General features: G+C 40.9%; 2 protein-coding genes and 1 long non-coding RNA gene across 9 annotated transcripts; 1 reads left to right on the top strand and 2 right to left on the bottom strand.

The window, feature by feature from the left end:
• Window positions 1–4,939: 4,939 nt before the first annotated feature.
• Window positions 4,940–23,158, bottom strand: LOC115645878. Of its 4 annotated transcripts, none has more exons than XR_003998856.1 (4): window positions 22,856–23,158; window positions 16,330–16,550; window positions 10,501–10,667; window positions 4,940–5,607 (listed from the first exon to the last, which is right to left on the bottom strand). It is a non-coding gene; the product is annotated as an uncharacterized LOC115645878 (long non-coding RNA). The 4 variants fall into 4 exon arrangements; XR_003998855.1 differs by lacking the exon at window positions 22,856–23,158 and adding an exon at window positions 22,525–22,620 and having other exon boundaries at window positions 10,501–10,609; XR_003998854.1 differs by lacking the exon at window positions 22,856–23,158 and adding an exon at window positions 22,525–22,620.
• ATP2C1 (ATPase secretory pathway Ca2+ transporting 1) lies at window positions 22,644–108,859 on the top strand. Its single transcript, XM_030551090.1, is given in 32 exon segments — window positions 22,644–22,729; window positions 23,171–23,315; window positions 45,445–45,555; window positions 49,124–49,240; window positions 51,659–51,748; window positions 56,558–56,593; window positions 58,912–58,973; window positions 59,665–59,773; window positions 67,075–67,230; window positions 69,371–69,440; window positions 69,443–69,462; window positions 72,124–72,199; window positions 72,816–72,882; window positions 74,164–74,288; window positions 76,145–76,242; window positions 81,240–81,335; window positions 81,420–81,509; window positions 83,790–83,894; window positions 86,784–86,940; window positions 91,262–91,304; window positions 91,306–91,430; window positions 92,646–92,743; window positions 94,302–94,352; window positions 95,198–95,364; window positions 97,485–97,553; window positions 99,230–99,346; window positions 100,761–100,908; window positions 105,371–105,466; window positions 106,912–107,053; window positions 107,977–107,988; window positions 107,991–108,064; window positions 108,066–108,859. Coding segments are annotated over 31 exon segments (2,775 nt in total). The 5' UTR covers window positions 22,644–22,729; window positions 23,171–23,309; the 3' UTR covers window positions 108,108–108,859.
• An 11,232-nt stretch (window positions 108,860–120,091) lies between these two features.
• ASTE1 (asteroid homolog 1) lies at window positions 120,092–129,746 on the bottom strand. 4 transcript variants are annotated; one of them, XM_030551094.1, is made up of 5 exons: window positions 129,637–129,746; window positions 127,442–128,250; window positions 124,210–124,420; window positions 122,366–122,555; window positions 120,092–121,156 (listed from the first exon to the last, which is right to left on the bottom strand). In XM_030551094.1, exons 2-5 carry the CDS (start codon window positions 128,126–128,128, stop codon window positions 120,865–120,867), a joined length of 1,380 nt encoding a protein of 459 aa, XP_030406954.1. In that variant the 5' UTR covers window positions 128,129–128,250; window positions 129,637–129,746; the 3' UTR covers window positions 120,092–120,864. The 4 variants fall into 4 exon arrangements, with proteins under 4 accessions (XP_030406954.1, XP_030406951.1, XP_030406952.1 ...); XM_030551091.1 differs by having other exon boundaries at window positions 127,442–128,773; XM_030551092.1 differs by lacking the exon at window positions 129,637–129,746 and adding an exon at window positions 128,876–129,625 and having other exon boundaries at window positions 127,442–128,773.
• Window positions 129,747–132,214: the final 2,468 nt, after the last annotated feature.

The following is a 132,214-nucleotide window of genomic DNA, read 5'->3' on the forward strand; positions in this document are numbered from 1 at the left end:
GGGATAATGGAAGGATGACTAACAGGAATGAGGATATGGAGGTGGATATTACCACATCTGAGGTAGAAGCCAAACTTGAACAGCTTAATGGGACAAAATCAGAGGGCCCAATCTTCATCCAAGAATATTAAAAGAACTGGCGCATGAAATTGCAAGCCCATTAGCGAGAATTTTTAATGAATCGGTAAACTCAGGCATCGTACCAAACGACTGGAGAATTACTAACGTCATTCCTATCTTTAAGAAAGGGGGGAAAAAGTGATCCAAGTAACTATAGGTCTGTTAGTTTGACATCTGTAGTATGTAAGGTCTTGGAAAAAATTCTGAAGGAGAAAGTAGTTAAGGACATTGAGGTCAATGGTAATTGGGACAAAGTACAACATGGTTTTACTAAGGGTAGATTGTGCCAAACCAACCTGATCTCCTTCTTTGAGAAGGTGACAGATTATTTAGACAAAGGAAATGCAGTAGACCTAATTTACCTCGATTTCAGTAAGGCATTTGACACGGTTCCACATGGGGAATTATTAGTTAAATTGAAAAAGATGGGGATCAATATGAAAATTGAAAGGTGGATAAGGAACTGGTTAAAGGGGAGACTACAACGGGTCGTACTGAAGGATGAACTGTCAGGCTGGAAGGAGGTTACTAGTGGAGTTCCTCCAGGATCGGTTTTGGGACTAATCTTATTTAACATTTTTATTACTGACCTTGGCACAAAAAGCAGGAATGTGCTAATAAAGTTTCCGGATGACACAAAGCTGGGGGGTATTGCTAACACTGAGAAGGACCAGGATATCATACAGGAAGATCTGGATGACCTTGTAAACTAGAGTAATAGTAATAGGATGAAATTTAATCGTGAAAAGTGCAAGGTCATGCACTTAGGGATTAATAATAAGAATTTTAGATATACATTGGGGACGCATCAGTTGGAAGCAACAGAGGAGGAGAAGGACCTTGGAGTATTGGTTGATCGCAGGATGACTGAGCATCCAATGTGATATGGCCGTTAAAAAAGCTAATGCGGTTTAGGATGCATCAGGCGAGGTATTTCCAGCAAAGATAAGGAGGTGTTAGTACCGTTATATAAGGCACTGGTGAGACCTCACCTGGAATACTGTGTGCAGTTCTGGCCTCCCATGTTTAAGAAGGATGAATTCAAACTGGAACAGGTTCAGAGACAGGCTACTAGGATGATCCGAGGAATGGAAAACCTGTCATATGAAAGGAGACTCAAAGAACTTGGCTTGTTTAGTCTAGCCAAAAGAAGGCTGAGGGCGGATATGCTTGCTCTTTATAAATATATCAGAGGGATTAATATTAGAGAGGGAGAGGAATTATTTAAGCTTAGCACCAATGTAGACCCAAGAACAAATGGGTATAAAGTGGACACTAGGAAGTTTAGACTTGAAATTAGATGAAGGTTTCTAACCATTAGAGGAGTGAAGTTCTGGAACAGCCTTCCAAAGGGAATAGTGGGGGCAGAAGACATATCTGGCTTTAAGACTAAGCTTGATAAGTTTATGGAAGGGATGGTATGATAGGATAGCTTCATTTTGGCAATTGATCTTTGATTACCAGCAGATAAGTATGCCCAGTGGTCGGGGATGGGGTGGGATGGGATCTGAGTTACTGCAGAGAGTTCTTTCCTGAGTGCTGGCTGGTGAGTCTTGCCCACATGCTCAGGGTTTAGCTGATCGCCATATTTGGGGTCGGGAAGGAATCTTCCTCCAGGGCAGATTGGCAGAGGCCCTGGAGGTTTTTCGCCTTCCTCAGCAGCGTGGGGCATGGGTCAGTTGCTGGTGGATTCTCTGCAGCTTGAGGTCTTCAAACCACAATTTGAAGACTTCAATAACTCAGACATAGGTTAGGGGGTTGTTATAGAAGTGGATGGGTAGGGCTCTGTGGCCTGCTTTGTGCAGGAGGTCAGACTAGATGATCACATTGGTCCCTTCTAACCCTAGAGTCTGAGTCTGAGTTTCCTTTCATTTACTCTAAAAACACTGAGTGGAATGCTGGTTGTGCTGTATGGATTGCCACACACAGTGTTTAGTACAAGTTTTTGCTTCTGAAGGCCCCATTCCTTTTTCTAGCAGAGTAAATACTTAGGATCTGTTTGCTTAGGAGAGCTTTTGGAAACAAGCCCATAAATACTACTAGTGGCTTGCTAATCCCACTTGCTGGCAGTTGTTTCACTCATTCAGATCTCAACTTAATTAAAACTCCAGATCAGACTGACTGATAAATTCCTGCCACCTGGGCTTTTTTTATGTTCAGATCTGGAGATTCCTGTTCTACTAGTAGAGTACGCTTCATACTCTTGTGAAAGTGGAATGGAAGCATGTATGCAAGATTGTAGACTCGTTAACTATTCCCTTTGAATCATTTAGAGAAGGCTTTGCCTGAACACTGAACTTGACTGTAGCTGTTCTCTACATAATTCTAAAGAGTCTCAAATGACCAGATTGATTGACTGGCATAAAGGCAAACTGCAATAGATAACTTATGGTTCAATTTCATAATGAAGCTTGTTTGTAGATCTGAAATACAAAAGTCTTTGAGATGCAATATACTTTCCGCACTGCAGCTCCAAGCAGTGGGGGGAACTGTCAATTCCATTGAAAGAAGCATTCACAGTCTTATTCAATTTTTTAAATCCTAGTTATGAAGCTGTATTTATATAAAATTATATACATTGCTGTTCATGGTCTTTTTTATATTGTCTGGCATTATGTTGTGAATGTAATATGTTGTTTGACTGCTGTCCACTGGAATGTCAAGAAAAGATGTGTATTCAAAGACCCCTCTTCTATTGATTTAACACTTTGATAAATCTATTTTAATGCTATATTTCATTTAATTTCAGTCTAAATTTAGCTTTACATGATTACAGTACTGAGCTACTCCTCAAAGGTTGCCTGAAAACTTTAGGGAAACTATTTCCTTTTGATCACACTAAAGCTGTTCTAGTACCAGTGATAGAATTAGATCTGAACCAAGTCAGTAAAAATAAAGCTATAAAATATATATTGTCTAGAGAGAACACAATAGCCTGTGGAACTCATGGCTTCAATTACATTTTGTAGCAAAGAACTTAACAGGATTATTAAAAACACTCGTATGAACAAGAACTTGAGGCTGGAAGAGATGGACACTCATGCTTCAATGTATAGGCTATTCCCCAACTGAGTTAGGAAGAGCTTTTTCCACATGGCAGTTATTTAAACCCTGCCCTACTGCAGGGTTTTTTTGCCTGCTTCTCTGAAGCATCTGGTACTGAACAATGCAAGACACAGGATAGTCGACCGCATGAGGTCCTGATCTGATCAAGTGTCTCAATTATTCTGTTCATGGTCTTCAACCAGGAGCGGTGCCAGGCCCCAGCACGCCAAGTGCGTGCTTGGGGCAGCACGCCGCAGGGGGTGCTCTGCCAGTCGCTGCAAGGGTGGCAGGCAAGCTGCCTTCAGCAGCTTGCCTGCGGCGGGTCCACTGGTCCCGCGGCTTTGCTGTGCTTAGGGCGGCAAAATCCCTAGAGCCGCCCCGTCTTCAATAATCCATCCACTTTTTTTTGCTGCCCAATTGCCTAATGTATTTGAATACATCAGGACTGTTTCTCATAATCATATAGCTTTGACTAACTAAATAGCATTAGTCTTTTCTAAATAGATAACTAAGAAATGAATGAATTTAATTGCTGCTTTCTTATTTAAACTTTGTTAAATGCAGTCATGCATAATAACTCAACAAGGTCTGTTGATGGACTTGGTAGAAAATGCATAAAAACATGCATATTATGGGTACATATCAGAGATTCTTTGAGAATTAAGTGACTTCTGTTTGCAGTTGTGATTAGGACATAATGCTATTTAAATGAGCCTTTTATCCACTTTGATACAAAGCAATTGCTATTTCTTGTACAAATATCCTAAAAAAACTTCTTCTTTTATGTTACACCCTGAATTCTTAAAGAATGACTGAGATTAGGTTCCTTCGAAAGTGAGGTTAGTTACTACTGATAATTGTAATACTGTTAAAACTGATCCTGCACTGTCTCCTGGCATGCCAAACCAGCCTGTGACAGTCCAAGTAATGTATTATAATACAAGTTAAAAAATAAACCCTGAGGAAGAATTATCAGTGAGGAGTACATATAATCTATGCAGGAAATCTGAAGATCCCAGAGGAAAAACATACACACCCAAATGTGGGTTTGGAGACAGCTTGGTATAAGAAACTGACTTCAGCTTCAGGGATAACTGTTAGTAATCCCAAAATAGTATCTGAAAACCACCATGAGCCACTTTTCTGCAGTGAATAAGCAGAATCTACAGATGTGCAGTTTTAATAATATTGTAGGCTAATCCTGTTCCAACCCAGTTTCTAAGTAGGTAAACTTAGAAAAATTCATTTTGCCTCCTGCTGATAGTCACAGTATCTATAAACTAGACAATTTTTTCTTGTCAAGCTTATAAGACCTTAAATTCAAGGTGCTGTTTAAAAACCTCCATACTCTTGAACAAATACAATAGAAATAATTTATCCACTTTACTTCATGGGGTATTTGCAGGGGTTTTTAATGTGCTCTTCTCAAAGAACTAATTTTTCAATTTATCTAGCAAGACAAAATATTACCTCATTTCTGGTATGATTATATTATCCAGCCCTATAAATTAGCATTAGAGTATTCCAAGGTTATCCATTTCCAAAACACTGCTGTAAATTTATACTTCCTATTGCAGAAGCCAGACAAAACACTGTCACAGGAGGAAACCACAGGCTTTTTCAAACTGATGTTAGCTAGGAAAAAAGAGCATCTGACTTCCATTAAGGAAAATGGGAGAACCATTGTGTTGAAAACTGCTAACGCAGGTAACTAGCAATTACATGCAGAGTAAATGGGATATTTATGAAGCATTGAAGTTATGTGATCTCAGTCATTTAACTGTCCTGAGTCCTAACTGTAATTGACATTCATGAACCTGTCTTGATCAAAAAAAAATTATACAACAGTTTATTAGCAGGATCACTTACATTCCAGATAAGCCACATTCAATACATTTATTTTTGGTTAGCTAATGTTATCTTTGTCCCGTGATAATTCACGTATATACACTCTGTGTATGAACTTCTGCATTTATGCCTTGATTCTAACAAGGAGTTCTGTGCAGACAGCAGCCTATATGGAACAATTTGCAGGACTGGACACAATTTGGTAATCCAAAGGAAAAACTTGCTCTCTTTGATTTGACAATAGGCATGTCTTTGACACAATTGATTGCTAGCTGGTTTGGTGAACTTCCCCCACACTGAGTAACCAGCACCTCTTCATAGGTAATATAAACTCACTCTTCATGTGAGTTCCTTCTGAAAGTATTGAATTGGAACCAGGCATTTATATCTGTACCAATATACACCTGTGAAGGTATCTATAATCTTCAGATCATGTGCTACTTGCAGGTCACTTAGACTAGAGCACAGACCACCACCACCACATTAGATGTCATTGTTCATCTCATTGTCCTTTGTCTTGCATTTTTCCCAAAAGTGCTAGCCAACATCTTCTATAGTATAATGCTGAAAACCAAGTCTCTGATCCACAAGTGCCTACAAGGAAAAGAAATTTCTGATTGCACATGGCTCTTTAACCCATTTAAGTCGTGACTAGATAACTTTCTGAGAGAGCTACTATGGCTCAAGGAAAAGTTATTGACTTGATGCAGAAATTACTGAGTGAGGCTGTTTGGCCTGTTGTACAGGAGATCAGATCAGATTAATAGATTTTAAAGTAAAAAAGGATAGTTTTAAATCTAATCACATGAAAACAGGGCAACAGAGAATGAGACCCTTAATTATTAAATGCAATAAATAAGAGTGCTTATTTATAGGCCAAGCAGAATTAGAGTTACAGTGGTGTGTGTGTATAAAATATAGCATACTTAAGTCCAACACTGTGTTTATCACCATTTCTTATAACACATCCTGGATGTACCTGCATATGATTCACCTGGGCTTTGGACACAGAGGCCTAACAAATGGTAAGCACCACCTGTCTCCTTAAGGGTGGCAATTTAAGAATTCTGCAGAAGCCCAGATCTACCTTTTTTACTCAGGAAAGAGTCCAGAGCTCTGTTCTGACTAGGAATTACCATAAGGATGAAGCCAAGGAGTCTGACTGGGATGCATGGCCTAAGGTGGGGATCTCCTGGCAGATAGTGCGGAAATAGCTGTCAGCCAGGAGTTGAGATCAAATTAATTCCCACCTTCTCCCCTCCCCAACACACACATGAGCAAACCTCCAACTGGAAATGATACGACTTGAGCAGAAAACCCAGAAGCCACAGTTCTGTTCTCATCTTCTTTGGCTATTAATGTATGTTGGGAGGCGGGTGCTGGCCCCATATTGTTGCTTTTAAATTAATAGCTGAGCACTGGAAGGTCAAATCTCTTATCCTCAGCAACATGACAGTAGTGGTGGTAAAAGCATCTGTCCAACAATTCAAAGTACCACCAATGACAATCAAATAAAACAAGAGGGGTTAAAACCTTGGACTTTCTCAGTCTTGAGTCTGCAGAAGAACAAAGACAAGGCTGTCTGTACTAGAGGTGTTTTATTTTAGTGCAGTGAAATGATCTGCAAAGCAATGGTTACTACTAGTGACTTACTCCTTTATTAGGAATGCATTAAGAAAACTATACAGTTCAATAAAAAGGTCTCTTATTTCAGAGGGAACGCCAGGATCAAACTAGGTTTATTTTAAAAATGCTAATGCAATTACCAGTATTTGCTTGTAAACTCTGCAAAAATGACATTTAAAGTAGGGCTGTCAAGTGATTAAAAAAATTAATCATGATTAATCACACTGTGAAACAATAGAATGTCACTTATTTAAATATTTTTGGATGTTTTCTACTCAGACAAACAAGTTTGTTTACATTTACAGGAGATAATGCTGCCCACTTCTTGTTCAAAATATCACATGAAAGTGAGAACAGGTGTTCTCATGGTGCTGTTGTAAATGGTGTTGCAAGATATTTGTGCCAGATGCACTAATGATTCATATGTCCCTTCATGCTTCAAATACCATTCCAGGGGACATGCATCCATGCTGATGATGGGTTCTGCTCGATAACAATCCAAGCAGTGCAACCAACACATGTTCATTTTCATTTTGAATCAGATACCACCAGCAGAAGGTTGATTTTTCTTTTTTGGTTGTCAAGATTCTGTAGTTTCTGCATCAGAGTGTTGCTCCTTGAAGACTTTTGAAAGCATGCTCCACATCTCATCCCTCTCAGATTTTGGAAGGCACTTCAGATTCTTAAACCTTGGGTCAAGTGCAGTAGCTATCTTTAGAAATCTCACATTGGTATCTTTGCGTTTTTTGTCAGATCTGCAGTGAAAGTGTTCTTTAAACGAACAACATGTGCTGGGTCATCATCCAAGACTGCTATAACTTGAAATATATGCAGTGGTGAGCTGGTTTGCACCGGTTTGCAAGAACTGGTTGTTTAATAACTGGTTCAACACCCCCTTCTAAATTTAAGGGGCCGGCAGGTGAGCAAACTCTGGTTCATGAGCCACATCCAGCCTGTGGGACCACCTTGTCTGGCCCACCTGAGCTCCCAGCTCAGGAGGGTCCCCCAGCCCTTCCCCTGCTTCTCTCCCCATCTCACAGAGCCCCGGAAAGCCATGCCGCTGGTGCCAGTGCTCTAGGCAGCTCGGCAGCTCCTGCTGCTTTGAGCAGCATGGTAAGGGGGCTGGGCTGGGACTAGGAGGAGGGGTAGGATAAGGGGCAGGGGCCGGTTGGAGGGGGTGGAGGTTTTGCAGGGGAAGTTGGGGATAGGGAACCAGGGAGTTTGGTAGGCATGGGAGTTCTGGGAGTCTTTCGGGGTGGTGGTGGATGGGGTCAGGGGACAGTGAGCAGGGAGAGTTGGATAGGGAGTGGGGTCCTGAGGGGAAGGTAGGGTGGGGGGGTCTCAGGAGGGGGTGGTCAGGGGACAAGGTGCAGGGGGGATTGATGAGCTGCAGGTTCTGAGGGGGCAGGATGTGGGTTGGGGTCAGATGTGGGGGGGACAGAAGGGCACGTGGGGCTTGTACCTCATCACGTGGTTCTGTACCAGGTCTTCACCCGGAGCAAGTGAAGACACCCCCTCCCCTGAAGGACCTGCCACCAAATCTTGGAGTGAGTGAACACCCCGCCCGCCCCCGCCACTGAAGTGCCAGCGAGGACCTGGTAGGGAACTGGTTATTAGAACTTTGAGAGCTCATCACTGAATATATGGCAGAATGTGGGTAAAACAGAACAGGAGACATACAATTCTCCCCCAAGGAGTTCAGTCACAAATTTAATTAACACATTCTTTTTTTAATGAGTGTCATCAGCATGGAAGCATGTCCTCTAGGATGGTGGCTGAAGTATGAAGGGGCATATGAACATCTAGCTTATCTGGCACTTAAATACCTTGCAATGCCAGCTATAAAACTACCATGCAAATACCTGTTCTCACTTCTTGATGACATTGTAAATAAGAGGACAGCATTATCTTCTGTCAGCGTAAACAAACTTGTTTGGCTGAACAAGTAGGACTGAGTGGACTTGTAGGCTCTGAAGTTTTACACTGTTACGTAACTGCACTCAAACAAAACAAAAAATCTACATTTGTAAGTTGCATTTTCACAACAGATTGCACTACAGTACTTTTTATGAGGTGAACTGAAAAATATTTTACAGTGCAAATATTTGTAATAAAAATATACAGTCTGATTTTAATTACAACACAGAATACAATATATAAAAATGTAGAGAAAATCCAAAATATTAGATAAATTTCAATTGGTATTCTATTTAACAGTGTGATTAAAACTGTGATTAATCATGATTAATTTTTTTAATGAATCCTGTGAGTTAACTGCAATTAATCGGCAGCACTATTTTTAAGTGACCTCTTGAAAGTGCTGCCTGCTGTGTATAATAAAGTTAACAAGACTTTGTTTCAAACAGAAGTTTGCCTCATGTCTCAAGCTAAAACTTTCCCTACTCCCCTCCCTTCATTGATGGGAAGCATGATATGCACTAATTGGTTGCTGTCCTTCATCCAATATGTGGCTGCATTTCCCTGTGGTGTCAAAGTGCTATGAAACTGAAGGCATATTATATTTTCATTTAGACTCACTTTGAGGCCTATAGTAATTTTTGCCATAACTGAGTTGTTTGCTGCTCACTAAATTTCCTTAGAAAATATGTATCTGCCAATAGGGAGTGGTAGTCCAGGTGTTCCATCAATCACGTTATGCTAATTCCAAATTTATTCAGATAATGTTTGAGTTGTAATCCCTCAGTTACGTGAATTGTTGTGCTTCAGAAGCTAAATTACCTGAAAACTGCACTAAATATGGAATTCTGCATTTAATAGTATAAAAATATTATGGTACAACAGAGGCACCTCAGGATCAGGCCCCCATTGTACCAAGTGCTGTATAAAACATATGAAATGTATCCTTGCCCAAAATAATTTATTTCCTTCTGGAATTGTGCTCACTGGTATCAAATAAAACTTAATTGTTTTCCATCTAGGATAAACTCTTTTGCTGATTCATCTTCCTGTGTTTTCGGAGTTGACATTCAAGCCACATCTCAAATGCCTTACAGTAAGCACCTGACATGCTAGCCCTTCAGACACACATTAAGTGAACAAATTAAGGACCACTTCCAGCATTCCTGTAAGGCAATGGGGAATGAATGACCACCTTGTGGGGGGAGTTGTGAAACTCAGTAGGAGCCTAATCCTGAGGTATTTGAGCACCTGCAATCCCCAGTGAAATAAATGAGAGTTGAGGATGTTCAGCATTTCTGACAATTAGGCTGCCATCCAAAACTACTAGCAAGTGAAGCTTGTTTAGCATCCTCAACTATTTACAAATGTGTTTGCTGTTCAAATCCCTGCATTTGTTCAAATAAAACAGCAAATGGTTTGTCATAAAACAATGCACTACACTAAAATGGACAGTGATTCTAAGGGTCGTGTCTTTTCTAGCAGCCTGGGGGATTTGAGACAATGGCTAGCCAAATCTTATGCTTCAGGGCTTTAGCAAGTCACCTGTGGGGGTCAGGAAGGAATCTTTCCTAGATGTACAATTGGTTGAAACAAAACTTTTATGCATGGGATCTCTGCAACACTCAGGTTGGTAAACCCTCTGAGGCCTCTCCAGTGAATTGGCCCTTGGCACATGCCTACGTTGTCCATCCCTAATCTGGCCCTGCTCTGAAGTGGTACAGAGAATCCTGTTTCTAGAATGGCTGGCTGGGGTTTCTTGCTCACATGCTCAAGGTCATGCTAATTGCTCGATTTGGGGTTGGGAAGGAATTTCCCCCAGGTCACATTACCAGAGACCTTGCATTTTTTTCACCTTCCTCTGTTGTATGGGGCATAGTTTGCCTGCTGGGATCACCTAGGCAAATGTCACTATTGCAGGGACCTCAGACATTGGTGTAGTACCTTGGTCTTTCCTGTTCTCTGTCCATGGCACGCCAGTTCAGTCTTCAGTTAGACCAAAGCATTTCAGTCCCAGAAGTCTTTGGGGTTCATATCAGATTATCTGGTGAAACTTAGTGACATATGATAGACACAGGGTCAGATTTGATTATCCCTTCTGACCTTTAACTCTATGAAACAGAAGTACAGAGTTTGTACGTTGACATGGTGCATGATAGAATTCTAGTCAAGTTTAGATTGACAACAGAAAATTGCATATTCCCTATATAAATGACTTTTCTTTTAGGAACTTGACAATACCAATGACAGATGACATCTCACCAATGACGCATTGTCATGTCATTCACTTACATCAGTATCACTAAAATCATGGCTGAATGTGACTGTATCAATGACAGCAAAACTGATTACTGAAGCAATTTCTTAAGTAGTTTTCTTCTTTTGCAAAATTTTAATAAGTTAAATAATAGGCAACAGTAACACGAAACTTAATGAAGTCAACTTAACCAAATACTAAGTCTATGTAGATGACTCATATATTAACATAATTATACAAACATTGGGTGTACAAAAAAGACTACAAATGAGAAGTTAAGATTTTAAAATATAGAAAAACCCTGTTGCTTTAATCTGTAATAGCACTCTTGCTTCTCCACTAGATATCTGTGAGGTACAAACTTTGACTTATAGCTAGTTTATCCATTCATATTATAATACATCTTAATCTAAGATCCCTCCCCCAACCCAGCCACAATAAAAAGTTGCTAGATAAAACCAGGGGGGTTCACTATGAGGAGACCTATCTCAAGAACTTGTTACAAATATCATGAATGTTAATCAAAAAGCACTAAAATTAAGCTAAAACCAGGGAGTTTGAATGAAACTGTGTCCAAGAGCAGTAACCAACACTAAGTGAGTTTACCTCAGCACTACTCATTAAATATTCAACTGTTGCTACCAAGCTATTTTGATCACAAACCTCAGATGCACAACATATTTTCCTTTCACTACTTTTGATTCTCCAGAAGAAACTGTAGTCTTCTAGGAATTTGCACAGTGCCTAGCACTAAGGCCACAATTCCAGTTGAGGTCCTGGAATTCTACTGCAATATAAACAAATAACTAGTCAGCAGAAAATGTTCAATTAGACTGAATTTGTCTACTAATCTTAGTGATAAATTCCTACCAAACAAGATAGATACATGCTGGAGTTTGTATCTTGCCAATTCCAGAAACTCAATCATGAGACTTGGAAAAAGAAATTTGGGTCTCTCTTTATTCGCAGCCTGGTTCTTGAGCCTTTACAGTTCACATTTTCAAGCTTTTCTTCCAGCTACAGGGGCTAGAATTCTATAATGAACACTGAGATTCCCCTCTCTGCTCCCCAATCATATGAGTCCATGAACTGGCTGTTTCAGAAATATACCACTTATTGCAAGACTTGTGATTAAAATCTCAAGAGTTGGCAATGCTGCTATTAGCACAGTCTTTTCATAAGAAGCGGGATGTCCCACTATCTCCCATGCACGTTATACCAGATCTCTCCTCTACCTCCTCATCCTTATTCTATGGATGCAAAGCAGTGGAACTTCTTATAGTTCTACACAGTAAAACACCCCCTCAGCGGTTCGGGTGAACCTACACAGCCTGGGTAGACTCATGTTAGCAGAGCTCAAGCTATGGCCCTAAAAATACCCGTGTGCATGGTCAGCTCAAGCTCTCAAACGTAAGGGACTGGGTAGGCTTGAGATCAGGATCTCAAACCCACATGTCCATAGTGAGTCAGTGTACTTGGGCTGAGAGGCTCACTCCTAGCTGCAGGGCAGACATACCCTGAGAGGCCAAAGGAAAGGGAGGTGTATACACTTGCTGTAGTACCAGTCAACTGGTAGTGTAGTCTTATGCTACAGTTATGAGGTCTTCCACTAGGTGTGTGTGTGATCACTGCAATTCATTTAAGGAGTCAGAAGGTTAATTAGTTTTCCAACAGAAATATCAGAAAACTCTTGTTAGTTCAAACTAAATCTGATAAATCATTAGCTTTCCATTGTTCCAGAAATAAACACTTGACTCAAAGCACTATGAATCTAAAATACATGAATTTAAAATGTATCAAGTGCAAGATAAATAAGACATCTGATCCTTTGTTGTTGAGTATTTGTGACATTATCCAGTGTATGATCTGGACTACTGAACAGCTGTGTCCCCTTAATTCTCTAACCTGGGGTGCCTTTTACACTGTCTTGCTGTCAGAACATCCACTCCTGACCTGCTCTCACAGCCTTCAGCACACAAATTCTCTCCAAGCTAAGTACATGGGCACTGACCAGTCACTCATTAATTTAGCTGCAGAGTGACACCTGCAAATTTTTAATCCCAGCCTCGTCTACCAAAATGTGCATTTTTGTACTGTCCAGCATGCTACTGAACAATGCAAGCTCACAGAAAGTCCATTGTTTCATCAAAGGAAAATGATATATGCACCATCTTTGCAATCCCAAATAGTTTCCCATACAACTTAATCCAAACATACTAGTGAAGATAAAACAATAAGAAAAGTATTAACAGAGAATTTAAGTGATTACAATATTGATGCATAAAAGTCAGGATTAGTTACAAAGAAAAAAGAGGTATTTGCTTGCCTATTATTAACTTAAAAGCATAGGTTTTGTCTCACCATACCCTGTAGTAAATCACCATCTTCTCCAATTTAACTGGTAATTTCCCATGTGAAACTGTATCATATGCTTTACTGAAATCCAAGTAGATTAGATTTATTGCACTTCCCTTGTCTAAAGTCAGTTATCTTCTCAAAGGTGACCAGGTTGGTCTGGCATGATCTAAGTTTTGTAAAATTATGTTGTATTTTATTCCCAGTTACTGTTCACCTCTGTTCTTGACTACTTTCTCTTTCAAAATTGGTTCCAAGACTTTACATACAATTGAGGTTAAACTAATAGGCCTGTAGTTTCCTGGATCACTTACTTAAAAATAGGAATTATATTAGCAATTCTCCAGTCAGAAGGTCTGAGCCCTGAGTTTAGATTATTTAAAAATCCTTGCTATTGAGCTTGCAATTTCATGTGCCAATTCCTTTAATATTCTTGGATTGATATTATTTGCTCCCCTCTCCCCAATTTAGTCCCATTAAGCTGTTTGAATGAGAAATTACCACATCTGAGGTGGAAATCAACCTCTATATCCTACAGTAGAATCTTATAACATCACATATAGTCTGGCTACACATTTTAACAGGATTATGATATTCAGCAGATTAATTTTCAAGATACCTCACAAGATCAAATTTGTACAAAATTTATCATAGTCTTTTGTGAAAATGGTGACCATAATATAGACTGTTAGAATATTCAGTAACTAAATACAACTTTAATTTTTCCCCTCATATTGCGTTTGTTAAAATTTCTTTATCACAGTTCTACATGCTTCAGGCCCAGAGGTACAGTGACTTGAAAATAGGCTCACTGATGACATCAGAGCTTGTCTTGCTGCAAACCCAGCTTTCTCATCAGCAACTCTAACATGATTCTGGCTTCCAATAAAATGGATCTTCACATAAGAACAGTAAAAAACACTATGGATAGTAGATTCTTAATCCTCACATCTCCAATGATCAAGTGAAGAAAAGACTTTAAAGAATTGTGTGGGGGACATGGAAGGACTTGTCACAATCATGGACTTCAACTAATTTAAAGAGCTAAGACGACACAACTCAGCTGTGAAATTTTAAAAGCTCTGCAACTTTTACAAACTGTTAATACACACTGGGCCTACTGGAAGTTTCTTCAACTTGATATGGAAGTCTTATCCTACAACTTTAGGAAACTATATCAGGGATTTTATGACATCTGCATATGCAGTGGGCACCTTGTAACTAATCTAAGTCACTGCTCTGGGTTGGGTCTCATCAAGATTCTGAGAGAGTTCTGACTCTTCCCTAGATGGCTGACTTTCCATATAGCGCACACAACTGCAAAAACTAGAAATGTTTTAACATTCTGCATGTTGGTATTTCCTACTTCAGCAAATCAAATGAGTGACCATTTTTGTAGGGGTACTACAAAAACACTCAAAGCCAGAAATGAGCTTCTGAAATCTGAACATAAATCTGTAAATTGCCCGGAACATATCAATATTATCTCTGATTTGGATGACTTTAAAAGTTAACTGTAAACATAAAAAGAAACCAGCTTCTTCCAGATTTGTACATTTATTGCCAATTTTTGAAATCTAAAAACTGAAACACCTTTTAATTCTGATTTAAGGGACCTTGCCTAATCCTGGTTTATAACAGACAATGGGAAATTGATGAATATTTTGCTGAAAAACAAATTTTCTTCTTTCAGAATATGCAGTTGAAATTATGCATTTGTATAGAATGTCCCCACTACCAGATGGTAGGGAGGATTCAAATTCACTTGTAATTAAGCATGAGTTTTAACTCCTGAAATTAAATTAAAAACCCCCACCTCCCTACACTTTCTGGTTTGCTGAAGATAGGCAAGAATGCGACTGATAACACGGATTGCAGTATGTGACCTTATATCTGCCACAAATACATGATAGACTATTTTCAGTAAAGGAGGAGAGCTAGCAGACTTCAAAAGAAGGGTGTGTGTACACACATAATAGCCTTATTCTTTGTCCTCTCCCTGGCCAAATTCCATAGCCATATTAGCAGAGAGAATAAAAATAAAAATGTGCTTTCATCCACTTCAGCATTTCATGTTATCTTAAAGCTACTGGCCTTTATTCTAGAGGGTACTTGTTATAGAAACAAAGACAATAGCAACATGCTGCAGAAATCACTTATTCTCTACCCACCTTAAAATCTGACGTTTAAATAGATTCCTTCTAAAAGGGGAGGAAGAACCTCTAAGGGGAAGAATAGATTTCTATTTATGTGCAAGTAATGATTCTTTTTTGTAATAGACTGTGAATTGTCCTACAAGACAAAAGTTTAGAATAAATCTTTTGCCAAGAAAACTATAGCATGCTTCCACTAGATCAAAATTTTGGCTCAGTCTGAATGAATTTATAGAAACAAACCCATCACCTCTAAGAACTCATCGCTGAAATTAGCTTATTTTTGCCCAGAGCTGAAATTTTACAAGTAGGTAATGAGCTATTCATTAACTTATTATGTAAATCCTCCTCACCCCAATTTTCAAGATCAGAACAGGAATCCTGTGAATTGTCTTAAGTGTTGAGACAGGTGGCTTTCTCTTTTTAATATATGCAACATAAGTAAAATTCTTGGCATGTCAGCTTGGTCTTGATTGAAACTAAGCTGCTCTACCACCACTAATTATTTTCATTTTGCTTCATAGCCTTATTGCTGGAATGTCTTTATGCTTTACCACAGACACTTCAATACTGTAACTGAAACCTTTTAATAACACTCTGTGCTGGAGTGCTCTTCTTTTTCCTCTTGTTTTAAATTCAAGGAACAATAATAGTTTTCCTCTGAGCCGTAGAACATTTTACTCCACTATCGAACTGGTAGTATCTTTCATCCTGGCACTAGTACTGCATCATGGCTTTAAGCCATGGTTGGTGTTGAATGGATGTGGTTGAAATACTGTAGCAGGAGCCTCTAGAAGGCACTGTGGCTGTCTCAGCTGAGCATCCTGCTTGACGTATGGTGCAATTTAAGCTTCTGTCCCAGGATAGTGTATAACATGCACTTTTTCTTCCTGGCCTGGCTAGCTCTGTTGGCTATTTCTGTGAGCAGGGCCATGGCACTTCGCTAGTGTGTGTGAACAGGGGTGCCATCATGGGTGTTAGAGTCCTATGTACAACAGGGAAACTCACCTTCTGTGAAGAGTCTGCACTTGAGAACCCAACTTGAACCGGGGCAGTTGAGAACATACCAGCAACAGTTGAAGATCCTCACTTGTGTTAATGTAGGGGAAGAGCAGGCTGTCTAGAAAGACTCCGGTGTGGGTTTTGACCTAATCCAAAACGCAAGCTGCCCAAGATGAGGATTAGCTGGGGTGTGCTCTGTATGAAATCTTCAGGAGAAACAGAAGATGCTAGGGGGAAAGAATATGAGAGCGAAATATTATGAATATGGAAGAAGGTTAGACATCTTTCCTGATTACAAAGTTAGAAAATTAATTAATCTTGTCTTGCTGATAGATAATTGAGAGGCTAGAATCTGAAACCTTTATAATTATGGTACAGGAGGAAAAGATTTAAACAGTCTAATGTTTAAAGAAACATTAGGCATTTTAGTGTTGGTGGTCTCAGATTACATGAAATGAACCATAAGTATATTATTTCATTGTCGTCATAGGGGAGAACGAAGGTTGTTTGAGTACCTCAGTTGTGCATTTCTTACATTAAGGTTTCACTTAAATCTGCCCCCCCCCAAATCATAATTAAGGCTTCACTTAAAATAACACTTTATGAAAATTTTAAAACATCCCTGGGACCTTTTTACTCAACTTGTTCGTACATATACTCAAACTTAACTCCATTTTAGCACCCTTTTCTGTTCTGGGAATTCTATACACCGGGGGTTCTCAAACCAGGGGTCATGACCCTTCAGGCGCAGTGGTCCCCAACCTTTTCTGTGTAGTGGGTGCCGGACCAAGGACTGTGGCTGCCAGAGAAGCAGCTGCTGAAATGCCGCTGAGAAGCGGCAACATCGAGAAACGTTGCTGCTGAAAAGCAGCAGCATCGACAGCATTTTGGCAGTGATGCTTCTTGACGTTGCCACTTTTTGGCGGCTGCTTGCCCGGTGGCCAGTAGGTGGAAGCACATAGATGCCCCAGCGGGTGCCATGGCACCACAGGCACAGCGTTTGGAACCCCTGCTTCAGGGGATCATGAGGTTATTACATGGGGGTCATGTACTGTCCACCTACACCCGTGAACCCCACTTCTCCAGCATTTATAATAGAAATATAAAAAATGTGTTTTTAATTTATAAAGGGGCAGGGGTCACACTCAGAGGCTTGCTATATGAAAGATCACCAATACAAAAATTTAAGAACCACTGAACTGAAGTGGCTGCCTCGTTAACTATCAGATACTATGATGGAGGAGGGGAGAAAGCTCTACAAATGACACAATGCACTCACAAAATGTGCATTGCTATAAATGGAGATCTGTAGCACCAACCTTTGTCTACTTTTCACTTTCTTCAATCCCTTCCACCAGGAGGAGATTATCTTTGTTATGAGGGAATGTTTTCCTCCTGAAAAAGCCAGTTTATGAAGTAGGAGGGTACAGGGTGCTTGGGGAGGCTGAATTATCATACTTCAAGAAGTAAACCTTTAAAATTCATTTTTTAAAAGAGGCATTCCCTTTATTTCCCCAAATTGGATACCAGTGTCTCAGAACTTGGCTTCTCTCTTGGCATCTCTTTGTTATAGACCATTTAAAAAAATCCAGGGATGTTTTAGAATATAGAATTAATAGTTTTTATAACCTGAAATATTTTCCAGGATTTTAAAACTTCTGTACACTTCTACTTCTCATGAATAAAACAAAGTCCTGGGCAAGCTTTATTCTAATAACTTATCAATGTCAATAATATTTAAACAAATCCATCTTTAAAAGGATGTTTCAGTGTTGGTTTTGTGGGGAAGGGGAAGGGTCATTTGGATTTTTACCTAGACGGAAAGGGGAAAGTGTTTCAGAATATATTAAACAAAATGTAATTGAGATGAAAATTTTTTTGAAATGCAATATCAATATAAAATACCCCAAAATTTTATTTCAATCAGTGTTCTGATTCTACTTTCAGATCAGATTTTTCAAATACCCATTGGTGTTACATACTTTTTTTGCAAGAGTTTTAGTTGTGGAGCTTGAATATCTTGTGGTTCTGCCTTTCATACTCTAGTTAGTTAATAATCTTCATTCTTCTAATGATTCGGTTGGAATTGAAACAAAATAGAAAATATTACTCCTTTGATTTTCAGACTAGTATTCTATTATATTGTGAGACTTCTGAGTAGTATTTGTATGCATATGACTGATGACCACGAATGTGAAGATGGTTTTTTTTTGTTTTTTTTTTTTTAAAGCAACTTCCATTTTTAATTCTGATTTCTGGTATTTATCTTCAGGCTTTTAATGTCCTGTTTGCCAAATAGCTCCTGCTAAAACCAAAGCTTTTGAGTGGAACCTGAAACTAATAAGGCTGTTCTGACACTTTGGTTTATCAGGCTCATGTTAGGGTCAGAAAATTTCTAAAAACTGCTGCAGTGGATTGAGATACACTAGTGTTACCTAGGATTTTTTTAATGAGCAGAACCCTGTAGGTGGGAGTAAGGATGTTGGAAACAGAACTAGTCACAATTTCTTTTAAGAAATGCTTATAATTCAGATGAGATCACCAAATAATAGATACTCTAGGTCAGACTGAAGTTGTTTAGGGCCAAATGCTGAAGTCCTATGGCTTACAGATGTAAACACTGTTTTTGTAGTGTTATATTGGAAAGCAAGTGTAAGTGGCATGTGGCTGTAAATATTGGCAAGAACTAAAGGGCTTGCACTGACTCTTTCCTTGCTAAAGAAAAAATGTTAAGAATTGCTGTAAACTTGCATACTTTGCCTTAAAATAGCAGTTGGAGTAGCTTTCATAAATTAATGCAGTAGCATGAGGACTCATTTAGTGGACAACCTGTCATTTAATTTACCTGGTAAACTGAATTATCCTAGTTAGTTTCCCATTTATGCTAGCTCCATGTTCTTCTTTGGTCTAGCTCATTGTAGCTCCTTGACTAATGCTGATCATAGCAATGAGAAGAAATAAACATGACACTGTAAAAAGCATAAGAATGGGCAGGATATGTTTAGCTGTGTTGCTATTCTTGCACTTTCTCCAACTGAAACTAAGCGGGACACAATTTTACAGATGGGTCACTAAAATCTGTGTGTCGGTGATTCACTGTTACAATGATAGTCTTTTTTTGGGATACTTTGCAGTGGCATCCATAAACTCTACAGGCTCACTCTCAGACAGCATGGACCACCATCTGTCATGGCAACTCTTTGGGCAGAGCCTGAAATCATACATTATATATCTTTAGAACAACTAACTTACCTGTTCTCCTCCTCCTCCTCCCCCCATGAAAGCAGATATTTTTTTCTTATCGCATATAGGTTAAATCAGCACTTGTGTACTCCCCTCCTGTCATAAACAGATAGCTAAGGGTTAATGTCTCTTTCACCTGAAGCACCTGACCAGAGGACCAATCAAGAAACCAGATTTTTTCAACTTTGGGTGGAGGGAATTTTGTGTCCGAGGTCTTTGTTTTCTGGCCTGCTTTCTCTGAGCTTTGGAGAAGTAGTTCTGTTTTCTAATCTTCTGTTTCTAAGTGTAAGGACAAAGAGATCAGATAGTAAGTTATATGGTTTCTTTTCTTTGGTATTTGCATGAATATAAGTGCTGGAGTGCTTTGATTTGTATTCTTTTTGAATAAGGCTGTTTATTCAATATTCTTTTAAGCAATCGACCCTGTGTTGTGTCACCTTAATACAGAGAGAACATTTGTATGTATTTTTTTCTTTCTTTTTATATAAAGCTTTCTTTTAAGACCTGTTGGAGTTTTTCTTTACTTCAGGGAAATTGAGTCTGTACTCACCAGGGAATTGGTGGGAGGAAGAAATCAGGGGAAATCTGTGTGCGTTGGATTTGCTAGCCTGATTTTGCATTCCCTCTGGGGGAATAGGAAAGTCCTTTTTGTTTCCAGGACCGGGAACGGAGAGGGGGAGTCACTCTGTTTGGATTCACAGAGCTTGTGTCTGTGTATCTCTCCAGGAGCACCTGGAGGGGGGAAGGGAAAAAGGATTATTTTCCTTTGTTGTGAGACTCAAGGGATTTGGGTCTTGGGGTCCCCAGGGAAGGTTTTTCAGGGGGACCAGAGTGCCCCAAAACACTCTAATTTTTTGGGTGGTGGCAGCAAGTACCAGGTCCAAGCTGGTAACTAAGCTTGAAGGTTTTCATGCTAACCCCCATATTTTGGATGCTAAGGTCCAAATCTGGGACTATAGTTTGGGAGGTGTCATAACTTTAAACAGTCAGAAGCATATCTGCATATAAACAAATACTCAGATATAAAGGCTTTATTTCTTGATCTTGCCTAGCTGATGGCTTCAGAAAGCCATACTAATGAGTTATGAGACTTAATTTTAACCTTTTGTAATTTGGTTGCTGTAAACATAACTTATGAACTGACAGATTTTTTTCCCTCTTCTCTTGCTGAAGACTGATTGATTAGCCTGTCACTTCAGCTTTGTTTGACAGGCTGTCAGTGAGATTCCTTGTATGACCATCCTTTATATTTCTTTAAAAACCGGGTGTCAAGCCTTCATTAGCATGCCTAGATCACACTTTGATCTTGAATGACAAAATACATCATGTACTCAATACAACATTATCGCCAAAGGAATGATTGTGTTTAAAAGATCTACTCTGGATGCTCAACACTTATATTGGCATCCCAAAGGATGCTCTCCATGTTGTTGGAGTCTAGATGGCCTCTTACTAAAAAGAGGCTATTTTTAGTGTTTGGCTCCCTTCCTAGTGGGAAGGGTTGGGAGTTATCTTTATTTCCTTTAAGAGTGAAAATATATCCTGGAGATAGACATCTTAAACCAGAGTTTTCTATTTTTTTTTAAATGTACTCAAATATTCCTCTTTCAGGTGGTTGCTAGCTTTCATAGATTAGTATGCTTCCTAGCATATATTATATGTTAAAGCATCAGCTCAGTGTGTGATATTGGCCTTCATAAAAGGTGTGACTGACAGTCTTAGTGAACATCATAAAAGTAGCAGAGGAGAATTAGTTGGGATTGAGTCACAGGGAGGAATGATGATTTGTGGAGGCACTGGGCTGGGATTAAAATATTTGGTTTGTTGATAAATTGCATAGTCAATTGTTTGACACTTTGGATTGTTATGAAATGTACTCAAGACCAAATAACCAATGTCAGTCAGGTGTATTAATAGGGTACAGGAAAAAAGGGTTTATATGATGCCAGTCTCTGAAAAGCAGTCCCATGCAGCATGGTAAATTAACCTTTTGCAGAAGGTATGCTCACCAAATTACACACCTTGCCCAAGGTCACTTAATCTGTGCCTCTGTAAAATGAGGATAATGATGCTTACCTTCTCTGTATAATGTTATATAGTACTTTTTAATCAATAGGTCCCAAAATAGGAATATATTATAATCTGTTTGGGATAGGGACTGTCGCACTGTTTGGACTGTGCCTAATATAAAAGAGCTTGATCTCAGCCAGAGCCTCTTGATGCTACTGTAATACTAATGAATGAGGTGGGCACCATCCATCTCTCAACTTCCTTATCTACTGTCACATGAATGCTCTAATGCTAGTCTCAAGACCAGCATCTCTGATACTACAACACAGTAGCACGGAGAACTAAGGCCCAATCAGCCTGTTGGAATCAGGCCTGGTCTTGAGGTGCTGTGATGCCCCTGCCTCCAGAGGCAGGCTACTGTGAAAGGCAGGTTTCTCAGCTAAAAGGAGGTTAGCAAGAGCACTAAGACCAAGGGAGGCGGTGGAGCATGCAGAATGGGGGGGGGGTGTGCGTTACTCAGGTGCAAGTGTCTGTGGAACCTGGCACGGGGGCTGTGCGGGCAGGGCTGCGAGGCGGCTCAAGGTGGGTGGGGCTGTGCAAGCAGCTGGGGTGTGGACACTGCGGGGGGGCAGTAGAGCGTGGAATGCTGAGTGTGATGGTGGGGGCGGGGCTAAGGGCACGATTGACAGGAACGCTCATTGGGTAGGGAGGGGGGTCTGTGGCCGCTAAGGGGCAGCCGCGGGGGGTCGGTCTCGGTCAGGGCGGGGGAGAGGGTTAAAACAGGGGCTGGGTTAGAGCGCGCAGCACACGGGTTCTCGGGGGGCGCGGGCGCGCCCGAACCGTTGGCTGCGGAAGGGTCCGTGAGCCCAGCGGCGCCGTGAAAGGAGCAAGTCTCTGCTCCTGAGACAGGGAGGGGCAGGGGCGCGCACACGCTCGCTCGCTGCTGACCTTGGGCCGCGCGCCTAGGGGAGCAGCGGGAGGCGGCGGCGACAGCTCCGAGGCGCATGCGCACCTACAACTCCGTCTTCACAACCGGCCCTTCCGCTGCCGGCCCCACGGGTAGCGGAAGTGGATCGAGCGCTCGGGGAGGGGGGATGCGTCTGTGCCGCCGCCGCACGGAGCCCGAGCAGTGAAGTGCCGGGGGGCGTCTGGGGTGAGCGGTGGGGAGGGGGACAAGCCGGTGGGCGGAGGGAGTCGGGGCAATACGAAGCTGCGCTGGGAGACCCGGGGGCGCGGGGGAGCTCCGGGGGTGGTGGGGCAGGGAACGGAGGGGGCTCACCGGGTCAGAGCCCCGGCGTGGGGAGCCGTTCTCGGTGGCTGGGCGCTGGGCGGCAGGATGATTGCGGGGGTCGCTTGGAGCTGCCGGAGCCTGGTGTAGGAAACGCGTCCTGCGCTCTTTGCTGGGGCGGCTTCTGTGCTGGCTTCGCTACTGAGTCTCCCTGTTTGGTGTGGCTGCTGGGTAACTAATCCTCCCGTGGCAGCTGCCAGCCAACTCACCCCAGGAGCGTGTCTGTCTCGGTGCGGGCGGGTGTACACGAGCCAAGGGACCCCGGAGATCCGCTTTTACTTTTGCCAGCGCCCGTTTTTCTTGCAGATGTTGCTGCAGGTGGGGGCAATGGGAGCTGTGTAACTGCCTGGGATCTGGGGCGGCTCCCTCTTCTCTGTGCCAGCTCCAGTGCTGCTGTTGCTAAAGTCTTTGTAACTAAGAACCCAAGTTGCAGTTTCGATGGAAAATGAAGGTAAAACTCTCATCAGAGTCATTGACTTCATTGGACCCTAGAGAGGGTAGAGGTGGAGGGGGTTTGCTTGTGATTTGGTGGTCGTAGGTCTTACAGCTGTTTGTACACCAATCTAGGTTTACAGTACTGCTTTGACATGTTCATCTGGTAGCTGAGGGTTTTATGAGTTGCTGCATCTTATTCTGCAATCGTACCTTATACATCATAGAGCTATCATCTTTGTGGCAACATCTGTTGAACATAATTGTGGTGCAAGCTTTTTGTTTTGTTCATTCTCTGCAAAATATAGTGAAATAAATTCTCCTCTAGAATGTCATAACAGTAAATAGATCTCTGTGGTCTTATTGACACTGGAAAATGCACACTTAGTTGCTTTGAAAATAATGAATTAAACAGGTGTCCTAAAACTAGTGAATTCTTTCATTGGTGGTTATTTGGATTGCCAGTTCCTCAGAGAGAACTAATATTGAAAATTGGAAATACACCTCTACCCTGATATAATGTGACCCGATATAACACAAATTCGGCTATAGCGTGGTAAAGCAGCGCTCGGGGGGGGGGGGGGGGGGGGGTTGGCGGCTGTGCACTCCAGTGGATCAAAGCAAGTTCAATATAATGTGATTTCACTTATAATGCGGTAAGATTTTTTGGCTCCCAAGGACAGCGTTATATCGGGGTAGAGGTCCTTTTTTTCTTTAAATTGCATAATTGTAGTTCTGTTTTATGGAGTTAAAACAGGTTTCCTCTGCGTATTGTGAATAAGTCATTAGAGTAGACTTTCAACTCTGTTTTTTTCCTAATTGAGTAACAGATGTTATGGTGTTCTGATGATTATGAAAATGCATCACTGAGGAATCTCGCATTCGTAGTATCTTGAAACATCATACATAATAATTTGTCGATCTAGAAACAGGCTGCTTTGTTACCATGCCACTTCCTTTTAGGTAGGATATCTAGGTGTTCCAGTAATAAATTACTAATAGCTATCATAGTCCAGTGACTACCCCGCCCCAACCTTTCCTATAGTTTGAACCCCCCATGCACATTACTACATAGTAGCAGTGCCGTAGCCAGGTTTTAAGTGTAGGGGCAGCAAAAATAAAAGGCTCCCTCCCTTGGCTCCTTCTCTGGCCACAGGCCCCGACTCCTCCCATCCCCACCCCCCAGATTAACTATGGGGCTGGCTCAGGACTCCTGTGCGCTTCCCGGGAGTGCGGATACCCCCCCCCCCATCCCTGGGAGAGTCTCTTCTGCCCAGCGCACTCTGCAAGTGTCCCCTACCGGACTGTGCCTCCTGGCCCCACCCGCAGGGTCCCCCCCCCCACTCCAGGGTCCCCTGTCCAGACAGCACAGCCTGCGCCCCTGACCTGCAGGCCTGGCCTCAGGGAGCCCTTTTTCCCAGACCCCCCCAGTGCAAGACACCAGACCCCCACCACTCACCTTCCGTCCTGTGCCACTGCCTGTCCCCGGCCTGCTCCCGGGGCTCAGTGCGCTCCACACGGGGCTCGCCAGCCAGGCGGCCTTAAAGGCACAGGGGCCCTTTCGCCTCTTTCCGCCCTCCGTATTAGCAAGGGGCGGAGAGTGCTTAGCTGCTGAGCCCTGAGCTGCCGCCACAGAAAGTGACTGTGGTGATGTTGAGGCTGCACTGAGCCCTCGCTCCTCTGGCCCCTCACTACCCCTTTGGCTCCTCTGGTTGTGCTGCTGACAGCGCTGGCCTGGCAGGCGCTGCTTTTTTAAAACTTTCTGAGGGGAAGCGGCTGCTTCCTCTGAACCCCGCTAGCTATGCTACTGCATAGTAGGCCCATCTGAGAATCTCTAAAGCAGTGGTTTTCAGCTTTTTTTTTCTTTCTGGTGATCCAGTTGAAGAAAACTGTGGATGCCCATGACCTAACCGATCTGGGGATGAGGGGTTGGGGTGAGGGCTGCAGGGTGGGGATGGGAATGAGGGGTTCAGAGTGTGAGGGGGGGCTTTGAGCTGGGGCAGAGAGTTGGGAGGGAATTAGGGCTCTGGACTGGGGGTGCAGACTTGGGGGTGGGGCCAGGGATGAGGGGCTTGGGGTGCAGGAGGAGGCTCCAGGTTTGAAAGGGCTCAGGGCTTAGGCAGGAGATTGGGTTGGGGCATGGACTTACCTCTGGTGGCTCCCAGTCAGTGGTGCAGCTGAGATACAGAGACAGGTTTCCCGCCTGTCCTGGCACTGGGGACTGTGCTGTGCCCCAGAAATGACTCACAGCAGGTCCAGCAACTAGGAGGAGGCGTGCAAGCAGCTCCACTTGGCTCTTGCTTGCAGGCACTGCCCCTCCATCCCCCAGCTCCCATTGACAGGGAATTAGTCGATGGGAGTGCGGAGCTGCAGCTCAGGGCGAGGGCAGCATGCAAAGCCCCATGGCCCCCTGCCTAGGAGCTGGACCTGCTGTTGGCCACTTCTGGGATGCAGTGCGGTGTTGGAATAGGTAGGAACTAGCCTGCCTTAGCCCAGCAGCACTGCTGATGGGGCTTTTAACAGCGTGGTCTGCAGTGCTGGCCAGAGCCACCACAACCAGTACTGGGTTGTGACCCACAGTTTGAAAACCACTGCCTTAGAGCAGCATGGTTGTGGTTCCTGAAACACGGACACCTCCCCACCCTGGGCTGAGAATCCCTGTTATAGTTCATGATAAAGTCAGTCTGTCAAAACTTGTCAGTGACCTCTGGATCCTCTGCACGTTTTGGATAGGTATATTTATGGCCTTGGAGTTTCCTTCAGCTTCTGCTGAACTTAAATCTTCTTTTTTTCTTCTGACTTCTGCAGGTTGTGTTTCTGGAGAAACTTCTATTTAAAGCTAAGAAAATAGTGCTAACTCCAAAATCAAAATGAATTCTACTCACGATGGAATGGATTTATGAGACTGTTAGGATAGACTTTTTTTTAAGTCTCTAAATTGACAGTGCTGTTCTTCCCCATTTTGTCTGAACTGTGTGTAGTTAGTTTCTCTTGGTTGTGTTGGTCTTTCAGGCAGCAACGGGAGAAATTATTTTGAAAACAAGATGGTGATTGTAGAACCACAGAAATTTGCAAAAAGAACATCAGTACTTGTGGCACCTTAGAGACTAAGGGCTTGTCTACATCAGAAAGTTGCAGCGCTGGTGAGGGGGTTACAGCGCTGCAACTTAGGAGGTGTACACATCTGCAGGGCATCACCAGCGCTGCAACTCCCTGTTTGCAGCGCTGGCCGTACTCCCGTTTTGTCTCGGGTGTAGAGGATCCAGCGCTGGTGATCCAGCGCTGGTAATCCAATGTAGACACTTACCAGCGCTTTTCTTGACCTCCGTGGAAGGAGGAAGCCTCTGGTAATCAAGCTGGTCTCCTTCCCCGGTTTGCTCTCTCGTTCCCGGAACCCCAAGCAAGCAGGTCTCCTTCCCTGCGGTTTGCTGGGTGGCTCCGGGAACGCGAGAGCAAACCGCGGCGAAGCTGGTCTCCTTCCCCGGTTTGCTCTCTCGTTCCCGGAACCCCGAGCAAGCAGGTCTCCTTCCCTGCGGTTTGCTGGGTGGCTCCGGGAACGCGAGAGCAAACCGCGGCGAAGCTGGTCGCCTTTCCCGGTTTGCTCTCGCGTTCCCGGAACCCCCCTTGAAGCCGCCCAACAGCGCTGCAGTGTGGCCACATCTAACACCACTTGCAGCGCTGGTTGCTGTAAGTGTGGCCACTCTGCAGCGCTGGCCCTATACAGCTGTACTAATACAGCTGTAACAACCAGCGCTGCAAAATTTTAGATGTAGACATGGCCTAACAAATTTATTTGAGCATAAGCTTTCGTGGGCTACAGCCCACTTCATTGGCTGCATAGAATAGAACATATAGTGAGGAGATGTATACATACAGAGAACATGAAAAGGTGGGAGTTGCCCAACCAACTCTTGAGGCTAATTAAGATGAACTGTTGTCAGCAGGAGAAAAAAACTTAGCCCATTTAAGACAGTTTGACAAGAAGTTGTGAGGATACTTAACATGGGGGAAATAGATTCAATGTGTGTAATGGCTCAGCCATTCCCAGTCTCTATTTAAGCCTAAATTGATAGTATCTAGTTTGCATATCAATTCAAGTTCAGCAGTTTCTCCTTGGAGTCTGTTTTTGAAGCTTTTCTGTTGCAAAATTGGCACCTTTAAATCTGTTACTGAATGGCCAGAGAGGCTGAAGTGTTCTCCTACTGGTTTTTGCATGTTATGATTCCTGATGTCAGATTTGTGTCCGTTTATTCTTTTGTGTAGAGACTGTCTGTCTAGTTTGGCCAAAGTACATGGCAGAGGGGCATTGCTGCTACTCTGAAACCTGTTAGAAATTTGCAGTGGCACTTGAGCCACTTGTAGATTTTAGCCTGTACAAAGTCCTAAAAAAAAAAATTATCTTTTAGTTCATTACTTTGAGAACTGAGAGTTCTACTTTGCCACTCTGATATTGTTAATGAGTTTCTTATATGGAATTTAACACTCTTATTGAGCCTTCTAAAGGAGTACTGTACTCTAATTGAAGAGCATTAATGTGGAACAGCAGGGAATGTATGCTAGAGAACACCTCATAGTAGGACATAGACTACCCATTTGGAACCCTAGTTAGCTTGTTGCATTGATTTTCTTCAGTAATCTGCATTTCAAACATACTTTTATTGTAAAGAAATACCTAACTTGTTTAAAAATTGAGACTATTGGAGACTGAGTGTAAAAAAGATGAAAATAACATTATCAGTTGAATGCAGGTAAGCATAAAGTGTTTATCCAGCCTGAATCCTGTATGCTAGAAATTGATAACAAAAATAAGGCTTATAATTTTTGTATCTCTATTACACTGTAGAGTTTGACCTGGGGCCAGCCTCAGCCTGTGCCCCCAACACCTGACGGGCCCCTGGTCGAGCCTGCTGAGCAGGGCAGGCTCCCTCCTTGCTCCTGGCATGATCCCTCCACTGGGCGTAGGGAGTTTCCCTGTTCCCTCTCCTGACAGGGCTGGGGGAGTAGCCCCACCTTCCTGAGTAAGTCTGGGGAGGAAACTTGACACTGATGGACAGAGTTAATCAAGTGTATATCTTAGCAGAAGTCCCAATTATCCCTTCTCCTACCCATTACCACCACTGAGACACAAGACTTGGGGAGGTGGGAATGGCTATTGAAGGGGAATTGATCGTTGCCTTGTTGTGGGTCCCACCGTTCCAGAATTAGTCACTGGAGGGAACTTTAGGAAAGGTCGTGGGGGGAGGGATAGCTCAGTGGTTTGAGCATTGGCCTGCTAAACCCAGGGTTGTGAGTTCAGTCCTTGAGGGATCTGAGGCAAAAATCTGTCTGGGGATTGGCCCTGCTTTGAGCAGGGGATTGGACTAGATGACCTCCTGAGGTCCCTTCCAATCCTGATATTCTATTATTCTAACTTTTCTAAACATGAGTTGCATGAGAAGAGGATTTCTTAATCAGTTCACAGTGAGGAGAATATAGGAATAAATTAGTAAAGCATGTAAGCTTAATGATAAAACTACATTTTAAAGTGGAAGTAACTTCTGGAAAAAAGGAGGCATCTTAAAAGATGAACAGCTTCAACTCTGTTAAATTTAGATAGCTAACACTTGCTATGTTAATACACACTTTGTCTGCCATCAGCTCTGATTTATTTTCTGAATTAATTTAAGAAATGCCAAACCTGTTTTGTTCTTGCCTCCAAGATATCTCATAAGCAATTGTTACTGAACCAGTAACTAATGCAGTACAGTCTTTCTTTGTGAGAACAGATGCTTTAAAAAACAGTGTAGTGCTTTGAAATTCCGATGACCAGATTTCCTGATTTTTCTAGGGACAGTCTTGATATTCGTGGCTTTGTCAAGCGCTATATAAGAGGTAGATGTTGGTATTATAGTATGGATGATGCTACGCTTATCTCATCTGCCTTAAGATTAGTGACAGAAACTGAGGTGCAGGCAGGGGAAATGAGTAAGATACCTGAGATAAAAGGAAGTCTGATTCAGAAAGATATGTGTTGTTTGTTCTAAGTGATATTTTATAATATCAGTTTAATTTAAAAACTAATTCTTTGTAAGTGCAGGTCACTTAACATCTATGTTGTGAAATATGAATGGAGAAGCAAGTGTTCAGGGATTGAAGTAATTGAGTAAGCCATGGTATTTATGGACATGGGACAATATACAGAGAAAATAAAATATTGAAAATGTTACCTGTCCTGTTCCTGTTCTTCCTTTCACTTTTCAGTCTATGAATTATCTCTTCCAGAAGTTTGACAAGTAGTTCTGTTAATAAGCATCTATTTTCTTGTTTGCACATCTGCTAGTCTCTGTCCCTTTCCCTCCCACTCTTCCTTGTGCTGGGTGAGCTCATCTTCCTTTCCTATCCTGGTCAACACTTTTTTTACAGCTAGATACTAGGAGCTTTCATTTTAGCAGCTCTTCTAGTTATCCCATCTGAAGTAGCACTTAATATCATTTCTAGGAGAGAAATGTGAGTAAAGATTGCAGTTAGAACTAAAACATTAGTTTTACATTTTGGAAAAAGGATATTAAATTCGTTTAAGAAGGTCTTGCTCTGAAACACTACTACTTTGGGTCTTGAGAGTGGGTTTTATTAGTCAGAGCAGTGAGTTTAAATGGTTCACCTTGAAAGTGAAAACATTGTTCTTCTAATTGACATTACCCTCTGCAAATTCAGTTTTGGTAAGCAATGATGTATTAACATACAGGTATGCTTCCGGGAAGACAACATTAAATAAATTTCCCCATTTTTAATTCCCTAATGGGGTCAAAGTGAATGAGAAATGCAGTGTTCCCAGAAGCTGGGATTCCCACCAGTGTTGTCCCAGGACCTTGCTTGTGCCTCCATCTCTTGTATTGAGGTTGACAAACTGGGAATGTTTAAGCTGAGGCTTGAGATGAAGCTCCAGGTGTTTCCCGGTTAGTTGGAGGATAAGGAACACTAATCTGATACACTTTTTATCCAGCTCAAGAAAAACACTTCCAACCCCAATCAGGGAGGTGAGGAAAACTCCCCTCTGCCGCTCCCCCCCAAAAGTTAATCATGGAGCATAGAATGTAATACAAGATTCACTTCATAAGCAAATACTTATTCCTTAATCATATGCTGTTCAAAATCAAAAGCTTGCAATTCCACATGTAGAACAACACAAGCCGATGAACTAGTAAGGCTTATCCACTTTCTTGTACCTGCCCTTGGATACAGATGCGCTTTTACCAACTTAATTTTTTTTTTTTGCCATCTATCTTGTTATAAGATTTTGACCAAACTAATCTGAATGTGCTAACACTCTGGATTGTTGCTAAACTAGAGAGAAAGGAATGCAGGTTTCTGTAAAACTAACCATTCTAGTTCATCTCTGTAGTCTTTAACTTTATTCGCATAATTTTTCACCATTCTGCAACAAATTGTAACACCCTTTTTGGCAGACATAGGCCTGGTGTCGAAATCTGCATATACAACTAAATGCTAAGAAAGAAGAAAGGAACCTAGGGTTATTGTTCAGTTACCCAAGCTGACCCTCTTCATCCTGTTCTGAGGTCAAACTATAATCTCTATTTGGGATCAGTCATGCTGACAAGTGATACAGATGTTCCCCGACTTATGCAAGCATTCCGTAAACCTGTATGATAACCCAGATTGTTTTTCTACCCCCTTCCCTCCCTGCCCAGAGCTCAGCTGCACCCCCCACACCTAGATCTCAGCTCTATGGTGTCTGCAAAATTCTGTGTTGCACAGTGGTGCAGAATTCCCCTAGGAGTAAAATAGGATTGAAATACAGCAGACTAAGGATATAGCATGGAAATATAATTGGTCTGCCACTCTATCTGCACTGCTACAAGATTCCTAATTTAACTGGTTCACTAATCACAGTTTAAATTTAATGATAGCCATGTCAACAAATTACAGAAATTATAGCAAAAACTATGAAGTTTGTCTTAGTCTGTATACTACAAGACAACATAGAGGTTGTAGTGAGAGTGGTTGCTTGGTATACCAGGATATGAGAGGCATTTTGTGCATAGCAGGAAGCAATTGTTAAAAAAACAGAAGTGGTGAAATAGAAGAAGGTGGAGGTGATTTGTAAATATGACCCTGATGAGTTGTGGGGAAGAACACAAGCTAAAATTATACATGTAGACCAGAATGGAATGCTGCAGGCACTTGAAGCTGAAGATAGACTTTCATTTTCAGTAGGACAGAGTGAGCTGGTAGAGGAATTCAGAGATGGTGACATGATCACATCATGTGAATATAAAGTGGCGGGGGGGAGGAAACACACCTAGTAATTGTGGATTGGGTGGCCTAGAAAGACCATTGTGGGTATCTTGGGCTATGTCTACACTACAGTTTGTCAGCATAAGTTTTGTTGCTAAGGGTTGTGAATAAGCAACCTCCCTGAGTGACATAAGTTAAACCAATGTAAGCACTCGTATGCACAGGGCTATGTTGGTGGGAGAGCGTCTCTCGCTGACACAGCATCTTCTGTTTGTGGAGGTAGTTTTATTATTCCAATAGGAGAGCTCTCTTGCATTGGCATAGACCATCTTCACCAGACTGCTGCATCGGTACAGCTGCAGCAATGTGTGTGTAGATGTGTCCTTGAAGAAAAGAAAAGCTTCAGTAATGAAGACATAAACTTGGGGAGGGGAAATCCATATTTAACTCACTTATGACCTGTTTTGTAAACCATATTAAAAGGGAAATTTACTGCTCTTCCTTTATTCATTATTCAACTCTCAGAAACCTGTACTGAATACACTAACTTTTTTAGCTCAATATCTGCAGGAAAACTTGTTACCATAAGTAGGCTAATTTTGCAGCAAACTAATGTTCAAAGAATGTCAGAGTTCAGTGTCCTGAAAATTATTCCTAGGCATTGTAAGCTGTAATAAAATGTTGCTTGAGTACTGTATATTCTCGTTCATAAGCCGAATATTTTTGGTAAAAAAGTGATGCATCAAAGAGCAGGGGTCAGTGTATAAACGGATCTATACCAAAATTTGATTATTTTAAACTCTCTGGAATCATTGAATTGAATATCTAATACATTGTCATTTTGTTTACCTGGAGCGTCTGCTGGCATGGAGCCCCTCAGTGCCCTGTGCCCGTGCTTTGCCGTTCTCAGCCAATGGGAGCTGTGGGAAGTTGCTGATCTTTAAATATTGACTAATTTTGAAGGTGAATACATATTCAGTTGTTATAACAGGTTTTTGGTTAGATTACATTAAAATAATTCTAGCAAAACTTTTGAGTTTCTTGTGATGCCAGCTTTTAAAATATAGCAGGGGTTGGCAAACTTCGGCTTATGAAAGAGTCATACAGTTTTTGCTATTTTTACCTAACCACCTTAGGGGGGTCAGCTTATGAATGAGTATATATCGTATGTTGTTTTTAGTATATATTAAAAGTAATTGGAGCTGTGTGGTTATTAAGGGTACAGCTGATGGCTTAGAAATACTAGCTCATGGAGCATGAGTTAATAACGACTACCTACTTTCTAGTTACCACAGTAGTAGAAGACCATTTATTGTTTTGCAAGCCATTTCAGTTTTACATTAACAATATTTTTTTTCTTCAGTTAATCCTCTAGGTTAAACTAAATTGCACACATGGTAATATATAAACTCATTTCTGTTTGCAAGCTGTCTAGTTCTAATACAGTTTTATGTACTGCAGTTCAAGCGTACACACTTGTAAAACGTGTATAATCATTGGAATGTAGAGGCTTAATGTTTGCACTTACAGTAGCACCTTTCATCTGAGAAACTCAAATTGCGGCTTTATAAAGTGTGTGGTGTAGGAAGAGACTATTGGGGGCCACAAAATATTCTTCTTTCCTGGTCTGATCATCTCCTCCAAAGGTCACTTCACAGCAAGTGATAACTAGCTTCCAGTGATTCAAGAGAACTGACTAAAACATATTTTAATCCCCCGTACTTCCAAAATGTCCTAAGTGAATTGTAACTAGCCACAGACACATACCACTGACAGTCTAGTGGAAAAGTACCATCACCTTCACTCTTCTATCATCAACGTTCTGTCCCCAAAATGTCACCTCTGCTCTCAACATTGTCTCAATCTTGGTTTCTGGCAGAATATTTGACATTTTCCAGATCTTTCAACAAGTACTTAGTGCAGTGTTTCTTGTTCTTATCTCCTGTCTTTGTCTTTCAGTGTGTTTGAGTAGTAGCTTGGTTGTCCCACATGTTGCTTCTCTAAAACCCCAAAATGACAGACAATGGGAAAGAACCATGGCTGTCTTTGTCGTTCATTCTGTGCTTAGGTATACTGGCAACGAGTAAAGCCTTTTAGTGAGCCCCTCAGTGCATTCTCAGCTGCTCTGGTGCCAACTTTCAACCTTGAAGAGCACGCCTTAAAGGTACCATAGTAGACTTTCCTGTGTGCCGAAAGACTTTAGACAATGACTTTGAATATGTTTTAAAATCTTCAGAAGATTCATCTGTATTCCACACATGAAGGCACTCAGAACAGATATGGAGGATGAGGTTCAGTTTAAATGTATCTGTCACTTATTCTTTAATATGTCTGTGACTCCATATTTGTATTAAGGCATCTTTATTTGGGAGATGTTTGCTTTCCTTGAGGAGTGTGTGCCAGCATTCAGGAGATTTGCAAAGTAGCCACATAATTCAGAACCCAGGGAATAATGTTTTGTGGATTTTCAGTGATTTGTCTTACCTATACTAGAGAATCTGTTTTTGAACCGAGAGCACAACTTTTCCACTCTTTTATAAGAATGTCCTTGCATGCTCATGTTCTGCTTCAGGATATGTTTTTTCCCCCCTCTCACTTTGCAGGGTAGACAAAAAAAATCAATTATTTTTTTTTACAAAATCAAAAAAATCCTATTTATTTTTATTTAAATGGGTTTTTCCTCAAAGCGCTTTATAAAAAAAAAAATCCAAACTGAAGAGTCTTTTAATTAAGATATATTGTAGCTCAAAGATCTACTCATGGAATGGGGATTATAAATTCTAATTCTATAGTACGAGACAATATATTATGTTTAAAGAAATTTGTAAATGGGTCCCTAATCCATGAACTATTGGAACTCAATCTTATGGGGTTCTAGGAGCTTCTGTATAGATTATTTAGGTTAATCTTTCTATCTACCCAATGGGACTTAGTGCTCAGTCTATCAGATGCCATCAGAGATGCATAATTTTGTAGTTCTCAAACTGTGGATTTGTCTCTCGAGAGAGCATGCTTGTTAACAGCAAAAATGTTTGTTTTTAAATAAATAAAATATAGAGATGAGAAATAAGGCCTCAACCCTATTGTCCCTCTGCAAATTTGTGTACTCAGTCAATCCCTTACCTCCCTAAAAGTACCGTTTCAAAAAGTTCAATTAATAGAAGATTGTTGGAGGCAGAATAGATCTGGACAAGGAGAAGTCTGGAGACAAATGTGAGAAGGGAGGGACAGTTAGTAGAAACAAAAGTGAAACTGTTTGAGCAGCATGTTCCAGAAGTCTTGAGATCTTTCTGAGTGTAGCCTTCATTGATTTGAGATCTACCATACCATTCTCACTACAAGGGAAAACCTATAATGACAGCAGGACATAAGAGACCCAGTTTGGGAATAAGAGCCATTCAAGAAATACATGTTTGCTGATCTTTTAAAGAAAGTCACACGAGTGAACTGGTGGAATTCACTTGAACAGCTGGTTTCAGAGACTGTTGAAGTGATAATCTCACTTTTAACAGCAGTAGCTTTTTCTGCTGGTGTGGACGAATTCCTTTGAACTAATTCATTCCGAGCTGAGAGATTGTTTGGAACCTGAAAAAGCAGGAAAGCTTGCTTGTTTATAATCTGGAAAAGAAAAACAGGAAAATGAAGGTGAAGATGACTGAGTTAGCTGCAGAAGCCAATATTTGAAGTTTCTCATGTTGACCTGGCTAACAAACAGTCAATGTAATTTTTTAAATATTTCATTAACTATTTTAGTTTAACAATTTTAACAAAAACAAACTTGATTTTAAAAAACTTGAATGTTTAACTAAATTCCAAAATTCATATGCTTGTTTTGTTAAAATACATGTTTGCTGTGGGGGGGAGGGGATCCAGACTACATAACATTGTTTTATTTAACTAAAACAGCAATTTAAATGTCTTTCTAGTGACTTTCACCTCCTAAGGAGTAGTCTGCACTAGCAACGCTAAAGCGCTGCTGTGGTAGTGCTTTAATGTGGCCAGTGTGGTTGCGGTGCAGCACGGGGAAGAGCTCTCTAAAAATCCCAGTTCTACAAGGGGCATAGCTACCAGTGCTGGAAGTGTGGCTTGCTGCTTTCAGAGTGGTTTTATTTCACGCCCCTGAGCGAGGAAGTTGCAGCGCTGTAAATTGCCAGTTTAAACAAGCCGTAATACAGCATAGCAGGAAATCCTCCAAATACTGACAATTAACCTGTTGAATTGGAGACAGTTCACTTCCAAAGACTTCATAAATGTCTGCTTTGATTACCTTCGACTGAAATAACCAATCAATCATTCATTTTTTGATATAGATGTAAAACTAATCTGAAAAGTTTTCAGAAGAAATCGCTTAAAAATGTACAGCATATACCTTCTAAGAATGAAACCTACATCTTTCTCTGAGTTGTGAAGAATGTGTATTAAGGTTATAACAACCAACCAAAATGCACTTTTTATGTAGAAATCCATGATTAAATCGAGTCTTCCTGATTAGTGATTTAAATGATTTAATCAAATCCACCCTGTCACCTTGATTTTGGACTTCTCCAGGAAATCTGTCTCCAGTATATGCAATGCACCTTTGGTATGGTAGACATCCTTTGAACTTTTTGTAGACTTCAAGAACGTGGATCTTCTAAAGTTGGATGCTAGATGAAAACCTCTCATCTGGTCTTGCTCTTTTGAGGTTGTGTGTAGTTACAACAGATTATGCTCTCATCCTATTTGTATTCTTGGTTGGGGAATGGATGGTGGAGAATTTTTTAGCATCTTTATTGATTTACAAATAACATGAGGGACTTATGACTGTCAGGGCTACTAGTTGATGGATGGCATGCAAATGCCTGCTATTGGCTGGTGTCCAGAGAACTCTGAACAAAGCATGTACCCAAGACACTAGTTCTATCACTGCATGCCCTTATAACAACAGCAACACAAATTAAGAAGTTTAATTATTTTAAATATAGGATTAAAATTGCCAATATATCTAGTAATTGTAGAGTCTCTTGCCAGAACTTGTGTGAACTGGATGTATATATGCAGTGTAGTTGGAGCTGTCTGTCCCAGGATATTAGAAACAAGGTTTTCTGAGGATACTGCAGGAAACTACCATATCTGTACAGAAAGTACTTGCATTGTAATCAAGCCATCTCTCAGTCTTTCATAGACAGATCCAGGCCTGTAAGTTGCTTTCAGTAAGGCATTTTCTCTAAAGCTTGAATCATTTTTACTCTTTTCTGTAGCTTCCAGTTTTTCAACATCCTTTTTTAAAATGTGGACACCAGAACTATATACGGTATTTGTATCCTCAATGCCACGTGCAATGGTAAAAATCACCTATATGATACAAATGTCCTACTCACTGCTCCCCTGTTTAGACATTCCAGAATCACATTAGCCTTTTTTGCCATAGTATTGCACTGGGAGTTCATGTTCACTTGCATGTCTGCTATGGTCCATAATTTTAACTTTTTAAATTTATGTAGTAATGGGAAATTTGAGGATGCAACTAGGAAAAATAACCTTTTAGTTTGCGAAATAAAACGTAATGTTGAATGAAACTAACAGTAAATTAAACCACGTAGAGACAAAGCTGGGATCTTACAGATTCTTCCCTGCAATTTAAGAAAAACTATACATGCTGTATCTTGTAAAATCCAGCACATCATTGGCTATTGTTCAGTCCTGACTGTCAATCCTTTTTGTTCCCAAATAAGTTGTGATAAGCAAACTAACCAAAATTAGTCTTGTTTAATACTATGTACTTTTAAACAGATGTGGAGTCTTGACTTGCGTTTCTGATTCTTTTATCTCTGACTAGGGAAGTAGAAGACTCTTTATGTAGGTCTGTGATGCTAGATTGTGAAGTTCTAATTGGTCTGTACAGCTTATTGTCATTGATGTTACTGAGTTGTTACTCTGAAAATTGCTATACCATTGAATTTCTCTGTGTAAATCCACCATGGGTGCCAGGAGTTACAGCACTTCCCTGCTAGAAAAGGTAACTGTTCTCCATTGTCCCTAAATTACTGTATAATGGGTAAGCTGAAGAGGTTGCCTGAAGTCAGGAGAACCAGTTTTCTCATTTTAGAGTAGTGGAACCCACCCCACTCCACCCTCCCCTGCAAAAACATGACAAGGAAATTGGATGGTGGTGATAGGGCATATAAATTCTAGGGACTCGCACAAGAAGTTTTGGGCAGGCAGAGAGAGGCATATGCTTCTGTAGTGGGGGGAGAGGTGCTTTTAGCTGTGGGAACCAATCAAGGTGAGAGAAAGCAAGCCTACCTAAAGTTTGTGAGGGAGAGGTTGGAGTCAGAAGTCAAGCCATGAACTGTAGCAGAAAGTTCCTGAACATCCCCCTGCCCTCCCCCGCCCCCCACTCCTCCCCCCAAAAAACCCATGCCAAAATAATGCTCCAGAGTGGTAATGAAACTGAGGCTGGGAGATGCATGTAGGATTTATCTTTTTGTACAGATGTCTGCATTTCTTGCAATCTAAGCAATAGTGTCTTAGATTTTGCATAGGCTTCTTGTATATGTTATGTGCTACACCTGTCATGTCCCTGAAAAGGTAAACTAAACCAGATGCTCTTGTTTTCAGGTGGAGTGCTGAGAGAGGGTGCCTTAAGAAATAGGGTTGTCTCAGGAGGTCAATACTAGTTCCAGGGACTGGGCAGTTAGAGCATGAAGTCTCAGCTCTCAGAAAAGGGGGCTAGATAGAGGATCTGTACCCTGCGAGTATGCCTAAGAACCCCAAGATGGGCAATACCTGCATTCTGTTCAGATTCTGGAGGATTAAAACACATGGGATCCAGCAGTTGTTTCCCTCATAGCAGGCTGGTGAGTGCTTGAAAGAGGGTATTTGACTAAATCTTGACATTAATGGAATAAATTCTCTAGAGGGGCAAGATTCCTTTGTTCTGAACAGCACACAGACTTCTGATTTGGTGTGAAATTGTCTGTATTGAAATTTTTTTTGCCATTAACTTAAGTGGACCCGTGGTTTCACTCTGGGGTCTACAGCTACATGTAACTACATAACTTATCTTTTAAAATAACAAAGTAATGTTATTGGGAGACTTTTTTGCCCATGCCTCCTCTTAATTCCCTACTCTTTTTGCTAAATTCTCTGCTGATTATAATCCCTGGTAGTTCTGCCGTAAGACTTGTCTCTCCAACATGCAATGAGATCCAGCACCTCCCGTTTGGACCATGCTGGAGCTTGTCTGCAAATCTGCGACTGCATGATCTCCTGTGATGGTGGACTGTGCTGATGGTCACCTGTGCTGATGGTGACCAAACAGAAAATGAAATTCAAAAGTTCCCAGGGCTTTTCCTGTCCACCTGGCTAGTGTATCGGAGTTGTGTTGTCCAGAGCGATCACAAGGGAGCATTCTGGAATAGCTCCTGGAGGCCAATAACATTGAATTGTGTCCACAATACCTTTAACCTGGGATTGCGATCTCAATTTAAGTGCTGCTCCACTTGCCCAGGTGGAGTGCAGAAATCGGATTAAAGAGCCCTTTAAATGGAAAAAACTTGTTTGGTCATGTGGACAGTCATTTTTTTTCCCCCGAATTAACTCTAATTCCAAAATAAGACTAGTGTAGACCAGGCCTTAATTAACCGGAATTTTTGACTAACTAGCATCCCCAATTCCCACAACATGCCGGATAACAAAACTAGTCTTAATAAAATAACCCCCCCCCCCCCCCCCCCCCGCACAGAATGACTCTCCTTTGGAAATAGGCTTTTAGAATTTTTATATTTAACTCTTGATCTCCATGAAGCCCTCTTTACTCATCTTTCTGTCATGCATGGAAGTTTAAAACAATTCCTTCCCTCTTATTTGTCTGAGGCAGTTTTTTTCAAATGTATATTTGGTTGTGCTTGGATCAAAATTTTGTTCCTTTAGAGTTTGTGCTAGGAAGGCACTTAGCTTTCATCTTGGCAGACACATCTCTTGTAGGTCTGAATGAAGTGCCTTTTCATTTTTCTAATGTTAGGACACTATCATTGTCTGGCACAGAAGAATATTAATGTGCCACAAACAAGCTAAAGCTCTTTAGCTGCTGGAGGGAAATACTTAATCACAGAGAAACTGCCTAGTAGCAATGTGAGATGGGTCTGGTTTCATAGTGATTCAACCTGAGGGTGTATCTACACTTAAATTCACTACAGCACAGTGTCAGTGGGGGGAGTTACAAACTGGTGTTGGTAATCCATTTCCCTGAGAGGTGGTAGCTAGATGGATGGAAAAATTATTCCATTGACTTAGTGCTGTCTACTTGGTAACTTAAGTTGGTGTAAATATGCCACTTGGAGGTGGATTTTTCATGTCCCTGAGCAGCAGTTATGCCAACTTAATTTTCTAATGTAAACCGGCCTGGGTCTTGAAAATGCTACACCGATAAACATTATATAAGGCTCCCACTCAGTGACTTAAGTATATGATTTAACTTAAATGTCCGAGTACCTAATGAAGTGCTTTGCTGGTAATGCCTATAAGTAAGTAACCTAACAAAGCTCCAGCGTAATGCACCCAGTGTACTGAGATCATCTGGTATTTTAAACAGAGGATTGATTTCTGTACAAACCTACTCAGAGCTGAAGTAATGGATAGCTTTACATACAAAAACACTTAAAGCTGAGGTTGCAAGGTCAAGCGTTCAAAAGTTAGGAAATACCAGATTTAAGCTTGCTACTGCACAGCCTCTCTTCTCATTTGTAATTAACATGTAATATGTCTGACCTGTGGAACTCAGAGGTGGAACAGCTTTGCTTGGTCCTCCAGGACTAAGCCTTGCACTTCAGGCACCAGAGTTTCTGCCTCCTGTGGTGGAACAAATTGGCAATTCAGTTTCTCTCAATCACTTTTGTATTTTTAACTTCAACATTTTCAACTTCTAGCTGCACTGTCCCTCTCCTCAACTGAGCACTCATTAGAGCATTAAGGTTCTAACCCTCTCATTCCTCCAGTGTGGTATCACTCTAGCAAGCCCTCTATATCTCTCCACAGCAACAGAGAAGCTCTGTAAACATCAAGCCAAGTCCAAGAGCAGGTTTTCAAGAGCCTGAGGGCAAGCTGTGTCCTGCTGCTGCAAGTCTGACCCCTGTTTGCCAGGACATGAGTTTTGAGCTGGGCACTATGCTCTCTCACTCTGCATACTTGGGTGATGCTTGGAAACTCTAGAAGCTTTGTGTCCTCAAAAGACACAAGCATTCCCTTAATAAGAAATTGGCAGAGCTTGTGAATGTCTTACAGCCTCAAGCACCTCTGTAATTGTCTATAGATCGAACAACTGGTTGATGGCATCCATTAACAGTTTCCAGGATACTGCATTTCATCTAATTTATCCTTCCAATAGATTTTAACATATCCACACCCTGAATGAATCCCAGATAGAAGGAAGGGTGGTGGTGGAAGAAGAGGGAAGTCTGAGGAAATGGGGGCATGCACATGTCCCCAAGGGCTTATCTGCACTTATACAGAAATGTGTTAACTTATATTGCTCAGGAGTGTGAATAATCCATATACCTGAGCAGCTTAAGTTGTACTGACTTAAGTGCCGGTGTATACAATGGCCTCTCCCCACATATAACTACTGCCTCTGAGGCAGAGTTGTTACACTGATGGGAGAGCTCTCCATCAGCTTAGTGCATCTTCACCGCTCTCTAGTGTAATCTATCCCTTAGTATGGGGGGAGAAATGGGGCACACAAACCCTTGGTGGGGAAGAGATTGGGGATCCTGATATGGGTGACGTGGGCACACAGAGCTCCAGCCATGGGGCAAAGGAGAGCCATCAGACAGAGGAAGATGTTCTTTTCCCTAGGACTCTGTGGGCTCACACAGGTCCCTTGCCAGGGGGACCCTATATGGGAAAGGGAGAATAGGGGTGCACACAAAGGTCTTGATGTGGGTTAAGTGGGGTTACACAGAACCACTGGCAGTAGGAGTTTGGGAAACCCTCATGGGGGAAGAAGACAATGGAGGACACACAGAGCTACTGCCATGGTTGGTGTATGCAGGACTGCTGGTATGGGAGAATGGGGGATTGTGATATGGGAGGAGGGAAGGAATGGGGATTGCACAGAACCCTGGATGGGGGAGATTGGGAGAGTTGCAGGGAGTCCATAAAAAGGAGAGCAATGAATGGGTGGCACGCAAGGGGTGGGGATGTGAAAAGCCCCTGATGTACACAGTGTGCTGGACCTACATAAAATAGGAAGTATGTGGACCCCTGCCCCCAGCTTACACTGTTAATGAGCAAGTGATATAAAAATCAAGGTTTGAACCCTTTCTCCTTGGATTTCCAAACTGAAGGAGTGTTTAGTGGGGCTTCTCTCCTCACTGTGACTCCCTCACAGTACTCTATATCAGGCTTATTATTCTTTTCTCTGCTCCCCCAAATGGCAACGTGTTTGTGTGTGCAGAGGAGCCTTGTCTCGGGTATCTATGGAGTGAGAATTGTAGGTGTCAGCCTGGGGACCCTGTTAAGGAGCACTTAATGCAGCCTGTGCTCGGAACAGAGGCACATAAGGACTCAGCTATGCCATAATGGGATTTCCTGGGGTGAGTGAGAAATCAATTCCCTTTCTATGTTAAAATGGCTCTTGATTTAGTAAAGCCCTGAGTGTTACTTAGTCTCTGCTAAAATAGTCAGTGTTAAGGCTTTCAGTTTCCTCTCTCTCTCTCCCCAGAAGAGAGAATGCAGTTCCTTTCAGGAAGGGAAAGTAGTTGTTCGAGCATTTTTAGAATCAGGATTTTTCCTATGTATAAGGCTTTGTGGACATAAGATCCAAATGGGTATGTCTGGTTAAAACCAAATGTTAAATTAAAATGTTACATTAAAGACAACTAAGTTGGGAGATTGCTAAATCTGAAGGTGGGTGCAGCTGCTGCTCCACTACTGAGATGCAGTCATACCTTCAGAAGGAGACTTCCTTCCAAAAGATCCCATACAAATGAGGAGACTACATAGAAACCTCAAAGTCTTGACTGAAGCCATTCAAACCAAGTATTTCCTATCCTTCTAGGGAAAAGCTACTTGATAAAAAGCAAGTGGCTCGTTATCTAGCAGTATGATCCTTGCTTTGAGCATGAAAATGAAGGGAGGCATCAACCTTCATTATCAAATGTAGCATAGGAATCTGTACCAACACCAAGGTTATTCTAGAAGGGACTGTTCCTCTAGCATGGGAAGGGGTGGGAATCTAGAACAGAAGCTCCCAAGGAAGGCCCAGAATAGATTTTCTTTCCAAATCGCAGGAGCCAACAAAATCCTCAGTGTGACAGATGAGCATCTATACAAGAGTTTGCTATTCCTGTATGAGACTTTCTTTTGATCTACCCTCTTCATACAGAGTCTGAAACAATGCTTGGTAGTAGTCCTAGCTAGGCTCACCTTGCACATTATGCAGCTCTACGCATTGATGGACAATATGCCAAAGTGTAGTGTTCAGAGAAACAGAGCCACTCAGATTATCCAGGTGTTGAAAATGATTAATCCATCAGTTGAAAATGAAGAACTTTTTTTGAACCCAACTGAGAATGTTCAGCTTGCTGTCAGAATAGGCATGTCTGTGGCCATCACTTTACCACTTTAGTAAAGACTTAAAATCTGCAGCAGCTCCTGTTGGTTTTAAAAAGCCTGCAGGAAGGTATGTTTTGGATTGGGAGTAGGACTCAAGATATGGAACGTTGGGGGAAGCTGAGAAGGTTGGGGAGTAGATGGCAAATGACTTCGGAAGCTGCTTGGGGGAGGGGAAGGTCTGCTGGTACTAACTGGGCCAAGGAAAGTTTTCATTGCTTTAGAGATCTCTATGGGCACCCTGACTTGGGGTAGTGGAGAAGGCCTAGGGGAAATGAAAATTCCAATCCAGTTGACTTCTTATTGTTTTTGGCAATGGTATCCTTTTAATTAATCACTTATGCACTTGATGGCACATCATAAATCCAAGATCATCCTAATCTTCTTTGCAGAAAGTAAAAGTAGCTTTGTAATGCTACCTGTGAAAGTCATGGATTCCATGAGGGTCTAGCTCTTCTTGTGACTTTTTTTTTTTCTGCCTCCATCTTGTTGATAGAAGACTTAGTCTGCATTCCTGCAGAGAAGGTGGTGCTGATAAAGATATTACTGCCATTTCCAGGAGGACAACTGCAAATCAAACCTCACCCTGTAGAGGAGAGATTTTTAAATTAATCCACTAGAGAGGTATAGTGTCTCTGTAACCTGCTGCCTAGAGGGATCACCATTGAGACAAGGTTGCTGTTGGTAGAAAGATGCCTGTGAACAAGTGTCCTCATTTGGCAGGTGGGGAAGAGACAGTCACTTCATAGATGCTTATTGGGACTTAGAAATGCTTTAAGGGCAATGCTGATGGGGAGTAATGGATACAGAGTTGACTTTGGTGCTATGGACAGTGTGTTGAGGATTGCTCCCTGGCAACACTGTTGCTGGCACAGAGCAGATGTGAGGGGAAATGAAGATGTCACTGTGGGATCTCTTCTCTGGGTGGAAGGGAGAGGTGAAGATGTTTCCATAAGTTCAAATATATGCTCTAGGCAACTGTCAGCTGTAACTGTATAGAAAGGCTACTTCCTATACATAAAGGGATCTAGGTGTTGTGTGTATTATATACACTTATAAAGGCACACATTTGCAAATGCATAATTTGTGATCTTGAATTTCTTGAAATGGCTAAACTGGCATTAGCAATTTTAAGTGGTTTCCAACTAAGACCTTAATTCTTAACTTGAGAAGAAGAAACTGCTTTTTTTTTTTTTGGTGGGGGGGGGGGGGGATAAGGGGAGGTGGGAGGGTGGCTGGAAATGCTTTCAGTCCTTAATAGATCATTTAACTTTTCTGCAATTCCATTAAATATCCTTGCCAGCAGAGAAGAATCTTCAGTACAATACTGATGCACACTACTGATATCTCACAATGTTAAACATCTTACTGCTCTGCACAGTTTATGAATTATAACAACATGAGACTCTTACCACATCTGACTCTGATTGATTATAATACTGGCTCATATAGGCTTTTTGCATCTTATAACTGTTCTTCTTGGTTTGTTTTACAAAACCTTTTTAAATTTTCTCCATACCCTGCTTTAAAGAGCAGACAACATATTGCTATACGCTTCATGAATTAGCCAGTAGGGGACATAGAGCTTGGAGTTTCAGAGTAGCAGCCCTGTTAGTCTGTATCCACAAAAAGAACAGGAGTACTTGTGGCACTTTAGAGTCTAACAAATTTATTTGATCATAAGCTTTCGTGGGCTACAGCCCACTTCATTAAATGCATGCAGTGGAAAATACAGTAGGAAGAGCTCTCCACACACACACACCATAAAACAATGGGTGTTACCATACACACTCTAATGAGAGTGATCAGTTAAGGTGAGCTATTACCAGTAGGAGAGAAAAGAGGTTGACAAGGTGTGAGGAACTGTGTGTGTGTGGGGGAAATAAACATGGAGAAATAGCATGAAGTGAAATCCATCAAGGAGTTGTCAAAATTACTGTTGTTTTGCTCAACCATTAAAATTAGTGAGCTAAAGGATTATACATGCATGTAATATTTAGGATCTACTCCGTGGAACATTACCACTTATTTGTTAATGACATTTCCTGACAGTCACTTACTTAGTCTTTTATATTGCACTGTCACTGCATTAAGCTCTGATTTTTGAATGTGCTTTCTCAAAGTTAATACAACTATTTTGTTTGAGTTGCATTTTTATAGTACAATATTGTATAGTTACTGGATGCCTCACTTAAGTGAAAGCGAGTGCTGTACTGACTGTTGAAATGGAGAGATTAGTATATCATGAAGCTAGCCAGATTTGATCACCCTGGAGTGTAATTATTGAAACAATATTAACAGTTGTGTTTTTTATATCTTAGGTTGCAGGTTTTCAACAAATACCTAATGGTGACAATGAGACAATGATTCCCGTACTGACTTCAAAAAAAGCAAGTGAATTGCCTGTAAGTGAAGTCGCAAGCATTCTTCAAGTAAGTCTTGTTTTAACTGTTTACTTACTACAATACTGCTATAGTAGCAACTATTTAGGAGGCTACTTAAGATTCTGTATACACTCTTACGCAAATAGATATAAATGTTGGCTTTCAGCTTGATTTCAGCTACACCTCTACCCCTCTAGAATGTGACTTGATATAACACGGATTTGAATATAACGTGGTAGTAGCAGGGCTCTGGCGGCGCTTTAAAGGGCCTGGAGCTCTGGCTGCTGTGGGGAGCCCCAGGCCCATTAAATCACTGCTGGAGCCCTGCCACCCCTACCCTGGGGCTGTGACAGTGGGGCTCCACCAATGATTTAAAGGGCCTGGGGCTCCCCGCAGCGGCTGGAGCCCGGAGCTCTTTAAATCACCACCAGAGCCCTGCTTGCCCCTACCCTGATGTAATGGGTTTCAGCTATAACACGGTAGGGATTTTTGGCTCCCCACGACCGTGTTTATAGTGGAGTAGAGGTGTATTAGCTATTTTGAATGCAAGCCTGATTTTTTTTTTTAAATTGACAGTTGAAACTCTGTTTTGAGAAACCTTTCATTAAAATTTCAAGCACCATTTCAAAATAAAATAGAAATTATGAGCAAGTGTCTCATACAGTAGCTTAAATATTTTTCTAAAATTCATAATTAAAGTACTCTGCCATCTAAAAATCATGTCCCATGAAAGAAAAGGCAGGTACCTTTTATCACTGCCTTTGAGAATATTTAAAAAAATAAACAGAATTGCTCTGTTCTCCTTACAAACTGCTAAGACTAGGCTTTCTAACTTAATTAGATGTTAAAGGCTTTAAAAAAATATTTTTCCTTTGACTTTTCTTAAATAGTTTTATTAAAATTATTTCGTAGACATTATTCTTGAAGCAGATATCTATCAGTCAGGTTTGGCGGTGACTTAAATCTGCAATTATATGTGAATAAGATTATAAATTTGACTCTTAGTTTAAAAAGGCAAATATTTTGCTTTGGAAGTGCCAGTTTCTTGTGAGACCTCACTTTTTTGGTATTCTACCAAGAAATGTTTTTCTCCTCCTCCTCTTCCTCCTCCTGGGAAGCCTTGGCAAAATGTCTATTTGTACACATGCTCTTGAAATAATATTTTGTAGCAACTTGACTACATTACAGTTTAGTTTGACATCTAATAGCCATTGTGTTAAATTGATCAAGTTTTTTGAATAATTTAAGAATCCAGTGTATGTTGAGGACTTGTTCAACTTTAAAGTGTTCTGAGTTGTGCAAGCTCTGTAAGGCCATGAATGTTGGCTCTGTATCGACAGAAAAGGTTGGCTTTTTTGTGAAACACCATATTTTCTGCACTACTTTTTTTCCTTCACCTATCCCCCAAATATCCTTAACACTTTAGCAGCCCTCAGGATGGGTGGAACATTATCACAGTGTCTTGAACCATCCTCCACCTGACACTTGTTCAGAGCTGGATGATCTGGCAGTCACTGCGGTTCTGGATCCAGACATTTGTACCGATGCACCAACACTGGATGAAGTAAAGTATGCCATCTCTAAACTGAAAAATGGACGCGCAGCCAGTGCTGATGGCATCCCCTCAGAGCTGCTAAAATGTGCTATTGATCCTGTAGCAGAATCCTTCTGGACATCTTTCTTCTGGTGTGAAGAACTGGAACCCTGCCAGCCGACTGGAAGGAGGGTATTGTGATCTCACTGTATAAGGGCAAGGGACCATGCAGTGAATGTAAGAGCTACAGGCTGATCACCTTGCTCTCCCTTGCAGGGAAGATGTTCCAACATGTTTTGCTGGCACACCTGGAGCCTTTGCTACATCAGCAGTGTCATCCAACAGTCAGGTTTTTTGAGGATCAGGTCCACATTAGATGCCATTTGTCAGAGATGTTTGCTTGTTGTCAGAGATGCATCGCGGGTTCAGGGAAATCCCTGCATGCAGCATATGTTGATCTTAAGGGCTGAATTTGAATCAGTAGACAGTGTCACGTTACAGAAGACCTTAAAGGGCATAGATGTCCCTACCACTCTGCTGGACTTGATTAGAGAGCTGTATAATAGAATCAGTGCCTGTGTTCATCTGGGGAACTGGATGTCAGCGCCTTTTAAATCAGTATCTGGTGTTTAGGCAAAGTTGCATTTTGGTCCCTGCACACTTTTATTGGGCAATGGATTTCATAATGTAGCATTTCACGAGGTCCATAGGCATTGAGATTGGTGATCTCTCGCTCATAGACCTTGACTACGCTGACTACAGAGCCCCGACAGGTTTCGTGAGGCATTCCAGCATATGGAGGAGGCATCAGCTAAGATTGGTCTCAGTGTTTCATGGTCAAAGACAAAACTACAAAAATTTAGGACGAGATCCACACGCGACTCCAATCTCTCTTTTGAACAACAAAACTGGATAATCAGTTTTTAGATTTTGCTGTCTGGGTTCTATACTTAACAGCTGCTCCAATTCTCACATGGAGATTCTCCATCGGATTATCATCGCAGCATCTGCCATGGGCCATTTACAACAGATATGGAATCAACATTATCTTAGTATAACAACTAAGTTCAGGATTTATTCGAGCTGTATCCTTCTCATACTGTTGTACAGCTGTGAAACATAGACACTACACTGCCCAGACCGGACAAAGCTGGAGACTTTCCAGACAATGTCGTCATTTGTATATTGGGGGTAAAGTGAAATGACTTATCTGTAACACAGATGGTTATGGGTCGCTTGAGCCTACAGACTATAAGAGGCCAAAGCCTTATGCTTTTCAGACATGTCACAAGGATGCCACAAGACATCCCAGTGAACGCTGTTCTCTGGGTGTCTTGTAACATCCAGGATAAAATTCCAACAACCGAGGGGTGGAGGCAGCACAGAGGCAGACCCCTCCCTATTACATGGGTTCATCAAGTGTGTTCCGATGTTGGCCTCTCAGGCTGTCAAGCCTTTGTGGTTGTGCAGGAACGGACCGAGCTGAATGGCAAACGATTGCTATGACTGACTATTTGGCTAAGCGTTGAAGAAAAGGAGGAGGAAGGAGGACTGGGAAAACAGTATGAGGCTGAAGCAATCTCATAATTCCTTATTCAGGGTGCTAACTCTGACCAGGCTTTTGTCTGTAAATCTTGGGTCAACTTTCAGGGTACATGGTCTTTTGCTGCTGCTTTGATCCCAGAGGTGCACATGCTCTCTTGGTTAATATGAAATGGATGGAATTTTTGGCCAGTAAGGGCCCAGTACTTTCAGAATATGATCACTCTCAAATTGTTGACAAGCTGAGTCACTAAGCCCCTGACCTAATCCTCAAGAGCCTGAATGCTGAATACATTTTGGCAATCTATCTGGGTGAGATGAGGGGGTTTTGCAAAGAAGAGGTATAATCTGTTATGGATGTGGAGCAGCATCCTGTACTATAGTGTTTTTGGGCTGTTTTGTAATATGCCATCCCTGTGTAATCTGAAGAGCTTAACTTTTTTGCTGCTGCTTGTAACCCACCAATTTTTTAATTTCCTTATCACCAGTATGTGCTGTGTGTGGAGTCAGTAATTGCACATTCTCTCCATGTTCGAATAGGCTGATCTTCAGAATGGCTTAAAAAACTGTGAAGTTTGTCATAGGCGGACGTTCCATGGATGGAATGAGTTTGATATCAGTGAGGATGAGCCACTATGGAAAAAATACATTTCTCAGGTGAGTTTGTGGAAGTTTCTCATGGACTGTCACCTTGTTACCCCCCTGACCTCAGTGAGAGGGAGTCTTGCCTGTGGCTGGTGGCACTCAACCAGCCTTTCAGTCACTCAAGCACACTCCTCTGGGCTATGCAAGCCCTATGTTTGCCTTGCAGGTTAACAATAGGTACACACCAATTCCTGAGTCCCTTTGAATTGCTTCCCTGTAATACCCAGCCACTGACACTGGCTGCTTGCAGAAATCCCAGATCCTCTGCACCCAAAGGTACAGGTTACCAGTTTTGCCTTAAGTCACCACTCCTATAAACTACACAGCACTTGTGAACATTCATAAATAAACCTCCTCTTCTTTTACTAAGAGAATAAAGATTTGAGTAGAAACAAGACTGTGGTGGATACAAATGGCTACAATAAAAATCACAAAGTAAACCTGGTTCTATCCTTATTTATAAAGTTACCTTTCCTATCTCAAAGTACGTCCTTTTCCTCTCTCCTTCTTCCCTGCCCTCCCCACCCCCCCAAAAAAAATTATTCAGACACTTCTGGTTTCCCAAGAACCGGGATCCAAACATTAATGAAAACACCCCTGCTCTACAAAGGGTTTCTCAGTGAATGCATTGAGTGTTTCTCCTTCCTCTGCGCTACACAGAAAACAGCCTTTTGATTCTATTCACAAACAGGGTGAACCCTTGTCTTGTTTTATAATTCCTTTTTGTTTATCTTAAAATGGTCTTGATTGTTTGCAGTCGTCTCTGATTGAAAGTTTTAGTGTTGTGCAAGACTAAACAATTGAGCCTTGCATTGCATCGCTGGCTAAACAGGGCAGGGTGATACCCCAAATGAGCCATCACCAAGACACTTTATCCCCTGGTGACTAATTTAATTCAAAGTCCATAAAGCATATTTTCAATAGAAATACATTATTCCTTAAATATTACCCATGTATACATCTCACAATAATTAGGAATCTTCTCCAGGAATGAGCTTTCTGTAGATATCTTATGCATTATTCTTTATGGATAAATATCCTGTATCGTGTATTTGGTGTAGTGAGTGATCTGAAGTGCGAGTTGTTTGCAAAGAACACCTTTGCTTAGAAGCCTTTGTCTGTTCCCTCCACTGGGTTTTAATTTTTAGTACTTTGTAAAGAAGATTGCTCTCTAGTCTTCAGTTCTCCACTTTCATGGCCTTACTCTGGTACAAACATAGAAATGGGTAAACTTAGTACAGTGATCAGTTAGGAATCCTGTAGTGTAAAATAGCTGGTTTATATATTGAGGCCTTTTATTGAGCAGTGCACAAAGGTGTTAGACATAATCTGTTTCTGAATCACATGTTCATGAATGAGTAGTCTAACCAAACTCGAGCTGGAATAATTTAAGAGTTCTCTGGAGGCTAAAATGTGAACGTAAATCACCCCCTCTAGGTGGTGATGTATAATGATATGATAAATATATAATAAGACTCTTGGATAAATTTTTCATGCCGTGTGTAAAGGTATGGACCCCAAAGAAAAGACAATTTAAAAAAAAAAAAGACAACTCTGCTCCTGCCCCCATTCCAGCCCCTTCCCTAAAGTCTCCACCCCCTCCCTGCCCCTATTGGACTCCTTCCCCAAATTCCCTTCCCTGCCTCTTCCACACCTCTTTCTCTGAGTGCGCTGTATTCCCGCTTCTCCCCCCTCCCTCCCACAGCTTGTTACACCATGAAACAGCTGGCAGCAAGTGCTGGGAGCGGGGACGCGGCGTGCTTAGAGGAGGAGGTGGTGAGGTGAGGTAGCTGGGGCGGGGTGAGGAGCTTGTCTGCTAGTGGGTGCAGAGCACCCACCAGCTTTTCCCCGTGGCTGCTCCAGCCCCAGAGCACCCACGGAATCAACGCCTATGGCTCCTATAGATCTGAAACAAGCATGGTGTGTATCTAACAAGAAATCTGGATGTACCATAAAATAAGAAACATGAATTGAAAATTAAATGCATATTTCTACCTTGACATGGCAAAGTATGGGAACCAAGTTTGTCTTCCCTAATTTTAAAGCATTTTTAATCCCGCTCAAACATCTTTAACAAATCTTTCAATACAAATCAGTCTAGTTTTAAAAACAGATACAAAAAAATTACTCATCCTGGGAAGATGGAAATTAAGAGATCTCCATATCCAAATCCACTGTTGTCTTACATACTGTTAAGAATTTCTGTATTCCTGCCAAGAGAGCCATTCAGGTCCCTTCAGAGATTAAAGAAGATCACACATGTTTTAGCAAAATCTCTGTTACCATTTGAAGACCTGTTTCTAAACAGAAACTTGGTTCAATTAGTTCAACTTCATCCAAAGGCAACACATCAAACTTGCTGCGAGAGGGAGTGTTAGTAATTATTCTTCCAGAGTGTTACTGAATTACTTTTTCCTTTTTTACTTTCAGTTTAAAAACCCTCTTATTATGCTTCTCCTGGCTTCTGCAGTCATCAGTATTGTAATGCATCAGTTTGATGATGCTGTCAGTATCACCGTGGTAAGAAACTGAAATTTGCCTTGTCTTTGGGTTTCACTTTTAAAAAAATGGGTATTAGGTTCCAGTAAATTGGCATTTAGCTTGGAAAACACTGGAATGTTAAAAGTTAATGTGCACTGTATCACTCCTTTCTAACTTATAAGACAAGTTACATGTTCAATAACAGCCTATTCTTAATTGCAAATGGAAAATCTTTTCCACAATGTACAGCTAATAAAACTAGATCTTGCGTTTGTTAAAATGTTTGACCAATATATTGACTAGCTCTCAAAGTATATGGACAACATTTAGTAAATTAAAACAAATGCCAGATCTAAAAATACTGAAAGTGTTTGACATGTTTGTTTGCAACTGTCAAGGTAGCAATAAGTCTGTCCAGTATTTCTCTTTGATAGGATATATGTTCCAAGTCTTGCTGACCTTTAATCCGAAATTGTGGCTGCATTACACAACTGAACTATGCTTCCTATCAGTGACCTATAAGAGCTCCTTGTTTGTATGTTAAGTTCTTTGAAAGATGCAATCTAGAGTCATCAGTATCATAAAAGTACATTTCAATTTTTTCTCATTTTCATCGAGCCAGAAAGAGAGCAAAAGATGCTACCAGAAAAAATAAGCCTTTGTAGAAGTCTGTAGATAAGTGTGAAATAAGCAATATGCTAGTGGGCCAATAACATATTGCTAATTTGTCTGTCTGCAGTAAAGAGGAAATTGTCACTTCTAGTTACTTCAAAAAAGTGTCAAGTATCAAAGGGGTAGTCATGTTAGTCTGGATCTGTAAAAAGCAACAATGAGTCCTGTGGCACCTTAAAGACTAACAGGTGTATTGGAGCATAAGATAAGGAGGTGTTAGTACCGTTATATAAGACACTGGTGAGACCTCACCTGGAATACTGTGTGCAGTTCTGGTCTCCCATGTTTAAGAAGGATGAATTCAAACTGGAACAGGTTCAGAGATGGGCTACTAGGATGATCCGAGGAACGGAAAACTTGTCATACGAAAGGAGACTCAAAGAGCTTGGCTTCTTTAGTCTAGCCAAAAGAAGGCTGAGGGGGGATATGCTTGTTCTTTATAAATATATCAGAGGGATTAATATTAGGGAGGGAGAGGAATTATTTAAGCTTTGTACCAATGTAGACACAAGAACAAATGGGTATAAACTGGACACTAGGAAGTTTAGTCTTGAAATTAGACGAAGGTTTCTAACCATTAGAAGAGTGAAGTTCTGGAACAGCCTTCTAAGGGGAGTAGTGGGGGCAAAAGACATATCTGGCTTTAAGACTAAGCTTGATAAGTTTATGGAAGGGATGGTATGATGGGATAGCTTAATTTTGGCAATTGATCTTTGATTACCAGCAGATAAATATGCCCAGTGATCGGTGATGGGATGTGGGGTGGGACGGGATGGGATCTGAATTACTGAAGAGAATTCTTTTCTGAGTGCTGGCAGGTGAGTCTTGCCCACATGCTCAGGGTTTAGCTGATTGCCATATTTGGGGTCGGGAAGGAATTTTCCTCCAGGGCAGATTGGCAGAGGCCCTGGAGGTTTTTCGCCTTCCTCAACAGCGTGGGGCATGGGTCACTTGCTGGTGGATTCTCTGCAGCTTGAGATCTTCAAACCACAATTTGAAGACTTCAATAACTCGGACATAGGTTAGGGGTTTGTTATAGAAGTGAATGGGTAGGGTTCTGTGGCCTGCTTTGTGCAGGAGGTCAGAGTAGATGATCACATTGGTCCCTTCTGACCCTAAAGTCAATGAGTCTACTTCTCTGGTGGTATCCTTGTTTGGCAAAGGTGATTAAATGTGTCAAGGTGTATATACTGGACTTTGGTGCATATTCTATGGTATCTGAGTACCTGGTTGTAGATAACTGATTTATTTGAGTTTCACATGGCTAGTGGAACTACAAAGCTAAGTGTGGTGGTCTGTGGGTTTCTTGTTTGTGGCTGTCTGTAGGGTTCCATTGTTAAAGCTGGTTGTGGTGTCCAGGAAGTTGATGCTAGTGTAGGAGTGATCCAGAGAGGTTAATAGACAGGCAGTGGTGGTTGAAGTTGTGGGGAGTCTGACATCTGTTCAGAGGATGAAAATATTGTTGATGTACCTTTTGGGGTGTCAGTGTTTTCGTGGTGCATTTGTGCAGAACTATTACTTCAAAGGGGGCTGGCATATTGGGGAGCCATCCTAGCACCTGTGACTGCTTCCATGGTTTTTGACAAAGTTTACTGTTGAATGTAAAATTATGGGTGAGGATGAAATGGATAGCCCTCAGATATCAACCCTAAACATCACCAAACTCATCCATTTTGCAAATATTTGAAGCAGGCAATTATGCCATCATTGTGAGGGATGTTTGCTGTATGAAGTGACATCTGTGGTGGCAAGGATGGTGTTTTGAGGGAGATTTTTAATATTGTGGAGCTTGAGCAGAAAGTCAGTTTTGTGTTGTAGAAGAAGCTGCCCCGTTGCTCTCTTTTTGAGTGGTTTGAGAATGGTAAGAGTGCTGTGGTCCAATATGATGGGTCTGCCTGGGTTCCCTTGTTTCTGTATCTTGGGAAGCATATAGAAAGTCATTGGGGTGGGTTTGTGGGGAATGAGTTTGTAGAGTCTTTCTTAGCATTGTTTGGAGAGGGATTTGGTATCCTTAAGTTCCTGGGTAAATTGTGGTGTGGTGTAGTTTTCGGGTTCTTTCTAGTAAGTGCTATAGGAGAGTTGTTGGATGGCCTTATTAACATAGTCGTCATGGTTGAGGACTATAATGGAGTCTTTTTGTCTGCTGGTTTGATTGTTAGCTGGTGGCTAGATTTCAGGAACTGTATGGCTGTCCTCAGTGGTGGAGAGATTATAGTGGATGTGATTAAGGATTTTGCAGTCTAGTTTTTTTTTCTCTAGCAATCAATGTAATGATCAAGAGTGTGGTTTTATCTGCTCTGTGGTATCCAGTCAGATTCCTTTTTCTTATGACTGTTGATGGGGACGTGGTAATTATAGGTGGTGGCCTCACTGTAGAAGAATTCTTCTTCTGCCCCACCACAGAACTTGATAGCGTACTAACATGGAGAAAAAAGTTCAGGCCCTTATACTATGCAGTCTGTTCCACCTTGCATTTTGCTGTGATGTTGGGAGTTCTTTACCTAGACCTGAAGAAGAGCTCTTTGTCTCTTGAAAGCTTGCCTCTCTCACCAACAGAAGTTGGCCCAATAAAAGATATTACCTCACCCACCTTGTCTCTCCTAATAACTTGGGACAAACATGGCAATGAGTACACATCATACAACAATGGTAAATTGTGGTGTCCTTTATATCAGAGGTCAACAGGTGGCAGGTACAAAACTGAGCTGGTTTTAGGCTGACCACTGAATTTTTTTTTTTCTCATAAGTGTTACTTCTAGTGCTAACTCTGGCAGGTTAGATAGAAAGATGCAGCTTTGGGTGTTAAAAATCTGGCCACTTCTATCTGAAGATGACAAAATATGCAATTCTGTAGTTTAAGCATAGTGCTCACTTGGGATGTTCTATTGTATCAGATGTCCATGTAGAGCATTAAATTCTGTTATCTACCAATAAGGTGTGTACTTAATCAAAATTCAATTAGGCTTGACCATTCTCCTTGGGATTTTAATGGATGGTGTTAGTGTATCAGACCCTTTTGAGCAAGGTAAACAAAAAGGGAACAGAGGTGGCTGTAATCTCTGCAATACAGCATCAGAAGTATCAGAGGGGTAGCCGTGTTAGTCTGGATCTGTAAAACCAGGAAAGAGTCCAGTGGCACCTTATAGACTGACAGACGTATTGGAGCATGAGCTTTCGTGGGTGAATAATACCTACTTTGTCAGATGCATGTCATCCAACCAAGTGGGTATTCGCTCACGAAAGCTCATGCTCCAGTACGTCTGTTAGTATCAGAAGAGTACCTGTGGCTATCAGTGGGTGAACGTGGGGGCTGAATTACCTAAGGATACAGATAACAATTACAGCTAAATTAAACCTCTTCATAATTGTTTTTCTGTTTCTGGCTCCTCCTAGTTAATCCACCTCTTAATCTTGTGGTTGCTAAAATACTCTTCTGGAAGTTGTTAGAGAGGCTTTGTAATAACTTTTTAGATGAAAATGCAGAAAATCTATCCAGCCCCTTAACTTTGAGTAACTTGTCTATGATAGTACACAGAACCTCAACAAGAAAATCAGTACTGCTGGGGAGTAACCATGCCATCGAGGGGTGTAGAACATATACATTTCACACTAAAATACACAATGCTTTGTTTACAAAACATATACGAATATCTCAAAAGTAAGGCTTAAATATATTCCTTAGAGTAATTAAATAGCATTTCTGGTTGCAAAGTTGTAAGTATCTTGGTTGGCTGGTTATTTCCAGTAGTTATAGTACATAACTCCAGCACTTTTGTAATCAATCTTCATTCATATAGGTATAAGTGAAAAGAACATGACCATATACCAGTTGGACTATGTACCTCTCGGATACCTTTGTACATCTGCCTGTTGCCACTTTCTAGAAATGTGGCACAAACAGCAATTTTTTTTCCAAACTCTGAATCTCCTTGTTCAAAACATGTATCTGCCTATGTGTTTAAAATGGTTTCTCTGTAAGCCAATTGCATGAAGGTTTTAGATGTTTGCCCAACATAATGATAAAACTGGTATAAGTTGCCTGTCTTTTAAATAATGGGCCTTTTTCAGGTAGGATAGCTTTGCATGTACTGGCAAATATAACTAAGCTAGAGCTAATACGACTGTTTACCTGATATTTGGAATTTCAAAAAATTAATTGCTTTTATTTCTGTTCAGGCAATACTCATTGTTGTTACCGTTGCCTTTGTTCAGGTAAGAACTCTATTTTGCCAACTTAAATTACATTAATACTTATAAATTCTATGTAAGCAATTGCTGGAGTTTTCTTGGAGATATTGCGCGATTGTGAATGACAAAGAATGTCTATGCTTCTCAATTTTTTTCATAACAACCTTAGATCTTGTCCATAAACAAACCACTTTAATCTGTGTAATTAGAGTGGTACACTTACACAGGACTAGCTGTGTCCACTCTATGGGAGTTGTACTGCTTTAACTACATTGGCAAAAAATCACAACACTAATAGATATAGCAGTACAAAAAATAGACTTTTGACTATATAGTTTTTTTTTTTTTTTTTTTTTCCCCAGTGACCACAATAGGTTTTTCTTAACAGACTGGTAGCTCCTAAAGTATGGACTTCCCTGGCTGTTTCAATGCAAGTTGTTTTTTCACTGATCAGATACCATACTGATGCAAATACTTTATTCTAAATTTATATGGACATCATGTACAGAGCAGTTTTCATTTTTTATCTTGAAAAAGTTGACTGGGGGGAAAAAATCATACTTCACAAAGTATTTTTCGCATTGAAAGTTACGTACAAAATACAAACTTGAGTTTTTATAGCATCTGATCTCCAAAAGTGTAAACTGTCTATTTTTGTAATGACAGAAAATGGACTAGTTTTCAACACTGTAATTCAAACATGAGTAGTTCCAAAAATAGCGTCTGAGCTGAGAACCATCATGAAAAATTTCAACTCAGTTTTTTCAGTTTAAACCACTGAAAACATGAACTCTCAATGAAAGGACTATCTCAGCAGTAACTTAATCTTGCTGGAAGCATTGCTCTAATAAGAACAAAGTACTAAAGGATAAAGGAAGGAACCTACAGGATTCTTTAGCAATATATTAAGATCATGAGCTTGTCAAGGCTTGCAGTATATTTTTCTTTTACTCCTGGGAGAATTCAGCGCCTAAAAATTCTGCCAAAAAATTAAAAATTCTGCATATTTTATTTGTCAAAATAATGCAATATAATCACACCATTTTCAATTATTTTGGTAATTGATGTAAACTAAATACAGGAGAAAGGTGACCACTATTCAGCATTTCCTGAACATGGGAAAGTTAGGTTACAAATACTTGGTAGTGAATACCCTGCATTGCAGTTATAATCCTGGTTGGCTACTTTGGGAAGTGCTTGATTCTGTTTGTCCTAATGTTTTGACTGCTTAATAAACATATTTTATTTGCCCTCAAAGTCTTTCTCTCACTTACCCATTAAAAAAAAAAAATCTAACCCCATTGTGCCATTCTGACACAGGAAAAAAGCGAGAAGGTACATAATTTTCCTAGCTGAGGATTCCCTTACTGTCATTTACAATAATGCTCCTTTACACTCCTCTGTCAATGTAAAAGTTTTAAGGCTCCTTTACATGTTTTATGCTCCTGGGGGAGTTGACTAAGGGTATGGCTACACTCGAAATTTCAAAGCGCTGCCACAGCAGCGCTTTGAAGTGTGTGTGTGTGTGTGTGTGTGTGTGTGTGTGTGTGTGGTCAGAGCGCCAGCACTGGGAGAGAGCTCTCCCAGCGCTGCACGTAAACCACATCCTCTACGAGTGTAGCTTGCAGCACTGGGAGCCGCGCTCCCTGCGCTGCGGCACTGATTACACTGAGGCTTTACAGCACTGTATCTTGCAGCGCTCTGGGGGGTGTTTTTTCACACCCCTGAGCGCAAAAGTTCCAGCACTGTAAAGTGCCAGTGTAGCCAAGCCCTGAGAATGGAACATGACAACTATGAGGGCAGGTTGCTACATTTTTGCTCTGCCTCAGGGGACAGAACCGCCCTCATGCTTACCTCCAAAGAGCCCAAAGCCCTGGCGCGGTGCAATAGCAAGTTAGAGGGACAGACTGTCTCTCGCTCCTTTGCACACACATCCATTCTCCTCCCTGCCCCCATTCACCACTGTGGCTTACACTCTGCTGGCTGCTCTTGATGCTTGAACAGAGGTCCCCAGGCTGCCAGGGAAGGAGCTCGTATTCCCCTCAGATTTCTTTGTTTCCCTATTTTTTTTTCCTGTGGAGATCAAAGAAATCTGCAGACTATATGAATTCTACACCCCCCGCAGTGGTGCAGAATCCCCCCAGGAATAGTCTTTGCAACACCTAGTATCTCTGGGCTTGATTGGGTTCTCTGAGTACTACCTTTAATACGTAAGGCTGGCTTAAGTAGTAGGTACAGTTTTACGGAAAACAACCTGTTGATCAGTAATTTTTTTTTCTCACACATTTGTGGTCAGTTTCAAAGGCTTTCTCTCCTCTAATTGCATCTTTATTTCACTGCAGGAGTACCGCTCAGAAAAATCTCTCGAAGAGCTTAGTAAACTTGTACCTCCCGAATGCCACTGGTATGGCGCCTTCTGCTGTTTCAGACTTAAACTAAGTGACAAAGCTGGTTATGCATTAAATTTAATCTGCTGTGAATGTAAAGGTGCTTTGGGGAAAAGCTTACTGTAATTTACATAACCCTATGATTCCACATTAGCATGTCAAATTGTTACATTGTTATAGAACATGTTAAACGAAAAGCTTTCCAACTGTAAGGATAGTTAAGCATTGGAATAGGCTCACAAGGAAGGTTGTGGAATTCTCCATTATTGGAAGCTTTTAAGAACACTTTGGACAAACACCTGTCAGGAATGGTATAAGTTGGATTCAGGGGGCTGAACTTGATTACCCCTCGATGTCCCTTTCAGCCTTCCATTTCTATAATTCAATGGATCTGACCTTAGAAATAATTAATTTTTAAAGATTTTTAACTTAAGCATAAAATATCACTGTGTATCAAGACACTTAGAATGGTGCAAATCAGGTTGTTTCACACCACAGTATTATAAGGACAATCTTATTCTTAATGTCTTTGTTTGAAACTAAAGTCTTTGGTTGCAATGTAGAGCTAATCCACTTAGAATCAGTTTTTTATCCTGCCTGTAGTACTATGTAATAGGGATTTCTGCCCCCAAACAAAATGCAGGGAAGTAATTCTTAAATTGATGATGCACTTCTACTTTTGATTGACTATATATGTGTTCTCCACAGTGTACGTGAAGGTAGGGTGGAACACACACTTGCCAGAGACTTAGTTCCAGGTGATACAGTCTGCCTGTCAGTGGGAGACAAAGTCCCTGCTGATCTACGCTTGTTTGAGGTATGTGTTCAGAAAATTGTCTTTTAAAATTGGTTTGGAGGGGGAAGGAGGCAGGAGAGACAGAAAAGGTAAATGAAAACTTATATACAGGAACAAAGATTATTACAGTCTAGTGGCTGTAATACTTTGTTAATAGAGAGTGCTAGTGTTTTGCTTCCAAGATTTAGAGTTTTGGGCAGTGTGTGATACACATACATATAGGTGGCTATTAATTTTCCCTGTAACATATGTGGGGGAGTTGGAGGACCTGATTCTGAAGACCCTTTCAATTTTAACTCCAATTTACTGACTTTTAATTTATTAGTCAGTTAAGTACCTTCCCTAAATACATGAAATACAGCAAGCTGTGAAATGATCATTTTGTTTTGCCAGTCTGAATCATGTATCTTGTAGTTTGCAGCTGATTTTGATTTTTGTTGAATCTTTCCTCCTATTAATCTTATTGGATATAACTTAGACATTCCAATTTGTTCATAATTGAGTATTTAAGAAATTCCAGATGCTTATGTAGTTGTGCCATTCTATTTTATATCCTTTGCATCAGAAATGTAATATATACAATTGTCTAGTTTACTGAACATCTGACTTCTAACATGAGTATGAGTAGCAGTGTCCAGATGTTGGCAATAACACTGATCATATATATATAAATCCTCCAAACACAACAAAAAGTGAGATATATATTTCTTTTGCTTTCTGTGATCCTTACTTCCCTTGAAGCTGAAAGTTATATTCTTAATATTGGTCTCACCTGTGATGTTAGGCATTTTCAGGGCTCTCACATTAAAATTTTCAGAACTCTTGTTGAATTGGTTGGAAAAGTCTTGGAAGCACTTGCTGCTTGTTAATGCAAGTTTTTCTATGCAGTGTCCCAACCAGTTCTCTTTTGAGACTTTTTTAATAACTATATTTGATACTAGTTTTTTTATCTACAATGCACTTTTTTTATTGCTCTTGTCATATATCTGTCATTAGCTCCCTCTGACACTATCAAGCCATGGCTGCTTTTGCATTCCGTCGTCTCTGCCCTAATGCTCTATTGTGCAGCATCATTTTCCACAGAGGTGACATAACATTGTTTGTTTTTTTGTTTTTGTTATACACTTGCATTGCTTTTGTTGTCTCACTCATAAAATTTACAGCTTGTTGTGGTAACGCTACTTGTCACAGCACCTTTTCTGTCCTCTGTCTTGAACCATACATAGCAGCCATACGTAGCAATAGGCCAGATCAGTGCTTACCACCTTGAGCTTCCTAATTACTGATGCTCTTATTTTGCAATGGTTTTCAAATGACAGCCATTCTCCTCCATCTACCATTGTAACCCCATAAGCCTCTCTCTCCAACATGGTTGTGGGTTTGTGTATGTATGTCCTCTCCCGATTCATACTTGATGATGGGTTCTAAATGTCCCTTCTTAAAAACTTGAAGGCCAATTTAGGTTTTCTGTGGGATGGCTGACCAGGTTAGTTTATATCCTGATGGTACACTTGACTTGGACTCTAGTTCTAAACTGCATCTTTTATGTTCCTGATGTGGCAGAGTACAGTAGTTATGCTCAGTTTTAGCATAGGTACAAAGGCATGATGGCTGTAAGGTACTATAGGTATTTCCTGTTCCAGCAGTGCTAAGGGGTTGGATGAGAAAGGGGAGCCTTGTAGGATCAAGTCTACGTTTCTTATCTTTTGGTCTCTGTGTATGGAGAAGCACCAGGAGAAGTCAGAGGAAAACTAGATTCAAACTTCTGAATGTATACAAAGTTGAGAATTTTTACATTAGATTCAGTGATACCTGTGTTAGAGTTGCTTTAAGCATTTCCATTTTAAAGGGTCTCTTCAAATGCTTCTAACTTTGTCAAACTTCTAATTTTGGGCTGAGATTTTGTTCTTGATTTTCATTTTGAAAGCAAAATTTTGGCTATTTTGAGCGTGAAAAGTTAAGCCCTTTGGTTCAAAAAAACTTGCAAAAAACCATTCCAATGCTTATGCAATTTGAAGTGGAAAATTTGAAATTTGACAAGAACCCCTAGGTAAGACGCTTCAATGGTTTTGTGAAAATCTGTTCTGAATGGGCTACTGTAAAGGATATTGAAATAAGAATTTGCCATGTGCACTGATTTTTGTTATGACTTTACTAGTTTCCCAATGTTCCATTGGCCTAGAGCATATGTGCATAAGAAAACTGTGTGGGGGTGAGGGGAGGCTAGGAAATTCCAAACAATCTTTCAAAGAGCATAAAGATTTCAAAGTGAAGACTCAAAACGAGTGAATGTCAAAGATAAGGTTAACCAGGTGAACTTAAGTCTGCCCCCTTTTTCTGTATCTGTCCCAGTTTGAGCTTCAGTTACGTTGCCACAGATCCCCCCCCCCCCCCCGATGAGACTCCCCTCCTTGCCTCATTTTTTATGCAGGTTGAACAGTGAATGAAATAGTTACGTTGTGAATGAGGCAGAGATCCTGCAGAAAATGTGAAGACGTAATTAAAGACTATGGGCCAGATTCTGTGCTGTGTCCAGAAGTGCTGTACCTGGTGAGGGGAGAGCAAAAGTGATTTTGGGTTATCTGTGCTCTTAGGATTCTGGGTCACTGAAGGGACCAAAATGGAGAATTTAGGCATCCATATGGGCTGCTCTAAGTAATGGCAGCTTCCTCAGTGCTACCTGTGGCCTGCAGCACAAGCTAGAATGGCTGTAACTGTGTGAAGTGCAGGTTTGGATCTTTCCAGCTCGACTCTGTATCCCTACTCTGAGGCTTTTGTGGTGCTTAGAATCTCCTATGGAAACTCAGTGCAGTGCCTGTGCCAAAGGTATTAGCTTACAAGGAGCTGTGGGAGACTTACAGCCCATTTTCACTGCTGGGGTTGCAAGGTGGAGGCAACAATGTACAGAATCCCTCTGTTTTCTAGACACATGCTCTTGTGTGCTAATGGTCTGTCAGATGGCCTAGGGTCTAAAATTGGGCTGAAATATCCAAAGGAATCATGATTAGAGGTAGACCATATAGAAAAGATTAGATTTATTGCCCTTTGTACAGATCACCTACCAACTAGGTCCTTCAAAAACACTAAGGTTTGTAAGTATACTATTCATAATGCTTAGGATAAAGTGAGAAATGCACTGTTGTTTTTAAAAAAAAAAAAGTGCGTGTTGGTTTGACAGCTTCCAAATATAATTAGCAGATAGGTAAATTACATGATCTGGGTAGTTGAATCCCAAATAGTGTCTGGCTGGATTCCAATTAAGGAGTTATGTCCTTAATTGGTATCAGCTTTATAACGAGTGTGTAAATCCAAGCTATCTGAATTTCTGCTGAATAGGAAGAAACACTTAACTGATTCTCTCCAATTTTCTTAAAAACGAAATGGATAACTTTAACAGCCTGCAGACATTCTCAACGGTGGTATGCTGTTTGTTGTGTTCTTTGCATGCACTCATGTAATAAAATGTTGTTAGTATTTGTGAATATTCATTTTTCTTTAGTGGGATTGTAGACTGCTTCTGATCCACTATATTCCATTATGTAGAAAATGGAAACATAACTACAGCAGTGTGCACTTTACTGCCTTGGTTTTAAGTCATTTGTTTTGTCTAGCTTCTGTGTCTGAAACTCAGTGTGAAATTCTTTATTCTCTATCGAAACAGTCATTTTTTTTCCTAGCTGCCTTGAACCAATGGAAGTAATTTACTGTTAAGTTTCATAGGCTATTTCTGGAGAAACAAAAGACTGCATCTATTTGTGTTGCATGACAATTTAAAAAAAGTAACTTGGCAAATGCTTGGAGTGTAAGTAGTTTAAAAGCATATTCTTGAGTTCCAGAATTCCTACCATGATCTTTCAGCACAGGTTGCAGGTTGTACACGAACATGTTGAGGTAAGGGCTTTTTGGGATAAGATCAAATCTGCTTGACCTTAATGACCTCCCTTAGATATCATTGAGAATGAGACTTATTTTATTAGATGCTTAAGACTTCCACTAAAGTATTCATATGTATAAGAGTTTATTCTAAGCCCTTTGTTTACAGGATTTGACTTCTTTTTTTATGAAAAGAATTGCATTGTTTGTATCTTAGTAGACCTTTTTCTTATCTTGTGCTCTTTTAGGTTGGTTTGTGATGAGCAGAGAATGAAGTTTAATCTAATTTATTACTTGACTATTGGCAGATCCTCTTTATAGAAGAGACTTCTAGCTAGTCTCCTAGGTCTACATGGGCCTATGCTTTCACTTCTGTTCTTAGTCAGTGATGGATGTGTTTATGTGTGTTCTTTAAGAAACACAGTAACTGGTCATTTTACTGTTAAAACCCTGGGAAAACTCACTTTGACAACACATCAGTGTTCATCTGCACAGCAAAGTAGGCCAGTATAAAAATGTGTGGGATTTGAAGATGCAATGTAAACATGTAGTCAATTTCATAATATCTTAGCATTATTAGAGAAACCTCTGCGAAGGTGTGAATGCTTGAAGAGGTTTCCTTGATGCCCTGGGATTTAAAGACCAAATTTAAATGAAAAGCCCATAATGAGAGTCCACATTAGATGAATGTTGCCTTGCAACTTATTTGTAGGGAAGTGACACACAAGGGTTAGAAGGGTCCTAGAGCAAAATACCTAGTTTTTTGCTGGATCATATATGTACGTACATGCATATAGGTAATTGTTCTATTTTTTATTTATAAATATTCAACTGAAAGTGTTTTGCCTTGACAAAACTCAATAAGTTTAGCCTGAATAAGGAATATAGCTTTAGCCTACGTCCAGACTACCCCGCCGTATCGGCGGGTTAAAATCGATTGCTCGGGGATCATAGACTCATAGACTCATAGACTGGAAGGGACCTCGAGAGGTCATCGAGTCCAGTCCCCTGCCCTCATGGCAGGACCAAATACTGTCTAGACCATCCCTGATCGACATTTATCTAACCTACTCTTAAATATCTCCAGAGATGGAGATTCCACAATAGATTAGATAGATGCAATATATCGATCCCCGAGCGCGCTTATATCGATTCCGGAACTCCATCAACCCCAACGGAGTTCCGGAATCGACACAGAGAGCCGCGGACATTGATCCCGCGCCATCTGGATGGGTGAGTAATTCGATCTTAGATATTCGACTTCAGCTACGTTATTCACGTAGCTGAAGTTGCGTATCTAAGATCGATTTTCCTCCCCTAGTCTGGACCAGCCCTTAGTGAACTGCCTATTTTTTAGGTGATTGGAATTGAGTAGGTGTTAAAGTGTTAAGGCATATAACCTTACTAATCAGAGGGGGAGTAGGAATAGGACAGTTGGAAAAACTACTTTGTTTTGTTTAAATATTCTGAAACAAACTTCTAAATATTCAGTCTAATCTTCTAGTTGATGACTGTTTTAGTAAACTGCAGAAATTTAGAATTAAGCAGTGTTTGTCCTCTAAAGCATTTGAGGTATAAGAAAAAAGGAAAAATCTTTACTGAACTAACTTACCCCAGAATATGCTGAAAATCTCATTTTTCTAAAAGTGAAATTTAAAACTTCCTTCACCCTTTTTAATCTATATACTAATGAGCTATCCAGGTATTCTGCTAATGCTCTCCAAATTCAGAATGTAACCCTGACAAATAAAATATTGCATATTACAGTTCAGGGCTTCAGACAAAATATCTCTTGGAGTGATTATTTAAATAGTTCAAAGTCTCATTTTTTTTAAAGCTGAACAAAGAGACCAACACAGTTAGTTTGTTTTTAATTCCATAGATAGATTTGTGATACTATACTGTTCACATAAAGTAGCACTTTCCATAGCTGTTCAATTCTACATAGATTTTATTGATTATGATTGAAAGATTAATTGCAGTTTTTGACAAGTGTCCCTTTTTGCTTTGATACAGCACCAGCATTTTAAAAATGGGCACTACCCTGGAAACTATTTGAGAGAATAGCAGGAAATAGAGGGAGATGGGCTGATCACAAAGCACTTTAAAAAAGGATAGTACTTTTTCTAATGTTAACTACATTATTTTATCTAGTGATCTATATTCATCTTGCTGTCCAGCACTGATAAAGAATACCAGTACATCAAAAATAAATGTTGCCTTTTTTAAAAATCTGGAAGTACCTGAACTGCTGTGATCTACCACAGCATTAATTGTTTTGAGTGCAAACAATGTTTAGTTTTTGAAAGACATCCTTCTGAAGAGATGAGGTATTTTAGTAATGAATCTTTCCATCTGTCCTTACCCTTTTTCCCCCCTAAGATAGCTGGCTAAAAGTGTAAATTGATTAGATTACAAATAAATGGGGGTTCCCTAGTTAATCAACAGCTGTTTACAGAGTGATTACATTCAGGAGAAGACTAGAGTTGTCCCCTTGTGATTGACTTCTGGCTCATTCAATAGGGCCAAAATATTCCCATTGTCTTTTTAATGGGAGTGGGATTTGACCCAAGACTGTTCTAGGTCATATATTTTTATATTAAGACTTCTATTTTTTGTTTTGCAATACTTTTATTTTTTTACCCCATGTCTTAACCTGTCTTTTTCTTAATACTAATTCTCCCTCTTTCCGCCAGACTCATTCTTGGGCAGCTCTGCTGATTAAGGGAATCTAGATTAAAGAAACATAATTGCATAGATGTAAATGTATCTCGTGAACAACAAGGCTGCCTTGACTTTTGGCAGGGAATGGTGGTTCTCCCCCACTTCCCCCACCTCCAAAAAGAAAGTTTAAGTGTGAACAAGCGCTTTAGGGAACAGGATCATGGTTAGGAGTTTCTGAGAGCGAAAGGATGCGGCGGTGCATATGTACTTGCAGTCCTAATTAACCCTTTTGGTTGTTGGTTGAATGGATCACAATAGCAGCCCTTCTTCGGGTGGGTCTATAGAGAAATTAGGGTTTTGGGATCCAGTTGGTGGTTTTAATGAAGGCAGGTGAATTGCATCTTCACTTATAGTCAGTACTGTGCCTTTACAGTTTTTTCCAAGCCATTAGGGTATCTCTTTCTTGTGTTTCTCTTCTTCTCAAACTGTCCTTTGGTTTAATACCTAAGATCCCAAAGACTTTTTTGCATTTATTGAACTGGAGGATATAGCCTGTACAACAGCTTGTTCATTTAGTTAGTTTTTCAACTCACTTCATTGATTTTAAGAACATGCTTAGTTAATGTGTGTAATTTCCTAACACATATGCAATACATTTTGTTTCTAAGAAGGGAATCTGAGGGAGAATTTTTAACTGTCTCAGCATTCTGAGTACTTTGAAAAACTCAATACAATACAGATAGACATGAAGCTTTTTATTTAGTCAGTATGTTTTGTTCCCAAAGGCTGTGGATCTTTCTATTGATGAATCTAGTCTGACAGGCGAGACTGCTCCCTGCTCTAAGTCGACTGCTCCTCAGCCAACTGCTAGCAATGGAGACCTCACCTCCAGAAGCAATATTGCTTTCATGGGAACACTGGTTAGATGTGGAAAAGCAAAGGTAATATCATATTGATAGAGACGAATGTGTACTGCATGTCTTAATTATTTCTAAGCTGCCAGATCTACTTTAAAGTTCATCCATCTATTGACAATGTAGCTTAATAGCTGTACAATATTTACATTTCTCTTAGACCAATATTTAAAATGCATGACCTTTTGCTATTAATATAGAAATGTTTAACTACCTGATGTACTATAGCAGAACTTTTTTTTGTAGCTTACTTCAATTACTTGGTTCCAAGGACCCGTGAGGGGGCCGAAAGTACTAAAAGGGGAGTGTGTGTTTGTGGGGAGGAGGGGATTGGCCTGTGAACACTACAAGTCTCCCCATCTCATGAGCACAATCTGCAAAATCCCAAGTCTTTTACTTCTGGGAACCATTCCTTTCAACAGCACTGGGAGTGCCAGCAACTAGCTTGGCCATACCCCACCCAAACTGCCTGGCATCAAAACTCCTACTGATCCATTCCCCCACATTCCAGAGCCAGATGTCTTCCCCCCAGCATCATCCCTGAAAAACTCAGGCCAATTATAACAGGCGTCCCTATGCTGAACCTCTGAACCCCACCAGTCTCCATGAATATCCTGGTAACCTCTTGGTTCACATTCTTCTGGGCCTTATCCACAGGAGTCAGTTCATCAGCTCTTTGTCAAACCCACTTTCTGACCAGACCACTCTTTTATGTCTGGCCACAATTGCTTGATCAACCCAACATCCCTTTGAATTCAAACCCTCCAGCTGACTGCAGTGCAGACCCCAAGATCATTTTTCTCCAAGATTAATAACCAGGACTTTAGGTGGGTGCTCGTTGTTCATTAGTGAATGCACAAAAGGCATGAGCTGATCCCACAGTGTGCCTCTCCTGCTGAGCCACTGAATGTGTACAGATTTAGCCTTGAAACTCAGCTGCAAATCACCAGGTCACCTTCTTGTGGGTCCACTGCACCATAGAGAGCTGGCAAATCCAAACATCAACTATGTTTTGGATGTGCCCTGGAATCGGAAACAGAGCAGGTTAGTTACACTTACTGCCCGTCCTAATAAACCCCTTCCAGGGGGTGGACTTAAACCTTTAACAGTTCAGTTTCCAGTGCATGATAGCCTGAACCTTTTGAGGCAAAAACCTGCGATGTTGCTGCTGTGCTCCTGAAAGAATGTGTACCAAAGTTAGCCAGGTGGAGACAAAAGTAGGCAAACACTTTTTACATAACTCCATCAAACAGCTTCCTGGCAAGATATCAATCACCCTTGTACAAGTAGCAGGGCTGGCTCCTGCTTATATATTACTAGGGAACTTCTAACTGCTCTTCGGGACACTGGTATTCACTGACACATTCCCATAACGCCACCAAGACCCCTTTCTTGTTTTGGTCTGTTTTTGAATACCTGAAGTTCAGCGATGCTGCTCTAGGTTATGGCCATATGTCAGTAATTCCAATACCTGCTTGGGCCAGTCAGCAGCTGCTTGAGGCAGCTCACTTACCCTGAACGCAGCTGGAATAGAACAGAGGCTCTACATGGCCCAGACTAGAGTTTAAATTAATGAAAGGGGAAGGTGAGGGGAACAATTGACTTCTCCTCTGCTGGCCAATGAATGGATAGAGCAGTAGTCGCCAAATTGTGAACCGCCCCCCCCCCAGGGGGTGCAGAGGAATGTTCAAGGAGGCATGGCAGGGTCCAGGCTAGCCCCCATTGGGGGGGTGGGGAGGGAGCGCCACCCAGCCTTGCTCTGCCCTTGGCCCCCTGTTGCAGCTGAGGGGAAGGTGCAGACAGATGTAAGGGGGTGTGAAGTAAAAAGTTGGGGACCAGTGGGGTAGAGCCTCTAGAAGGGAAGGGGCCACCCCTGCATCTCTAGCGAATGCTTTCCTTCTTTCTACTGGGGCTGTTCCAATCACTGCTGGTCCTATCAGCTTTTCTATTGGTTGAGGCAGATCGGTGGCATTGTATAGATATTGCCTGAGAAGTTACTGAATACTTCAGCCAGAGTGTCCAAAAGCTTTGCCAAATTGCTTATCTGACTTGTCCAGAGCATTGATAAAGCTTAAAAAAAATTTCAGTACAGCCAACTAGTCACTATTGATCCATAGATTGTAAACAAATTGTCAAGAACCATTAACAATTTGATATAAAATCTCAGTTGGAATGAATTTTATTTTGTAGGGGGATAGTGATTGGAACTGGAGAAAACTCAGAGTTTGGGGAGGTTTTTAAATGATGCAAGCAGAAGAAGTAAGTATTACTACAAGCACAATATGCTTTTTGTAAATGTGAATACTTTCTGCCAAAAGTTTTGTTAGTGGAGCTTACATTGCATTAGTTTCAGCTAGAAATTTGGAAACTAACCTTTTTAATTATTGGTGTCACTGTCTTTTATTTTTCTTCTCTCGTACACAAGTCTGAACTCAGAGCATGAAAGCAGTAATTGAATTTCATTTACATTACATTGTCTGATGCTCATCATATAGGAGTTTTATTGGTGTGTCTAAAACCTAACTAATTTAAACTTGACTAACTGAACACTAACTTATTATGTAGAAAACATGTAATGGTTTCATAACTTGCTGAACAAAGGTTTTCCAGAGAAATGACCAATAATCATGTCTCATACGGTAATGAGAATTTATTTAATCCTTTTGGCTAAAGTGTCATTGTCAAACGTGACTATAAATAATTTTGTAGTAATCTTTAAATTCCTTTTAAAACACAATTTTTCTTCAGAGAAAAATTACTTTCAAAAGGCTGCTTGTCAAAAGAAGGGGTTTCAAAGAGAAACATTAGTGTGTCTTTTTTAAATCTAGGCAACCTGCCAGAAAAACAGTGCTGCAAGGTTTTCCAGATTAATGCATTATTGTCCTTGTGGGTCTGCTTGCCACTTGGTGTGGGGTTGAGGGGGAGAAGGAGGAAATGCCTTGTATTGAAACAAAACACCACACACACACACACACACACACACCACACACACACACACACACACAACACACACACACACCACACACACACAACACACACACACACACACACACACACACACACACACACACACACCACACACACACACACCCACCCCACCCCACCCCACAATATTCTGTATTCACAAAACTTAACTTAAAAAGGAGGATGTCATAAGTGGTGGTTTTGCACCATCTCTTCTTTTCTTTCAATTTAGAAAATAAGCCTCCATACACGGGCTCTGAACACACCCTACCACTTAATTAAAATCACACAATTAAATATATATTTCAATGTAGTGTTGCAATTAATTAGCATGTTTCCATATTAATTGGAATGCAAAACCATCAAAATACAAATGTTAACCCCCTGCCCTCCAACCAAAATAAATATAACTAATTATTAAAGTCTAAGTTCTGTAGGTGGAGGAGGGAAAACCTTGGCTCAATGCACTTGTATAACATTTTAATGAGTAGTAAGCATATGTGCTGGAAAAGAGTTTTTTGTGAAACAGAAGAAATTGATATCAACCAAGTCATAAATTATAAACTACATCTTTAACAAACTAGTTCCATATCAAGGAGAAATAAATTCCATAGTGAAGAAATGTCTAAAATTAAAATAATGATGCTTTTTGAAAGAGTTGGATTTTACCTTTGTCACTTTCTGTACTTTGCTTATCTAAATTGTCTGCAGTTTTAATTGGCTATGGTATTCATCACTTCCTTTTCTAAACGGTTGTACAATATTGTTGCTGTCCATTATTTAAGCAATTAAAACTATGGGTTTCACTCATGTAATTAAAGTGACCTAGTGCTTTTTCATGTTTAGTTTGTATGGAAACTCTACAAAGTTAACTTCAGAAGGTGTTCCATGCTGTATTGTCTGTCTTTCATGATAATTTTAGTTAAGACATCAGTTGTAATGGTTCTTAGTTAATGAAACGCTGAAGTCTGTTTAAAAAATGAACTATTTGAGAGAATTTATTATGACTACTGAGCAAATGGCATTCGAGAATGAGATACAAGGGTTCTTAAGTTAGTCTGTAATGCATTTATGGCCCTCTTTTTTTTTTTTTTTTTTTTCTTTTTAATCAGAAGTATTTGTCTCATGCAGTCTCTTTATTGCTTTATATTCAGTCAGATATGGGAGAATTGGGAGGGTCTATAATAGGGAGCCTTATTTGGTGCTGCACTAATATAATGTGATAGTTAAGGGCAATTCGCTGTTTGCTCTCAGCAGAGACCTGAGGTTTCTCTCTTCTCTTCCTGATAACAGAACATTTCCTAAATGCAGTTGACACTGCAAAGTTCTCAATTATACCTTGGATATTAGGAAGTCGGAACACGTATCCTACTTCCTGGGCTAGACATGTTTGCGTCCCTGAGCTCCCAGTTGTCTGTTTTTTGGCATTAGGTGTTATGTATCTTTCTATGGAATGACCAGTTCTGAATCTCCTCCAGATGACCAGCAAATCCCCTGAGATATATGGTGGCCTTTCATGAATGATACTTGTTAGACCTTGGAAAAAGTCTCACTTGTCCCTCTGTTACCTGGAGCCAGGGGGTTGTCTATCTGTTTTCAAGAATTACAGGGCTTCAGATCCACTTTGCCTACTTGTAAATACTCAGATAAACTGGGTACATCCAAAGCAGTAGGAAGCTGCTAAAGAATATCTTCTTCACTCTAATGAATTATTCATTGAGGCTTGATTTCTACTTCTCACAAGAGTGGAACAGAGCACTAGATAATGCATAGTGCATGGATATTTCTACATCCTAAATGTGGTTGATTAATTCTACATTTTGGTGGTGTCAACTTTAACAGAGTACCCATTACACTGTTAAATTTTAGAAACTTAATGTCATAATTTGTATTGTAGCATTGCTTACATTTTTGTTAAACAATAATTGTCACCCTGAATTCTCACATTTCATCAAGGCTCCAAAGACACCTCTGCAGAAGAGCATGGACCTTTTAGGAAAACAGCTTTCCTTATATTCTTTTGGTATAATAGGTAAGAACTTATCTGTATCTGCATTTGTGCTTTTTAGGAACATTCATAATTCATTCCTGCTAGACACTTATGTAGCTGTAAATGAAAAAATGTTGGTCTTGGAAAATTTTAAGATTTAAAAACACTTTATTTTTCTGCTTGCTTTTCATTTTATTGACCTGTGCTAATTGATGTGGAATAGCAATTGATTGAACACTGCTAAGCCAATGTTGCTTTCACACTTGTAGATCTTTATTTGTTGCCTGTGTCCTTCTGGCTGCTACAGATCTCTTTCCTGACTGTCTTACTTTTCTGATATTTTTCTACTCTAAATCCTCCTTTCTTTTTAGATAGCCATTTGTGCCTCCTTTTTTAGTTCTGAGTTTCAGTGCCAATGCTGCTCAGTGGTTTAGCTGACAAAAATTTTATTTCACTTTTGATGCTGAAGGGTATCGCCATGCTAACAGACCCGCATCACGCTGGCTAAGGAAACTAAGCTGTACAATGCCCTAAGCCTGAGTTCTAGAGCTGCAATATATAGCACAAATGACAAGTTTACATGTGCTTAATGTTTGATCATCCTGAAGCCCCTATATTGTTTTATATTTAAATATACCTCGCTTTGTTCTGTTTGTAGGTATTATTATGCTGGTTGGCTGGTTGCAAGGAAAGCATATCCTTGATATGTTTACTATTGGTGTGAGGTGAGAATTTCATATCAGAGTGAAAAATATTCTTATTTGAACACTAAAGCAAACACTTGAAAATCAGTGGCATATGTATTATGGTATGTCTGTATCATACATGCTGTGCTTTTAAGCCACTTACATTTCAAATAAATGTAACACTGAATGCCACATAAACTGAAAACAGATTCTGCTATGACACAAAAATGGTCAATCACTTCCATTTTTATGCTAAAATGGTATATATACTGTGCTTGACTTATTTAAATCTATGACCTAATCTCTAGATGTATTTGCAAATAAAAACACAACTAACATCTCTATACATAACGTAATAACCAGAAGTTTAAATTCTGTATAATATAACCACTAGAACTCAAATTTAAACCCAAAGAATAAAATTCATTAACTGGTAGACTCTGGCGAACTCTTGAATAAATAAATGTCTTGTTTCGTGTCCTAAGAGTGTCTCCCTCCCTCAGAGTGGTAGAGGGAGTAAGTTCCCCAGAAAGAGTCATCCTGCAAAGAGTGACCCTTATGTTAGGTGTCCCAACAATCTACTCTAGGAAATCTGCCTCAGCATACCAACTTTGGTAGTGCAGAGGGAAAAAAGGTGATCTTTTTGGAAAAAGGAACCAGACCATACAGAGCTTTTATATGTCAAACCAGCACTTTGAATTGCATCTGTGAGCAACTAGGAAGTGCTTAGTACCCTCTACACCAGCTGAATTTTTTCAAACATTCATGTAAGGTAATCTTAAATATAGTGTATTGTTGTACCCCAAACTGGAGGTGACAGTGTTGGATCATTGGTGCAGCCAGCATTAGAGAGGAAGTTTGACTTTTCCTAGAGGGATGGAGATTATATATAAAATATGGAAAAGTTTGATGCGCTGAATTACCCTTGTTACCTGCTAATTTGATGTGATTTATGCACATTCAGATTTTATTAATTAGGGTTTGAGGGTCTTAGATGGGGAGGACACTTGAAAGTTGATCTTCCATCCTTATTTTCACACCATTTTGCTTAAGTATCATAGCACATCTGAATTCATGCATCTGAACAGTAAACGCTTGAAATCATGGCATATTGGTTCATCTACACTGAGTGCCAACATTTTCCAGACTAAATGTCATGTATTAGAGCAAAGTAGCAGCTGTTTCCTCTGTGTGTGTGCGTGTGGTTTTTTGTTGGTGTATCCATAAAACACGGTCTGTAACTCGATTGATTTTTATGCCTTTTTTTAGTCAGTATGTTGACTTCTAAGCCAGTGTGTTTTGTTTACATTTTTATTGCAGTTTGGCTGTAGCTGCAATCCCTGAAGGACTACCTATTGTGGTAACAGTGACATTGGCCCTTGGTGTGATGAGAATGGTCAAGAAAAGGGCTATTGTAAAAAAGCTACCTATTGTTGAAACTTTAGGTATGACTAACCCAAATAATAAAGAATATTGTGATATTAATGTTGGAGATGACCAAAAAAAGACAGTTTAAAAAGTCTGTTCAACTACTGTTACCATGTTCTTGGTAAAATTGTTGCTAATACTTTAAATACGCTAAATTGAAGTATTTTTTACAAAAATTATTATACTATTGAATTTACTACAGGACTTGTGATGCATTTTTTCCAGGTTCTGGAGCCTAGCATCAGAGCCTAGCATACAAAATTCATTGGTCTATGTCATTATCAGGGCTGTAGTTTCACAGGTGAAACAGTATGGAGGAAAACAGTTCACCAATTAAAACATTTATTCTCTTTTCTGTGCTTAGTTAAATAAAATACTGATGGTTTTTAAAATTGGCAGGTTGCTATGTATTTAGGAATAGTACCATTGAGAGATTTATGAACAACACTTTAAGTTTATCAGTACTAGAAAATTGCTTGGTATGTCATCAGGAAGTCTACATACTTGAAAAGTGGTATGTAGTTTTTAATGTCATACGGGAAGCTGTATTTTAGATATTAAACAAGGACTTGCATCTATATCCTATCTGGTGCTTCAGTGCATTGATACTAATGGATGTGCAGAGTGTTTCAATGCTGCAAGGTTCTCTTAAGTTCCCAAAATGTCAGTGCATCTCAATGCCTTTATCACTAGATGCTGCTGCTGTTCTCGCATTGTATGGTAATAAATCTTACATTCCAAAAATCTCTGCCATGAAACATTCAGATTTAGAATAGTTTAAATAAAGACTCTAATGCAACTTTGACTTAAATTTTAAATGCTGAAGTTAGGAAATTCATGTAGAGGCAAAAAGAGCAAGAGTACTTGTGGCACCTTAGAGACTAACAAATTTATTTCAGCATGAGTTTTCGTGAGCTACAGCTCACTTCTTCGGATGCATAGAATGGAACACACAGACAGGAGATATTTATACATACAGAGAACATGAAAAGATGGAAGTATGCATACCAGCTGGAAGAGTCTAATCAATTGAGTTGAGCTATCGTCAGCAGGGGAAAAAAAACTTTTGAAGTGATAATTAAGATGACCCATAGAAGGTGTGAGGAGAACTTAACACAGGGAAATAGATTCAGTTAGTGTAATGACCCAGCCTTTCCCAGTCTCTGTTAAGGCCTGAGTTAATTGTCTAATCTGCATATTAATTCGCGTTCAGCGGTCTCTCTTTGGAGTCTGTTTTTGAAGTTTTTTTGTTGCAAAACTGCCACCTTCGAGGCATTATCTTTGCTAGAGTAAATAAATATTGTTGAATGTAAGGAAGAACTTGTGGTTGCTATGGAAATAAGAGGGTTAAACTTTTTTTACTGTTCACAACAATTTCTGACACTTCCTTAATATAGTTGTTTGAAGTTCAGTAAACAGGAAGACAAACATTTTGGAAAATTATAGCTCTTAGCAGCATTCATAACCCTTTGCATAGTTTTGTTGAACTACCTATTGACAATTTTTTGTGGTGAATGCTTTGAGTCAGTTTATAAGTAACTAGAAATTTTTTGCCTCTGCTTAAAAAAAATCAAAAAACCTGCATTGATTTTATAAAATCCAAAAAATGGAATTGTAACCTAGGTAATTAGCGTTGGTTTTTTTGGCATATGAGAGTTCTGAAGGAGATAGTGACAAATTAAAACATAATTTAGATATATTAACACCCTCCCTCTAATGAAGTTCTCTGTACCATGAACATCTTATCTCAAGTTCCAAAACACTTGGAAATAAATTTATCTTCACTGAGGTTTGTTTGCTCATAAGCTACTCATGTTTCAAAGAATACTTCCTGTCATGTGTTTCATTTAATTGTTTGTTTGTTTTTTTCCAGGTTGCTGTAATGTGATTTGTTCAGATAAAACTGGAACTCTGACCAAGAATGAAATGACTGTTGTTCATATTTTTACTTCGGATGGACAGTATGCTGAGGTATGTGGTAGGAATATTTTTTTAAACTTTTTCTCTCTAGTGACTTTTAATGCAGATGAAAGGTGCCAGACTGAAATGTGTTAATTACAGCAAATTCAGAGCTATCTGAGGTAGTGTAACCTTCTCCATGTCCTCGTGCTGTGTCTCAGTACTGTTCTGGAGGGACCACCTCTAGAGGGAAAGCTAGTCCTGTCTGCATCCCTATTCAGTATTTTGAGATTTCTTGGCCATGTCCCGTTGTTCTGTTTATAGGGAGTTCTCCATAAGAATAGATAGGGAGATATGGCTCTTTGAGCATGCTGACATCATATTATGATGGCTTTGGTTAAAAAAAAAGAACATTGAGAGGTTGTTTTTGCCATCACTATTGAAAACAAGATTATGGTGGGTACTTGCTGTAGCATGTGAATAAAAATGAAATCTAGCTGTAGTAGACTTCAGAGCCAGGGTATCAAACATATCACTACCTTCATATTTGCAAAGAAAAACATTTGGTTAAGACTTGTAAGTTAATTGATAGTTATATCTTAATGAATGTGGAGATGAGTTGAAATAATTAAATGTGGACTCCACCACCACGCTAATGTCTTTAGAGTTGACTCTTCAATGATGACACCTTGGTGTTGAGAGTATCTGTTTCATTGCTGATCATTTTATGAATGGAATGAAGAAGGGTGTGGCAGTGAATGCATGGTGAGGACTGAGAATTGCTGCTCGGAGGGAAATGCACAAGGAGATACAAAGATAAAGAGGGACAACAAGAAGAAAGTGGGAAAAGAAAAGACAAATAACTGCTCCTCTTAAAACCACATTTTCTCACTACATGCACGTCTTCATTTATGACATTAAAGCACTGCACCGTGTCCACACTGTGCTCCTTGTGAAGCTGGAGTGTATCCATATTAGCAGCTCTTGCAACAACAAAGACAGCGATGCATTGTGATAGCTATCCCACTGTGCAACTGGCCACAGGGTAGTTTGGGAAGGGTTTGCAGTGCCTCAAGGGGCAGGCATAGTGTCACATGATGTAGGTTTCCCAATCACGTTGTTCCATGGGGATCCTACTACATTGCCAGCTGCTTTTCAGCTGAAGAACTTTGTGTGGATTGGGGGTGGGGGGGAGACAGTGTGTTTTGAGGGACACTGTCAGCATTCTGTCTTGTAAGATCAGACAGCGGGAGGAAGCAACTAGCCCTGGGGGAGGGGGAAACCCTGACATCAGCCCCTGCCTCCCTTCCCTGGGCTTTCCACACAGCAGTCTGTGTCTGTCATACCCACACCTGCCTGTGTATTCAACAGTACAAGCATTCCACATTAATGGTTTGCTTTGTGCTGGTCTGCTCCGCTCCAGGACACAGCACAGCATGCACAGGCTGTCAGAAAGGGTGCTTTTGAAAGGGCAGCCAAATTCAAAGCAATGAGCAGAATGGTCATTTGAGGCATTATGGGACAGCTCCGGAGGCCAATTATAACACAGAATGCAATCAAGTGTCCACTGGCAATAGAGTGCAGGAGCCTCTGCAAATAGCCTTACGACTCTCATTGAGGGTTTTTTTGAAGCACTGCAACTAAGGAGTTTCTGCACATGATGTGGGTTGGCAGTGTGTATATGTCTGCAGTTTGAGCACAAAAAGCTGCTTTACTGCACAGAAACTTGCCAGTGTAGACAAGCCCTAAGTGATACTGTGTGATAAGGCAGTGAACAAATGTTAAAGGTGAAATCTTGGATTTACTGAAGGCAATTGGAGTTTTTCTGTTGACTTCACTGGGGCCAGGATTTTGTCCTGTAAGTTTAGTTACTACCAAAAGGCCATATTCTCCAGTTGATCTCTATTAAGTGGAAAATCCACTTGATTGTTAATCATTGGAGTCTTTAACTTTTGCCTTCAGCCAACTGATTACAATTAAAAATGAAATTCTGCCCTCTCCACTAAAGGTATAGGGTATGCTCTAGCCAAGTAATCAGAGTTCTGATTTGTTACTTGTCAGGCTTATCAAAATAAGCCTGAATATTGGAAAAAATATGCTGTGCCTAAACAAAACGGAGTCCGGTGGCACCTTTAAAGACTAACAGATTTATTTGGTCATAAGCTTTTGTGGGTAAAAAACCTCACCTACCCACGGAAGCTTATGCCCAAATAAATCTGTTAGTCTTTAAGGTGCCACGGGACTCCTTGTTGTGTTTGTGGATACAGACTAACACGGCTTCCTGCCAATGCTGTGCCTAGTACCTACTGAGTCACTTGTGGTGATGTGATATGATGATGAAACACAAGCAAGCTCAGTGGTGTCTCTCTCCTTGCATATACCTTAGATTAAGATCTGTTTTGTAAAAAACATTTCTAACACTCACATAATCACTTCTGTGAGGTTTTTTGCTGTTGATGTGGATATTTTTGTAAAATGACAGTTTAAACCAAGCTATCATAACATCTGTTAAACTGAAATGGACTTGTTGCATGGAGTCAGGATATAGGAATGCTGTTCTGATGCCTAATTATAGATCAGAGGAACTCTGAAAATAAAAATATTTGGGAAAATGTAGTTGAAATCAAACTCATAATTTTCCGTGGAAAATTTGCCTTTTTTTAAATCAACCCCCCCCCCCCCCCGCCCCCACAAAGTCTTAAATATTTCAGGCTTGGGCTTCTTTGAAGAGCCAAAATTTCTCTTCCATGGTACTTTCAACACTTTTAGTCAAAACCCCAGTTTTCTAACAAAACAGCTTTGGGAACCATTTTTTACCAGCCCTGTCATATAAATTTTCCAGTCCTGCAGTTCTCTGCATGAATGGTTATTTATCAATAACTGTAAGGTTTTTAAAGTCGGATACTCAGATCAACTTACTCTGGTTGGCTCCTGCATTCAGGATTTCCAGCTACTTACTATCTGTAACAATGGTTGCCTAAGTGTCACTCCCTTCAGCTGAAGCAGAAAACTCTGATAGTTTTTTCAAGACCATTTTATGAAGAACTGAAAATTTAAACCAGTCTCAACATTTCTTGACTATTTTCAGGTCTGATTTTGTTCCCATTGCCATCAATGGTCATCTTTTTCTTTACTTGAGTAGAAGTAGGTTGGTGGGCCCTCCTTTTTACCACTGTTACCTACATCCCTTCTCTTCTTGTTTCAACAAATGCAATCTTGTGTTTATATTGGGAGAAATGTATAGTGCCTCTTTTCTGTTTGAGTTTTGAAACAGCATAAGAAAAAGTATATTGTAGTGTTAGGTAATAAAGCAAGTCCTTACTCACCTCTCCAGCACCCGAGTTCGTGCGGAGTGGGTATGGGCACACAATTCTGTCAGAGACCAGACACCAATGCGTTGATCAACGGGCTCACACTAACCCAAAAGCTTTAGAAGAGTGGCCCCTTTATTAGGGGTGAGCATCAATATTATACACAGAAGTAAACAAAGTGATTAATAAAAGATAATGGTCATGCATAATCAATCAAGATTTTACAGGAAAAGCAAGTTTAACAAGTAAATGCATAGAGATAAAGGCTAATGGCTACTTGATAAAGGGGGTGTCATGAGTAGTTTGCAGGTCAGTGCTTTGTTCGATAAAGGGTTCAGAAAGGATTATGCAGAGATGGCCAGTCTGGGTGTGTTTTGGCTCCAAAGTTCACCAAAAGTTTAGACCCAACAGTAGTTATTTTGGGGAGAAGAGCCTTACTGAGCTGAAGGGGAAAGAAGAAAATAAAAACACAGATAAGAATGAAAGTGGCAAAAACTAATTTTCAAAACCATGTACTGGTCAGCAGTTTGGTAACTTGCTTAGTTTCTTGTCTTCTAATTTTTACATTTCTAATTTAAAATATCTCTGTGTGGAAACTTGGAGGGGCTCTATATATCCCTTCAATTACTGTACCCAGAGTTAAGGTTCAGTAACTTCAGTGTGAGCACAGTCATGCCACAAAGAGGGAAATGAATGAATGAAAAGGATTCTGAATTTTAGTTTTAAACTCTATCTGTATGTTGCTAAATGGGGTTTAAACTAAAACTGCCACAGTCATTCAGACGATCTCCTGTTTCTGATAATGACCAGTACCAGATGCTTGTGGAAGGAACTTTTAATCATAAACCTGCACACACAAACCAAATACCCACACTGCTAACCTAAGAGATTATTGTAGGGCCCCTGATTGGGGCCTCTCGGTGCTACTGCAATACAGATAGTTAGTTATTTAATTTATGTTTATTAAATGTCTTCGGAGTCTAATCTCTCCCAGGCTTCATCTGCTGTGCTGTTCTTCAGGACAGCCCACTCTTGCAGCTGCACTTCTGGCTCTCATTGCCTGACCCCCAGCAGTTGGTATGCATTGTAATCCAATTAACAGCCTTGCTTTCATTCACCATCCCCCAAAGTCAATCTGTACACTAGAGACCTTACAGTGGCACAGCTGTACCCGTGCAGCTGTGTCACTGTAAGGTCTCCCGTATAGTTGCTCTATGCTGCCACGAGAGAGCTTTCCCATTGGCATAATTAAAACACTCCCAATGAGCAGTGATAGTTATATCGGCAGGAGAGAATCTCGCTCTGACATAGCACTGTCCACACTGGCCCTTCTGTTAATATAACTTATGTCACATGTCTCTTAGGCCATGTCAACATTAGCACATCTACTGGCGGGTCCTGAGGGGAAGGAAAACCAATATCCTGAGCTTTTGCTTATCACTGATAAGCAGTAAGAATACAGCAATTGACGAATACTGAATTAATTCTGAATTTGAATTACAGATTTAGAAGTTGTGGTCTGATATTCTGTTGAAATATTAAACTGTTCAGATAGAGTTAAATACTCTTTAACCTAAGCCTTCTGCATTAGAAGCTGATTAGGAAATGTGTGTGGGCTTTTCACTTGGGATAATTGTTCCATTTTTAAATTACTCTTATTCCATTATCTCGTGGGGAGATTACTAATTTCATAAATTCAGAATCTTGCCTTTCAGTCTTCCATTTTATGCTGTATTTGGCTGTTTTTGTGTCTTACAGGTTACTGGAGTAGGTTATAACAGGTTTGGAGAAGTTGTACTTGATGGTGATGTTATTCATGGGTATAACAACCCCTCTGTTAGCAGAATTGTTGAGGTAAGATCAACACAGTAAGCAGTCTGTTCATTGAATTAATACAGGAATTGTATATTGCCTTGACCTCTTTATTTGTCTTTTTAGGCAGGTTGTGTGTGCAATGATGCCATAATTAGAAACAGCACTCTAATGGGAAAACCAACAGAAGGAGCCTTACTTGCACTTGCTATGAAGGTGTGTACCTAATTCATGGTGGTGTTTCTCCTCATGTCAGAAACATTAAGTTAATAGGAATGAGTGTTTAATTAGCACAAATATTTAGCATGTTTTCATTGAAAAAACCTCTCTCCTCCATATAAAGAATCTTTTTTATGAAAAATTACTGGGCATCCCGACAATTTAGATAATGAATAGGAGGTGAGAATGGACCTGAAGTAAAATCATGTTAATGTTTGGATCTGATTTTTAAGTTTATGATTAAAAAATGAAATTAAATTTATGTCCAGAATAGTCATTGATAACTTGTTTGTTTGTACTTTGAATTTTTGACTGTTTACAGTTTAAAGTTGTCATTTAATTTGGTACGAGCCCGTTTGTCAAGTAATCAGCATCTGTTCTGAAACTGGAGAGGATTAGAAAAGATAAAATAGTGGCACACGAGCAATTGATTATTTACTGGCACTTTAAATGCTGCAACTCTGAAAGGTGCTATTTAGGTGTTGGATACAGGGAATTTCAGTTGTGTAACTTCTGGTTAAACAAGATTTCCTCTGTATGTTGTGACAATGAACTACTAAGACTACTTGGACAGGGGACAGTGAACCCCGGTACCTAATCTTTCTATGACTCTGCATAGCTTTAAATCCATATTGTATAATGCAATGATATTTAGTCTTTTTCCCCCATCTGGGACTCAGAATCCACACACAGCTTCTTGCAGAGACCTGTTTAAAACCCCACACTCTTGTGACTCCACAAGGATCAAGGGATTGATTGTATGACAAGAACCTATGAAAACTGGTGGGTGGATTACAACCGCTTCTGCTATCCTTGCAGTGCACTTTGCTATGGGCAGGGAGAGTGGTGCCATTTTAAGATGTGAACCAAGTAGATTCTAGAGAGTAGTGGGGTTCAGCAGGTAGGTGACATTTTTAATCAGAATATTTCCCCCAGAGTTGAGTGGGGTTGGGAATGGAGGTAGAGTTGCAATTAGGGTTGTGGTAGGAAGAACAACAGACACATTGAGTTTTTCCCCAAGGATTTCTCTGAGTCCTGGAAGCCACAAATTTTCAGATGAACTTTTTGCTGTGGTGGAAATTTTGTTGTGATGCACCTTAAGGTTGCCTCCTGCAATTTGCAAACCACTGATCTTAGTTCTACTGAGGAGATGAGTTCTTCTGTGGTCTTGCTTTATAATTTTGGGCAAGTCACTTATTGCACTGGTTCTCACTTACTTGATCGAGCCCCCTTTCTTTGTGTCTGTAGTCATTCATGCCACCCCCAGGCCCAAGTACATATACTGCCACCCAACTCTGAAGGCAGGGCAGAGAGCAGCAGCTGCTGGCTGGACACCTAGCTCTGAAGGCAGCACTGTACCACCAACAGCAGCACAGAAGTAAGGTTGGGAATGTGAAAAGTGATATTTGTCTGTATATTTTCACAGCAAATCTAGTGCCACCTTGCAACCTTCTGTACTGCTGCTGCCACCCTGAGGCTGACAGCTGGAGCCCCACTGCCTCCAGGTGGCGGGGAAGGAGAGCCTGAGCCCAGGGCTACCTCCTGATGAGGCATGTTGGGGGAGGGGGAGAAGATCCAGAGCCTGGGTGATGAGGCTCCAGCTGTCCTTTATTCCTGCTTCCCAGGTGTGCATGACCCTTCTACACAAGCCTCAGCCACCAGGGGCTGATAGCCAGAGCTGTTTGTGTTTTTTGTTTTTTTTTTTAAAGTCCGTACACACAGTTCTTGTCTCCCACCCCATAGTTTGAGAACCGCTGACTTAACATGTCTGCCTCTGTTTCCCAGCAATGCAATAGAGGAACATCTGCCTATCTCAATGGTATGCAAGCTTGAGTCGTTATAAAGTGCTTTTTAAAACCTGGAGAAGAGGTAGTAGAATACTCAAGTATCTGTGCTCTAGAAGTTGGATATGTTTTAATGAGTAGTGTGCAACAGCAAGATCTATCTTTGCACCTAGGTATAACTATGAGACACTAAGATCTTTGGATGAAAGGTAGAATATTGTATAAGAACAAAGTAGATTTGATTTGAAAATGTAAAAGATATACTGTTTGGTGACTGACAATGAAACATAAAAAGATGTGGGTTTGCTCATTGGTGTTTATCTAAGCTGGACTAGTGTGACTTGCTTTTAGTTTTAATAGGGAAATAAAAACTGAATGGGTTTATAAATAACTAAGAATGAAAATGAGCCATTTGAACTTGTGACTTGAAAGGTTAGTAGCCTGGTTAAATGAATAAAAAATGGTTTTGATATTACTGTTACATTTTACACAGATGGGTCTAGAGGGACTCCAGCAGGACTATATTAGAAAAGCAGAGTATCCCTTCAGCTCAGAGCAAAAATGGATGGCTGTTAAATGTGTGCACAGGACACAACAGGTAGGCCTTTTCCATGACTGTTTCCTCACCCAGTGATGTTAAGTAACTTCCTACAGCACAGGAAATGGTGTGCAAGCTATCTCTGTTGAACTTCAGAAGTTATGTACAGGAAGGGAGTAGCAAGCCACCAGCATAGTGCTACACCTGTGAGTGTGAAGGAGAAAGTTTGATAGTGAAACTAGTTTTAATTTTCTGTCTCTGAAGTGGTGGTTGAAAACCCCCGGGAGTTATATTAAACATGTATAATTCTAAATTTCAGCTCCTCCATAGAAATCTCATGAGACTGTTAATGTTCTGCTGTTTTCTTGGCAATGTAGTTACATGAAAAGAAGGAATATACCAGTTTAACAGAGGAAGGAATTGCATTATGTGAAAAACCATTTCATTTGGAATAATGGGGAAATTGAACTTTCTCCATAATGTATATCTATCTGTATGTTTACCTCCTCTTCCCTGCCCTCTGCACTCCCTCTCCCCCCCCCCCAAAGAAAAAGTGTGGCAGGTGGAATATTTTGGTGTGAGTGAAAGTAAGAATACTTTAGTCTGACCAGCATGAAATAGCGACAGGCTTCTAAACAGCATGTATCAGGAAGGGAGTGGATCCTGGATTTATGTGAATATCCCTCAGTGTTATGGCAAAAAAGTAGCTTGTTGTTAAAGCTTCAGAATAGCACCAGAAACTCTCTAGTTGTGGAGATGGAAGGTTCTAATTCGTGGCGCTGCCCACTTTCCATGCTGCATGCTTCAAATCTCAGAGCATTAAGTCATCAGCTTTAGGATAGAGTTTGCAGAAGAATTAATGAGAGCTTTTCAGCCTAGATTTGATTTTTAAAATTACCTTGGGAGCAAAGAAGATGAAAGGATTCCTTAGCATATACTGCAGGCAATCTCTTCCCCTACGCTCGGGTGTTTTGATGTTAAGTTTGAACTTTTCACCACTCCCCCTGTTGTTCTCTGAAACAAAGGTCAGTTGGTGAAGCCATGATATTTTAAGCGTGTTGTAGGTAGTCAGGTTGTTTGTACTGTATAGAATTGTTCAGGCTTGGGGAAAATTAATGTATAGAGGATTTTAACATATCTAGATTTCTTGACTGGGTAGCTGGCCTCTAATTTAACATCTTGGATGTGGGCTCAGGAAATTTGAGGCTACCTCTACACTGCAAATGGAGTTTGTACAATTTCAGCTTGTATGGATGGGATGTAAACCTGTGCTAGCTTTAATCTAATGAGGACACAGTGGCATGAGCTGTATGAGCCTGCCTGACTCCCTGGGTGGGCCATACTGAAGCCTATGCCACCATGTTCTCCTTGATTTTTAGCAAACTAGCTAGATTTAAAGCTTGCATAGGTACATGTACCTGTGCCAAATTATACGCAATCGTAGTGTAGATATAGTCTGTGTTCCATTCTGCTACAGGTTTCTTTCTGTGCTGCAGTTTCCCATCTATTTGCCATTAGTGCCAGTCAAAATGTTTTTATGGAAACTAGGGCTCAAACCTGATTCATTCTTTAAGATTACAAATTTGATAAAAGTAACTGCATAAATCTATATTTAGACTTTGTACTACACAACTTACTGATTGATTAATATTGTGTAGTCCTAATTTTTTTAGAATACGCATTAAATGGATCAAGAACAGACATCTCAAAAATAGTCCTCAATGGGAATAATCAGTGAATGGGGATGTTTCTGGCTGGAGTTACACAGAGCTTGGAACTAGGCTTGATGCTGTTGAACATTTTAATCAATGATCTGAAAGTAAATATAAAATCACTGCTGATAAAATTTGCAGATGATACAAATGCAAAGTTATAAATCTAGGAATGAGGAATGCAGACTATATTTACAGAATAGGGGATTTTATTCTGGAAAGCAGTGACTGTGAAAGATTTGGGGATCATAGTGGACATACAACTGAACATAAGTTCCCAGTGTGATACTGTGGCAAAAAGGACTAATGCAATCCTTGGATGTATAAACAGGAGTAGTGAGTAGAAGTAGGGAGATGATTTCACCTGTATATGTGGCATTGGTGAGACTCATACTGTGTATAGTTCTTGTCCACAATTTTAAGGGGATGTTGAAAAATTGGAGAGGGTATAGAAATGAGCCACAAAACATGATTTGAGAGCTGGAGAAAATACCATTCAGTGAGAGACTTACAGATTCTGTAAACTGAGGCTTCCTTTTCACCCTTTGTCTTGTTTGTTTAGGATAGATCTACTCTACAGACCTATATCAGAATAACTGTTCAGGGATGTGAAAAATCCACACCCCTGAGCGACATAATTACTGACCTAACTCTGTGTAGATAGCACTATGTTGACAGAACCTCTCCCACCAACATAGGTACCATCTCTTGGAGAGGTAGATTAACTACACCAAGGGAGAAACTCTTCATTAGTGCTACCGATGCAGCTGTGCTGCTGTCAAGCTGCCCATGCAGACAAGCCCTACTGCACATTAGCTTTTCAGGACATGAACTGTCTAATGTTTATCCACAATGCCTAATAAAATGCCCTAATTTCAGGAGGGTGTTCTAGATGCTACTGTAATACTAGTAAGTTTATATACCTCTACCCAATATAACACTGTCCTCGGGAGACAAAAAATCTTACCGCGTTACAGGTGAAACCATGTTATATCGAACTTGCTTTGATTCACTGGAGCACGTAGCCCTACCCCGCCCCACCCCCCCCAGAGTGCTGCTTTACCGCGTTATAACCGAACTTGCGTTATATCGGGAGAGAGGTGTATTATGTATTTAGAATTGCACTGTTAAAAAAATTGATTTTCTCTTTAAATGAATGAGTTAGTTCTTACATTGCAGAATGTATGAGAGAGGTTAGAGGACTCTAGTTACTCGTGTGAATTTTTTTTTCCCTTAGGACAAACCAGAGATTTGCTTTATGAAGGGAGCTTATGAACAAGTGATTAGATACTGTACAACATATAACAGCAAGGGGCAGACCCTGCCTCTCACCCAACAACAGAGAGAACAGTATCAGCAAGAGACAATATCTATGGGCTCTGCAGGACTTAGGGGTAAGGCTGCTGTAGTGTACCATCTCTACAGGTTAAACAGCTTAAATGTGTTGCTTGACTCACTTCATAGTAAATGTAATGCACAATTTTGGAGACTTAACTCCTAAACTCAACCTTTTCTAGTTTTGTTGTGTTCACCAATTTCTTCAAATTAGGACTGGTTGTGAAACTAGCACTTTAGTTTAAGGGTTAAATAATAACATGACTGACTGTGGATGTTGACATATTGTACCTCAGGTTTCAGTTTCTTCTCCTGTATCTGACCACCCAAGAGATAAGACTCATCGCCGCTTAACTATCTGTCATCTCTTTTTATGCAGGAATTGGTTTATGGGTTTTTTGGGTAATCCTAGGTTCTCCCATTTTTTTCTTCTGTTGTGTTTAATCTCATGTGTGGGTTAGAGAGACCCTTCTTTGAGCCAGAAGTTTGTGTGTGAAACTTGCCTGAACTAGTCAGCATGATTGAATATTGGTCGGAGGGGGTGGTTAGAGTTACTGCTGCAGTCAGAGTGCTCAGAAAGAATGGACACTACTTCTTTGGGTGATGGTTCCTATGTGTATTACGCATGTGGCACACATGCACACCATGCACCTAGGTCTGGAATGCCTTCGGTGCAGTGTCCGTTGACCCGCACATGCTCAATAGCTCTCCACATGCTGCTGACCGAGGGCATAAGAGACAGTGTGGGTCAGCGCCTCTTCAGTTCTTTCTTATTGTTGCATGGCCTGAGTTGTTGGAATCGTGTCCTCCTTTGCTATTGCAGAACCTGTAAAAATTTAATTGTAAATTTGTTTTAGATTAAGAATTCTAGTTAGTGTATAGTTTAGTACAGAATAGAATTACTCTTCTTCCGCCTCCCCCGCCTTCCCCCCAGCTGGGTGACAATTCTCCTGGTCCCAGGACTATACCCAGGGTCCTGGAATTCAAGAACTCTTTCTCCTGCCCTCAATCCTTCAGCAGCAACAAGCATCACTGGTGCATGTTCTGTCTGGGTGAAGTACATATCTCTAAGTGCAGTATATGTAAATCCTTCCTACCCAGAACTAGAGGCCTGAGAGCTCTGACTGAAAGTTCCTGATGGAAGAGGCTATGAGGCCCTGCACAGACCTGGGAGACCCTTCCCATCCACTGTACATCAGCCTCAGCTGACCAGCAATGCCCCTCCAAGCACAAACCTCAGAGTGGAGCACTTAACACTGAAGCCCAAGGAGTTGTCACATAGGGCCCCCCATGAGAGTGAGACACTTCGCATGAGCATAAGGGCAGCCCCCTCAAGTGGACTGTCCAAAAGAAATGTTTCTTCCCCCGAGCTGGTCCCGGTTGGGTGAGATGATGTTGTGTACAGAACTGGCTCTGCTGAAGACCCCCATGCTGAAGGATAAGACATGGAAGAAGAGATGTCTGTTCTGATGGAGACTGCAGGGGAGAGTGAGGAGAGACTCTCATCAGTCCCATCCACGAGTGCAGGTCTGGACTCCTCATCGGTACTGCCCGCTTAGCCATTGATCATCCAGCTGTCATCAGAACTTGTCCATAAGGAGTATCTATTAGAACTCTCATACTCTGGACTGTATAGAGACCTTAGTAATGCTGGAGGATATCTTCCTCCCCTATCTGCAGTCTCCACTCTGAGGCCATGGCCTCCTGAGAGATGTCCTTACCCTGGAGGAGGAACTGGTACCGTTGTCTCAAAGAGGCCCCATCTCCATCCGTGAAGCTGGAGCACCTCAGTATCCATGGTACCACTGTTACAAATGGAACCATCCTCTGAACTGGAGGAGTCAGAGGAGATGGCTGCACCAGTATTTCCGTGAAGGCACAGGAGTCCTGGCAGACAGGTGAGACCTTACTATTCCTCCAGCTAGGACCCAACCAGGGACAACTAGTGTCCCAACTAGTAGCACTGTGGGGTCCTTCCTTCTGGCCTTATTGGGGTCCTCGGAACCCCTATGGTAGGCACCCAGACCCCTTTCAGGATTTGTAGCATTCCTCCCCTTCTTGTCCATTGGTGTATGAGGAAGAAGAGCCAGAACCAATTCTACTGGTAACACTGCTTCCAACAGAGGAGCTTTCCTATCATCCCCAGACACTGCAATCACTGCTCCATCGCAGCCTTTGCTGCATGACCACGGCAACATGAACAGTTATTGCAAAGGGTCGCTGATGATCTACAGATCTTCATACAGAAGGTGCAGGACCCTCACCGTTGACTCCTGGACATTTTTACAACCACAGGTACTGACCAGGTGGCTATCCCAATCAACGAGGCCATATCCGAACCAGCCAGAGCAGTGTGGCAAACACCAGCATCTTGAGCCCCTACGCCTTGCTATGGCAAGAGTTTGGCCACACTTCCGAAAATCTACTTCGGCAGATAAAGGGTCAAAGAGACTAGATCTCCTGGGTGGGAAGGTTTTTCTCCTCTGCAGGCCTCTGATTTTTGTATTAATTGCCAAGTCTTATTAACATATGATTTTAACACTGGGTTTGCGGACCTTAGACAAGCCACCCATGGAAGACCAAGCCCACTTCCAGTCCTCTCTGGACAAAGGAAGGTTGATATCGAAGGTGGCTCCCCAGGCTGTGGGAGATACTGCAGATGCAACATCCAAGATCTTCAGCCACAGGGCTGGTCATGTGAAGGCTTCAGTCATTGGGTTTCCCTAGAGAGGTCCAAAATACTATGCAAGACTGTGCCTTTGAGTCCAACCTTCTTCATGAAAAGACAGACGATCCTCTACATTCTGTAAAGGACTCAAAGGTCAACCCTGTGGTCCCTGGAGACTTACACCTGTACTTGCCAGCTTTGCCTGTGGAGCTTTTTAAAAAAGTGACATCACATTAGCTATCCTCCAGTCATCTGGTACAGAAGCTGATTTATATGGTAGGTTATATACCACAGTTAGTAGTTCTTCAATTTCACATTTGAGTTCTTTCAGAATTCTTGAATGAATACCATCTGATCCTGTTGACTTGTTACTGTTTAATTTATCAATTTATTTCAAAACCTCCTCTAATACCTCAATCTGCGACAGTTCCTCAGATTTGTCTCTTAAAAAGAGTGGCTCAGGTTTGGAAATCTCCCTCACATCCTCAGCTGTGAAGATCACAGCAAAGAATTGTTACTTACTGTAATTGGAGGCTCCTAGAGGGGTGTGGTCCCTATCTGTATTCCACTATCCACCCTACTCCCCTCTGCTTCAGATCCAGTTGGATTGCAGTAAGAGGAGGAACTGGAGAGGTGTTGACATGTGCTCCCAACCAAGACTATAAGAGGCAGCTCAAGGAGAGCTACTGCAGGTGAATGGACCCTACTTTGAAGAAATTCTGGACTCGGGCATATGGTGCACGTGCATACCCATGTGTGAAATACAGATAGGGACCACACATCTTGAACCTCCAGTACAGTAAGTAAGCTCCATTTCTTCTGTAGGCCTCTAAATTGTCTGAGAAGACACAATATTTAAATATGACTGCTTGTGTTCCTTTTAACATAAGGTTGATTAAAAAGAGAGGGAGAGGTGTTGCACAGGAAACTTGTGGGCTGACAGTCCATCCATGACGGTCTTCCATTCGCCTTTGCAAAGGTCATGGACATGATATGTCCACCTTTATTTTGTTTCATGGATTTAGTTTTAGCTTGTTTACAACCTTTATTTTTTAAAAGATAAAGGTTGTAGATTGAAATCACTTACCTTCTTTATATCAACTGACAATATTTAGCCTCTACTCATGGGCCACTTTATCCTAGATTGGTGCATTTAGCCTCCTATTCATATTAATATTATGAAAAACAGCAATTGTGTGCAATAATTAGATCCTGATATACCTTTCTCCAAATACCAAAAGCAATAATGACTTCCAAAGCTGGGAAAGGGTTATCTGTGTCTGTTTCTTCCCTCCCTCTCCCTGACACTCCTTGGGGAGGCAAGGCACCAAAAAGCAAACCAGAATATATCTAACAGCAGTTCCCATTTAGAGAATTGTGACCTGAGGGTGCTAGCACTATCTCACTTTCTGTTGTAGCCTACCTACTGAATGAGGCCCCTGACCTGCAAATATGCACATAATAGCTTCATTGATTTCAATGCGTAAAGTTATTCATGTGTATGAGTGTGTTTTGCAGCATTGGGCCCGCAGTCTGTAAGCACCAATCATCCAGTTTTTTTTCCAAATCAAATAAAATTTTAATTCTATCCTTTTAGAAAATATATAGGGTGTGTGGTTGAAATACTTATTTTGGACAGGGGGCTGTTAATGTACTATGCTGGTTAGTTATTAAATTGTTTAGTTTTAAAAAATTAACTTTTCTTGTTAAAGTTCTGACCCTAGCCTCTGGCCCTGAGCTGGGACAGCTTACCTTTGGGGTTGGTGGGAATAATTGATCCTCCAAGGACTGGAGTAAAAGAAGCTGTCGCTGCACTTATTGCTTCAGGAGTAGCAATAAAAATGATTACTGGAGATTCACAGGAGACTGCAATTGCTATTGGTATGAATACCTCTTCCATTAACTATCTTATTAATTGTTACTCTAAAATTGTTTGTGGTGCAAATAAGTAGAAGTAAGGTTTTGTGAAATTTACAAATTATAGACTATATACAGTTTGTATTTTAGTAGACATAAGATTGTCAAATGTGATGTAACAGGAAAGAGTGTATTTTAAACTGAAAAAGCAGCAAAGAGTCCTGTGGCACCTTATAGACTAACAGACATTTTGGATAGTCTGTAAGGTGCCACAGGACTCTTAGTCTGGATTTGTAAAAGCAGCCAACATGGCTACCCCTCTGATTTTAAACTGAGTTTCCCTTTAAACTATAGCTGTCTGAAAATTGTTCTTATACCTAAGATTTGCTGTAATTGAGACAATTTTGATTTAGTTTAGTGTTTTTTTCCCCCCATCTAGCAGTAGTGCATGCTCAGTCAATTTAAGAGTTCATTTTTGTAGAGTTTTTTTCTCTGTCTGGGGGCCTTTCACATAGCAGCAAGGGGGAAACACACACATAAGAAAACTGGCCCAGGTTACTCAGAGCAGGTATGGTACCAGAAATTATTTTAAACTTTTGTATGAGACCGGATTTCAAAGTTAAAAAAAACAAAAAAAGCCACTTTCAACTTGAACAGGTTACTTAGTTGACTTCTGTACTTTATTGGTGTACAGAGTAGCTTGTCACAGAGGGGAATTCTTTGGGTGGGCTGATCATGAAGCTTTGTAAAGGGAGTTAAATTAGATTGAAATTTCACTTTTTCCTGAGGCTTCTCTTCCCCCCCCCCCCCGCAAAAAAAATTCCCATTTTATGACCCCATCCTTTCCTCTACCTGTTCACATCCATGTGCTAATTTCCTATTCCTTTTTTTGGATTGTAATCTCTTTTTGGGACAGGGACTGTCATTTTTGCTACATTTGTATAGCACCTAACACAATGGGGCCCTGACCTGCTTGAAGCCTCTAGATGTTGATGCGAATATAAACATGTAATCAGAATAGATTTCATGACATATTTGTTATTTCTCAAGAGTTTAGGTAACTACTCCAGTCTACTGATTTCATAATAAGTTATGAAGCTACTGGAGTAAACATACATGTAGCAAACATTAAGGCAGAATAGAGGCACAAAATCTTATATTCCTTATACTAGAAAAACTGGTAGTCTGTTAAATCACTGTCTGTTTTATTTTATTTATTTATTTTTAATTTATTTCCAGCTAGTCGTCTTGGGTTCTATTCCAAAAATTCACAGTCCTTCTCAGGAGAAGAAATGGATGCTTTGGATATTCAACAGCTTTCACAAATAGTACCAAAGGTTAGTATAACACCTCCTCTCTCGTAGCCCCCCCCCCGGACTAATTAGTTATGTCATAAAAGGATGTAGTCTATGCTGACAGAACCATTCTTATTTTTAAAGAACTAAACGGTTATATTTCCTAAGAAACTGACAAGATGGTTTTAATAGAAATTGATGATGCAGTAAATTATGAAAAGCCAAACCCTCTAATTTAGGAACATGGAAACTGTCATAGCAGACCAGGCCAGCTGTTCACTATGGGCAAGTCTGCACTTCCGCTTTAGTTGATCTAACTTGCATTGCTCATGGGTGTGAAAGACACATGACCCCCTACAAGATTGTCCTGGAGTCTCCAGGAATTAGATTAATCTTTAATTAAGATAATGTCATGACGAAACCTCCAGGAATTCGTCCAACCAAAGTTGGAACCCTACCCTCAGGCAACGCGAGTTAATAGCAACTTAAGTGCTGTCCACACCAGTGCTATATTAGCAGGAGAGTGTTTCCCACTGACCAGAATAATTATGCTGATGGGAGAGCACTGTCCCGTTGGCATAGAGCTTCTTCACTAGAGGCATTACAGCAGCCAGCTGCATCGATGTAGCGCTTCTAGTGTAGACCTGCCCTTAGTCTGACCATGTCCAGATGCTTCAAAAGAAGGTGCAAGAAACCCTGTCCTCAGTAATTAGGGAATAGCTTGCCCAAAACTTTTCTTGATCTTTCTCTTTCAACTGGAGACTGTCATATGAGAGATGAAATGAGATTGTATATGATATGGTATGAAGCTTTATATCCCTCCCAAACTTTGGGTTTTTTAAACCTTACTAATTTAACGTTCGATGTTTTCATTATCTGTATGATCAATTTTTGAGTGCTGCTGATCTCTTAGCTTCTGATACCTTGTGGCAAAGAGTTAATTGTGCATTTTGATAGGCTTCCTTTTTTAATAGATGTGTTCAGTTTCATTGAATGGCCTCCTTTTCATCCTTTCCCATGAAATGAGAATAAAAGTTCCCAATCAGCTGTGTACATACTCTTCGTTATACCTTTGTCATGTCTTCACTTACTCACCACCTCTAAACTGTGCCAATCTTTTTAGTTTCTTAAGAAATTTTCCATGCCTTTAATTTTTAATCAATCTTTGAATTCCCTCTAACAAACCAGTTATTTGCAAAGGATCGTTAACTTGACTGATGAATAACCTCATTCAGTTTGCAATTTTGGCAGTTGTTAATTTTCAATTACTAAAATTAAGAGGCAAAGTTAACTTGAGGCTCAAACTTAACTCTTCCACAACGTTTGTTCCAAAATATTGTTTTATTTATAAAAGAATGCCAGTCTGCAGAAATGAAGACTGCAACATTCTTAATCTGTGACCTTTATTAAAATCCGGCTAACATGTAATCTGATTACTATAAATCTAACTCCCTAAATACTACTCTTTGAAAGCTAATTATGTGGGGATATAGTTTGGCATTCAAAGTATTGTTGTATCATCTAATCTTGCAGTATAAATTTCAGCTCTTTAATTTCTCAAGTTTTCAATGTTCATTCTTTATGCTCTTCCTTTGATTAGATTGCAGTGTTTTACAGAGCCAGTCCCAGACATAAATTGAAAATCATAAAGGTATGTTTCTCCAGAAGTAGAAGCGCAGGATAACTGCTAGAGACCTTTATTTTATAATGTATTTACTAAAATTCTTACAGGTTAAGAGATATCATAATGAAATAGGTTTGAAATGTATTTGGTTGTGAAACAGAAATTTATTTGAAAAGAAAAGTTTGGAAACCTCACAATGCCCAGTAGAGTGACTACATGCAGCTGCTATTGGGCAGCATAACACTTTTTCAGATGCCAGAGGGTCAACTGAGATTGTGTCACATTGCAGTTGAATTGACTAGTAATTTATGGGAATCCATGTTTCTGCTGCATCCCAAAGCAGAATGAAAAGGCATGGATTTCAAGCCAATTCTGTGGTGATGCTTCAATTCTGAAGCTAAGAAAATGGCTAAAGTGATATAGAAATATTAGAAGAAAAGTAAATAAAGCATGACTACAGAGTAGAGATGTTCTCAAGATAACAAATAGCACAAGCGAAAGAGCGAAGATAATGAAGAAATCAAACATTAAGGAACAATTGGAATGTAATTGAGAGAAATATAGGAGAACAGTGGTAAATATAAACACATGGACTGTTTGCTGTTTTTGATGTATTTCTTAAATAAAACTTGTGAGCAAGCTCACTTCTCTAAAAGCATAGGTTTTTAGCTGGGCTTCCTGGGGAGGAGTACAGTAACTTTAGATTGAGGTATGGTGGCTTTTTAAAGAGAATCACATGTAAGAGCTTACTTAAATGGAAACATAATACCATTTTTATAGTTAAATGATTGTAGATAGACTGTTGCCGGGATAGTGGTGTGGACCAGATTGCTCTGATCATTGCCTTAAACAAATTATTTCCTTTTTTGTAGTCCTTACAAAATAATGGTGCAGTAGTAGCTATGACAGGAGATGGAGTGAATGATGCTGTAGCTCTGAAGGCTGCAGATATTGGAGTGGCAATGGGGCAGACTGGAACAGATGTTTGTAAGGAAGCAGCTGATATGATCCTAGTAGATGATGATTTTCAGACAATAATGTAAGTTTCTGATTTTCTGCAAGTATTCAACAAGTCTTAAATAAAGTGTTAAGAAATCCCTCCCTCCCGACCCCCATACTTTGCAAAATGATATTTCCTTCTTGTAAATTTAACTGCAGTTAACTTACAAATTCCTATGCATATCCTAAGAAAATTGATCTTTAGTGCTGATTAGTTTGTACTGCAGTCTAAAAAACATTAATGCCTTTATTCAAACCATTATTTTCATGGCTTCTAAATAAGCTTTTTATGTTATCTGGTTACCTTTCATAAGCACTTGGGCAGCTTGTCAGCAAGAGTATGAGGATTTCTATGGAGGGAGTTATAGGGGGAGAAGGGAGTCTGTTCTTAATTTTAATACCAATGTGCATCTATTTAAGCCTTTAGGCCTAGTCTACACTCAACTTTTTTTCACCTTAACACTTTCTGCTGGTATTAGTGGTGGTAATTGAGAGTGCAGTGCAGAAAAGACATCCATATGTTAACCATTGTAATATGAACTGCTCTGAGCAAGTTTAGACCATGTTGGCGTTGTATGTGTTTTAAAAAACAAAGGTGTCTTCTATGTAGTAGTATTGCTATAACAAGTGGAGCTGCAGTGATGGGAAGCTGAAAGAGAAGTCTAGCGTAGGCACAATTAGCTTAAAAGTTTAAATGTTTCTTATTTTATGTTCAAATAAATCAAGGTGTACCTGCTGATGATGCAGTTGTTCCTCCTAGAAGGAACAAAAATCTTATAGTAAAAGTTGTTTTGAAAGCAGCAACTGACAACTCTCTTTGATTTGGGTTACCATTCATTGTTTTGTAGTCATTCCTACAAAACATTGTTAGCTGAAAAAACAGCAATGATATTTTAGCTTAAACCAAAATAAATACAAGATGGATGGATGAGTCTCCAGCCCCATGCAAGTGGAGCATGGGGATGTTTGACATCTCCTCTTGAAAGAAATTACTGAAACTCGTCTATCCTTATACTATAGCAGGAGTACGCTCTGTTGCACTATAGTATTATTTCTCATTGCCTGCCAAACTCTACCTTCCAGCTGGCAAAACAAATTTTCATCCTCCCTATCCTAGCCTGTGCTGCTGATTTCCACCTTTACCTTTTCTTTAAGATTAAGCTATTTGTAAAACTGAACTGTTTTTTCATTAAGTCTGGGGAAAATAGAACAGGAGAATTTCAGAACAACACTCCTGGGCTTTAGCCAACTTTTGCATAAATGATACACTTCAGCACTTACAAGTGTTTTCATATTGATAGATTCCAAGGCCAGAAGGAACCATTGTGGTCATCTGGTCTGACCTCTTGTACAACACAGGCAATCAAACTTTGCCAAAATAGTTCCTAGAGCATCTTTTAGAAAAAGTCCAATATTAAGGATTTTAATCTTGATTTTATTTCCGAGAAGAAAAACTATTGAAATGTCTACAGATGAAAGTATTTGCAGGCATGATCAGCTCCTTGTATGTAACTAATTAATTATCCTTTTTATGTTTCTGCTTGCTTGTATTCATGAAGACAAGAATAGGGATGATGATATTGTCTTATTTAGATAGGAGCCCTGGAGTCAAACACAGCCATCTAATCTACAGTATATATCAACTCCTCAAGTAGCCTTATAAATTTCAGATAAGTTAACTTGGTTATGCTCTAACCCTTAAATTCTGAAACTAAGCCCTCTGAAACTCTTTAAGATGATTATTCCCTAAAGGAATATACTGTGATTTTTAGCTGCATAGTATCAGGAAATTCCAATTTCTTGTGCAAATGGGTTAAAAGTGGCTCTTCAAGATCAAGTATTAAGGTCACCTGTAAGTGATCTTTTTTTTTTTAAGTTGTATCCTCTTATTTTGAAAGTCAAATTGTAGCAGAGCTGGAATGAGAAATTTAATATGATTAAATTAGTAATAATAGAAAAGCTGAGTAAGCATGATTATAATTTCCTGAGTGGAAAAGAAGGCTCCTTTTCACATTTTGTGAAACTTGAAACTTATTTATTTAAAATATAATCAACTGCTGGAATTCACTTTTTTTTTCAGACTAGCTTAATATTATTATAAGCTTTTTTTATGTTCCCTTCATTAGTCTGTGTATTTTGGTTTCTTGTTTTTAATTGCAGGTCTGCAATTGAAGAGGGTAAAGGAATTTATAATAACATAAAAAATTTTGTTAGATTTCAACTAAGCACGTAAGTTTGCAACATCATTGCCAATGTCAGAAGCTTCCAGTTGCACTGTAAATGAGTTCTATTTCATACTGCATAGAACCAGACGTGATAAATATTGGTGTAGTGTACAAGCATTGGTGGTGGTATATACTAGGTTAGAAAACACATTGACCATTATTGTGAAAATTTCCTAATCCTTTCCCTCTCTCCCCCCATTTTCTATTTTGCTATTAGTATTTACTTAGTATGACTTTGGTTATTTTGCTGTTTTTAAAAACTGACCAATCTTCTGATACCAAACCCCACCCCCCAAATGAAAAGAAACTACTTAGCCATTCTCCTGCCAGTCTGATCACCCTATAGGGTCATGGTTGGAGAGGTGCATTCCCTCTGGCACAATACCCCTTCCTCTCTCCCTGCCTGGATCACACACATCAATCACATGGAGGGGGCTGATAAGATTGGAACATACCTCAGCCTCCCCTCGCCACCCACATCCAATTTGTGAGGGAGGCGGGATGAATTAGTTGGCTGCCACCAACCAGCCCCATTCACCTTGAAGTATAAGCATTACTGGACACACACACCAATGATTCTTGGTGCTGTATAGGTGGTGTAGTTATCAGAGTTTTGTTTCCTGGCTTGCTGTGGGCCTAACCTATAATCTTCTAGGTTCAAGAATTTTTTTTACCTACCTCACAGTATTTTGTAGGCTTGGTAGGTGAGGATAAGAAGGATGAGTGTGTTTTTGTTTAAAAAAAGAGGCAGGGTGTGCAGAGGAGATAACAAATGTCAATAAATATTATTGCAACTTGTGGCTATACCTGGGGTATACTTGAGCACAAGACCCAGGAGGGACCAGTGAACTCAGCCTAGTGTGTTCTTTGGTCTTTGCAAACAGAGTGGTGCCTTATCTGTGCTTCATTTCCCCTTTGCAGGAGATGTGTAGTAGGATTCCGCAGTGGGCTGAATCAGGAATCATTTCTTGGCTGTAACGAGAGGCCAGTTAATCTTGCACTAGACCCAGTTAGTTCCTAATACTTTGGGGAGGTCAGTCCCTCTTCAGTATTAATAAAATTAGAGACTGCCTTTTTGATTCCATTCAGCTGTCTGTGTTTTCCTGTTTCCTGATCAGTATGTAGAGAGAAGTGTCCCCATTCCTGAGTAGAATTTTTTTAGGAAGTCTGGGTAGTATTTCACTTGGTTGGTTGATTAAGGTTATTAGTCTCTCAAACAGCAGTTCCACCTTAAAAAAAATATCTAGTGGTTTGCATTCCAAGGAACATAGTTAAAAGTTCAGCTTTCTACACCCTTTTGCCCAAACCAACACAACAAAATATGCACATTACCTGTTGCAAAATATATTAAGTTGTTGGGTGTAGACCAATGATACCTTTTTAAAAGATTGTCTGGAAGTTTGAGAGTCCTTTTAGGACTAAAAGACAAACTGATTTTTTGTGTTGCATTAATATAAAGTACAAAACTTCCATATTTTAAACAAAATCTGTTTTGACAGATTAAAGTGGCCCCAGTGCTTTGCCTTGCAGTGTTAGGGTTAGTTTTAGTACTTGATTTAAAAGCAATCTAAACATAACATACCTAATTTTCAGCACTTGAAGTGTTGAGTAAAAGTATTATCAACTAACCTTCAGGAATGTGCCGTGCTTACAATTTTATAAAATGACTTTTCTCAACAGGAGTATAGCTGCATTGACTTTAATCTCACTGGCTACTTTAATGAATTTACCTAATCCTCTCAATGCCATGCAGATCTTGTGGATCAATATTATTATGGATGGACCTCCAGCTCAAAGGTAAAATAAATACTATTTTAATCTCTTGATGGAGTCTGATTCCAGCAAAATAAACAAATACCATGATCTTTTCAGAAAAGAGCAGCTTGCTATGTATGTCACTTGAGAACTGTGTTTAAACTTCTTTTAAAGTGACCTTTTAATGGGTTTGTCTAAAAACTGGGGAAACATCTTTTACTTGTGCAACATTGCTACCTATTGTAATGTTTGTAGCAAGCTCTGTATTGTTATCCCTTCTGTTCAATGTGTATAAAGAATAAGGAAGACTGACACTTCAAACTGCAGTGTCTCCCGTACACTGATGACACTTGACTTTATTTCCTTCCCAACAAACCCAGATTCTGTTGCTCTGCCGCTTTCTGCATGTCTGGTTGACAGAGGGATCAGAATAAAAATGAGCTGGCCATAACTTCTGCTTGATAAGGGAGAAGTAACTCTCTTTTTTCCTAAAGGAATCTGGAGCAATATGAATATGCTCCTTTATCCCACTAGAGTTTGGTGGTCTCTACCATATAAAGTTGACCCTTTATTTTGGTCTGATTCTTATCTAATAAGTGATCTATTAAGGTTCTGGTAACAATAGTTTAGAGTTCTGTCTGTGACTGCCCTAATCAAGAAATAGAATAATGCTTCAGGTACCATACAGATAGATATATCACTTCAGAGAAAAGGGATTTTTGTTGTCAGAAGGACTAGGATCCTTCCTACTGAACAGGGGTGATAGCACTTTCCTAGACAGGGCCTGGACTTTGGCAGGGGGACGGGCTTCCCTAAGTGGTGACAGTTGACCCTTCCATTGTATTTCTCCTGATGCAGCATTCCATGGACTACTAGACATCTCTAATTTTTAAGGGATTTTAGAGTTCTGCATGATGATCACAAGGTTTGAGTTTATAGCTTACAGTACTTCTAAAAGTGTGTGCCAAGACAGAATCAGGTGAAGAGTGACTGCTCTGAGGAGGCACTTTGCACCAAGTTCCTCGTCAATCGAGTAAACAGTCTCCCTATGTGGGAGAGAAGAGTACACCATTAGTTCCAGATTAGGGGAGTTTAGACATTACATAGGTTAAGAGCAAACCTTTTTCTGCTACTGCATGTGTGGCCTATATTTTAGATTTTTAGAAAGTACATAGGAGCTATGGTGATGGAACTATAAAAATTTAAGATGCAGGGAAATACCTACATTAAGCAAAAGAGCAACCCTGCAATTCTAATACTACATAGCACTTAATGTGGAATAATAAGTACTTGTATGCTTGAGAGGACTCTTGTTTACAGATCTATTCAGAAAAGCAGCTAAGGAATGTTCAAAGAGCATTCTCTTTCTGAATTATTCACTATTGATTTGAAATCTTATATTTCGGTGATAAATCTAGTATTCTAAAATGTCTTGCTTTATTTATTTTTTTGAAAGCCTGGGAGTGGAACCTGTGGATAAAGATGTTATTCGGAGTCCCCCAAGGAACTTGAAGGACAGCATTTTGACCAAAAACTTGATAGTTAAAATACTAGTTTCATCAATAATTATTGTGTTTGGAACACTGTTTGTCTTCTGGAGGGAGGTATGAAAAATGGACAAATGTTAAAGCAATAAGTGAAACGTCATTTATAGCACAAATCTCATTAATATTAGCAGTTAAATTAAGAATGTGCATAAATTTGAATTTGTAGTTAAATCGGAAACCCTTTCATCCCAAATTGTATGCTGGGCAGCCAGATTGTAGGGAAGAATTTCAAAGAGGTTGTTGAAAGGGAGAGCTATAATTGTAATAAGCATGGTATTAAAAATAGACCCTCTTTCGGCAGGCACCCTGTGGGTTCTCCACTTCAGGTGCACATGCACCTCTCAAGCCTTTTAATTGGAGATTTTCCATTAGTAATGTCTGTTTGGCCTGCACATGCGTCCTGTGCCACCTCATGCTATACACCAAGCCTAAATAGGGATGTATGGGCAAATCACCCTCAGTTCCTTCTCAACTGCCTTGGCCTGAGACAGGGCTTACACTCAAGGTGACAAGTGAAACGTTGATATCTTGTGTACTGTTTCCTGTGGTGGTTTTTGTGTAGCATTAGCTTAGTGCAGAAGCCCCCTTGCCCCTTCTCACCCTGAGCTGTCCTCGGCTCCCAGCCCCGCACGTGGCCCCAGCCTGGCTCTGCTCCTGGCCTTGCCCCCACCCTTAGCCCCTGGCCGCGGCTCCATCCCAAGCAAGGTTGGGGACAGACTGGGAGCAGAGCTTCACTTGGCATGGGCTCGACTGTGGCACTGCTCCTGCCCTCAACCACAGCCCTTGGCTGCAGCCCCACTCCCAGCCTCGCCCCCTTCTCCTGTCCATGCAGCCCAGCCCCAGGGTAAGGGATGGAGGTGCAACCATCAAAAGTTTTTGGGGACTAGTGTTCTTAGTTTTTAATGATATAGTCATAAGAGGACTGATGCAACTCTTCTTGCTCCCTTCTGGGAGCCTTATTTTTCCTGGCAGAGTGTGCATGTCCTGCCAAGTTTTAAACACTGCCTCTCCTGCCTATACCAGTTAGCGATGGCCACTCTGTGTCCAATGCTTGGGGAGTCGCACATCTCCAAGAAGTGCAATTTCTGCCTGGCCCGCTAATCCAGGAAGGAAGGACAGGGAGATTAAATTGAAGTGGCTGATGGATTGCTCCCTTAGACTGACATCTGAGTCAGGAGACTTCCCCCACGCCGCATACATTCTCTCCCTCCCTCCCCCCAACAGATTTGGCACCCTTTCAACATTAGCACGTTTCCCTGAAGAAGGGAAGGCTATGGAGGTTTCCAAGGAGAGGAGTGTGGACACTCATCTTAAGGAGCCAGCTCCTAAGAAGCCCCAGTCCTCTGCAAGATTCATGGTCTTGAAAGCCTTGACCTCTCAGCTTGATACTGTAAAAGTGAAAAACACATCCTCTGGTACCAACAGGGCTGGAAAACCCCATAGCTTGAAGGAGAAACACTGCTTCTACATGGCCTCAGTACAGTGTACAAGGGACAAAGAGGGAAAGCATAACCACTTTGGACTGGTGTTATCTGGCATAAACCTGCAGTCGGTGCCTACCCATTCAGCACCCTCAGTACCGAGCAAACAGTGGCATCAGAGACCATTGGCACCTGCATCTGTATGGTCCCAATTGATGTACTGTATCTTTGGCTGCCATGTTGTCCCCTACTCAGTAGCACATTAATTCAGGTACTCTAAGGACCTGTCTGATGGGTCCTACTGCTCATGGGTACTGAGCATCTCTCAGTAGTGAGACCCTGGTCTCTAGATTACCATGGCCCTTTGGTACTGCAGGACTCTCCATACTTTTCTGAGGGTGCCCCCACATTGAAGGATGAAGGAGACTTTGAAGAGACTGACTTGGTTCTGTGTGGATATGTAGGAACCCAGTCTGACTGTCATAGCAAGGTCCTTGTGCTAGATGACAAAGATGGTGGAACCATCCTTTCTCCTGTATGGGACCCCCAGTGGCCATGTTGGGATCCCTCCTATCAGCAGCAGTTTGTCAGACCACTGGCACAGTCTCATAAGGAGGCTAGAGTTGTACAGTCCTCTCTCCTTTCTAACCAGTTCCCCCTCAAAAGTGGAGAGATGTTTGAGGAACAAGAGGCTAAGGTGGATAAAGAGGACACCCTTCAAACACACAATTCATCTTCTGTCTCCAGATGAGGCAGTTATGCCTCTTTCACTTTCCATGGCACTCTTCTGATACTACTTGAAGTCAAGGACTCATGGCACAAACTGCTGGACATCCTGCAGTCAGCAATGCCCTCCAGGGCAATGTTACCCAGTATAGAGGCACTCCTGTATCCAACTAAGATTGTGTGGCAGACACCTGATACTCTTCTGCCAATGTGTAAATAAGTAGATAAGAAATATGTTCCCCCTAAGGACTCAGAATTTTTGTGTTCTCACCCCTCCAACTAACTTCTTGGTGGAGGATGCTGTAAGTGAATGGGGTAAGCAATGCTAATCCAAGTCTACAAGGGCCTGTATGACTAACACCAAAAGCAAGTAACCTTTTTGGATGGAAGTCCTATTCGTCAGCAGCCAGGCAATTTCAGATTATGAAGTATCAGGCAATCACAGACCAATATAATTTTATAAACTATGATAGATTTATGGCCTTTATTGAATATCTGCTGCAGGAACATAAGGAACAATTGTCTATTTCAGAAGGACATTTATGCTCTCTTCAAGCATCCTTGAATGCTGCTGCCAGGTCCGTCTCCATGGCAGAATTATGTGCAAGGCATCTGGGCTCCAATTCTCAGGGTTTCTGAGAGAAGTCCAGAACACCGAGGTTGTCTTCTTCGATGGTGTAAAGCTGCTATTGGAGATCACATTTAAGTCTGTGCACATGCTAAAGGACTTCAGGGCCACTTTATGACCCTAACCTATGAATAAGAGAAGATTTAGTAGGTCAGACTGTCCAGAGATGGTGGTCTGCTTAGTTCTCTGGATTTCCGAAGTTCTCTGACCCTCCCAGGAAAAGACAGAGGGCTGCTCACCCGCCTTCCACAAGTACTCAGTTGTCTGCAAATGCAACAGTTTTGATAGGTTGATTTGAGGGTTCAAATTCTCCCACGCCTCTAGTTTTACAGCTGGAAACCATTCACCCACCACCCCTTCTTTGACTGCCTTTCTCATTTCCAGCATGCTTGGAGGTGGATCACAAACAAGTGGGCCATAGGGGTCATAATGTCAGACTACACCATCCACTTTAAGTTCCTCTTCCCTTCCCTCCTCCTTCCCTGTCTGTCTTCAGGAATCCCTCTCACAAGCTTATATTGAGACAAGATATATACTCTCTCCTTCAATTAGGAGATCCCACCTCCTCACAAGGATAAAGGGTTTTATGCAAAATATCATCTTGTGCCAAAGGAGACTGGAGGATGGAGATTGAGCTTGGATCTAAGACTTCTAAGCAAATTCATAAAATTCCAGAAGTTTGGGCTTGTGACTGATGGCTATAACTTATTTACTAGAGGAATAGGATTGGTTTTGGCTCTCGACCTAGAAGAAAATAACCAATCTTCGTTATAGGCCAGGATCATTTCCAATACTGAGTGTTTCCCTTCGGCCTTGCGTGCACCCTAAGGCTGTCAAAAGTCCTGGTGGCAGTGGCTGTTTAGGATTGCTTCTTGTTGGAGGTAGTCTTCCCAGACCTCAACTTTTGGCTACTCAAAGGCCATTCCTATGAAACAGTACCACCTGAAGTGGACCGTCCATAACAATACTACTTAAAGAGGCTACTCACCTTGTGCAGTAACTGCGGTTCTTCAAGATGTGTCCCCCTCTGGGTGCTCCTCTACCCATCCTCCTTCCCCTGCTTCAGACTGTTCTCTGTGGGATGTTCAGGTGGAGAAGGAACTGCAGGCGGTTCCCCAGCACATCCCCAGATAGCCTGTGTGTGTTGCCCAAGGAGGCATAGCATGTTTGCGTGGGCTGATTGGATGCTGCTAATGAAAATTTCTGATCCAGGGCTCGAGCTACATGTGCACCTGAAATGAGCACCCATTGGGGGACTTCTCTAAAAACCACAGTTACTGCACAAGGTGAGTAACTTCATTTCAAAGCATTCCTCATTTCTCCCCCCCAACTCCACAAACACGCTTTTTCAAATGTTTGTGAGATTTTGGGCCTTGAAAGTTCGGTGGTTTTTCCCCCACTCCTACCCAGGCTATTCTAAAATGACCACCTAGTATTCTTTAAAGGAGGGAAATATCTAATCCTGTTTGTAATGTATTATAGAGTTTCCTGTACTTGGAGTTGTGCATAAATGTTTGCAAAATCACACCATGAATTTTTAATCATAACCTGAAATCAAGAGTACTAAATGAGATTAGTTACAAGCATGTGTGTAAGTGCTTGCTTGAAGACTTGCTAAATCTGCTTTTGCAAACCAGAGTTTTATGTCCAAATATTAGAACAAAACTTCCTTAAAATGCTTTGAATGTTTGCTCTTTTATGAGGTTACATACACTAAAGCCATTTTCTTGCTTTCTTCTGTTAGTTAAGAGATAATGTCATAACACCTCGAGATACAACGATGACCTTCACCTGTTTTGTGTTTTTTGATATGTTCAATGCATTGAGTTCCAGATCTCAGGTATGCAATCCTATATCTAACATAAGTACCCTGAGATTTTTGACCCTTTTATATAGTAACTACACTTTTCTGTTGAAGCTGTGTTCAGTTCATTTCTGGGCTTCAGCATTTTTCTTAAATGTACTTTCTCATCATGTGAGAGAGTGATGTTTGCACACACTAAAGCTGTGAGACAAGCTTAGCAGCTCCACAAGTCTAACAGGCTAGCATTTAATTCACACGTCAATGATAGGGTTTTAATTTGGGGTAATTGATGCATGAAATCCCTAAAACATTGGGATAGCAATGCTGACCTAAACTCACAAGAGTAAGAAAACTTAATTAAAAGCTCAAAAGCTAGTCTCTCTCTGTTTTGCTGTATGTATGTATTTAATCATCATTCTTCCATTACAGTATACCAGTTAATATCTTTAGTTGTTTAGGGGCCTTTACAAAATAAAATCCCTCTAATTAACTTTCTATCCAGAAAAAGCAAGGAAAACTTATTATGCTAGTCCTTGTTATGAAAACAAATCAGTGTAAATTACATGTTTTAAAAAATTGTGTGTATGTATGTGAGAGAATAGAGCCTTAACTGACCAGCTATATTTTCATGATACGTTCTTGCATGAATCTGTTGCACTGACAATAGATGTCCACTAATTGTACATGTACAGAAGCAATAGATTAATAGATTCTAGGGTCAGAAGGGACCAATGTGATCATCTAGTCCGACCCCCTGCACAAAGCATTTTATTTTCTTAGCCTTTCCGACCCCTCTCATTTTATTTTCTTAGCCTAGGGCCAGATTTATGAAAGTGTATTTAGGCATTTAAAGATGTGGATAGGTGCCTAGTAGGATATCCAATAGTGCTAAGTGAGTTAGGGCACTTAACTCCCATTGAAATCAATGGGAGTTAAGCATTTAACCTGCTTAGGTGCTTTTGTGAATCCCATGAGGTGACCAGGTGCCTAAATAACCTTGTAAATCTGACCCCTAGTTCTTAATGGATTGATTAGAGCATGTTAAGTTAAATATCAATAACTTTAAAATATTTCTTCAGTTTGCTTTTTAAATTGCCTTTCTAATAGGCCACATTTCTATCTACAAGTATATTCAGCATTGCTGAATCTTTCTGTACTGTTATTGGTGGGTGTCCCTGTCATATTGCCTCTCCATTCTGAAAGATCCCTATCCTTAAACAGAAAACAGCTCAATCTTGAGACAACATCTAATTCATTAAGTATAGAAGTTGCATAGTTATCAAATAAAATGAGATCATCCTATCTTTTGAGAATTTTGTTCTGGATCGTCCCAAATCTGTCACTGAGGTTTTTGAACGTTGAGACAAAAACAAATGATAGGGAAAGAATTTGAATTGTATAACTGGTTGCAAATAACTAAGGCACAGAAGATCATCGGATTAAAACTACAGGTATAATGTAATTCACTATTTATTTCACAGACAAAATCTATATTTGAGATTGGACTTTGCAGTAACAAAATGTTTTGTTATGCGGTTCTTGGATCTATTATGGGGCAATTATTGGTCATTTACTTTCCTCCACTTCAGAAGGTTTTCCAGACTGAGAGCTTGAGTGTACTGGGTAAGAAAGTATTCCTTTCCATTTAACTCTGTTTTAGGCATTGATGATCAATCCCAGATCCAGTGATGGAAGGTTATAGAACATATTTTGCCCTTTATACAGAGATGAAATGCAAATGGTGCAGAGCCTCATCTTATACAGGGTCCTATTAAAGTTTTCTTAGAACTATGATAAATGTATGTGAAAGCACAAAACAAATGGATCAATAATTCCAAGATCCATAAATACTTCATATGCAGAGAATTCTTTTCTAGTGTAAATTCTGATGTATGCAAAAGTGAAGTACGATCAGTTTTTTTTATTTTTGTTTTTTAAATCACTAAATTTTAAAAACAAGTGTTTTTAAAACACACATTCTCTGGTTAATCTCAAATAGAAATTCCGTGTCATTAGGATTGTTTTCATTAAAATGTCAGTCAGGATTTTGAGAAGCTGCCATTTTACACAGTTGCCATCACTTTAAGTATCTTACATTATTGTTGGCTTGATAAAGTTATGATGGCGATTTTTTACTGAGGTTTCCTGGAAATGAAAATTAATTACCTCCTATACAAGTATTTCTCATTGTATAATATCACTCCTCCTTTTTTTATGGTTTCATTTCCAAAAAGCAGAATAAGATGTAATTATATTGTTTATAGTAATATATGCTAGATATTCTTACTTTAACAAATGTTATTAAAATAGTTAAAATATAGAATGAAACATTTCAATTTAAATTTCCTATCAATCCCAAGGATTCTGTGAAACACATATACATAATTTTTATCCTGTAAAAATTGACTCTTAAATGTGCATATATCCAACAATTGGAATGCCAATTAGAAAGAAATGATATCTTATCTTGTTCTGAATTATAGGACATCATGACTAGCAAAAGCACAAGAAGCAAAGTTTAAAATCAACCCAATTGTCTCTTCTAGATTTGTTGTTTCTTCTGGCCTCACCTCTTCTGTCTGCATAGTGGCAGAGATCACGAAGGTTGTTGAGAGAAGCAAGGAAAAGATACACAAAACGTGGAAGTTCTTCTTCGTCGTCTTTTCTTGATGTATGATGCTATTGCATTCTTTTATTTGCAAACTAGGAATTGCAGTCTGAGGATGTAGAAGAAAGCAAAACAAAGAATTTGGAGGATAAAGAAATCCTGAGGGCTTTTGTCAAGTTCTTTGTTTCACTGACTAAAGATGAACATTGATATTTCAGGACTGTTGAGATTTAAAACTTCCAGCTGTGGGAGTAACAAATGAAATTATGCAACGTTGGTAACATTTCCCTCAAATTTAAATTCACTGTTGAGATTGAGTGAAACTTTTGTAAAGTGTGTCAGAGGGCACTTTAAGAGAAATGTCAAAGCCTGAGTCCCACCTTCTGCACTTCGGTGGTATACCTGTAAAAAAACAAAAAACAAACAAAAAACAAAAAATCTTAGATATAAATATTTTAGTTTTGTTTTTATTTAATTGTTTTCCTTTACTTTTATGGTGGTGGGACTTTGTAACTAATGCAAGGATAAACTTAAACATTTCAGAGGCATTCCTTTTGGTTTAGAATCTGAGGCACCTGTGCCATTTCAGCTACTGTATTTATTTACTTTATCCTGCAATGTGTAAATGGCTCAAGTAGCTTGTGCTACTAGTTTTTGTATATCCTAAGGTTTTTTTGCACAGGATGCGACCACTGTCTGATCACTTTTTTCTTTTTGTGATTGAAAAGCCTATACTGCAATTTGAAGTAAATGTTTGCTTTTCTTAAAGTATGTGTGAATGTCAACTTGATGTATTGAATGAAAGTGGCACTTACACCAGATCATCATGCTTGTTTTTTGGCATTCTTGCAGATACCAATTTTGTTTCACTATCAACGTTGTTGTTGTTTTTAACGTATAAACACTGCATTATCATTCGAGGGTATTCCACACCCTTCTTATTAAGAACATAAGAGCAGCCATACTGGGTCAGACCAAAGGTCTGTCTAGCCCAATATCCTGTTTTCCAGCAGTGGCCAATGCCAGGTGCCCCAGAGGGAATGAACAGAACAGGTAATCACCAAGTGATCCATCTCCTGTCGCTCATTCCCAGCCTCTGGCTAACAGTGTCTAGGGACACCATCCCTGCCCAACCTGGTTAATAACCATTGATGGACCTATCCTCCATGAATTTATCTAGTTTATTGTTTTTTTTGTTTTTAACCCTGTTAGTCTTGGCCTTCACAACACCCTCAAGTCAACTTGTGGAACACTTTGCCAGTGTGTTGAGTGAAGAAATACTTCCTTTTGTTTTTAAACCTGCTGCCTATTTCATTTGGTGACCCCTAGTTCTTGTGTTATGAGGAGTAATAACACTTTCTTATTCATTTTCCTCCACACCAGTCATGATTTATAGACCTCTAGCATATCCCCCCTTAGTTGTGTTTTTTTCCTCCAAGAAATGTTTTGGTAAAGCCGTTTACGGTAACTTGTTTCATTGAAAACAAGTGCACTGTAATTCTCCTGGCAGTATGAAATCATTTCCTCTCAAAGAAGATTAATTCCATCTATTATCTTTGCGTCTTTTTTGTTCCCTGCCCTGCAAAGAAAACTCCATACTGTTTGCTTTTACAGTCTGACTTAGTGTAAATTTCAAGCTTTTCTGGAAACGAGGTCTTAACAGGTTTTAAACTTTTTAGTCTAGAAACTCTGGGAAACTACAGTAGAACTCAGAGATACAAAACCTCAGGAATGGAGGTCGTTCATAACTCTGAAATGTTTGTAACTCTGAACAAAACTTTATGCTTATTGTTTGTTCTATCAGAAGCTTACAATTGACCATTGACTTAAAGTTTCAAAGCTGTATTACCATGTAGAAGAAAATGCTGCTTTCCCTTTTTTAAAGTAGTTTAACACAATACTGTACTGTATTTCCAATTTTTTTATTTGTTTTGTCTCTGCTGCTGCCTGAGGCCTGGTCTACACTACACGTTTAAACCAATTTTAGCAGCATTAAACCGATTTAATGCCGCACCTGTCCACACTACAAGGCCCTTTATATCGATATAAAGGGTTCTTTACATCGGTTTCTGTACTCCTCCCTGACGAGAGGAGTAGTGCTAAAATCGGTATTACCATATCGGATTAGGGTTAGTGTGGCCGCAAATCGACGGTATTGGCCTCCGGGCGGTATCCCACAGTGCACCACTGTGACCGCTCTGGACAGCAATCTGAGCTCAGATGCACTGGCCAGGTATACAGGAAAAGCCCCGCAAACTTTTGAATTTCATTTCCTGTTTGGCCAGCGTGGACCTCTCATCAGCACAGGTGACCACACAGAGCTCATCAGCACAGGTAGCAACGCAGTCTCCTGAGAATCGAAAAAGAGCTCCAGCATGGTACCGCACAGGAGGTACTGGATCTGATCGCTATATGGGAGAGGATTCAGTGCTAACAGAACTTCCGTTCCAAAAGACGAAATGAAAAAATATTTGAAAAAATTTCCCAGGCTATGATGGAAAAAAGGCCACGCCAGGGACTCAGTGCAGTGCAGAGTGAAAGTTAAGGAGCTCAGACAAGCCTACCAGAAAACCAAAGCAGCAAACGGAAGGTCCGGGTCAGGGCCGAAAACTTGCCGCTTCTACGCTGTGCTGCATGCAATTTTAGGGGGCTGTGCCGCCACCACCACTCCACCCCTGTCCGTGGATTCCGAGGTGGGGGTTGTAATCTCAACCATGGCTGAGGATTCTGCAGAAGGGGGAGGAGGAGGAGAGAGAGAGGACGACCTTGCAGCGAGCATACAGCACTCCGTTAGCCCCAACAGCCAGGAGCTTTTTGTGACCCAGACGGAATTACCCTCCCCAAGCCACTAGCCCAGACAGTGAAGCCATGGAAGCGACCTCTGGTGAGTGGACCTTTGTAAATATAAAACATGGTTTAAAAGCAAGCGTTTTTTAATGATTGATTTGCCATGAGGGCTTGGGATGCATTCGCGGCCAGTAAAGATTACTGGAAAAGTTTGCTAACATGTCTCGGGATGGAGCAGAAATCCTCCAAGGGACATCTCCATGAAGCGCTCCTGGAGGAACTCCAAAAGCCTTTGCAGAAGGTTTCTGGGCAAGACAGTCCTTGTTCCATCCACCATGGTAGGACACTTTACCACGCCATGCATGTAGCAAGTAATCGGGTATCATGGCATGACAAAGCATAGCTGCGTATGGTCCCGGTGATTGCTGGCATTCAAGAGACATCCGTTCTTTATCTCGCTCTGTTATCCTCAGCAGAGTGATATCATTCATGGTAACCTGATTGAAATTCAGGAATTTAATTAAGGGGACAGAGATGGCCATTTTCCTACTGGGCTGTTGCTTAAAAGAAATCCTTCCTTGCGCAGTAGCCAAGCGGGGGGAGGGAAGGAAGGATAGCGCAGAGCTTTTTCTGCATTTGGCTAGCAGGAATCTTCCCAGCTACCAGCCATGCGGTGGGGGGAGGAAGCGGAGTGGTTAGCAGTGATCTTCCATGATACCAGCTATGCGGTGGGGGGAGGGGTAAAGCAATCATCTCACAGAATTGGATGAGGGGGGTTGGCTTCTGCTGCCGCATGTTACAGAAAGAGGCACTGAGGTCACTGTGTATATGAAGGCTGGAGAAGCCGAAAGACAGTGGCTTACCATGGCAGCATGCAAGCTGAATTCTGCTTCCCAGACCTGCATCTGTGAGATCTGTAACTCCAGAGCCGCAGGCACTCAATATTAAGATGCAAAATGCGACCTTGTAATGAAATCACATGTGCTATGTAAGGTGAATAGTGTTGTTCACTGTGAAAGAGTATAACCATTGTTCTGTAAAATGTATCTTTTTAAATACTTCCCTCCCTTTTTTCCCTCCCTCATGCAGCTGCACATTTTTCAAGCCTCCCTACTCCATCCCGAAGGCTATCTCAGATAAAGCGGAGGAAAAAGAAGACGCAAGACGAAATGTTCTCGGAAATCATGGAAGTAACCCGCAATGAAAGAGCTCATCTGAATGAGTGGAAGGACATGGTAGCAAAGTACAGGAAAGATGCCAGTGAACGTGAGGATAGGAGGGACCAACGTGAGGATAGGAGGGATGAACGTGAGGACAGGAGAGACACTCAAGATGAGAGGTGGCGGCAGGAAGATCAGAGGTATAGGCAGGAAGATCAGCGGTGGCGGGATGCAACGCTGGAGCTGCTGCGTAATCACACTGATATCCTCTGACGTCTGGTGGATCTTCAGGAAGAGCAGTGGGGTCACAGAGTGCCGCTGCAGGCCCTGTGTAAACACCCTCACCACTCACCATGTTCCATATCTTCCTCACCCAGACGTGTAAGAACGTGGGGGAAGGCTTTGTGCACCCGCCCACTCCACCCCTGTGGACAGTCCAACCAAAAGGCTGTCATTACTTGAAATGTGTTTAATGGCCTTTTCCTTCCCTCCTATCCTCCTCCCAAACCACACCGGGATACCTTGTCAGTTCTCTGCCTCTTTTTATAATTACTTTTTAATAATAAATACAGTGATTTTTAAACGATAGTGACTTTATTTCCTTAAGCAAGCTGTAATCTGAAGGGAGAGGGTGGGTTGCTTACAGGGAAGGAGTCAATAAAGGGGTGGGGGGTTCATGAAGGGGAAACACAGCAGTCACACTGTACCCTGGCCTTTGATGAAACTCGTTTTCAAAGCTTCTCTGATGCGCACCGCTTCGTGGTGTGCTCTTCTAATCGCCCTGGTGTCTGGCTGCATGTAATCAGCGGCCAGGTGATTTGCCTCAGCCTCCCACCCTGCCATAAAGGTCTCCCCCTTACTCTCACAGAGATTGTGGAGCACACAGCAAGCAGCAATAACAAAGGGGACATTGGTTTGGCTGAGGTCTGAGCTAGTCAGTAATGTGCGCCAGCGTGCCTTTAAATGGCCAAATGCACATTCTGCCACTATCCTGCACTTGCTCAGCCTGTAGTTGAACAGCTCCTGACCACTGTCCAGGCTGCCTGTGTAAGGCTTCATGAGCCATGGCATCAAGGGGTAGGCTGGGTCACCCAGGATAACTATAGGCATTTCAACATCCCCAACTGTTGTTTTCTGGTCTGGGAAGTAATTCCCTTGCTGCAGCAGTTTAAACAGAGCAGTGCTTCTGAAGATGCGAGCGTCATGAACCCTTCCTGGCCATCCCACGTGGATGTTGGTGAAACATCCCTTGTGATCCACCAGTGCTTGCAGCACCATTGAAAAGTACCCCTTGCGGTTTATGTACTGGGTGTCCTGGTGCTCCGGTGCCAAGATAGGGATATGGGTTCCATCTGTTGCCCCCCCGCAGTTAGGGAATCCCATTGCAGCAAAGCCATCCACTATGACCTGCACGTTTCCCAGTCACAACCTTTCGTAGCAGCAGCTTAATGATTGCTTTGGCTACTTGCATCACAGCAGCCCCCATAGTAGATTTTCCCACTCCAAATTGATTCCCGACTGACCGGTAGCTGTCTGGCGTTGCAAGCTTCCAGAGGGCTATTGCCACTCACTTCTCAACTGTGAGGGCTGCTCTCATCTTGGTATTATGGCGTTTCAGGGCAGGGGAAAGCAAGTCACAAAGTTCCATGAAAGTGCCCTTATGCATGCGAAAATTTTGCAGCCACTGCGAATTGTCCCACACCCGCAAAACTATGCGGTCCCACCAGTCTGTGCTTGTTTCCTGGGCCCAAAATCAGCGTTCAATGGCTAGAACCTGCCCCATTACCAGCAGGATCTCCAAAGCGCAGGGGCCCGCGGTTTGAGATAATTCTGTGTCCATGTCCTCATCACTCTCGTCACCGCGCTGCTGTAGCCACCGCCGCCGCCTCGCCTGGCTTTGCAGGTCCCGGTTCAGCATAGACTGCACGAGAATGCGCGAGGTGTTTACAATGTCCACTATTGTGGTCTTGATCTGAGCAGGGTCCATGCTTGCTGTGCTATGGCGTTTGCACAGTTCACCCAGGAAAAAGGCGCGAAATGGTTGTCTGCTGCTTTCACGAAGGGAGGGGTGAGGCTGTACCCAGAACCACCCATGGCAATGATTTTTGCCCCATCAGGTACTGGGCTCTCAACCCAGAATTCCAAGGGGCGGAGGAGACTGCGGGAACTATGGGATAGCTACAGGATAGCTACCCACAGTGCAATGCTCCAGAAATTGACGCTAGCCTCGGACCATGGACGCACACCATCGAATTAATGTGCTTAGTGTGGCCGCGTGCACTCAACTTAATACAATCTGTTTTATAAAACCGGTTTATGTAAAATCGGAATAATCCCATAGTGTAGATGTACCCTGATTGTGTACTTCCGATTCCAAATGAGGTGTGTGGTTGACTGGTCAGTTTGTAACACTGGTGTTTGTAACGCTGAGGTTCTACTGTAGGTCAGTGAGACTTGTATTTTAAAATCTCTAGTACATGCCATGGAGTAAATTTGAACAGTAGTAAATGACTAATGTCCTTGAAACCTCAGGCCCTGCATATCTTACAGCTTGCTTCCTATAGACAAGTTATTAACATGAATTGTTGAACATCTATATTTAATGAGTAGTAGCTGATTATTAATGTTTTTACCACTCTCATGATACATATAGGGATTGACATTTAGTCTCAATCTTTTTCAAAAGCATCTTGTATTTTAAAACTGCAGAAAATCAGATTACTGGCTATCACAGACTTAAAACACTGGTCATATTGCTCTTTGCTAGAGTAATGAATTAATAGTTCCTTACAGAGCGTTTTGTTTTGCAGAAATAGAAACCATTTCCTACTCTGTAGTGCATGAGCTGATTTTAATTTTCAGATGTTTCCACGTTGTAAGAACAAAATTATGTGAAATATAGTGACATTGACATACTATTTGGCTTCTGTTGAGTCCCAAATCCTCATTGGCACCAACGGAAATCAGATTTTAATTTATTTTTGAAGTTACTTATTTTCAAGCACATTATTTAATGTGAGTTTAGGTGAGCCTATTGCCAGTCATGGTACCCGGTTCAATTAAGGATAGAGGAAGTGTTTTGTTTAGGAAACATACTAAGGTAGTACATGTGAATAACTCAAGAGTATTTTGCTGTCCTCATGTTCTCTCCCACTGTTGTGATCATGGGAATTGCGCTTGTCATGCATAATGTTGAGTAGGACAGTGTTCCTGTTGCAGGGTCCTGGGATGCTTCCTTATCAGCCAGGAGTGTTCTTTAGCTGGGGAGAACAAATGACTTTAGGGAGAAAACTGGTAGCCTTTATATTAAGGCTTCAGGAAAGAAAACCATCTATCCACTGCCACAGCTCCAATCTGTAGATCAGTTTCTGAAAGCTTGACTGTTCTGATGGAGAGATTTTAAGACGGGTAAGTTCACAGCAAAGCCAACAGAAACCTAGATGAGGTTAAAGTTTGAACAGCTGGGAAGTATGGAAAGAAGTGTTCTAGAACTCAAAGAAATGCATACTGTAGAACTTCGTCAGAAGTGACTAGAAGCTACAAATCACCGGATACAGATAAATGAAATCTGAGCATTAAATCCTCAAAATGCAGAAGAAATAACTGTGCATAAAGAATAAGAAATCAAATGGCATTGCAATAGTGTCATAGAAGGGACAGGAAGGCCAAAAAAACCACTTAATTCATCAATGCTGGACACTAGTCTAAACCTGAGATCAAGTTTTTCAGTTATGGGAACCTAAATGTAGACTCCTGAATTAGGCACCTAAGTCAATGACCTGTTCTTCAGAAGTGAGTGTTCAACAGCTCCAATTGTGGACAACTTGGGTGACGGGGTTTCTCTTTCCAGACCTCCAACTTTTGTGTGACAGTCTGAGGATCGGCCTACAGCATCTCCAAGGGTCACAGATTAGCATCAATTTATTTTAAAATGGGTCTTAACCCTCAGCAATGTGAATCACACTGCCTTTCTGCTGCTGGACAGTGCACTTCCAGTAGCTAGAGTGCAGCAGTGGATAATACCTTTTAAGCACCTGTTTAAACCCAAAATGCCACCTGTATTTCGGCAAAATTAGTAAGGTTAATGTCTTCCTAAATCAGTTAAAGCTATATGTTCCCATTTGCTCTCTTTCTAGTCCCAGTTACTTCAGGGAATGCAGACTTACCTCACCTTGCATTTTAGGAACCTCTTCCTGGTTACGGTAACCTGGAACTGTCCCCTCAAAGTTCTTGCCATCTTACTATGGAACATCATAAAACAAGTCTCTCTGAATTGGCCTGGTGACCAGAGCTTCAGGAGCCTTGTAGAAAGGAAGCACTTATTGGGGTTGCACAAATGTCCACTTTCAGCACAGAACATTTAGAATTCCCAGGTTCCAAAAGGGTTGTGAAGCCCCAGCTGCCTCAGTTCCTTCCTTTTTGTTTCCATAGCTAGCTGAGAGTTTTGGACATTCTCTTCAGGCCCAGAGCAATCTTGAGCTTTTAATCCAGTATTCCTTATTACAATTAAATGGCATCTAACTTCCTACTGCATCAAAATGTTCAGCACTTGAAAGAATTCTAAGCATCGATGTATTGAAATGTATTACCCACATACGCATTTTAACATAATATAGTAAGTCATTAGAAAATGTTTGGAAGGTCATCTTAATTAGACGTTTCCTTTTAAGTAAAATTAAATATGTACTATTGTTTTCCACTGTAAATACAAACTTTGGATATCTGAGTCTGAGGGATTAAAAATTCATATTAGCCACTCTAAAAGTGACAGTCCTGTGGCACCTTAAAGACTAACAGATGTATTGGAGCATAAGCTTTCCTGGGTGAATACCCACTTCGTCAGACGCATGAGACTAATCTAAAAGTGACTTAATCTTACAACTTTAAAGGTTTTATACCTTTTCCTTGATGCACATGTAACTTGATTTCCTCTAACTTTCAATGCATGTGCATTTTTAAATTGCTTGATTTTTCTCTAACCTTTAAATAAGTGACTTATTACATTTATCCTAAATAGTAGAATGTTAAATCCTACCTTAACTTTGGAAGAAATTTGTTTTGCATAGCCAAACTTAGTAAAAAAATTTTAAAAATGCAAATTTCAAATGCATTTTTAGCCGTCAAAATTTAAAATAAGTTACTCATCTTTTCTCTAAACTGTACATTAAACTCCATTTTAATAAAAAATTATACATCTAAAAAACATTTTTCTTTCTGTCCAAATTGTCAAGCAGACAGACCAATTTAAAGCTTTGGCTGTTTACTACAATTATCTCACTGCATTGATACTGTCTTCCACCTCTTCACTTCTTGAGATCAGCTTTGACTACACTACTTCTTGGGGACAAATCCTGAAGTCATTTACTTAGTTTTTGCCAAGTCGAAACTGGCAACAGTTTCAATGATAACATTGCCTGATAAAGGACTTTTAGTTTTATCCCATCTAACTTTTACTGGATAAATTGGTTGGAAGTTGCCAGTGTGGTGAACAGGTCTCAGCCCATTAGAATGAAATAGTTGACTCTTTTTAACCAGTTTATTGATAAATTCTCTGTATGTATGCAGCACTTTCCCAATCTCATCACATTTTACAGAAGACACCCCCCCCCCCCCCGCAAATAATCAACGTAGCTGCCATCTTGGGCTTTACAAAATAAACATCTGCACCAACTTGCTCACTTACTACCATGAGGCTTTCCTGTGATAGCCTGCAGCTAAAACCTTGCTTCTTGAGACCACCTTGCTTGCTGCTTTCCACTGAAGTTCTTTATTCTATACCGCTTTTTATACCATGCTCATCACAATAGTATCTGAGTACTTGCGACTACTCTAGGCAATCCTGAAGACTGGTTATTATCCAGGGGTGGTTCATTTAATCTGTCAAACTCTAAAATACGATGTGGAAACAGTGATGAAGTACAAAATTTCACTAAATAAAAGCAAGAATCACAGGTATAAAATGATGGCCAAGCAAAGGCATCCTCCTAGAAAGTTTGACAACTTAAGAGTTAGTTTTACTATTTTCAGTCTTTAACTGTGTATTTTGGAAAAGAACTTTAGTTTTGACCATCTCTTTGCTTTGATGGGAGAAGATACACTCCAGCTGAGAGACTTCTATCTGGAAAAATACTTAGATCGTTCTGATCACCTCTAATTCAGATATTTTTTGTCATCTGTGAGAAAGTCTACAAGACACAGGATTGAAAGGTAAGCATAGCCAAAGATGGTGCAGAAATCAAATATAGATATCCTTACATTCTTTGTTTGTCCACACCAATTGCATATCTGCCATAGATCAGATTCTTTTGAATAGTTGACCATTGGGGCTCTGCCTGCACCTAGGGAGCCTTCCAAAGAGTAGCCAAAAGGTATAAGGGGTGGGATGGCCTTAACTGCCTCTCATTCCTTATTTCACAAAGCTGTGAGACTGACCCCACTGTGTGTACATCTCTTCACATACAGAGAGTAGTTTACCCAGTAGTAGTAAAAAGTTCAGCTGAGGGCACTGGTAGGATTCCTACCCACCACCACCACCCCTGCATGAGAGCTAGACCCCATGCTGCATGCCAGACTTCACCTGCATTCACTGCAAGGGTGATTGAAATCAGCATGTCACTGCTGTGTCTGTTGGGCAGATAAGACTGTGTTTGCGTCCCATGGCAATCCTGTCATTAAACTGGTGGATGCAATCTACCAATGTAGATGGAAAATCATCTTTTTTTGGTCAGTCACTGCTCACCTCTGCAGAAGACAGTGCTCCATAAATTTGTATTTGCTCTCACTAAAGCAGTCAAGGTTGTCCCTTAGCTCAATGAGAGTCTGTCTGGCTGCAATCTCAGCAAACCATCTTCCAAAACAGACACTGGTATTCTCACCCCACTGCAGTGGAATTTTCTGAAAGGACTGACCCATGCTCTTCTACTAGTCAGAACTCTCTCCACCTCTGGAAGTGTGTTGACTAGATGATTTAATGGGTCCCTCCCTTTGAGCCCATGGCTGCCTGCTTCTTCCATCATCTCTGAGCCTTTGTGGTGGTCAAAGTTGGAGAGATTCAGCTCCTTATGATACAGCTTCCTTGTATGAACCTCATCTGCAGTTCTTGCTTCAGGTACTGTCATGATTTCACATAAATCAGTCTCTTCATCTGCTGGTCTTTCCCCATACCTCGTTCTTGCTGTCCAAAGCAAAAATTCCAATATTGGACATTGGATAGAGCACTGTCCCCTCATCTAGGCAAGACTAAATCAACCAGAGCATCAGACTGTGGCATTTGTGAATGGATGAAAGGACAATTTCTATGAGGGTATCTAAATGGCTTTCAGACTTTCTATATAAACCTGCTACATGCTAGCAGAGAGCCCCCAGGACACATCAGGTCCCGTTGGACTTGAGCCCCGGCAGCCTCCACCACCTCATTGAACATTAACCCATTGACTGAGAGATGCCTGGTGATGTGCTTGTACTTGGTTTGTACTTTTACTACGTATCTCTAACCTTCATGCAGGCCTTGAGATCAAATGCAAACTTTGCTAGCATGCAATACTTCAGTATTTATATAGGAGTCCTATTTCCCACATCTGAGCATGGGATGCTTGTCACCGAGTGGAATCGGTGTGGAAATCACTTGAAAGAGCAATTACCTATCTTACAGCACCAAGATTCTTCAAGATGCGTTGTCCACACACATTCCTTGACCTCCCCTCTGTCCCACTAATTTGAGTCTTTATTGGCAAAAGAACTGAGAAGCGGTTGAAGCTGCCCCCACCCCTTATGCCCTGAGCTACAATGGTTATGAGGGTTCTCAGGGTGCAGCCATGGTCCTAATGGATACTGCTATCCAAAAGAATCTCATCTTGTGCACAAGGGATGCATGTGCCCCAAGTGGGCAACCTGCGTGGACAACACATCTTACAGTAACTCTGGTTGAGACGTTCTTTCTGATGAATAGTGGACACAACTCTGACTAAAGATACAGGTAATGATCTAAAAACCTTTATAACCTTGAGAGAGAGAAACATCACACTAATTCTTGAAGGGGAACAAGAGTAGTAAATACTAGCATCTTACTGCAGGAGTATGTCAGAAACCAAATCACACTGTCAAACCTATATGCATAACTTTATTTAAAACATCTTTATTTAAAATGAATCTTTAACATTCCTTTATTTTTGGAATCTTCTGGGAAAAGACCCTTGCTTGACAGTCTCGGGGGGCGTGGGCGTGTATCAAAGGTATCTGACAGAAGAAAAAATAGTCTACTTTAGGTGGTAGTATTCAGGCTTGGTAGTGACTATTCAAACCTGTTTCTTAAGACAAACACAGGAGAAGAAAAGTATAAGTTCCAGTTTCTTTCCCCAACCGTTCAGAATACCAGAGGCACAGCAGATGGTCCAACTTCCACTGAAAGTCAATGGAAGTCAGGGACCCATGTTCCTCCCTTGGAAACTTTTGAAAATCTCACTGGTGGATGCTGGCCTTGCTAATCACAAATTTAATTTTGCTTTCCATGTCTAGTATGTAGTTGTGATGGCGTGGCTTTCTTGTGGTGTGTGTTTTATTTTGTTTTTTTGTGTGCAAATGGTGGTCGGAGGGATGGGGAGCATAGTGTCCTCTTACTGCTTTACTTTAAAATTGCAAATTTCATTTTTTTCTATTGTATTCAAGGACATCAAATGACCATTTTTGGAAAGTTCAGACAGTATCCTATACACATTTTTTATAGAAAAAAATCACTGTAGCAAGATTCATTCTAAAAATTGATCCATGTGAATCAAGTTTTGTAAAAAGACCAGTTACGTTCCAATGCAGTTCACCCACTTCATTGTAACTGTGATCCATTCACAAGACAGAATTATTTGAATGTCATGTATGTGCTGCTTTTAGTCTTCCACCATTAGTGATGCAAATCTGTTATCACAGAAAGGCTGAGCTTCCAATGTAGCATGCTGTCTGGTAATCTCTGCTTGACTAGTGGCTTGCTTGTTCTTTTCCTTGCAGGATTTGGTCTTAGTTATCTCCTGGAAGAAGTCTGGTGCTACAGTTGACTTTACTGCACGGAACAGATCACAATAAAGCTGGCTCATCTTTGGAGATGAGATAAGCAGATTCTCTGCTCCATGTGCTGATTTAAGCTCTTTGCATAGTCTATGCACAAGGGTCCCACAATAAAGCCTGCCCGAAGGAAGGAAAGATTAAATTTAGAATCATATCAAACTATAGCTAGCAAAACTATACTGTTTATGTAGTTTGTATTGTTTTTTCCACTGATCACTGAATGAACTCTTTAAATAAAAGCCTTTTAAAGAAACAATCCCAAAGGCATTTTACGTTCCAATCCAGCTTGTCTGCAGGTACATACTTACATTATTATTATTTCTTAATTTTATTGGTTTTAGAATAAAATAAAATTTGGCCCAATAAAGCCAAAGAAATTTCAGGTGACAACTCAATTTTTTTTAAATTGTTTTGGGTTTAATCAAAAGAATCAATTTTAGTAGATACTAGTTGCTGGGAATTAGCTGACATAAATAACTATCTTCAATGCATGCTTTTTCATTTGAGCACTATATAGACCTAGACACGAATATAGTGGAAAGAAGAACTTTACACATCTATTCAAGTAACAAGAAGTGCAGAACTCACTTATTTAAGGAAGAGACTGCTTTAACAGCAGCTTGAATATTTGAGCTGAATTTGAGTAAAGTGCATTTTTAACCCTACATAGGACTTGCATCTAATGAGGGATGTTTAAAATCAAACTTAACACTGAAAATACAAATCCTAGATAGAAATCATGTGTGTATACCTGTTACTACAGAAGATTAAGAATTTTGCTCAAGTGAAAATGCTTAGGATCATTATGCCAGTCATTTCCAGACTTTTACTCTGATTTTTTTTTCATGTTTTTCAATTTATTGTACCTTTTCCCTTCCTTGATGCACTTCTACATTATGCAGTCTCCTAGTTGTCTGTCTCGGCTAGTGATGCATACACATTTACATACTTCAGTTCTGATCTTAGTCATTTCATTGGCCTCAGGGTGTGCAAGACATGACTTGAATTCAGTCACAGTATGTACTAAAGCATTAAGGGTAAAATTTTAATTATATTTTGGTTCAAAAGATTTTTATATTGGAATTTTATATGTAGTAATTACCAAAAAACATGAATTTGCTGAAACATTAGAAGCTGTTAACATTTATTAAGCACCAGAGTACTAAGTGCTATAAAACAGAATATGAACTATACCAAATTTAAAAGGTCCCTTGCCCAAGGAGCTTACATTCCAGAGGCACAGCAGGTACAATACAAAACACAATGTGAGGGTGCTTTATATTTGGAGCACCTTGTGAAGAAGGCTGGTCTCTTACAGGTTCTTACCGAGTTAAGTCTGGTTCAGGGAGAGGAGTAGAGAGTAGCTGGTTGAGATGCAATCCCATCTGGAGGCAGCACTGCCACTGGCAGAAAGTGTGTGCTGTGTCTAAATCCAGTAATTTCTGGAAATTCTTTTCTTTCCATTTTAGAAACTGGTCATAGATCATTTTATCTTTGACATGGAAAACTGCAGGATCTAGATTATGAATGTACAAGAAAAAAAATTTTTCTAGCGGCCCCTATGCATTCTCCTATACAAAGAATGATTGGTATGTACAATTAATGGGGCCCGTGAACCTCTAAACACTGAGTATCAGGAAGTATCTGAAGTAATCTGTTTAAGTGTCTTAAATTGTTACTGTTCAAGTACCAAAAGCCATAAGACTGAAACAAAAGAATTCAATCTATTTGCTGGCACAGTTGTGTCTAAGAGTGCACATACTTACATGTTGTGGGCCAACTGGAAAATCTTTAAAAAGATCCCACTATGTGTCAGGTTAACGAGAAGCATCTGAGAATTGCCTGCCTAGCTTCTATAATCCATAACCCTTTTCCTCCTCCCACACAATCAGGAATTCCTCCTAAATCTAAGGCTGGCACACGTTACCTCAAAACCTCTCCCCACAACCCTTTAACTTTAATATTAAACACTGGAATCTTGCTACTTTTGCAGAATTAAGATAGCTTTCCTCATGTTTTGGGGAAAAATCCTGCCTTAAACAGGATTTAATCCTGAAATACTAATTATTGTTTACTAATTTGTTATGCAAATGCTATGCTAAAGTAATATTTCCACTAGGTTTAATCATAAACCAGCAAAAGCAAACAAAAAACCTACCAGTTCTGAGTTTAGATGTGGGTAAAGATTATAGCTGATCATTATGCATAATACCTGTGATGAAATACCCAGTCCCAACAGGCCAAGTTAATTAGTTTTAACATTAATTCGGAATGTTCTGGCAGCTTGTTAAAACATAGTTAAGGCTCTCTCTTTTTTTTAAAAAGAGAATATAATCAGTAGTGCCCAATAAAGAGATCAGGACCCCATTGTGCCAAGCACTGTGTACACAGACTATTCCTGCCCTAGAATTTATAATCTGAAGTAGAACCTCAATGCCTAGCTGCTGCCAGTACTAAATTTGCTTAGTCTCTTGGACTTACCTGTTTAGATAACACTCAATACAGGATTTTATTTATTCTTACTGATAATGACAGTTTCTGTGGCCAAATTTCTATTTGTATTTCCCCTTCCATAAAGTATGAAGTTCTGAAAGTATGAGGAAGAGAGGCAATAGCTTCGCTTTTAAAGCTTCCCTATTGAGTCTGGTTTGAATTAGAATGTTAGACTCGCACACGAACAATGTTTCCTGTAAGTACAAACTGACTTTAGTGAAAGTTCTTTACTGAGTAATAAAACAGTCTTATAGAAGTATCAACATTTGATGCATGTGTATGCAAGTCTGAAAAAAAAATTTTGCACTTTTATAGTATACCTGAAGCACACTTACAAATGCCAACACCACTCGACGAGGTCAATATGGATTTTACCCATTTAAAGATAGGCAACTGAGGCACAGGTAAGTTAGATGTCTTTCCCAAACACACAAGAAGTTGGGAATAGAAGTCAGAGTTTAACGTCAAGTCCCTCAGTCCTAATTGCAACACAGCACTGCCTCATCTTCACCAATGTATAAATTGAGTGCTGAGGGTAGAGTGTAAATCACCATTAATTCCTATGGAAGTGGAGAGTCCTTACAAACACAAAAGGGGAAACTGGCTAGAATGTAGATTTGCATATAAATATGAAACATCTAGAAACATGTAAAGTTTTTAGTTCTTTGGGGACCTACCTGGGCTACTTGTTGTCCTGTGCAATTCCCCAAATACCATTCCTAGAAGTAATGCCTGTAAACAATGCAATTTCACTTTGGGTTCTGAGTAACGTGTCCAATAGCCGGTTACAGCAACAGGGAGCCACAAGGGACTGGGGATGGGTTGCAGGCTGCTGGCTTTCACTCCTAGTGTCTCCAACAGAAGTTTTAGCCGATCTGATCTGGGCACCTGCCAAAAAGTCATAATTTTGGATACACTGTGAAGAGGTCTGGCTTTATTTTGCTGTAAGAAAGTCCATCTACACTTATTTGCCATCTTCACCCAAAGGCAAATGACTTCTGTGGTAATGTGACTTAACTGATCATTCTGTAGAATAAATATCATTCCAAAAATATTCAATCTGTTTAAAAAGTAGTCAGTATATTGTATTTCCTATGTTATCTTTCAAAAGTCAATTTTTTTTGGAAGTGTCAGTTGCAGTTAAGTACCTAAATGGAGTGGGGAGCTGAGCACATTGAAAATCTAGCCCTTCATTATGCAATCAAAACCACCTCGTTTGGCTATATCCTGGAGGGTGTCAGTCCTGCATCACCTGCTTTTCAGGGGTTAGCATTGCACGATAGGTTGTAAACTTGTGCTACTATCCATACTATTGTTCTATACTCCCAGTGGAATCTTCTACATGGATTTTGGCAGAGAACTGCAGTTTATCACCTGTACTGTATGAGCTCTCAATGCACCCATGAAAATCTAGCTTCAGAAATTGATTAGTAAGTGAGACTTAACTTGTTTAAAAACACATTCTAAACCATTACAGTAACACTGGTACAAATTGTGTATGTGTATATATACAAAAACTTCAGTAAAAGATTGCAGTTGTAGCATTATAGGGGCCTGTGCAACCTTAGTTCAGCTGTATGTACATGAATTATAGTCTTGCACATTATTAGGGCCCTACCAATTTCATGGCCATGAAAAAGACTTCATGAACTGTGAAATAAGCCCTTCCCAGTGAAATCTGCTCTCCCTTGCTGGTGGGAGTGCCACAGCCTGGGGGCTTCTAGCTGCAAGTCCCAGCTGGTCTGGGCAGGGAGAAAATATCCTTCCACTGCATGGCTGCTCTCAGGGAGATCATACCTATCTCTGAGCGTCTTCCTCTGCTGCAGGAAGCTCCAGCCCAGGAGGTTCCCGCAGCTGAAGGAGACTTGTGGAGGTGGGTCTAATATGTCTCTGCTCCTGGAAGTGCCCCAGCCAGGGTGCTCCTACCTGCAAGTCCCTGCTGGGTTGAGGAATGACAGCACTTTTCCTTTCCTTGCATGGCAGCTCTGGGGCTGTGGGTGAGATAAGATCCACTTCTGGGTATCTTTTGGGTTGGGACCCCCACGGTTATAACACTCTGAAATTTCAGATGCACACAGCTGAAAATGTGAAATTGACCAATTTTAAAAGCCTTTGGCTATGAAATTGATCAAAATGGACCATCACTTTGGTAGGGCCCTAGCCACTATCAGACAAGAAGCCTGTAATAGAGGAGAAACAACAGCCCTGCGTTCTAAGCCCCAATCCAATGCTAAAAATGCAAGAACATTTCTCTCTCCCTGCAATCCTTTGCTTCGTTTATGGTCTACCCTATGCACTGACCAAGGCAGGGTGGGTCCCAGAACACAAGAGTATGGTAATTAAATTAAAGACTAGCACAGTGCCTATACAAGGAGACAAATTAAAGTTGCATGGACATTTCCTAACTTGTGCTTGCTTGACTCTGCAACCTCAACATTCACTTTAAGATTTTTGTATGCAGTTTCCTTAAAGAAAAATGAAAACAAATGTACATCGGTCAGCAGCAGGGTTTGAATGCAGGTCCCTGAGATCCATAGCACCACAGTTGGGCTAAAGGAGTAAATGGTAGCAGTCATAGGCTGCTATTTTTCATGGTGTCCCCTCCATTTCCTCTCTAACAGGAGACTTAAATACTTTGCCAATATATTTAATAGTTACATACAGCACTGCCAAATGCAGCTCTGGAGCATTCATTTTGAAGGGTGGAACGGGCAGTGGATACCATAGTCTACCATATTAGAACTAGATTCTCTTCCTAGCTCTCCTCAAAGTGACCTTGCGCAACCTCACAGTTATGTACCCTTTAAAAGGGGATGAGGAGAGAGATTATTCCTTCCTCTAAAGATAGGGGTTACAAGGCCTTGATCAATAGTGACTAAACCACACAGGATTGCTACCTCTAGTCAACAGAAGAACTGAGACTAGAACTGTTTCCTTCTCTACCCCCAAAACGTTTTCTTTAGCTGCTGCTTTGTCCATGTACTGTCTAGAGCCATGTAGGGAGCTCTATGGAACTACAAGTATACTCGCTGTAGATGGCACACAGAGAACTGGGGGGCTGAAGTTTGCTCAGTGCAGACGAATTAGAGATTTTTGCAGAAAGCCTCTAACACAGGCAACCTGTGGCACACAAGCTGATTTTCAGTGGCACTCACATTGCCTGGGTCCTGGCGGCTCTGCATTTTAATTTAATTTTAAATTAAGCTTCTTAAACATTTTAAAAACCTATTTACTTTACATACAACAATAGTTTAGTTATATATTATAGACTTATAGAAACAGAACTTTTAAAAACATTAAAATGTATAGCTGGCACATGAAACCTTAAATCAGAGTGAATAAATGAAGACTCTGAACAGCACTTCTGAAAGGTTGCTGACCCCTGCTCTAACATATACCCAGTATAACTTGTGACTGTTTTTCCTGAAGTGTATAGCTTGACCAAACCTGGATAAATTTTCATGAGGACAAAAAAAAAAAAAAAAAAAAAAAGCAGCTCTTAAATCAAGGATTACTCCTCATGCAGACTTTTTTTTTTAAACATGTTTCTGCTCTGAAAGCTCTGGCCTAAAGGGTTAGTTTGGCAAAATTGAATGCAAATAAAAATAGGATAATAAGGGAAAGTTTTAGGCAAAATTAAATATAGGCCTCTATCACCTCTGCCTATAACTTGCCAAGTGTTCCTTTTTAAAAAGATAACTGAAATTGTGTAATTGTAACATCTCTGAATGCTGCATACCAAAGACTATGACCATACACTTAGTAATGTAGTGCTTATTACCATGAGCAGTCTTATAAAAGTAACTTGTACATACTATATCTACTACTAAGCTGGCTGGCTAGAAGTTTTTTTCCCCTATTACACTCAACATTGATTATTATCCAGGATATCTGTTCTGACAACCATACCTCGGTTAACGTGGCCAAAGGGCGATGGTCTTCACAAAAATCCCGAGGCAGTATTGTTGTTGGAACAAAGAATTTTTTAAGAGTCTTTTGGCTTCTATCAAATTCATGGACAATCGGCAGCTTGTTGGACTGCTTACTTGGGGAAGTAACTTCAGAATTTTGAGAGGCATTCAGAAGTAACCCATAGATGACTTGACGAATGGGTAAGGCAACTGTGTGAGCACTAGGCCTCTGCATGTTCTCCACCTGAACATGAAGGATTGTTCTTCTTAATAGAAGGGCATCACTAATGAATGGAGACAAATGACCTTTCGCCAAAGCCTCAAGCATCCATTGTGGTAACGCTAATTTCCTGGTCACCTGAGAGTCAAAGTTTCCATTCTGAAAAAAATCCTCAAGATTCACATCAGACTGTTCATATTCCTCCATGGAAGCGCACAGAAGCTCCCTTATTTCTTCTCTCTCATGCTTTTTAAGATATTTCAGTACATTGCCTATAGCCTCTGTGGGGTCAGAAAAACGGGATAACCAGTTTAGAAGTCCCTGGATGCGCACATGCTTCTTCCCCCTCCAGCCAGAGCCTCCAACTGGCAGATGCACCTTGCTGAAGAATGTCTCCAGAGCTGGCAGATTAATGTAATCATTACCATTCATTACAGCAAAGAGAGGAAGAAGGGCTTTGTTCATATGACTGAAGTGGCTGCACAGTTTCTCTAAAGAGAAGCATCGAGCTGGAATGTAGCAGTCCAGTGTGCCTTCACAGATGCAAAGGTTTCTCCACTGAAGGTAATTCAGAGGGCAATACCCAGCTTTCAAATCAAAAATACAAAAGTCACTGTCTAAAGTTAATACGGGACAGTTCCAATGATTAGCCAATGACACAATATCCCTATCTGCTTCTGAGAAGCACTGGACAAAAGGCACTTCTAATTTGGTCAAGGCTTGCTTGAAAACTTCTCTGGTGAGCAGGGGTAGCACGCTTCCACCACCACCTCTAGAGATGGAATATGCTACTTGGATCTTATCCCGGGCTCTTTCTTTTAATGTCGCAAACTTCTTATCCAACAAGTCACACCCTCCATCTAACACAACATATGGGTATATTTTGCATACAGACAAAGTTTCAAAAAACTTGCGTACAATATCTGTAAAAGAATCATAATCCCCTCCATGTTGGAGGTCTAGATTTGATTCAAAATAAAGCCGATGAAACAAATTATTTCCATCAATGATTATTTTTGTGTTCCTTAACTGTATATCACTGAAGAACTGCTTGTGCTCTCCCACATAGCTCATTAATCCATGGATGCCCATGCTCTTAACCTGTAACACCTGTAGTCAAACAAATGAACAATTTAATTTTCAAGTACAAAGCACAAAACCTCACCTCTAGACTAATGATCAGATCAATACACACTAGGGCTGTCCACTTACCTCAATTCCTGCTACCTTTGAGTCCAAGAGTGGCTGTTACAAACCTTTCCCCTGGGGCAAAAGGAAGTGATGTACACTGTATACGTATGGCTTTTTCCCTGACAGGCCAACTTGTTTTGAACTACAGCTGCTAGAATTGCACTACCCTACTCCCATGTGCCTTGGAGCCAACTATGCCAACTGACTTTCCTAGTGCCATCCAGGGGCATTGAAAGTTACACATCTGAAAAGGGACCTGCGCCCCCTTCTGTTCTCCAGCCTTTCCGTGCAGTCGTATTCAGTGATCCCCGCCGGAGCAGGGGCTGTGTGTAAATGGCGGAGTTGGTCCATAAATTAGATACGTTTTAGTTAAGCCGCCCTCAGCCGCTGTAGCACTGAACTAGACACACACAGGAGGAGACCCGGCCCGCTCGGAGAGAGACAGTCCCGGCTAGAACGTTTCACCCGGTGCGGGGATCGCCTCACCCAGCCAGCCGGGGCCTTTCACCGCTCAGGAGCCGCCAAGGCCTGGCTCCGGCTCGGAGTGTGCCTGCCCGGGGGCGGGGGTGACTAGACGGGCAGACACGAGCGGTGCCTCGTTCTCCTGCAGAGCCTGCCCCGGAGCGCGAGCGCGGCCAGCCGGGCTCCTGCTACTGGCCGTTAAATCGCACTCGGGTGCGCGCTCCACCCCCTGCCTCCTCCCGTCCCCAGGGAAAGGCCAGCGGCTGCGGGAGGGAGCAGTCGTCCTGTGCCCCCGTTTAAGGGACCCGTGGGTGCCGCACCTCGGGGAGCTCAGATCCGCTCCTCCAGACACGACCCCTGCCCAGCAAACAGCCTCCACTTCCGCGACGCAGCAAGCTAGGAGGACGAGGGAATCACGTGTGGTGAAGCCACGCCCACCCTACCACGTCACTGTTTAATCGCTCATCGGCGAGTCCTATGAACGTCCGTTTCCATGCGAGCAGGGCGCAGCCGGGTCACGTGACCAGCCAGCTCGGGTCCGCCCTGGGTGCCTGTATCCCGTCGGGCAGCGCGGCGTCTCCAGGAGACCGGTCCCAAACAGATGCGGGGGGAGGGGACACACCGGGCTCCGAGAGGCGCTAGCGGGAGGGCGGAGCGGAGCTGTGCACCGAGAGCCCGACTGGGACGCAGGGGTGGGACCCGCGCCCCCTCCTCGTCCGGGCCGGGGGCGGGGATGAGAAGGTAAATGGACGTGACCCCCGTGTGTCCGGCGTAGCTCCGCTCGTCCCCCCTCGCTCACCCCCCGAGAGCCGCAGGCACCGCGGGGGCTGGAGCGCGCCTGGCGGTGCCCTGCCCCATCCCAGCCGCGAGCTCTGGGTGCTGCTGGGGACAGGCATTGTGACAATGGGTGCGCTCATGAGACTGGCCACACTGGGTCAGGCCACTGGAGCTTCTAGCCCAGTACCCTGTCCAGGGCTGTCCTTAGGGTCTATGGTGCTCTAGGCAAGATTATTAAACTGGTGCCCCTGTGCCTGTCTTGCTCTTAGCAACACAAACATAAGCTTACGCTATTGGAAAACTTGCCACATTCATGTTATTAAAACCAGTTTAACTTAATGAAGCACACTGTAATGCTGATGGACTAGCACTAAAGAAGTAGCACTGTAGAAAAAATTCTGATTTGACAGAATGATGCAAATAATATCATTTTTTTAATGTATCAACATTTTATTGGAAATTTCTCTGAAGAGGTATTGAAACAAGGATTAGTTTTTAATTAAAAGCAATCCTTCTGGCTTTTTTGACTGCAAAATCAGTAATAATGTCATCGTATGACAAAGTCAAAGTGATGTCTTGTTCGATTGCAAGAATAGCAACACCAGTCAAGTGTTCCTGACTCATGGTAGAGCGGAGATAGTTTTTAATGAGCTTTAGTTTTGAAAAACTCCGTTCTCCTGACACTACTGTTACAGGAATTGTCAGTAGAATACGAGTGGCAATGTACACATTAGGATATATGTCAACAAGTTTGCTGGTATGAATAAACTCTACAATGTCCATCATCGATTTTGCATGTGGCAACAACTCAATTTTTCGTACAGTTCAAGTCCATTTAAATCAAAGCGATCACCGTGCTTCAAGAGGCTCTCTAGATCGGGGTCCCTAGCACGGTGCCCGCAGGTGTCCCGGCGCCTGCAGGGGCCTCTCAGTGCACCCACGTACTGGCTGGAGGACGAGCATCTGCTGAAATGCCGCCGAAATTCAGCATCATTTCGGCAGATGCTTGTCCGCCACCACGGTCCTTCATCTGGGGCCTGCCAGACGAAAAAGGTTGGGGAGCACTGCTCTATGCTCTTGCACTTTGTCATTAGTTGCTCTTGTTTTCCTATTTCATTGAATTTAGTCCCGTCAGCCCACTGCCAGCTGAGTGAATGGAACCCTAGGCCGACAGTGGGTTGAGTGGCTCAGCCAAGGTCTCAGCCTCCGGCCTGCTCAGCCGCTGCCAGCCTGGGGTTCCTTGGGGGTCCCCAGGCCAGCAGTGGGTGCTGAGTGGGGCCGGCGGCTGGGACCCTGGGTGCCAATGGGGCAGCAGCCAGAACCCCAGAGCAGTGGCAGGCTGAGCTGCTCAGCTCGCTGCTGCATGCCATCAAAAAACAGCTCGCGTGCCACGTTTGGCACGTGTGCCATAGGTTGCCGACCCCTGCTCTATACATTAGTAAGGAGATAAGCATATTACAGTTGTTTGAGGGCTCTATTTAGCAGTAACAGGGCTACAGGAAAGTCAGTCAACGTTTTTTGTTTCTCTGATGAAAACTGGCCCACTCCCTTCCCCATACCAAACTTGTCACAAATAATTGTCAACAACTTAATTTTCTGTTTTTGGCTAAGATATTGATTTTTTAAAAAAAATATTGAAACTAAATTCAGGATTGTTAGCAAGCATTTTTGGCAAACAAAGTTGTTAAATGACACTTTAAATGGCAACACAGTACTGCTTTCATGCTTGGCTCACCCCCCAGCCTGCTGGTCCAACAGCTGCAGTAGAGGAGGAGATAGGTGGAAAACTGCAGGACCCCAAAATCCACCTCTTGGGCTGCAGAGTTGCAACAGCAGCAGCAAGCCCTCAGGTCTGATCACACGCCAATGGGCACCACCGCCAGCCCAACTGACCATGGTGAAGTTAGCACAGCATCTGATCTCAGGGACGGGGCACCCATGGAGCCACAGCAGCTCATCCTGCCCTGTGCAGCTCCCCCCGGATGAGATGGATCACTGCCAGCCCAGGGGAGAGATGCACTCCCCAGCTAGGGTGATCAGATCCAGATGTCCTGATTTTATAGGGCCAGTCCTGATGTTTGGGGCTTTGTCTTATATAGGCATCAATTACCCCTATCTAGG

This window comes from Gopherus evgoodei, chromosome 2 (assembly GCF_007399415.2).
Source record: "Gopherus evgoodei ecotype Sinaloan lineage chromosome 2, rGopEvg1_v1.p, whole genome shotgun sequence".
Lineage (NCBI taxonomy): Eukaryota > Metazoa > Chordata > Testudines > Testudinidae > Gopherus > Gopherus evgoodei.

Coding starts and splice junctions, on each gene's coding strand:
- ASTE1 (XM_030551091.1), bottom strand. CDS start 128,755: ATGGGCATCCATGGATTAATGAGCTATGTGGGAGAGCACAAGCAGTTC. Junction 124,421..127,441: donor CTTTGGCCACGTTAACCGAG/GTATGGTTGTCA, acceptor ACTTTTTGGCAG/GTGCCCAGATCAGATCGGCT. Junction 122,556..124,209: donor CAGGACAACAAGTAGCCCAG/GTAGGTCCCCAA, acceptor TTCATAATCTAG/ATCCTGCAGTTTTCCATGTC.